Source organism: Nelumbo lutea, chromosome 2, assembly GCF_056320005.1.
Source record: "Nelumbo lutea isolate HS-2025 chromosome 2, American lotus-T2T, whole genome shotgun sequence".
In the NCBI taxonomy this organism is placed as follows: domain Eukaryota; kingdom Viridiplantae; phylum Streptophyta; class Magnoliopsida; order Proteales; family Nelumbonaceae; genus Nelumbo; species Nelumbo lutea.
Window position 1 is genome coordinate 62,468,671 of NC_142685.1, and position 144,179 is coordinate 62,612,849.

A 144,179-nucleotide genomic window follows, 5' to 3' on the forward strand; every position below is an offset into this window, starting at 1 on the left:
TTGTATGTATTTATACTGTACATATTTGCATTTGTACTCTTTCCAAATGGAGCCTAATACTTTTTAGCTTTGTAATGTGGATTTATGAAGCTCAGATTGTCAATGTCTCATGAATTGTGCTAACAATAAAGTTGCTAACTATAGCCCTAAAGTTTTCTTTTTATTTATTTTTTGTGTTGAAAGATAATTTCAATTTAGCTTCCGAAGTTGATATATCCTTTGTCTATATTAACATGTATTGGCCTTGCCCACTCTTTAGCGGATTGAGATTTGATTGATGAGGGCCTTTTTTTGTTTGAATGCCCTCTTGGCTTGTATCTCTGGCAAAGTTTCATCATCTAAACCTTGGATAGCCATGACTATTCCCTATGTTAGTTTTTCTTTAATGAATGAATCACTTCTTCTTTCAAATAAAGAAAAAGTTATTTGTCCTAAAGCTAAACTCAAATAATTAGAAAAATATATATGCTCCTTAAAAACAATGAGGAAAAAGATAAGTGCTTCTCGAAAATAACCAAAAAGCATTAAAGTATCAGCTTGGCACATTCCATTTTAATATATATATATAGAGAGAGAGAGAGATAGATAGATAGATAGATAGATATTAGTAAATACTATTGATGAATTATACCTAACATCAATCCCCACCCTCACTCATGAAAGCTTTTGCAAATTAGTGTATATGAGTAAATATTCCTATCAATATTTACTCTTTTTTCTAGGAGAAAAAACTTAATGGCTTTTGGAAGATGTGCTGATTAGGGCTATAACTATATCTATTTGCATAATTTCAAAATAAATCCATCCAAGGATGATCCAAATTTGATGTGTTGTGATTAAATCAAATGCGAGTCAATTCATATGTAATTTAACACGATCCATTTCAATATTTTTTACATTATAATTATGTATACTTAAATTTATGTTGCATTTATCAATAAAGCTAGTTTGAGCTTTTTGTTTTTACAAAGTCTTCATTTTGGTTGCAATGCAAAATTTCCACCAACTAAAGTTTGCATTTATTTATTCATAATTGTGATTTGCATCCCTTCCTAATACAAAACTTATACTCTTGTTTCATTTGCACTCACTAGTAGCGTAAATTTTGATTTTCAAATATTGACACGAGCATCATACCACCTTCCTCCAACCTCAAATTTCTCTCATATAAAGTAAAGGCCATGTCAAAATAAAAAATTACCTCACTCCCAAACGAATAGTCCCCTCCTATCTCCATTATTTGCATATGATGTTGGACAACACCATTTTACGTTGTATTTTACTTTTTAACAAACAAAAAAGACAATGTAAAACTCAAAGCAAAAGTAAGTTGGAATTAACACTTGGCCAAATTGCACCTGCATGCATTTACACTAGAAAATGTGATAAAAGTAAACAAGCAAGACAATGTTCAAATCTAGTAAAAGTTATTTCCAATTTGCTTTTCTCCTTGATATACGATGTTGAAGTAATTTTTAGTTCAATTTACAAAAGTGTTTGTCATAATTAGATTTGTTAATCCATTATAGTTTGTTTGCATTTTTGGTGTTGACTTCCAATTGAATATTATAGGCACAACTTGTGTTGCACCAACACATTATAAAACTATTCAAATTGGATAACACAATTGCATCCCTAACTTATGAATTGTAAACATTTTTTAGTTTTGTTTGTTTGCAATGTAAAGCTGAATTGGATGGAAAAATTGCACCAATTTTAGTCTTGCTTTCAATTCTTTATCACTTAAAGCAGGGATTACTTCACCACCTTGATTTTATCAGACTTCCAAACAATTAACCCTCCTATCTCCATATATTTCTACAAAACATAAACTAACAAATTAATAAGACAAACTCTAATCCAACAATACACTATAATTTAATTTAGCATATTTTGCTCCTCACAAATTTGTAACGTAAAGAAACTAAACATTTGGATCAAGATTTCTTTTTTCGAGGTAGCCTTTGCGTCTTCTTCAATGCTAATTACTTGAAATGCTATGGAACAAACAAGCGTCAGCATGCATAAGAAAAGCACAAGATGTCCATAGCTTGAGCCAATATGAAGTGACCCGAAGAATTCCAAATGACAGTACCCACATGGGATCCATGCATAAAGGATTCCACCATACATTGATCTTGATATAACTTGAAGGGGGAGGCGTCCACCTGTCAATAACAACAATAAGATGGCTGACTTGTTATTGATTCATGTTTGGTTAGAGACTTGTAGCAAAGTACTATAAAATTTCATATGTTGGATATTAACAATGCTAAAGGTTAAGTCACTTCTATCATAATTCCCATAGATTGGAGGCACCAACCTTCCTCAAGCCATCTCATGGAATTCTAATTAGCTTGTTCATCCATCGTTAAAGTCCCTAATATCCTGAATCATATAACACACATAGCTAGCATTACTGGGTATTAAAAGAATTAATGTTTCAACGTTTCTTCATTATCACCACAGATATTATATGTAACACCAATGTGAGAACAAAATATAGATAATTCAAGTTTTAAAGACAGAGAACACATTATACAGTATTGATGGAGTGTGATCTGGCCGGTCTTAGCTGTCAATGAATTCGTCTTTGAGTTGGAGGATCGGGGAGCCTGAAACGGGAAAGATGAGGGAACTCTGGGGGGAACCTGGTGTGATAACTCCGAAACTCAAGTCAGTAATCTCTCAAAGGCAAAGTGTAGACCAGATAGCGCAAAGTTCACATACCTTGTTTGTTGGGGGCAGGGGCTCTTATAATCACTTCGCGCACTCGCTCCGAGGCCCTTGTCAGGTCGGGTATGATTACCCTTACGTCTGTCAATTCGGTCGTCATCATTTTTGCTGGGACAGAACCGTCACTGCCTAACCGTCTCTCTAACTGGAGATGGCGGTGTCAGGTGGCGGTGGCAGGTGAACGTTTAGAGTGCAGTCGTCAAGCGTCAGATCCCAAGTCAGTCAGGTGCGGCGCCCTCGGGAACGGACTTCCTCAGTGTCAGGCATAGTACGATTTGTTTGGTTTTGGTGCCCTGAAGGTGATGTGGAGTGGTGAGCGAGGCGAAGTCTTGAGTTCAGAGGTATGTATAGGGCAAGTCAGTTCGACGAGGGGTATCCCGAGTTGTTACAAGGCTGGCCAGTTCGGCGAGGTGTATCCCGAACTATTACAAGGCTGGCCAGTTCGGCGAGGTGTATCACGAACTGTTACAAGGCAGGCCAGTTCGGCGAGGTATGTCCCGAATTGTTGCAAGGTAGGCCAGTTCGGTGAGGTATGTCCCGAACTGTTGCAAGGCAGGCCAGTTTGGATTACTTTCTGGTTTGGGGCCAAGGGTGAGTTTGGGCCCCTAGTAGGGAGTTCGGTCCGCTGGTTTCTCCCCTTGGTGTTCACGCCTTAGGCTTGCTTTTGTGCCGAGCTGTTGCTTTTGCCACGTGTCGCATAACTGTGAGGTCGGGCCAAATCTTCTTTCATCAATTGCCCCCCACTCCTCGCGCCAAGGGTCTTGCCCTGATGCGAGGAGTTTTGTGAGGTGGTAAGTGGATTTGTCCCGTCCTTCGAATCTTGACTGCGCGAGTTGCTTTTGCCAGGGTTCTTCGTTCCGAGAAGGCGGGAAACGTGCCTACTGCTCATAAATGTTGATGGTTGTGACAGCGCGCATTTTAAAATTCAAAAATTTGCACCGCTGGGACGTGATAGCGGGTCATTTAAATTTGAAAAAAGCACACCACTGCCGGACGTGCGCTGGCGGTTGTCAAGGAGACATGCGGTGCGGTCAGTTTCAGAAAGACGTGCATCGGTGCGACGTCGATTTCAAAAAGACGTGCGCTGACATTTCGCTCTTTTCGGAAAGACGTGCACCAATCATGTCTCGACCTCAGGGGACGTGCGGTCAACGCGAATGTGGGCCATCGAATCGTCTTTGATCTGCACGGTCAGTTCTTGGTTACTGTAACTATAAATAGTGGGGGACCCCAGTCGATTTGTCACTTTCTGCGGTTTGCCTATTGAGCTCGCGCCCAACCTTTCAGCTCGTGTCTAGGCTGGTTACATAGCCTCCAAGGTTTTTGGCTTGCTCCCGTCTCCAGAGCCTTCAAAACTTTCTTCTGGTGAGTACCTTCCTGAATCCACCTCTTTTCCTCAATGTCTAGCTTTGATAGCTCAGACGACTCTTCAAGTAGGACTAACGTAGGTTCTACAAACCGAGCCGTATCCCCCGACTGCCTTAGTGATCCTGAGGTGGAACTCAAGGACGACTATGAACCCGTAGGCCGAGCCGCTTCGGGCAGTTTGGCGTCTACCTCTCGCCGTGGTCGGATGCTAGATAGGTTTGGTCCCTCGACCATGACGCCCGAGGGGCTTCAATCTATACTTATGTCTTACAATCTGCCTGTGGGGTATACATATTTCATTCCTTTGGGTAGCTTTCCTTGGGAACACGGCCCTGATGAGATCGTGATTTTTCGAGAGCAGCTCGCTGCGGGGTTGCGACTTCCTTTCCACCCCTTCTCGTTGAAGTCATAAACCACTTCGGTGTCACCATTGGCCAGCTTCATCCAAACTCTATTCGGAACCTGGTGGGGACAGTCTCCCTTTTTTGCGAGCAGAATTTCCCTTTAGACTTGGAGATATTCTCCTCTATCTTGATGCTCAAGAGGCAGGCGGGTTCTCTTCCTGGGGGAAGACGGGCGTATTATCTTTCTCCTCGCCCGGGCTTTAAGCTTCTGCACGATCTTCCTAATAAGGTCTCGGCGTGGAAGCGGGACTACTTCGGTGTGCGAAGTGCACAAGGATGACCCTTTCAGACCGGGTGGGGTGAGGCCGCTCCTGATTCAGGTGTTACTCTTGACATAGAGACGGTGAAGGGCCTCCGGCAATGAGCACGGCAAGGTTTAAAGTGCCATCAGTACTTAACGGAGGCCAAGCTTATTGCGGTCGGCCTGAGTTCGGGTAGGTTTCTAGTTCTGCGGTTTCTTGCTTGCTTTGTTCCCTCATTTTTTCTGATGTCGAACTCGTTTCTGCAGTTGTGATGGACGCGGAGAGAACTGGTGGGGGGCGTCTGTTCCAAGGCATGAAAAGGAGGAAGCAGGTCGCCAAGCGAACTTGTACCGAGCTGCCCCCAGATGAGGAGCCTCAAGTTCCAGGACACACACCGGAGGATCTGCCAAGGGAGCCCGAGGTGACTCCACCGATGCATGAAGCTGTCGGGGCGCCTTACGCTGAGACCACTTATACGGGCGCTCCTGCATACTCCAGTGCTGCTGCTCACTCTGGGTCCGCTCATCGCGGGCTGGGCCCTCGGGTTCGGGAGCTCAAGGGGAGTTCAGGAGCGTGTTGACGCCGAACTATGCTCTTCAGAAGAGTAGGGAGGCTACTTTCCCCTAGGAGGTCGCGACGTGGACCGATCTTCCTTTGAACCAGGTCGCTTGCCGAGCCATAACACATGCTATGGTGGTAAGTCAGATTTCGTCTGCCTTTTTCATTTTCTATCGCTTTTGCTATTATTGCTCACTTGTTTCTTTTGGTAGGTGAATTCTTCAATTCACGCCTTAGCAGCCCAAGTGGAGAGGAGCTCGCGACAGGTGCGAGCTGCTGAGGCTGCCGCCCATGCTACTGAAGAGGCTTTCCGTGCCGCAGAGGCGAGTACCCGAGCTGCTGAGGCGACCGCTTATGCTGCCGAAGAGGCTGCTCGCGTCGCAATTGCCAGGCAGGCGAAGTCTTAGCGTGATGTCGAGGCCATGGGGGTAGTTGTCAAGCACATGGCTGACTTGAAGTTGGACTTGCAGCATCAAGTCGAATATCTGCTGGAGGACATCAGGGAGAAAATGCAGATTTTTTCCCAAGGCATTGAAGACGCCAAGAAAAAGGCCGTTGAAGACTATATTGTCTCTCCGCGTTTTGACGATCTGATGGTGGATTCTTACAGAAGGGGGTTCAAGCTGAGACGGTGGATGATCCGGAACACGTACCTCGACCTCGATGTTAGTGTCATATCCACTTCGTGTATAACTCAGGAGATGGCCAATGCTGCCGATGGCAAGCCGGACTCTAAAGGAGAGGCAGGGCCTTCGGGTGTTGTTGAAGTGCCTTCTGATGGCGAAGAAGTAGCTCTACGCATGTAAAGATAATCTTTTTTTTTTTTTTGAAGTGCCTTCTAATGGCCAATGTACTCCTGTTTCTTGCAACGGAATAGAAAATCCTTTTGCCCGTGTTCCTTTTTCCCGAACTGATTCTTTGTCGAACTGATAATATGCCACTTTCTTGTTTGGGTTATTGTACTTCCGCGACCTGTAGGCTTTTGCAGCGAACTGATTTTTTGCTGAGTTGATAATATGCCCGACTTTTCTTTGATTGTTTACGCCGAGGTTCCTCTTGGCTCTGCATCGTGGCCCATAGGACCTTATAGCGATTTCGTCCACTTCGCTTGGCGGTTTATAGGTAGTATTGCCTTAAGTTCACGATGTTCCACACTCGAGGTACTTGTTTGCCTTCCAAGGTTTCGAGCTCGTATGCCCCCCTGAGCGCTCTCTTTACTTTATAGGGCCTTTCCCAGTTTTGTCACGCCGGGTTCGAGCACCATAATCTTACGAAGGACTAGGTCGCCGACTCGAAAGCTTCGTTGCTTTACTCTGGCGTTGTAGTAGCGAGCTACCTGCTGCCGGTAGGCCGCTGTCCGGATGTGTGCGAGGTCCCTTACCTCATCCAGTAGGTCAAGGTTGGTACGTAACTCATCTTCATTCGTCTGATCTTCATATGTTTCTAGTCGCAATGTTGGTACTTTGATTTCCGTCGGGATTACTGCTTTAGTGCCGTAGGTGAGGTTGAAGGGGGTTTCTCCCGTGGCGGTTTTTTCTGTAGTTCGGTGAGCCCACAAGACACTTGGTAGCTCTTTGGCCCATAATCCCTTAGCTCGATCTAGACGTGCTTTCAGTCCGCGCAGGATGGCTCTGTTCATTACTTCCGTCTGACCATTTGCCTACGGGTGCGCGACTAATGTGAAGTTTTGCCGAATCCCCATGTTCTGGCACCACTCTTGGAACTTGATATCCTTGAACTGCTTGCCGTTGTCGGAAATTAGTACCCGAGGTAACCCGAAACAACATATTATGTTCTTCCAAAAGAAGTTCTGTATGTTTCGAGTCGTAACAGTTGCCAGAGGTTCGGCTTCTATCCACTTCGTGAAGTAATCTACTACAACAATTAGGAATTTTCTTCCACCTGTTGTTGGCGAGAATGGCCCCAGGAGGTCGATGCCCCATTGTGTAAAGGGCCATGGGCTGGCGAGGTATTTGAGGTCGGAAGCAGGCTGATGGTGGATATTGGCGTGTTTCTGACACTTGTCGCATTTTCTGACGAGCTCGACAGCCTCTGCCTTCATCGTTGGCCAGTAGTATCCTTGTCGAAGTGTTTTTTGGGCGAGTGCTCTGCCCCCCAAGTGTCTGTCGCACAGGCCTTCATGAGTGTCGCAGAGTACGAACTCGGCTTCGGCAGGTCGCAGGCAACGCAAGTAAGGGAGCGTGTAGGACCGTCGGTATAACCATTCATCTATTATGACGTATTTGGCTGCCTGGTGCTGCACCCTCTTGGCCGCATTGCGTTCTACAGGGAGGGTTCTGTCTATCAAGAAGCTCGCGAGTGGGTCGATCCAGCTCGGCTTTGCTTCGATGACGGGAGTGGCCTCCTCTGTCCCCCCGAGAATACTAGGCCGAGGTAAATCCTCTATGTACACGGTTCTCATGTTGTTGTGACTTGTGCTGGCTAACCGGGACAGAGCGTCGGCCTCAGTGTTCTCTGACCTTGGGATTTGCCTAATGAAGTGTGACTGGAAGTTGAGCAGGGCCTCTTTTACTTTCGCCAAATATGCGATCATGGAGAGCTCGTATGCTTCATACTCGCCCGTAACTTGGTTCACCACAAGTCGGGAATCGCTGCAGATGACCAAGTGCTTTGCATTTACCTTACGCGCTAGGTTCAGCCCGGCTATCAATGCTTTGTACTCCGCCTCGTTGTTGGATGCCGCGAACTCAAAGCATAGTGCGTATTCTAATTTTGTGCCTCCCGGGCCGCATAAGACTATTCCAGCCCCGCTGCCTTGCTGGTTCGAGGAACCATCCACGTGAAGGATCCAGGGCTCCTCATCCCAGTTCGTGTTTCGCCTGTCCAGGAGAGATGCCACACTGGCTGCTATTTCACGGGGTTCAGACTCTATTGGCCCGGGAGCTCCAGGTTCGCTCGAACTAGGGACCTCGGGCTCAACCTTTAGGGCTTCGTGACTGAAAGTGCACTCGGCGATAAAATTTGCCAAAGCTTGGGCCTTAATTGCGGTCTGTGGTTTGTACTGGAGATCGTACTCGCTGAGTTCGATGACCCACTTTGTCAGCCTACCGGAGACCTCGGGCTTCAATAAGACTTGTCTTAGGGGTTTGTCGGTTAAGACGACGACGGTGTGAGCTTGGAAGTACGAGCGGTGTTTCTGAGCTGATATCACCAGTGCGTAGGCAATTTTTTCTATCTGCGGGTACCTTGTTTCTTCTCCCTGCAGAATTTACTAACATAATAGACGTGTCGCTGGACCCGATCTAGTTGTTTTACTAATACCGAACTGACCACTTCGTCGCTCACTGAGAGGTACGGTTCTAAGACCTCGCCCTCCTCGGGTCTGGCTAAAGTTGGTAAGGTGGCGAGGTAAGTCTTTAGCTCGTCGAACGCGAGCTGGCAATCTCGGGTCCATTCGAACCATTTGCCTTTGATTGCCTTGAAGAAAGGTAGGCAGCAGTCTGCCGACTTCGACATGAAGCGACTCAGAGCGGCTATGCGGCCGTTTGGCCTTTGAACTTGTTTTACTTTCCGAGGTGGTCTCATGTCAAGGATGCCCTTTATTTTGTCTGGATTGGCCTCAATACCGCGCCAGTTGACAATGTACTCTAGAAACTTACCCGAGGTGACACCGAAGACACAATTGTTTGGGTTTAGTCTCATGTTATATTGACGCAGAATTTGGAAGACAGAATCCAAGTCTTTTATTAATTCTCGCGAAAACTGGGTTTAGTCGCAGTGTTTAGGTTTAAAGGCCGTAAAAGTTTATTTACAAGTCTTTAAAAGGTTGCACCAGCATTCTTTAGCCCGAAGGGCATGACCTTGTAATAGTACAGGTCGAACTCGGTAATGAAGCTGGTTTTCTCTTGGTCGTACTGGTCCATCTTAATCTGGTTGTAGCCTGAGTAGGCGTCCAGGAAGCTTAGTAGCTCGTGTTCCGAGGTCGCGTCCACCAGGCGGTCAATTCGGGGCAGGGGGAAGCAATCTTTTGGGCAAGCTCGGTTCAAGTCGGTGTAGTCGACGCACATGTGCCACTTGCCATTGGTTTTTTTCACCAGCACTGGGTTGGCTACCCAGCTCGGGTAATGAACTTCCCTTATAAAGTCCGTTGCAATGAGCTTTTCGACTTCTTCGTCGACCGCCCTCCAGCACTCCGGGGCTAAGTTGCGTTTCTTTTGTCTAATGGGTCTGACTACAGGGTCAGTGTTAAGCTTGTGAGTTATAAGGTCGGGGTCAATACCGGGCATATCTGCCGCGGACCATGCAAAAATGTCTAAATTTTAGAGTAAGAAACTCACCAGTTCAGTTCGCAAAAGCCCGTTGACGGAGGCACCGATCTGTAGTGTTCGCGCCGGATCTGTAGCCGAGGCCGGGACTGCGACTATTTCCTTAGTAGGCGAAGCTCGCTCCTCGCCCTACTCCGCAGGTCGCTCTAGTTCGAGATCGTCGACTGCCTTGGTTTTTCCCTTTCAGGGCGGCAACATAGCATTTGCGAGACTCAAGTTGGTTGCCCCGCGCTACCCCCACACCGAAGTCCATGGGTAACATCATTGCCAGACAATAGGTGGAGACCACTGGATGCAGAATATGCATAATTGGTCGCCCTATTATGGCGTTGTATGGGGAGGTGGTCGCGACCACCAGGAAATCGTGGTTGAGTCTCACCGCGCACGGCCATGTGCCGACTTCCACAGGTACTGTTATTTTTCCCAAGGGCCTGACTTCCTCTTTGCCGAAGCCTACCAGAGGAGTGTGAGCGGGTTTCAAATTGCTTTTCTGCAACTGCAATTGGTCGAACGCCGATTTGAATAGTATGTCCGCTGAACTGCCTGAGTCTACCAGTACGCGTTGGACTTCGAAGTCGCTGATCCTTAGCTTTATGACGAGCGCGTCGTCGTGGGGGTAGTGAACACCTCGCGCGTCGTCTTCTGTAAAAAAGATCGATTCTTTCTTCTTCGGCCTCTTGGGAGGGTTCTGCTCCTCTCGGGCTGCTTCGCGAACTGACGTCCTTACTGCCGCCGAAGTGCATCCTGCCACCACCGAACCGCCCACTATCATGTGGATGGTTCCCCGGACTAGCCTTTCTTCTGGGGAGGTCGTTGCAAGGCTTCGGTCAGTCTGTTGCTCGGCTCGGGAACATCCTTCCCGTGTTCCCCTTGCCGACCTACTTTATTACTATTGTCATAATGTACAAAATTTCTTAAGTACCCGCGACGGATGAGTCCTTCTATCTTGTCGCGGAGGTTATTACATTGCTCAGTGGTATGACCGTGATCTTTATGAAAATTACAATATAAATTTTTGTTCCTCTCGTTGGGGTTGCTCTTCGGGTGAGGTGGCCACTTTACGTAAGGGGCGTCCTTGATCGTCATCAGGATCTCGGTCCGCCTTGTGTTCAATTGTGTGTAATCCGTCCGAACTGCTAAGGGAGCTCGGGACGGCTGGCTTGGCTTCGCTTATCGATTATGGTCTCTTCTGTCACTGGGGTTGGAGGGCTGCTCGCCTTCTCTTTTTCTTTTTCCAACCCCGCCTTCGTTTCTCTGGTTGATCTCTTCCTCTATTCTCATAAACTTGTCCGCGAGCTTGAGGAAGTCGGCCATGGTTGCTGGCTGGCTGGCCACCATGTGCCATTTGAACTCTTTGTGCGTCACCCCTCTTTTGGTCGCAGCGAAGTGTACCGCGGGGTCTAACCGAGGGATCTGCAAACATGCTTCATTGAACCGTTTGATGTAGCTCCGGATGGGTTCTCCCTCTCTTTGGATTACCCCGAAGATACTTTCCTCGGTTCTGGGACATCTTTTGCTAGTAACAAAGTGCGTAGTGAAGATCTGCACAAAATGGGGCCAGCTTCTTATTGACCCGGAAGCTAGGTTCCGGTACCAGGTGCGGACCACCCCTCTGAAGGTGGTGGTGAAGGCCACGCACATGCATGACTCGCTTGCCCTAGCGAGGTGCATTTGCGACTGAAACGCGTCGACGTGGTCGTTGGGGTCAAAGGACCCATCATACTTGTCCAGAGAAGGGAGTTTGAAATCTCTATGCAAGGGGACTGCCAAAAGTTCTACTGAAAGGGGGGAAGGAACTGAGAGAATGGGGACGGTTTTTACCTCCCCCGAGCTCGTTTCTTCCTTGCCTTTGAGCTCAGGTAGCACGTGGGTAGCAGTTCGGCGACTTCGCCTACGACTTCTTTGAGTGGGCCTGGTGCTGGCGCTGCTTGCCTCCGTGTTGCCGAGCTCGATGGGCTCGGATTGCTGGCCTGCTACTAAGGCACTGAAGCAGTTATCCGTGAGTGGGAACTCGGGCTTGGAGTGCCGAGGTGACTTTGTTGGCAATGTTCTTGACCCACCGGCGGGCTGCAAAGAGGGGTGATCTTTCTTTGCTTTCGGCCCGGGGATGTGGCCTGACTGTTAGGGGGTTCTGCTGTCGGGAAGCCTCTCCTTGGTGAGGTCGTCCACCTTGAGGGGAGGCCTTGACCGGCTTTGAAACAGGGTGCCGGGGGGGGAGTGGCTGGTTCAAGGGTAGCTGAGGGAATTGTTGTTGATATTGGTGTTGGGAGAGGTGGTGCAACACCTGGTGTTGTTGGAGTTGGTGCTACTGAAATTGCTGCATTTGGGCCTGCATTGCCCGCATGCATTGCATCAAATCATCTATCTGGTTTTGGCGGGCTGCCAGTGGGACAACAGTTGGTTCTGCGAAGTTCATTTTGATGGGGAGTGGAAGAGGGATGTTCAGCGAGGGAGTGTTCAGAGGTGCCACCGCATGTGGCACATTCAAACTTGGGGTCCCATCCACTAAAAGGGGGATGGTGAATTGCCCAATGCACACCGCCGGAAAATGAAGTTGTTCCCCAGTAGTGGCTATTTCGGTTCCACGTCCAGCACTGTTGGAGGAGGCCATTTCGGTGTTAGAGTGGGTGTTGGAGTTTTTGAAATAAGGGTAGGTAAAAGAGATTTAGAGGGAGGCTTTTAGAAGCTTTCCCACAGACGTCGCCAATTGATGGAGCGCGATCCGTCCGGTCTTAGCTGTCAACGAACTCGCCTCTGAGCTTGAGTGTCAGGGAGCCTGAAACGGGAAAGATGAGAGAACTCCGAGGGGAACCCGGTGTGATAACTCCGAAGCTCAAGTCAGTAATCTCTCAAAGGCAAAGTGTAGACCAGATAGCGCAAAGTTCACATACCTTGTGTGTTAGGGGCAGGGGGCTCTTATAATCACTTCGCGCACTCGCTCCGAGGCCCTTGTCAGGTCGGGTATGATTACTCTTACGTCTGTCAATTCGGCCGTCATCCTTTCTGCTGGGACAGAATCGTCACTGCCTAACCGTCTCTCTAACTGGAGATGGTGGTGTCAGGTGGCGGTGGCAGGTGGCCGTTTAGAGTGCAACCGTCAAGCGTCAGATCCCAAGTCAGTGTCAGGCATAGTACGATTTGTTTGGTTTTGGTGCCCTGAAGGTGATGTGGAGTGGTGAGCGAGGCGAAGTCTTGAGTTCCGAGGTATGTATAGGGCAAGTCAGTTCGACGAGGGGTATCCCAAGCTATTACAAGGCTGGCCAGTTCGACGAGGTGTATCCTGAACTGTTACAAGGCTGGCCAGTTCGGCGAGGTGTATCCCGAACTGTTACAAGGCAGGCCAGTTTGGCGTGGTATGTCCCGAATTATTGCAAGGTAGGCCAGTTCGGCGAGGTATGTCCCGAACTGTTGCAAGGCAGGCCAATTTGGATTACTTTCTGGTTTGGGGCCAATGGTGAGTTCGGGCCCCTAGTAGGGAGTTCGGTCCGCTGGTTTCTCCCCTTGGTGTTCGCACCTTAGGCTTACTTTTGTGCCAAACTGTTGCTTTTGCCACGTGTCGCATAACTGTAAGATCGGGCCAAATCTTCCTTCATCAAATACCAATGAAAAGTGAAAACACAAGGTGGTAGTCATATATTCCAAAAAAATGGCCTTTGACATACCATTAAAAGGTAGGTGTTGTGAATATGAAGAAACTTTCGAAGCTAAAGGACAAATAAGCTGATGATGATGTAAAGACTCCTTTGGGCATGAGGCGACAAGCATGATATACGATATTGAGCATTTTGCATGTCAATTAGCAAGGGGATATTGCAAATAAGATGAGTAGTTTGTTCAAGTAAAGAATAAATAATGTCGCGTTTCCAATTTTTAGTATCGGAGTTCATCAACTCTAACATTATTCAATCAACATTATAAATACATGAAGTGCTTCTAACAAGTCTAGAAGGAAGCCATGGATCTTCATATATATAACTTGTCTGTCACTGCCAATAATGAAACACGACCCCTTTAAAGGGCCATTCTTACTAGTTAACATACTTCTCCAAATAGGGCATCCCCCATTTTCATGTCTTGCATTTCAAAAGTTAGACTTGGATTCAAAAGAATGATACTCTCACCCCCTCTATTACTGAACCCCACAGTTAATATTTAAAGTTGAGAATTTGTTTTTAATAACATATTTGATCCAGTCCAACCTGAATACATAATAAATGGACCAGGTTTGATCTTATCCAATGAATATTTTGGACTGGTACAATTTGATGTATGGACAATCTAATATGTTGAAATTCATTTTGATTTAGATTGGTTTCAACCCAAACACGATCCATTGACACCTATATTTTTATCTTATATCATTGGACCAGATATTGGCTTAATCCAACCTACTCCAATATAAATTTATTACGGTCAGACCATGTCCAATCCAATCTAATAAATATTTTGAACTAAATTGATCTAATCCAATATGTCTTGTTGGTCCATCCAAATTGATTTTGGATTGAACAAAGTCCAATCAAAGACTGGTCCATTAACACCCTTAGTTCAAATTAATTCCCACCCAAAATTGTGAGCTAGAGCATTATTTTTCTTACAAACACCTTTATAAATGTTTTGAATTGCCATGTAATACGAGGGCACCATTGAGATGGTTGGCTTTATTAGAACTTCACACACATGAGAGATGATAAGACCTCTAACCCTGTAACTTCAATTAAAATATATCAATGAGGAATTTCTAACATTCAACTTTACAAACATCAAACATTTATAACATTTCATTGAGGAATTTCTAACATTCACCATATGCATCATGTGAACCCCATCTTATCAAATTATGTCGAAATTTTGGATCAACAGTTTAGATACACACATCAAAAACTATAATGAAGATGTACGGGGAGAGAGGGTATCCATGTCCCAACATTTTTTGTTGTGACCCTCTCCCCCAAATGATCACTTAGCAGCTTACTAAAAAGATGTAGATGAAATACACAAGTTAAGTTATGAAATTACTCAAAGAAATCCCATTATTTGAAGAGACCAATCAATAAGCTTCTACTCAACTCGATCGTAGGCTTTGGCAATACCTAACTTCGATTAAAAGTTTTCATGTTAACCAAATAATTTTGAGTAATAGTGCACAATCTCTCTTAGTAGCAATATTTCTACTATATTGAATCTTGCACCTATGGATGAAGGTGTTTTGGAAGGGCGAAAATGAGCCTATCAGGAAGAGGCTTTAATATGTTTACAATTTTTTTCATTACAACTTTATAAGACACATTAACAAGGTTAATGGGCTAGAGATCATGTGTGGAGTCCACATTATCTTTTTTTTTTGTTTGAAGTAACACAATGGTTGTGCGATCAATTTCAACAAGTGTTTGGGTTTTTGAAAAAAATAAAAACTTACAAAGCCTGCCAAATTTGTTCCCACTTATTGCCAACATGTTTGGCCACAAGTAGCTTGTTTAGGCTTAGTGCCTTAGCACAGTAGAGAATAATGTCTCTTCCACACTTCCTTTGCATCATGAACCCTACTAAGAAGAGCATTATCTCTGTAGTAATTTGCATTGGCAAGAGAGATTTTGAAAGGTTGAAGCTATTGGGAATAGACAAGAAGAAAATAACATAATGAAAATTTCTTGCACCAAGGCACTCATTTCAACCAAATCCCAGGTCCACTATCAACTTTTTTCCTGAGCCTAAATAATGTATTGTCTTCTTCTATTGGTGGAGGAGATATGAAAGAAGGTGATGTTGCAGTCTCCCTCATGTAGCTAAGAGACATGCAAACATTGTTTCCAAAAAAGTTCAATGACTTCCAAAATTCTATTAGGTTATTGTTTAATTTGTTGCTCCTCATATGGAGAATGACTAAAATGGTTGTTTGTTTCCTCTTATCTCTTATCTCTTAAAGTGCAATGATACAACTTTTTTTTTTTTTTCAATGGTATCCCCAAAAGACAAATAAAAACTCTCATATATGGAGTCAAAATAAATATTTGATAAATCTTAAAATTCATAATTCAAAACAATATTATCTACATTTAAAGTTTAGATGAAAGAAAAATTCACTAATACCAATATACTTCTTAAGATAGTTATTGCATGTTCAGATGTCAGATTTCAAAGCAAATGAACATGGCTAACATCAATGTTATTTTGAATGGCTAAAATTATCTAATTTGTTGCTCCTCATACGTGGGCTTTGAACCTTCCACTAATTTATGTTAAATATACTTTTCTTACAGCACATGTCTTCAAATCTAAGAGGACCAAATATATTCCTTATAGCTATATAGTGTGTAAGACAATTGGAGAGTGCTCAAATGGGCCATTGGTTTCACTAAAATTGGATATACCCAAATCCTATGTTGTCTTGCTAATTTCCACATTCAAAATAAATATATTAGTCAGATTTATATTGGATTCTTGTTATTGCAACCAGATATTAGTGACAAACATATCATATACCCTCCATAAAATGAACGAAGAGTTACTTTGATACTTTACTAACAAAATGAACGCATTAAACTTAAACCCATTATTATTTAGTAAAATTACAACGTTGAAACCAGCTTTATTAATAGGATACCAAATCGAGCCGGATCATAGCACATGGGATAAGGGATAAGGTTTTGTCCATAGTTAGTCCAGTTACAAACCGATCGAATTCGGATCGTCATTAAGTGGACCGATTTCGATTTCGAGTTCGGATAGCGTTTCCCGCGATACGGGTCGTAGGCTCGTAGCTTCTAGCTGCGTAAGCCTAAGACCTTCGACCCAACAACTTATCCAATTTTCACGATTTTCCCAAGATATAAGGGGTATTTCTGTCAAACAAAATAGGATATAAATACATGAAGAAAGCGCGGGAAAACGGTCAGTAGGGGTTGCGCGGCAACTATGTCAAGACCGAGGGGTTCGCGAACTTCTCCGGCAACTATTACTCGAGAATCCTATCCAACGTTAGCTAGCATCTAGGGTTTTAAGTCTGTTGATTGAATCAGAGGTACAGACTTATTTTTTTTCTACGTCCATTTCCGAGTGATTAGAAGCTGCACTAGGAAGCAACCATGAACAATGAAGGTAGGCGGAGAGATCGCAGGGATTCGAGAAGTACCAAGAAGCAAAAGCTCATTCGCAGTGCCGAAGAAGAACTTGAATCAAAACTAGGCTTTGATCTGTTCACCGAAGGCGAAAAGAGGCTTGGATGGTTGCTGACTTTTGCATCTGTAAGTCACTTGCTCCCAATTCGTGGTCTTCATTCCCGTCTTCCTTTCTCCCAATTGCCCATTTATATGCTCCTAGAATTCATTTGGAAATATTTTCAATGTTCTCATTTTTTGCAGTCATCGTGGGAGGATGAAGATACTAACAAGACATATGGTTGTGCGGATCTTTACTTTGTTTCTCAGGTATCTCCCCCCTCCTTCCTTTAATCGAACAGCACATGCTTCCATAAGCAGGATAGGTTGTTTTACTGGTCATTTTGGAAATATTTTTTCTTTCCCGTTCGCTAATCTGGCTTAGACTTCGGTTTATATTCAATTGTTTTACTTTTTTTTGGCTGCAGGATGGATCTACTTTTAAATCGAAATATAAATTTCCTCCTTACTTCTACGCAGCCACAAAGGTACAGTTAAAACAATACCTGACAGGAGGAGCAGGATTGGAACTTCTGATAAAAAATTGGGTTAACAGAATCTTTTTTTCAGTAGTTAGTGCGTTAATATTTTGATTTCATTGTTTTTGAATTTTCATTTTTGATAATTTGTGCTTTCGATGATGTTCCAGGATAAAATGGAATTGGATGTTGAGGCATATCTTAAACGACGATATGAAGGGCAAATTTCTGATATAGAAATAGTAGAAAAAGAGGACCTTGATCTGGTAATTACTGTTCTTCCTGCCTCTGAAATATGTCTTTCTCATTCGAAATTGCATTCTTTCCCTGCTTCCAAATGATCATGTTTCCAGAAATTTTGGAAGAATTCAAGTTAGCTTAGAAACCTGAACTTTCTGGATAAGTTGAACCAAGATAAAAGGAAAGGATAATAGGCCACTTATTTTTGTGAATGAAGGATTAAGGCAGTGAAATTAAAGCAATTCAGATTTCAGAGTTGATTACAATACTTAATAACCTCCAAACTGCTATGATGTAATATGGCAAGCTGGGTTAAAGATATACAGCAGAAAGCCACAAGGAATGCAACCAAAACCAGGGCTAAAATTTATGTCCCAAAGAGACTAAAAGAGGTGGAACATCGTGACTATCTTTTTAGGAGTGTTAAAGGTGAATTCATTTTCATTAGCAGTCATTGACTGACATACATTTGGAGGTCCTGCTGATTGTTGGGAAATTACACTTATGCCTATAATGGCATGAAGTATAAGTGGCATGAAGTATGGGCCTCTCATTTTGGTGAATGGTCCAATTTTGGGTCCAGGGCCATTTGTTGCGGATCGGGATTTGGTTGGATCTGTGGCAGGTTTAAATAGGGCAGGCTCGACAGGTGGGTCTGAAATCTAAGTTCTTAGTGATGATCAGTGTTGTGTGGGACAGGCTTAAGGCCAATATTGGCCCAAGAGTGTCAAGAGCCCAAATGCCCAATACATGCTGGATTAAAATCTAATGATGATGAAGGTCTTCAGAAGTGTATTGAAGAAGTGATAATGGAGGTATATAAGTGATGCACAAATAGGAAACAAGTCTCATTCTCTCTCTTAGTGGTAGGTCTGTGTGAAACTTAGGCTTTGTTTGGATCCGGTGTAAAACGTCATCAGTGTAAAAGTACATTGATGACGTTTTACACTGAACCGTATATATAGGTGACCATTACATTTTGAAAACCGTGATAAAAATAGTGTAAAGTTTTACATCGATAAAATCAATGTAGTATTTACATTGATTATTGATGTAAAACTTTATGCTTGATGAGGTTTTACATCGATTCACGATGTAAAACTCCACTCCATCCAAACGCCAACAAATCTAAACCGGAGTGGAGTTTTACGTCGATCATAATTACACGCTTCTTCCAAATGCCTACAAAATGAACCGGTGTAAAATTTAAATTGGTTCTTGATTTATATCGCTTCCAAATGCAGCCTTAAAGATTATTAGTTTCATGTTTCTCGGATTATGCTTGATTGTGGTTTGCTCAACTGGCCCGTATTGTAGGTGTAGAAGGTGAGGAGTTGATGCACATGGAAGCTTATTCTTGTTCTCTTATTTTGTTTAGGGTCTCACACCAATCAATATGAAGGAAGGGAGGTAATGGATTCAGTGGGGGTGTCTATCAGTTTGCCATTTGATCAAAATCTCCTCCTCATAAGGTATATGGGACCTGGCTTGGCTAGAGATGGAGGAGGCATTGGAGGTCGTAGGAGGTGACAAAGAAGTTGAGGTTGAAGAAGGGTTGGATTAGTTAGAAAAGGAGGGAGGTGAGGTTGAGAATAAGAAGGTTTGGTTTGACAAATTCACCAAGTTAACATAATGATTTATTGCCTTCTCGATGCTCTCCTTGCAAAGCTATTCATGGTATATTGCCTTCCACCCTTCCTTGCTTTAAATTTGATGCCTGTGTAGGAAACGAAGTGTTGTTTCGAAAGGATGTTTGGGTTAGAGAGATTCCCCTCAGTGATAGGTTCCCTACTATTTATTCATTGTTAGAAAATAAAATGAGAGTGATCTCTTCAGTTTTTATTGATAATTCATGGGACTTGGGTTTAAGGAGGTCTAATGGATCGGAAATGGTAATGGTGGATGAATAAGTTACTCTTTTAGGGTCAACCTATCTGAATCAATCTTATTTGGACAATAGAATTTGGAAACCTTCCCCTTCTGGTGTGTTCATTTGTTCCTCTATCTTTGATGTCCTTATTCAATAAACAAACCCCGCAAGGAACTTTCCTTCAAAGGAGGTTTGGTGTCGGCATGTACCTCCAAAAATTTAGGCTTTTTGTTGGGAGATGGTTCTCCAAAAAAACCAATACTCTAGATATGTTGCAAAGAAAAAGGCCAAATTTTTGCCTGTCACCCCGTGTTTGTAGCCTTTGTTTGGGTTCCGGTGACTGGTAAGACGATCACACGTATTAATTTCTTGTCAGTTTGTGTGCTTTATTTGGACCTGGTTCTCTTCTATCTTTGGTTGTAGGTGGACACCTCCCTAGGACGTTGTAAGTCTTTTAGACCCAAGCTTTTTCAGGCAACCGAAGAGGTGTGGGAGATTAATGTCGAGAGCCTTTTTTTTTTGATAAAATTAATGTGGAGATCCTTGAGAGAAATTATACTAAGGTTAGTTTGGGAAGAAAGAAACAATAGGATCTTTAAAGGAGTGGAGATATCCAAGGAGGAAACTATAGAAAGAATAACCAATATGATTATTCAATGGTTGAAAACTTTGAATTTGTTTAAAGATTTCTCAGCTGAGGACATTTATAGGAATTGGGGAGTGGTGGCATCTACAACTTCCATAAAACCTACTGTGTAGGAGTTGTGGTCCCTACTAGCATAACAAAGAATGAAGCTGAACTTTGATGGGAGCTCTAGAGGTAACCTGGGCCCTATAGGGGGAATATTTAGAGATGAAAATGGCAAAACTGTGGCTATGTTTTTGGGGTCGATAGGAGTGGGGGACTCACTGAGAGTGGAGGTGATGGCCTTGTTTTAAGGTGTAAGATATGCCAAACAATTGGGGTTAACACCAAGTTGAGATAGAGGGGGACTAGCTGCAATCAGATAAGTTGGGAGCCTGGATTTATAGACAATAAGGGAAATCCTCAATACAACAAGGGAGATTAGTGGGCAGTTTTGTAATAAAGATTGCTGGGCTATTTTGTAATAAAGATGCTGGGGACTCAACACTTGTTTAGGGGTTGAGAGTTGTACTTAATTTTGTATTAATGAACTTACCATTTCCAATAAAAAATGATTTATTTTTTAATTGATAGAACAATTCCTATAAATCAGGTGGTGGTTGTAGAGATCAAAATGGATAAAACACTTGAGTTATTTTTCTTGGTAGGAGAGAAACATGTTGAAGCCACATTTAGGTGCCTAGAAGAAAATGAGTGAAGAAATAGGATGCTGTTGGTGGTGAGCATGTTTTACAATATTGGTAGGTTTTGGTGAAATCTCCTAGAAATCTCCCCATTTTGTGAGTGGGCAATATGAAATATTCCAAGGATCCTCTTCTCCTACATAAACATGATATATTAGGGATATTTTGAATGTCGTTGATAAATCAAACATCTAAAATTTGCATTTTAGAATTTTCCAAACTTTATAATATTTTGTTAAAAATTTATGGAAATTTTTTCCTATAAGAGAAAATGGGGTTTTTGTGATTGGATGATTGGTTTACTATTTTCAATGCGGTTCGCTTACTAAGTCATAATAATTTAAAAAAGGGGATAAAAAGAAAAACAACTAAGAGGGTTCTCAATTTGATTAAAATGTATATTAACAAGAAAGATAGAAATCAAACAACAAGTGAATGACTTTTGTATAGAAGAGAAGATGGCTAAAAGACTAAGAAAGAGACAGAGAGAGAAAGCTATTTTAGTCTCTTAATATTTTCTTATTTGATTTTAGAGGTTGCATGCTATTGTTTTTCTGACTCTTAACGTGCAATTACATGATGTTTTATTAACAAATTCTATGTTTTTTAGTCATTTCCCTTATTTTTTAGGTTTTTTAAATATCTTGGTGAAATAACCTTGACAATTTTCCTATTATGGTATGGAAAAATGTCCATCAATATTGAAATTGTGAATCATGGTGGTGATTGGAGGTGGCTAATGATGGCAATTCTAGGATCATTAGAAGAAGATTGCTTTGAAGGTGAGAGGGAGAGGTAGAAGAAAAAAACATTAGAGTTCTTCAATGATATTGTAGCATTGTCCTTGCTAACTAGAGGAATGCCCAAAAGTGTCAAGGGACAATAGAGAATGGCAGAGGTAAGAAATGAGAGGTATAGGGGCTCATTGTAGATTTTGGGCATTATTTTGATTTGGGGTGCCTTTGTAGATTTTGTACATGATCATGGGGTTCATTGTTGTTTGTTGATGACATTGAATTTATTAATGAAAATAATGAAGGATTAAATGCAAAATTAAGGTCATGGACAAATTCCTTGGAAACAAGAGGTTTTACCCACAAAATTATATGCTATGTAAATACAAGGGAGAGACTATCTATAGAAAAATGTAAGCTAGATATTAAGGGTGTTACCCACAAAATTAGAGTTGGATAGGAAAAATGGAGAGATTGAGGAGGATGCTTCTCATCAAATTAATGCAGAATGGGCAAAATGGAGGTGCGTCTGGAGTCTTATGTGATTGGCAATACTACTCAGGTTAGAAGGAAAATTCTAAAACAGTTGTAAGACCAGCAATACTGCATGGAGCATAGTGTTAGAAGTTAAGAAACATGTCCAAAAAATGAGTGCAACAGAAATGTGTATGCTGGGATGGATGAGTGGGAAGACTAGAAAGGATAGGAAATGAACTCATTCGAAGGAACCTAGGAGTAGCTCCAATAGGTGATAAAATGAGTGAAAGTAGACTAGGATGGTTTGGTCACATGCATGGAAGACTATCTACAATACCTGTAAGAAGAATTGTTCTATTGCAAGTTGAAGGGGCTAGAGGGGATAGGGATAGACCAGAAAGGACATGGGCTTAAGTAGTAAGAAATGATTTAAACTCTCTTAACTTAACAATGTATGACACTAAACAGAACAGAATAGTGAAACAGGATTCACGTTGCCACCCCATATAGCTGGGATACGACTTAGATGATGATGATCATGGGGTTCATTGTTCTTTGCTTGGGCCACATAACCTCTCATACCCTTTTTCTTTGTTAGCGATATTTTCCTCTACTGTTTCATACGGCTTAGGTGATGATGATCATGGGGTTCATTGTTTTTTGCTTGGGCCACATAACCTCTCATTACCCTTTTTCAATTGTGCATAAGAGATCAAGACTCATACTGACAATGCAAATGGTGCATAGTATGAATATTCAATTTTGTTTAGGCAGTATTTCTCAAAAAAAAGTTTAGGCAATAGGTAGTTAACATCTTTTTAAGTGGTAAATGAACTAAGGAATGTGTCTGCATTTTGGAACAAGGGGAGGTCCTTGGATGGGGTGTTAAGGGTCAATTTCTTTTTTCTTTTCTTTTTTTTGGGGGATGCAGAGGGTTAGAGCTGTTGTCTATCTTGTTGGTACTTGGTAGGGTTCTTACTCTAGCTCTTGCGTACTGGTGTTTGTATGGAACATTGGTTTGGGTCTTTGGTCTGGTGTGGTTGGGTTATGAGCACTATGAAACTTCTCTCTATCCCCTTTTCTTTTTTTTTTTTTATATCCATATTAGACAATATGGTTCTTGCATTCTCCTTATTATGATTCGGCCTGACATTGAGTTCTGTTAGTCTGATAACAGCCAAGAAGAGAGAAGAAGAAAGAAGAAGAAAGAAGAAAGAAGAAAGAAGAAAGAAGAAGAAAGAAGAAAGAAGAAAGAAGAAAGAAGAAAGAAGAAGAAAGAAGAAAGAAAGAGAGAGAGAAAAGAGGAGAAAAGGAGAGAAGAAAAGTTTGGTTTGAATGAGAGAAAAATTACCTCTCCCATTCAGCCAGACATGTTTTATATCACTAACATAATGGAAAAAACACATGTGCCCTTACTTAAGTGAGGAACACTAGTTCTAATATAATATTACATATCAACAACCTCAACATAAGTATAAAGATAGAAATACCCTTACACTAACACTCCCTCTCAAGCTGGTGAATATATCATATAATGCCAACTTGTTACATATGTAGTCCACTCTTCCCCGACTTAACCCTTTAGTAAATAAGTCCGCCCACTGGTTCCCTGTGTTAACATATGCAGTGTCTATCACTCCATTCAATACCTTTTCTCTCACAAAGTGACAGTCAACCTCCATGTGCTTGGTTCTTTCATGAAACACCGGATTAGAATTAATATGAACTGCAGCCTGATTGTCACAATAGAGCTTCATTGGAGTGTTAACATTGTATCCTATCACCTGTAGAAGGTTCCTTAGCCACACTATATCACAAGTAGTATGTGCCATAGCTCTATATTCTGCCTCTGCATTGTTTCTCGCCACGACTGTCTGCTTCTTACTTTTCCATGTCACCAGATTACCCCCAAGAAAAGTGCAATAGCCTATGGTAGACCTCCTACCAGACATAGAACTGGCCTAGTCAGCATTGGTATATCCTTCTATTTCAAGTTTTCACCACGTTTGTATATCAAACCACGACCAGGAGCCCTTTTTAAATACCTCACAATTCTTAGAACTGCATCCCAATGAGGACCAAAGGTTTCTGCATGAACTGACTTACCACACTAACCGCAGATGAAATATCTGGCCAAGAAATGGTTAGGTAGTTCAGTTTACCTACAACTCGTCGGTATTTGCCAGGGTCTTCAAACACTTCACCCATATCACTGCTCAGCTTAGTATTTGTTTCCATGGTGTTTCAGTTGGATGTAGGAGGCATCTAATCAGCTGAATGACTCTCCTGTCTGAAACTGGTGTCACTAGTCATGGCATGATTGGCCCAAGTTGAGGGTGGACCATGCAAGTCATAGCAATAATTAATGGTATGTCCATCCTTACCATAATGAGTACACCTCCTCGGAGTCGAGCCATGTCTTCTGCCGCGGGCTCCCCCTGAATCTCTACCTCAAGTACGACCACCACCACGGTTATATGTAGGTCCACCACCACCACTCTGGCCATATACCAGACCACTACTACCACTACGGCCAGACTGAGCTCCCTGAGCTCCACCTCTAACACCACAACCCCTTGATACTGCAAAGGCTGATCTGTCAGAAACATTAGAGTTCTTAGTAGATCCAATAGAAATCCTATGAAGTCGAGCAAACACTTCTTCTAAGGAAGGGAGAGCTAACCCTCCTAGTATTTGAGCCCGCACTGGTTCATACTCAGATTTCAGCCCCACAAAAAATCGAGTCACATCAAATTGTTCTCTCTATTGTTGCTGAATTTTGACATCAGAAGTGAGGGGGTGATAAACATTAAACTCATTACGAATGTTTCTCATACTAGCATAGTACTCCTCAAGACTCTGATTGCCCTGTTGTGGATCAAAGTATTCCTGATACAGCTGATATACTCTGGTTGTATTGTCTTGACCAGAATACAACTTCTTAGCATGGCCTCACACATCCTTGGCAGTGTCAGGAAAAATGAAATTTACACTAATCTTGGGTTTCATACTGTTCCATAACCACGTGATAATCTGTGCATCCTCTTGTTCCCAGTCATCATACTCATGAGAATCAGTGGAGGGTTTCTCCTCCCTTATGTGTTTCACATTTTTTTTGCCTTTAGAAAAACCTCTACAGATTTAGCCCAAGGTACATAATGTAATCTTAGGAGCTATACTCGAAGTAGCAAAGAAAAGAAGAGAACCTCTGAAATGCAGTGAATGTCGAACTGTACCAGAAATTACTGGGATGCCCCTGATTAGTGATGGGACACCCAGATGACTTAAATCATTAAACAGGATTAGGCCCATTAGCACAGGCCCAATTACAAGATAAGTTAAACATAAGAATGGGCTAATAAGAACTCTTATTAGCCGAACATCACTCTAACATTTTAACACCCCCCCTCAAGCTAAGCATGGATATCAATCATGCTTAGCTTGCCAAGTATGTCCCTGAACTTTGTTGTTGCCAACCCTTTAGTTAATACATCTGCAATCTGCATCTCTGATGGAGTATAAGGCACACTGAGTTCTCCTGAAATAATTATCTCTCTGACAAAGTGTCGATCAATTTCAATACGTTTTGTCCTATCATGCTGCACGGGGTTGTTGGCAATGTTGATAGCAGCTTTATTATCACAATACAGCCTGAGAGGACCCTCATTCTTAATACCAAGCTCATTAAGAAGAGTTCTGAGCCATAAGAGTTCAACAACCCTGTGTGCCATAGCTTGGTATTCTATTCTGCACTTGATCTAGCCACAACATTCTGCTTCTTACTGCGCCATGTGACTAGGTTTCCTCCCAAGAATGTACAGTAACCTGAGGTTGATTTCTGTCTCCAGCAGACCCAGCCCAATCAGCATCAGTGTAGGCTTCAATTTCAAGTCTGTTGTTTTTCTTGAATAGAATTCCTTTCCCTGGGCAAGTCTTCAAGTATCTGAGAATTCTTTCCACTGCTCTCATATGAGGGGTCTTTGGTGAGTGCATGAATTGACTGGCAACATGCACTGGATAGGCAATGTCTGGCCGAGTAAGGGATAAGTATATCAGTTTTCCTACCAATTTTTGGTACTTTTCTTTATCACAGTATTCCTCACCCATTGATTCTTGTAATCCATGGTTCGGTTCTATTGGAGTGTCTACTGGCCTGCACCCCATCATGCCTGTTTTCTCTAGGAGATCTAGCACATATTTTCGTTGACATATGTAGATTCCTTCTCTTGATCTAGCAACTTCAATCCCAAGAAAATCTCAGATTTCCCAGGTCTTTTATCTCAAATTCTGAAGCTAAGAACTCCTTCAGTCTCTTCATCTCTTTCACATCATTTCCAGTAATCACCATATCATCCATATAAACAGTGAGTGCTGTAAGTTTGTCATCTTGTCTCCTTGTAAACAATGTATGATCTGCACTGCTTTGAGTGCACCCCACTTTCTTCATGGCCATACAAAGTCTCTCAAACCATGCCTGGGAGACTGTTTCAAACCATATAATGCTTTCCTTAGTTTATACACCTTCTTTCGAACATCATATCCAGGTGGGGGTTCCATGAATACCTCTTCATGAAGATCACCATTTAGGAAGGCATTCTTCACATCCAGTTGATGAAGTTCCCAAGAGAATTTTGCTGCTAGTGACAATAGAACCCTGATTGTGTTGAGCTTTGCTACTAGGGCAAAGGTTTCCTTGTAGTCAATTCCTTCCTTTTGTGTAAATCCCTTTGCCACAAGTCTGGCCTTGTACCTCTCAATTGACCCATCTTCCCTGTGCTTTATTGTGAATACCCACTTGCACCCAACAATGCCTTTCCCCTCTAGCAGGTCCACCAATTCCTAGGCTCTTGCTTTCATTAGGGCTTTCATCTCTTCATTGATGACTTCTTTCCACCTTGGATCAGATGCCGCCTCTGAGTACCTGGAAGGGACACATACAGAGGAAAGAGCAGACACAAAGGAATGATACACTGGGGTTAAGTGTGAGTAAGCAACATAATCAGCTATGGGATGCCGAGTGGTACAAGAACGAACAGGCTTATGGAGAGCAATAGGAAGATCCAAATCTGAATTGAGTGAGTCAAAATTACCTTGGATTGCAGAGACAGATTGATCTGAGTTCAACTGGTTGCAATCATGAGGTTGAGGGCCCTTCTTCTACTGTATGTAAGTATCTCTTTCTCTTGCCTACTTAAACCTTCAGAAGCATCAGCTGAATCTGGAGAAGTAACTGGCACAGTGGGAGTCTCACTAGATTGACCCGAAATGTTACAGCTAGGAGTAGTGGAAGGTGATGAAAGGGGAACAAATAAGAAAGGAGAATGAGAATCCTCTTCCAACCCACTAGTCTCCCCTTGAAGAGGATTTTGAGAAGACTGGAAATAGGATTGAGACTAAAAAAAAACTACATCTCTGGTGACATATTTTTTCTTGGAGACAGGATCATAACACTTATACCCCTTTTGCGTAGGAGAGTACCCCAAAAAAATTCCCTTTGTAGCCTTGGGATCCAGCTTGGTTTTCTTTGGATCCTTCACATGTATGAAGCATGTACAACCAAAAACCTATGGGGAAGAGAGGAAATTCTGGAAGAGTGGGACACAAAACAGAGAAAGGAGTCTTCATACCCAATACTTTAGATGGCATCCGATTTATCAGGTATGATGCAGTGAGTACAACTTGAGATCAATATTGCTTGGGCACATTGTGCTGGAAAAGTAGGGCTCGAGCTGTCTCTAATAGGTGCCTGTTCTTGCGCTTAGCAACCCCATTTTGTTGAGGGGTGTAAGCGCATGATGATTGGTGTAACATGCCTGCATCTTCCATGAAAGAGTTCAGGGATCTTTCAAAGTATTCAGGTGCATTGTCTGAACGGAATTGCTTAATCTTCTTATCAAATTGTGTTTCAACCATCTTGCAAAGCATCATAGTTATCCGAGGAACTTCATCACGCCCTTTTTAACAGATAAATCCAAGTGCATCGAGAATAATGGTCAATAAAACTGATAAAGTAACGGAAGCCATCAATGGAAACAATGGGTGAAGGACCCCAAACATCAGAATGAACCAAATCAAAATGGGCTTGAATTTCATTACTAGAAATTGGATACATTGATCTACATTGTTTTGACATTTGACACACATCACAAATTAAACTTTGACTTGGAATTCCCTTACATAATTCGGGAAACAACATTGTTAAAGAAGAAAAAGACAAATGACCTAGGCTAGCATGTCACAAGTGCAACCTAGCTATTGACTCCACACTTTTCGGACTAGTAGTAGCAGAAGCTTGTAGGGCTGAGCTGATATTTGCATCAAAATAGTAGAGGCCCCCATATTCATGACCACTCCCAATCGTTCTCCTCGTCAATCTGTCCTAGAAAACACAATGAGAAGGAAAAAAAGTTATATTGCAGTTCAAATTTTTTGTAAGTTTTGAAACATACAACAAATTTGAGGTAAGACTAGGAACATGTAAGACTGATTTAAGAGAGAGATCCTTGCTTAGGTCAACCACCCCATTTCCAGAGATGGTGGAGAGAGACCCATAAGCTACTCTCATCTTATCCTGGCCAGACAACAAATGATATGAAGAGAATAAGGAGGACATATGTGTCATATGGTCAGTGGCTCTGGAATCAATCACCCAAGAGGTAGAAATAATGGAACTAGTTGCACTAAATGCAGAGGCTGTATCTGATTTGGCAAGAGAGGTGGAAGCTAAAGAATTGTTCTTCGGACGGGCCAATGCCCGGTTGAGAACCTCTACCTCACTAGCTGTGAAGCCTAAAGTACTTGGTCCAGAGGAGTCGGCAGCCTGCCTTGTGGTGGAAGAGGACATTGTCTGAGTACTCTGTGAGTTGTCACTACTGTTGTTGGTGGCAAGATTCCCACTTGCTGTGTGCCCCTTATGTTGCCTTTTGTCCTTTCTCAGAGCAGCTAGCTTCAGATGAGGGTACAAGACCCAACATTTCTCCTTTGTGTGTTTCTCACCACCACAATGGGTACACTTGAGGGACTTCTTGTCTGAAAATCTATTTCCCTTAGTGGAGACTAGGGCTGAATGTTCTCCAGATAGTTTTGTTGACTGTGTCTGAGAGTCAACTTGCATCTCCTTTCTCCTTACTTCTTCATTCCTCACTAGGTAGTAGACATGGTGAAGCTCAGGTAATTCATCTCTCCCTAGAATCTGTGACCTTATGCCTTCATATACAGGGTCTAGGCCTGCCAGAAACTTGAAGGCTTTGCCCTCCTCAATCACCTTGTCATGCCTCTCCTTATCCTTGGCATTTTTCCAATCCAAAATCAAGTGATGGTCAAGCTCTTCCCAGAGGCCTTCCAGTGTTGAAAAGTATGTTGCCACGGACATGTCTCCTTGCCTTAGGGCTGCAATGTCTTGGTTCAGACTGTAGATTCTAGCATCGTTCTTTTTCTGGCCGTATGTCTTGGATACTTTCTCCCAAATTTTAGCGGCTGTAGGGAAATGATGAACAGTTCTGGCCACCCGAGGAGTCATGGAGGCCAGCAACCAAGACATGACTGTGGCATTTTCCTTGTGCCACACGGTGTATTCAGGACTGCCAATTTCTGGTTCTTTCTTGTCTCCATCCAAATAGCTTGTGAGATCACGAGAGGTAATGAACAGCCTTGTCGAGACGGACCACTATCTGAAGTTATACTCATCCAGCAGCACACTTGTAATCTGCAAGCTGTGCAGATTAGGGTTTTCTAGGTTTGAGGACCTTGCGACAAGTCTGTTATCTCTAGAGGAAACTTCACTGGATAGTGAGGACATCCTGACTTCAGTCCTAGAGTTGTTCACAGTGCTGTAGGTGGTTCTGTTTAGGGCTGGCCGAAGTGGTCACAATGTTCACAGTGCTGATAGAAATGTTCACAGTGCTGGTAGCACACTAGATAGACTTCACTTGGACTGAACCAGTTCGGGTACAGTAGCAAGTAAAAGTTCGAGGCTGCAACTGTGCAGTGTAAGTTTTTACCACTATGTTGTGCAGGGCTGGAGTAGGGCTGGTAACCGACCTGAAAATAGGGCTCTTTACCACTGTTCTGTAAGAGTCTTCCTGGTGCACCGAAACTGCAACTGTAGAAGAGGCTCTCCCCCTTTCGGCTAGTGCTAGGACTGTTGAAATCAGTCCTCAACTAGGTCTGTCCTATACAGACCTCTCTTAGTAGCCAGATAGCTACTATTTGCTGGAAATAACCTAGTAGGACATCTACTTCTGGGTCTTACTTCCCCTGAGTCCTACAACCAAGAGAAACCCTACGTTTGAACTTGCTTTACTCTCTTACAGCCCTAGGTCTTTACTGCAGCAACCCAGAAAAGGAAGAGAGAAGATGAAAAGACAGCAAGAGAAGAGAGTGCGCCGGCTGAAACCAGGAAGAAGCTAATGCTTTGATACCATGTAATCTTAGGAGCTGTACTCGAAGTAGCAAAGAAGAGAAGAGAACCTCTGAAATGCAGTGAATGTCGAACTGTACTTGCCAGTCGACCATGCTATTATTTATATATGAATATAGTACAAGGTACAAGAAATTATTCCCCTGATTAGTGATGGGACACCCAGATGACTTAAATCATTAAACAGGATTAGGCCCATTAACACAGGCCCGATTACAAGATAAGTTAAACATAAGAATGGGCTAATAAGAACTCTTATCAGCCGAACATCACTCTAACATTCTAACACATAATTCTCTCCATTCAGTTTAATGGAGGTCATTTGAACATTTAGGTAGTCAGTAGGTATCATCACATTAGATTTGCTATCACTGCTATCTCCCATTGCTGAATTCTGTTATTACTGAATTCGGCACACTGCACACTACTTGATCACACCGATCACACTGGTTTCAGCTCTTGTTATTGCTGAAGATTGCACTCTTTACACAACAAACCCTACCCCACAACTACCTGAAATCTCACCACACTATATGAGTACCAGTCCCCCTTTGAATCACACCAAAAAAACAACATAAACCCTAGCATACTACAGTCTGAAATCCTACCATACGATTTGAAACATACTTCCTTTTTGATTCATAGCAAAAATATGCATAGAATTCTCTTACCTCATCACCCGAAAAACAAACCACAGAAAAAGAAAATCAGACCACACAAGACGCCCACTGCACCACACGAATCAGCCCTCTTCTTTTCATCAATTAGGGGAGGGCTTCTTAGAAACCACAGCAACCGACCATGAACAGCACAATTGGAGGCATAGAGATTTCCAAGGGAAGAGGATGACCACTCCTTTTCAGCCATTTCCCTTATCTCCAATCGATGGCAGAGAAATCAAAAGAAAACCCTAGATTGAGTGCGCAAAAAACCGAAATCTGGGCAGATCCGAGTTGTTTAGTTGAGCTCTGATACCATATTATGATTCGGCCTGCCCTTGAGTTCTGTTAGTCTGATAACAACCAAGAAGAGAGAAGAAGAAAGAAGAAAGAAAGAGAGAGAGAAAAGAGGAGAAAAGGAGAGAAGAAAAGTCTTGTTCGAATGAGAGAACAATTACCTCTCCCATTCGGCCAGACATGTTTTATATTATTAACATAATGGAAAAGACACATGTACCCTTACTTAAGTGAGGGACACTAGTTCTAATATAATATTACAGATCAGCAACCTCAACATAAGTTTAAAGACAGAAATACCCCTACACTCACACTCCTAAAAAAGATGTGGTTTTGTATGTATTGATCAGAAGACCAATTTGCAAGTCTTAAATTAATGAAAAATATCATTCTGTCCTTAGCCATACAAATACGAGCTTTCTGGGTTATGCAAACTTACCTTCAATTGAACAATTTAGAAGATTAGTAAAAAAAAAAACCAAATTAGAAGATCAGTAAAAAACGGAAAAAACAAATTAGAATATCAGTTTTAGTATAGTATGGAGTTATACATCCATTGTTGTACAGTAAGAAGTATTTTTAGTATGTGCTTGAGGATAGATGCTTTATTGAATGAAATAAAACAACATGATCTTGTTAATGGAGCCCAAACCGTCAAGACAAGATTTAGGTGAAGAATATGGTGGTTGTGGTGATGAATTAATTAGTGCATGTTGGTGTATAGTGTTTCCTAGTATTTGATCCAATAACCTGGTGACATTGTACAGTGGCGATTTCTCTCTTTCTTATGTTTACATTTCTTATTAGGGGATCTCCCGTTACACCTTTTACTTTATTGTTCTAAGACCAAGAGGCTTTGGCATGTTTCTTCATAATGCATGATGTAATTTTTTGCTTTTGCAGAAAAATCATTTGTCAGGCTTAAGAAAGTCTTATTTGAAGATATCCTTTGATACAGTTCAACAATTGATGCGTGTGAAAAACGATCTACTGCATGTTGTCGAAAGAAACCAGGCAAAGCTTGAAGCTGCAGAAGCATATGAATCTATATTAAGCGGGAAGGGGTAAGATCAGCCATCTAGAGTCATTTTATTGCGTAGAGAATAATTTGTCTATTGTTATCTTTCCTGGAGGAGGTTTCTATATTTACCTTGTTTTTCTGTTTAGACTGGCTTGTTCATGATATTGTTTTTTCCTGGAAGGTGTTTGCATCTCTTTCCTTTGTTCTAAAATGATTTCTTGCTTTTATCATGACTTGCAGCAAGCAAAGACCTCAAGATTTTATTGATTGTATTATTGATCTTCGCGAGTATGACGTTCCATATCATGTTCGTTTTGCCATTGACAATGGTGATTTCTTATTCCATGCTGTTGATTTTGCCTTTTTGGAGCTTAGATTTCATTTTACAGTTTTTAGATTTATATCCAATATGCTTATTTCCCCTCTTTATGAGTTCTTGTTTGTTGGGAGGTTCTTTTCAGATGTAAGATGTGGGCAGTGGTATGATGTTAGCATATCAAGTACTGGAGTTACCCTAGAGAAGAGGGCTGATCTTCTACAACGTGCTGAAGTTCATGTATGTGCATTTGATATTGAGACAACAAAACTTCCACTGAAATTTCCTGATGCGGAATATGATCTGATAATGATGATTTCGTACATGGTTGATGGACAAGGCTATCTCATAATTAACAGAGAGGTATATTTCATCACTCATGATGCTTTTGCTCTATTTTCTCTACATTTTCAATGAACCTTTTCTGATTACTTTTTCCCCTTTGATCACCCTCAGCTTATGCATAAATTTTGATATGTTGCTGTTGACATATTGCTTTCTGTTTTTGTTCCTTTCCTGAAAACCTTGGGTTCCAATGCAGATCCTCTAGATTCATGCGGAAAATAATCTCTGGTTTTCTTGAGTTCTCTTTTTTTGGGTGAAAAAACTAAAAACTTCAGAACTCTTCTTGATCATCAACTAACCTTCAGTTGCTCTCCAAAAACGTTTCCTAAAACCAGGTGATGGGCAGTCCATGTTCAACTTCCTAAATACTCCATGCAGCTTGCTGATCCTAAGACTGCATGGTCACCCATGTAAAGGTTGAGTGAACCAAGTTTCTAGCTCTTCTAGATTTCTACTGGGTTGATTGATCTTCTAGTATGCTTAATTTGAAACTACAGCAGTATGTTCAACTTCGTAAATACACCATATAGCTTGATGGTCCTTAGAGTCTTAGACTGCATGGTCACCTAGGAGAAGGTTGAGTAAACCAAGTCTTGTATCTCTTCTAAATTTTAAGCAAGTTGATTGATCTTCTAGTATTTGATTATTTAAGAAATTGATCTTCTAGTATGTTTAATTTGAAATTACAGCAGTATAGGATATAGAAGAGGGGAAACAAAAAGAGAAGAATACTTTATACTATACAATCAAAATGTATGAGCCTCTATATTACTTATATATGAAATGTCAAGGCAGTTAAAATGACTAGAATGGCACTACTTGTAAAGCAACTATAAACAACCGTAAATGATGAAAAATAATTAAACAACTCCAGTAATAAAGGCCCACTAAGCCCACTGGAAAGAAATAAACTCATCTTTCAATAGATATCTATGATAAAATTGATAAAAAATAGATATCTATGATAAATAAGCCATATATTTAACAAGAAATGCCTACATTCAATGTCCTTACATCAAAATTAGAGGTTATGCGAAATTGGGAGTTTCTATGAAAAGGTCTAGGAAGAGAGGTTTCATTTGTAAATTGGATCTTGAAAAGGCCTATGATTTGGTGGATTGGGAATTTCTATTAGAGGTTAAAATTGATAAAAAATAGATATCTATGATAAATAAGCCATATATTTAACAAGAAATGCCTACATTCAATGTCCTTACATCAAAATTAGAGGTTATGCGAAATTGGGAGTTTCTATGAAAAGGTCTAGGAAGAGAGGTTTCATTTGTAAATTGGATCTTGAAAAGGCCTATGATTTGGTGGATTGGGAGTTTCTATTAGAGGTTATGCGAAACTGTGGATTTGAGGGCAAGTGGTGTAGCTGGATTTTTGGGTGTATTAGTACTTGTCACTACTCTATTTTGGTAAATGGTATGGTGAGGGATTTTTTTCCAGCTTGCAGGGGTGTTAGGCAAGGGGGTCCACTCTCACCCTTCCTTTTTACTTTAGTAGCTGATGTGATTAGTAGGATCATTACTAAGGTTGACAGTGAAGATGCCATTAGGGGTTGGAGAATAGGGAAACACCAAGTCCCCGTCACCCACCTTCAGTTTGCAAATGACCTAATGATCTTTTGTGGGGAGGTTTTAGCAAAAAGGTAGCAAACCTAAAGGAGCTAATCAAAGGATTTGAAAGCATTTCTAATTTGAGAATAAATTTGGAAAAGAGCTGCATAGCGGGTATAAATTTGGAGGTAGGGGAGGTTGAGGCTATTACGGAGTGTGTTGAGTGTTCCACCTTTGCTTGGCCTATGTCATACTTAGGGCTTCCTTTAGGGGCAAATCCTAGGGAGAGTAGATTTTGGACTCTAGTGATAGAAAAGTTTGAGAAGAGATTAGCCTCATGGGAGAGGAATTATGTCTCTTTAGGAGGGAGAATTACCCTAATAAGAGCTACCTTGGCTAACTTACCTACCTATTTTTTGTCTGTTTTTAGGATACCAGTTAGGGAAGCTAGGAAACTAGAGAAGTTGATGAGAGATTTCTTATGGGAGCCGGAACAAGAAGAAAAGGATCACTTGGTTAATTGGGAAATTGTGTGCAGAAGTAATGTTTTCCCATCTTGGTCTTTTATTTATCAAAAAAAAAAATTGTGTGCAGAAGTAAAGAAGAGGGGGGTTTGGGACTTGGGAGGGTAACTAGAAAAAATCAAGCTCTGTTAGGGAAATGGATGTGGCGATGGCCATTGGAAAGAGAGAGATTGTGGCATGAGGTGGTGGGAAGCATTCATGGGAGGTCAGAGAATGGATGGGGTGCTGGTGTATCAAGGCAAGCTAACCTAGCAGCACCTTGGAAGGCTATTCACAACACACTTCCTCAATTCCTCAATTTTATCAGGTATGAAGTTTGTTCTGGCAACACTATTCATTTTTGGGAAGATATTTGGGTGGGAGACACACCTTTAAAGGATCTGTTCCCTTCGCTATTTTCTGTTTCTTTGTACAAAAAAGAGGTGGTCTCAAAATTTGTCTTACCTTTGGGAACACCCTTAGATGCTACTTGGGATTTTGGGTTTCGTAGGGGACTTAGGGATGATGAAATTGAATCTCTTTCTGTCTTGCTTGGTTGTCTGAATCAGGTTTGTTTGGATCCCTCCAAGCCAGATAAGAGGGTATGGACTCCTAGACCCAATGGAACCTTTACTTGTGCTTCTTTCTTCAAGTCCATCTCTCAACTTTCTACTCACCAACCCTTTCCGTCAAAAGAAATTTGGTCCAGGCCAGTTCCCAAAAAAATTATGGCGTTTTGTTGGGAAGTATTCCATGGGAAAGTAAACACTCTAGATAACCTACAAAAGCGAAGACCTTTCCTTTGTATTTCTCCTAATTGGTGTTTCCTCCGTAGAGCTCACGGTGAGGATTGTTACCACCTATTAATATCTTGTCCCTTTTCTACGGACCTTTGGGCTTGGCTACTTTCGTTGTTTGGGAGTAGTTGGAGTCTACCAGCAGAAGTTCACATGCTCTTCAACCATTCTACCTTTTATTGGCCTACAAAAATAGGGAGAATACCTTGGCTGCCTTGATTTGGACTCTTTGGGAAGAAAGGAATGCTAGAATTTTTCAAGAAAAGGAAAGGAGCAGTCAGGAATTGAAAGACTGTGTGTTAAATAGGGCAATACCTTGGCTGAAGTCCTTGGAAATGTTTCATCAATTCTCCTTTAATGACCTTTGGAGAAATTGGTTAGCAATAGCGAGGTGTTCATCCCTATAGGACAAATCAATTACAAGCTGGTCTCCTCCATCCAAAGGCTCTCTGAAGTTGAATTTTGATGGAAGTAGCATGGTTAATTCAGGATTATCCGGAATGGGAGGTGCTTTGGGAAATGAGAAGGGAGAGATTTTGTTGCTCTACTCAGGTCTCTTGGGAATTGGGGACTCCATCAGGGCAAAACTTTTAGCTGTTGTACAAGGGGTGCAATTTGCAAACCAGCCGGGGGTATAACACCTAACAATGGAGGGGGATTCCAAAGTGGTGGTGGGTTGGTTGAAAAATCCTGAAGAGGCTATGCGGCGTTACAAGAATGAAATGAAGAAATTTAGTTGGTTGACAAGGAATATGTTGGTCACTGTACAGTGGGTGGGGAGATCAGCAAATACTTTGTCAGATGTGTTAGCTAAGCAAGGTGTAAATAGGGAAGAATTGTTTTGGGCTCAGTTGTGGTTCTTGCATTTCTTTCCTAGTTTACTTGTAAGATTCAAGGAGGGGCTGCAGCTCGCGCCTCTCCTTGGGATGTTGTATGAATTCACTCTAAATCTGCTTCTGAATTGATAAATTTATTATCATTCATAAAAAAAAACTCATAGCTGTGGTATTACACAAAAAAAGCAAGAAAATCGCATCCTGAAAGCTTGAAGTGGTAACCTAGCTGCCCAACCTCCTACAATTGATATGATCCAATGGTTTTGATGTTTCTTTTTGGAATATCCTATGCTGTTTTTCCCTCACAGAAATTCTCAACAAGTTTCACTTTCAAGTCAAGTGAAACAGGTTTGTAAGATTTTCAATTTGTCTAGAGATGTACAGATACTACTTGAACATTACCACAAAGTTTTGATGCTTATTGCATCATAGTGCTTTATAATTTATAGAAATGAATACAAGATAGTACCAGTTGATAAAATACAGAAGTTTGAATATAGATGTGATCTCAAGACGATTAACATGATTCATGCCATTAGCATAAATTGATAAGTTCTGGCCTTCGTCAACCATAATGTGTGGGGGGGTCTTCAGGTCTAGTAGCTTGATTTTTCTAGTCATAGTTTGTGTTTAAAATTTCACACTAATTTGTTAAGTTGTTTTGTTTTATTGTGATAGTGGTAATTTTGTAATTTCAGTTTTTTCTAGGTCTAGTATGCAAATGGATTTAAGAAGGTGATGACAAAGAATCAAAAGAAGAAATTGAAGAGAGTTTTTTTTTTTGATAAGTAAATTGAAGAGCAATTTACAAGAGGAAGTTTATTTTCACTCCTTTCATGAAGAATGCCTTTTGAGCACCCTATTTATTAGGGGTGAGCATGGGCCAGACCAAGCTGGGCTTAGCACCCATGATAAGTGCTTGGGCCTGGGGCCCTGGCTCTATAACTTTTTGATGAATTGTGGCTCTATAACTTTACATACAATATATTAAATGTGCACAATATTTTATATTTTAAGACAAAATATATGTATACCAACTGATGGTGGCTCAGTTGGTAGGATCTCTGACTCTTTGGAGTAGAGACCTGATATCAAATCCCACTGCCACCAGGGTTTTGGGGGGGATGGCATACCATATATGATATCAAATATTTATATAGTATGTATTATATGTGTCATATTATAATATTTTATATATAATATATAATACAATATAAACTAACACACATGCAAACACACATTGGGCCCAGGCCCAGCCTGCAAATCTCTGGGCTTGATGCGGCTGGTGCTGGGCTATAAATGGTCGTCCCCACTACTGATGAACACCGGAAATATCACAGAGATTCTTCAATGGTTTCCTTGTTTTATGGATATTAATGCGTGGAGTCAGATGAAGACTCTTTGTGGTTAACTCTTTTTTGTTTTTTCGGAATGGAGAAAGCATTAGGTTTTTGAAAATGGGGGCTGGTTGAGTTTTTGATGCTTTACAATTCTTGAGGACAAAGATATGGTCACTTTTACAAGCTCGTTGAAACTTGAAAGCTTTAATGGTGATTGCAGAAAATTGAAAAGACAAAGTAGTAAGAAGAAAGAGGAGAGATTAGTTACGTTATCCTTTTGAACCCTGGGATTGGTGTCAAACCAACTACAGAAGTTACATATGCCCAACTGTAGATAAACATGTTAACTCTCAAGACACATGAAAAGTTGTGTAGTTAATAATATTCTTTCATGAACATGGCAGGAGAATAAAATGGTTTATATATGGTTCTGCCTGAGTTCCTTTTGGGTATAACCTTAACTTGTATAATGTTATCTCTTAGAAATTTACAAGTAGGGCAACTGGAATAGGCTATTTGATTAGGCTTTAGTAGCCAATGGGAACTGCATGCTAGGTCATGGGCCTGATTTGCTTTACTTGGTTATATATATTGAATCTATAAATATATATTTGGTGACAAATGCCCAAAAATGTATCAATTCTGATCGCTTGGCAATGCTACAATAAATTATGAATTTAAAGTTTATAATGAGGTGATTATTTGGTGCCAAAATTTTAGATGGCCTCTGTTTGATGGATATTGGATGCATTTTTTTCTCGGAAATCTTGTAGTCTCTCCTAAAGATGTTGAAGGGCATACTTATACTTGGAAGGAGGATGTTAAGTGTATGTTCTCTAGGGTGATCATTTCTAGCCTGTTTGGGCCTGGGTTTGTGTTAAGGCCTGGCCTGCAATTTATTTATATATTAGTATATTATATACATATACTTCATACACACATGTTTTCTTTTATATTATATGATTATGATATATTATACATATATATATATATTATATAATGACACAATAAATTATATATAACATTTTATATGTTATATAAATTATAACATATATTTATACATATATTATATGTAACGTAATATAAAGTATTAAATATTAAATATATAATGTATTAATGACATAGGGGGACCATGTCTGTATAGATCTGGTGTCCTGGGCCCGGGCTATAACCCTTATCATAGGTGCTAAGCTCAGCCCATGATCACTCCTTGTTACTCTCTATTAGATCCTTGTACAATTCTTTGATCTGGGACTTGGCTAGTTCTTTTGCAGTTGGATGGGTAATAGATTTTGAGGATCCTAGGGTGGGGGCCTTCATTTAGTTGGTGGCATGCTGCTGCTAGCCACTTGGTAAGTTTGTGGAGCTTAAGATGGGCACTGAATGGGTTGTGCCTTGTGCATGGTTATTTGTCCATTTTTTTGATTGATAACAGAAATATATTCAATCATTGAACAATATAGAATGGTACATAGTAGGAAAAGGAGAGATAAACTCTCTTATCTCTCCTGAAGATATATAGATTACAAACAAGCCCAAAATAAGTGATTTCTTCCAACCCCTTGAGGTATTGTCATGACCTTGATTCAATTAACTGAAAGAACCCTGTGAGGTATTGTCGTGACCTTGATTCAATTTGAGCTTTCGAATTGCATTATATTGGGGAATTTAGAAGTAGAGACTCGGGGTAATCTTTGACGAAAGTTGGCTCTGTTCTTTTGTTCGATGAAATGATTTAATGATTCTTACAGATATCAAACAAGAGGTATAAAGTATTGGCTTCCTAATTTGGGAGAGGCTGGTATTGTATATTGAGAATGCCTTCCTCTCATATTCTACTATTTGAATATAATTTACAGATCTTTCGCTCTTTATTTGAATATTGCCCTACTTCGGTTTTCTATTTTCCGACATCCATGCCTAAAACACTTACTGATCATGTCTCTGACAGGGCAGTAGTAGATTTTGGGATCACTGAGTTGCTAGTGGAAAGGAAAGAAGATGCATAAAAACCTTACTGTTAGCTGTTAAGAAAATAGTTAGGCACCACTCATGCATTTCTTTTTGGAATATCTAAATTCTCATAAGAAGCTGAGTTCTTTTTGTGGCATTATTTATTCAAGTGTGTCATTTTTCTTTCAGTGTGTGGGGGAGGATATAGAAGATTTGGAGTATACCCCAAAACCAGAATTTGAAGGATGTTTCAAGGTGAAAAATGTTAAGAATGAGGTAATTATTTGTAACTATTAGTTTTCTCTTTCAATTTTGAGATATATCCGGGTTGTCCATCTCTGAAACTCTATGTCTGTTTTTCACTTTTCCATTCTTCCTTGTAGGAAGAACTCCTTAGACAATGGTTTGCCCATATGCAAGAAGTGAAGCCTGGTATTTATGTGACCTACAATGGTGATTTTTTTGATTGGCCATTCTTGGAAAGTAGAGCAGTTCATCATGGAATCATAATGAGTAATGTATGTTCCTTCATTATCATCAGTCTCTCGTCATTTTATTTGCTCAGTACCAGTCACTGAAGATACCTATTACGTTAGCATTCATAAAAAAAAAAAAGATACCTATTATGTCAGATGTTTCCGCACTCCTACTGCAGAAGCTGGTTAACATCAATAAAGGGCTAAAGGCTCTCATTTCCATATTACTGCCACTTTGATTGTTATGCTTCTTATGGGTGGTGATGAATCAAGCATTAGTTGGCTGCATGGAATCTGTGGTGGTTCTAATTCTCTTGTGTGTGATGTTCATTACTGCCCATTCATTATCTAGGTCAAATCAAGTGACAATATGTTTAAAGTATGACCAGATCTGGGTTGTCTAGGCAAGAAAATTTTCTTGTTTACTAGATCATATCCTTCCTTTTAATGACACTGTTTACTATGCATTATAAGTTACTTGCTTTGGCTCAAAAGCTGTGCATAACTTCACATTGAGCTTTTATTTCCTGATTTCCCAACATTATGGTTGGCACAGTTGGTTTTTTTTCCCTTCCCTTTCTTTTCAATTTGGTCTATATTGTTTGTCTTATTTGTTTGATGATTGTCACACACTTATACATTTTGAACTTTTTGTTATACTTTCCTTTTTTCTAAAAGTAGAAAGGACATGGTCGGAAGTGAAGCCATTTGAAGGAACCTAGGAGTAGCTCCAATAAGTGATAAAATGAGAGAAGACTGACTAAGATAGTTTGGTCTTGTGAGAGAAGATCATCCAAAATGCCCATAAGAAATGATCTGTTGCAAGTGGAAGGGGCTAGAAGAATTAGGGGTAGACCAAAATGGGCATGCTTTGAAGAAGTAAGAGAGAATTATTTATCCAAAAAAGTAGTACGAAATATTTAGGCACTCATAATCTAACAATAGATATGGCACTGAACAGAACATAATGGCGAAACAGGATTCATGTACTCCATATAGTTGGGGCAAGGCTTAGATGATGATGATGATGATAATGTTATACTTTTAAAACTTGTAATGCCTTCTTTTCTTATTTGATAATTGCTATTTACTTTTAAATTTACATTTTTTATTATACTATTTCTTTAATGTTTTTTAACATTTTAACATGGATGAAGGTATCAGTACAGTCAACTTATCCACTTAATATGATAGGATATTGATGAATCATGCATAAGGACATACTTATAAAAAAATCATGCCTAAGGACAAGATACTTGAGTAGGATCCATATTTTCTCATCAGTCGAACACTCTGGCTTAAAAATCTGATAGTGATCCATATCTTCCCACATCGCTCTAAGAGATGATTATTAATCTAATGAAGATGGGCTATCTCCTAGCACAATGGGTAGATACAGGTAATGTTCTGCTGACTGAGAGTGACTTTATTATTGCGTTTCATCTCTTTTGCAATTTCGAGGAACAAAAAACCTCTGCTTATGTTTGGGAGTATTGAGTAAAGAAGCCAAGATATCATAATTACAGTTTCAGAGGCATACTTCTTGTATGTGAGGTCGTCCCGCTGGGTTCCTCAAATTTTCTGGTGATATACTCCTGGTTACCTCTGCTACTAATATGCCTGAACACTTGCACTCACTTGGAACTCTAAAATTGCTGGAAACCCTTGGTATCAATATATCTGCCATCTCCAGACATGATGGACTGCTTTCAGGTCATATTTCAGGATAAAAAAAACACTACTTGTGAGAGCAGTTAGCCACTTCATGTTAAACCAGATCCACTGAACATTTTACCAATGCTTCAACACAACCAACATAGCAGAAAATGGTTGAAGCAACGTCAAACACCTCCACAAAGGTCCACATGCTTTCAACAGTGTTCTTCATACTATCTGCAGTTCACAACATGTATAACTGCTCAAGTAATACCATCCCCAATCAACAAATCATCCTTGAACTTAATCCACGATCCAGAGAGCTGGCAGCAATTATTTCTCATAACTTTAGATCCTCTATTTCATCCTTTACCAGGCAGGTGAGTCTCCTTCACTAAACCTTGGTATTGTCCATACACCAGATGACATTATCCATAAAGCATGGCGATACCAAGTTGTAGAGTGAAGATTGAGAAGAGCTCCTTAGAATTGAGAAAAGGCTCTGTACCAGTTGTAATTCTCAATATGTAGCAGGTATTGCTCAAGTGAAATGTGCAAGAACTGAAAGAAACGGAGAATACAGAGGAAATGAGAAGAGAATCTGATGGCATCAAATCCCTAATCTTTTTACTTGAGTATCTGTAATGGTGAAATTGCAATATTACCCCTATGAAAGCATACACCACTACATCATCTCCTATGGTCTCAATGTTTCGTGACACTTTCCCATTCTAAAACTTCTTTCACTTGTTCTTTCTTTGAAAAATAAAGAGAAACATACCAGCATCTGACCTTCTCACCTCCATTGGATGGCTCATATTTCCATTCTTATGTTGCCTATTTCATCACTTCATCTAACTTGGGATCAGCATTCACAAATCCCTACGAGACAATTTCCAATAATTCAAACCATTCTCTTAATTTACCCACACATGGCATAATAATTCTGCCTTGCCCTACCCCATAAGAATCTTCCTTGCAATGATGGAACATCTGACCAGAAGCTTACAGAAACCATTGTACCTCAAGTATTTCTATGTGAAGAACATAAATTATTGTGTTTCTTCCTCCAAAAATTTACTCTCTTCTTGCATCAAATGATTTATTCTTATTTTGTTGAAATATTTAATGTACACAAGTATATAATGAAAAGTGCTTGCCCCAGAGTCTTCCACTAGTTTTGCTGTAGCTGTGTTGATGATTATGTCAACGCTTTAAAGTTTGTCTATATACATATTGAAATTTCTCCATGTTTCGCTTTTTATCCTTGTTTTCTTGATCCTTCTCTGCTTTTTAGTTTTAAATATCTTGGGAGAAGATTGGGCCTGAGTGCACAACACAAATAATTGCTGCCAGCCAAGAGCTGGCATCTAGGTTTTGGCCTTTTGGCATTTTCTTGATTATCATGCTGATGCCCCATAATCTATTTACATGCATAATAATTCCAAAATTGGCCCCTCAGTTATTTCTCCTTGTTTCATTTATTATTGTTCACTTTTTGGTTCTAAAATCGTGTTTGGACATTAATTCCACGGAAATATTTTCAACCAATAATAGCTAATGTTTTCAGAAACTGGATGATTTCTTATATGCAACAATTAAGGATGTGGTTGGATCATAGTTTCTGTCTACCATCAGTTCCTCTTTCAGAAGTCTGGCTGCTGCAACCAGTAGCAGTGTTTACGTTTTCACTTTGAATCTGAAGCCAAACCATCAAACAATTTTTTTCAAGTTATATGGTTTTCATGGAATATACAAAAAATAGAAACCTTGATGCTAAGCATCATGTTTTGACAATATTTCTAGCACTCTCTTATTGTGATTCTCTGTGTCTGGATGCAATTTTCTATATAGGATGCTTTATTTCTATGTTTCATTGGATGGTTTGTATATCAAATTATCAATGTAAGTTGTTTACTTGCATGCATCTTGAATCTGCGATGAATCATTAATTTTGTGGTGATCTAGAACTCCATTTTTAAATGCATTTTATATACTTAGTTTTCTCATTGAGTTTGCAGGAGTTGGGATTTCAATGTGATAAGAATCAAGGGGAATGCCGTGCTAAATTTTCTTGTCATTTGGATTGCTTTGCTTGGGTCAAACGAGATAGTTATCTACCTCAAGGGAGCCATGGTCTAAAGGTATGAGAAAAGGTTTCATATCCAGATTAAGTCCTTTCTAACTTGTTTTTATTGAGATTGAGTAATTTTACCTAAAGAAAAGGCAACTTTATGAAAAAAGAGGACAGGCAGTCCTCTTAGAAGTTAACATTGATGATGTTGACTTCCTTCCAACATTCAAAGGCTGGTTATTAGTAATGACAATGATCTTCTTTTCTTTGTCTTAAAGGGTTCTTTTGATTTGGGGTGCATCAGACTTATTTTTTATATTTATGAGCTGATGGCCCTTTGTATAGCTTTTCAAAGGGGTAAGGTTTTTATGTCCCTCGTAGTTATTCATTAGTTTTCTTATTAATGCACTTGAAAGAAGAAGAAGAAGAATTGTTTACTGTATTATAGGTTTGGAGAGAGAGAGAGAGAGAGAGAGAGAGAGAGAGAGAGAGAGAGAGAGAGAGAGAAAAGAAAGAAGGGGTTTGGTGGTGAATGGTTTGCTGCCCCATACACTCCTTTATTTATAGCTTTTAGGATCCTTACAAGAATAGGAAATAAACAAAAAATAGAAACAATAAGGCCAGCTGGCCCAACTTAATAGAAATTAGAAACTTCTACTAACAAAAATTAGAAACTACTAATAAAACAAATTAGAAACAACTAGGTGTGGGTATGAAACCACACACACTAGAGCCTGAGTGTGGGTATGAAACCCTACACTCGTGGCTAACCAACTATTTCTTCACTCCCCCTCAATGTTGGGAGTAGATATTTGTCATGCCCAACTTGCATAGATCTGTCTTCAATTTGCCTTTTGTGACTGCTTTGGTGAAGAGATCAGCTAACTGCACATTTGAGGAAATTTAAGGAAGGCTTACTTCTTGAGATGCGACTCGTTCTTGGATAAAATGTCTTTCAACCTCGATATGCTTAGTCCTATCATGCTGTATTGGGTTATGGGCAATATTAATTGCAGCTTGATTATCACAACTCAACATTAGAGGTTTTTCATAATCAACCTCCAACTCATTAAGCAAGGATCTCAGCCATAACACTTCTGCAACACCATTGGCCATGGATCTGTATTCCGCTTCTGCACTGGAGCAAGCAATAACATTTTGTGTCTTGCTTTTTCAGGAAACAAGATTTCCCCCCACAAATGCATAGTATCCAGAGGTAGACCTCCTATCATCAACACATCCAGCCCAATCCGCATTTGTATACACTTCTATTTTCATATGACCATTATTCTTGAAGAGTATACCTCTCTCTGGACATCTCTTTAAGTAGGCAATGATCCTTTCTACTTCAAGGAGATGTGTAGTCTTAGGAGAATACATGTATTGATTGACAACATTGACAACATAACAAATATCTGGTCGAGTTAGATAGAGATAAAGAAGTTTCCCAACCAACCTTTGGTACATAACCCTATCCTCAAGGAGTTCTCCACTTTCTGCACTTATCTTATGGTTAGGCTCAATGGGAGTATCAGCAGGTTTCACTCCTAACTTGCCGGTTTCTTCCAATAAGTCCAGAACGTACTTCCTTTGGGAGATGAAAATGCTACGCTTAGATCGAGCTACCTCAATTCCTAGGAAATAGTATAACTTTCCTAGGTCTTTCACTTCAAATTCCTTGTGAAGGTGCTGTTTAAGGGTTTCAATTTAACTAGTGTCACTACCTGTTATCATGATGTCATCTACATAGAATGCAAGTAGAGTCAAGGAATGACATGTCTTCTTAAAGAAGAGAGTGTGATTTGACTGTGCCTGTATGTATCCAAATTTGTCCAAAGCTAGTCTAAACCTATCAAACCAAGCTCTCGATGATTGGAATTGATATCAGTCTTGAGATTTTCTATCCGTACCTCTCTGAATGAATAATAAAGTCCTTTTGAGTATCAATCTCAAGAAAATGTACTTACTTTATGAAGAAAAAAAACCAGAAAACCGATTGCTACCTTCAGCCTTCAAACTTGATCAATCGATTACTGCCAGCACCTTGAATCTTGATCAAAGAACCAAGAAAAAAAACTGATCGGCATCTCCAATCTTGACCAAGAAGCTCTCTTAGGACGTAGCTAAAGCTTTCTTGCAACCTCCAAGAATCAGCCGAAATAAGGATCTTTCTGAACTTTCAGCCCTAAACAATTCTCATGTAGTTGGCTTAATTAAATCCACGTGAGAAACCCTAGATCTAAGGCTCTGACACCAACTTGAAAGAAGAAGAAGAATTGTTTATTGTATTACAGGTTTGAAGAGAAGAGAGAGAGAGAGAGAGAGAGAGAGAGAGAGAGAGAGAGAGAGAAGAGGGTTCGGTGGTGAAACTACTAAAAAGAAATTAGAAACAACTAGGTGTGGTTATGAATAACCAACTATTTCTTCAAATACAATTTAAATGGTGGCCGCCTCTCCACTGGGAGTAAAGTTTGGAGATAAAGAAACATTGATGATATAATGTCACGAAGCATCTAAAGCGTCTTCCTAGTTGCTAACAATATCATCCTTCTATGCTAACAATGCGCGGGGAGGGAAGCTAATTGTTTGGCTGATTCTTTAGCCAAGCAAGGGGTAATGAAGGATTAGTCGTTTTGGGCACAGTTATAAATCTCTTGCTGCTTTTCTTTAAGTGTGAGGCTGCACCTCGAGCATCTCCTTGGGATGCTTGTAACTGTTACTTATTATTTTTTATATCAATAAAATTTTAACTTTATTCATAAAAAAAACCAATATCATCTTTCCATTGAACTTTTTAAAAACCAATGCTATTAATAATTGAAATGATGTCAAAACAAAGTCCGGGAAGAGATCACAAGCCATTGTTAGAGATTCATATTCACTCTATGGAAAATGTCTAGGCAAATTATTATTGACAAAGAAAAGTTAGAAAAGTTTAGTTAAACTATTTATGTTGGTTATGTGATTAGCCAGATCTGCTATTCTCAGCTTTTTCTTACTGCTATGAACTATCATGTAATTATATTTTTCTTTTTGTTTTTGAGAAATGGTGATGATTTTATTTATAGATGGATAAAAGGCTGTTGAGGGAGAAATTTCCTCCAAAGCCATGTAATTATATTTTTTCTTGTTTTCTCATGTTGTGATAATCATATTACGGATACCATATGTAATACAGAACAGTAATTACATCCTGTTGTGAGTGTACCATTGTTGTAGTTGTGTATGGGTAACAATTTCTGATCCAACCCCACATGACCCACCCAACCCATCCACTTCTAATCCACCCGTTTAAGATATGGGTCTAATATGTGTTGAATCACCGTTATGGGTGTTGAGTAAACTGCATGAAACAATTCTGGTACATCTCTTTCTCTATCCCCCTGTTTATTTTTTTTGCAGAATGAATTAAGTCAAACACACTGTGACTAGTTCACATGGGAACATGGATAGTGCAACCCAGTTGTTAAACCTTGGACTTCAAGTTTTGTAAAGTTTATTCTAAATCCTAATAACGCTATGAAGTATTGAAGATCAGGCCCTCCATGTACCCAAGCATTATTAGCATTTATATTATGACTTTTGGCACATGGATCAAGTCAATATTGTTTCTGCTTTGATATATAAAATCATATTGTAGATTCGTACTACTCAGTTGACAGATTCCCAGCTACTAGAATTGCATCACGAATATTAAATTGATACTAGTTGTGGTGCTTGTTGATTCATTTTTGTGCTTGTCTTTTAGGCTGTTACAAAGGTTAAGCTGGGTTATGATCCCCTGGAGGTGAATCCTGAAGATATGGTTCGGCTTGCCATGGAACATCCCCAGGTATGTGCAACTGCAAATGCTACATCTTCTGTTAATAAAAAATGAGGTGTGATCTTGAGTAATGGAAGATGGAAATGATGGGTGTGAACTGTGAATTGGAAATTTCTTGAACACAAGGCTGGATTAGATGTAAATGCAATACTTATAGACTGTGCATGACAAAAACAGAACACCATAGTCTGGTAATTTACAAGCACAATAATGAGAGAAAGATATCCACAGTTTATAGATTTAATATGCCCTTTTAACTTGAAGAATAAAAAGGTGTAAACCTCAAGGATCAATGATTATTTTGTGGTTTAATGAAAAATAAATATTTTATACATTTTTATAGTTCAAAATATATGGGAGAAGCACTTTAGTAATTATGGGCTAAATAAAAAGAGTAAAAATGAGAAGCCACTAGGGAAAATCAAGTTCTATTAGTTTCTCTTAGTGTTGGAGGAGAGTTCAATGGCAAAAAGGGCTAATCAAGTTTTTAGTTCTATTGGATAAATCAAGTGGGATTTTGGTTTTTGTTATTCGAAATCAAACCTCCCAAGTGTTAACAAATTAACAATAATCAAACAAACTTATCCATGGGGTAAAATTGTAAAATAAATGTTTCCTAGTGGTTATAACATTCAGATTACAGAACAACTTAACTGTATTTTGAGATCCATAAAAGAGGAAAAGCAAGTCTTAACCGCTTAGAGCTCAAAACTGTTCCCAGGAATTTTTTGCTTTTCAGAAATCAGGAACCAGATTTAGTTAGAACCACCTTAGTGTCATTACATGTCTTGTAAAGCAAAGGAAAAACTAAAAATAATTGAACATGAAATAAGAGTAAAAGAAGAGAGAAATCTGGAGAGAGGCAAAAGGTTCTGCTGCCACCCCTCTTTCTCATATATATACTAAGAGATAAAAGAAGATACAGTGACCATAATACCCCAGACCACCCATTCCAAAGAATAAATAATAACAAATAAATCAATATCTACAAGACCATGACAGGAGCTTTAAACTAAGAAATAACAATAAAAAAATAAAATAGTCGGAACTGATTTCTCAACATCGTTTCTTAGAAACTTACAAATTACAAATATGCACAATTGCACATTATTTTTGACAACCTTGATTTGTTAAATCATTAGACTAAGTACATGCTCCTCATTAAAACTTTAATATTCAAAGCCCTTTTATTGATTTAACGATTACAAGCTAAACTTATCACATACAATCATATATTCTCGAATCCATTTTCCCCAGTTTCATCAATACAATTGGTTGTTCACCGTCTGCTGAGTTCTCATTAGGTTTCATTCATAATTGTCAAGGCGGCATCTAGGCAATAAGATAATTTCTGGGATCACTTACTCCTTGCCTTGTTTTTTTTAGACAAGAGGTGTAACAATGTTAGGTTTAATGCATCAAATCACATTGCATAAATAAGTTAAAAGGGTGTGAAAACATCATAAAAGATCAATTTCCAATTTGGAGATCCATAAAAAAGGTTTAGGGGATACTGTGATAATGATAGAAAAGTAATGCATTCACTGTAATAGAGGTTCAATTGGTTGCTTTCATCGTGTGTTAGTGTCGAGTATGTAGGGGTATTTCTGTCTTTATACTTATGTTGAGGTTGCTGATTTGTAATATTATATTAGAACTAGTGTCCCTTACTTAAGTAAGGGCACATGTGTCTTTTCCATTATGTTAGTAATATAAAAATGCCTGGCCGAATGGGAGAGGTAATTTTTCTCTCATTTGAACCAGACTTTTCTTCTCTTCTTTTCTCCTCCTTTCTCTCTCTCTTTCTTTCTTCTTTCTTCTCTCTCCTTCGCTGTTATCAGACTAACAGAACTCAAGGGCCGGCTGAATCATAATATGGTATCAGAGCACAACTAAGCAACTCGGATCTGCCCAGATTTCTGTTTTCTGCGCACTCAGTCTAGGGTTTTCTTTTGATTTCTCTGCTATCGATTGGAGATGAGGGAAAGGGCTGAAAAGGAGTGGACAGCCTCTTCCGTTGAAGGTCTCTATGCCTCCAGTTGCGCTGTTCATGGTCGGTTGCCGTGGTTTCTAAGAAGCCCTCCCCTAATCGATGGGCTGATTCGTGTGGTCTGATTTTTTTTTTTTTGTGTGGTTTGTTTTTCGGGTGATGAGGTAAGAAATTTCTATGCATATTTTTGTTATGAATCAAATAAGAAGTATGTTTCAGATTGTATGGTGGGATTTCATATTGTAGTGTGCTAGGGTTTATGCTGTTTTTAGTGTGATTCGAAGGGGGAGTGGGCCTCATATGGTGTGGTGAGATTTCAGGTAGTCGTGGTTTGTGGTGTAAAGAGTGCAACCTTCAGCAATAACAAGTGCTGAAACCAGTGTGATCAGTGTGATCAAGTAGTGTGCAGTGTGCCGAATTTAGTAATAACAGAATTCAGCAATGGGAGATAGTAGTGATACCAAATCTAATGTGGTGATACCTACTGACTACCTAAATGTTCAAATGACTTCCATTAAACTGAATGGAGAGAATTATGTACCTTGGGCTAAATCTGTAGAGGTTTTTCTGAAGGCAACAAAGAAGGTGAAACACATAAGGGAGGAGAAACCCTCCACTGATTCTCATGAGTATGATGATTGGGAACAAGAGGATGCACAAATTATCATGTGGGTATGGAACAATATGAAACCCAAGATTAGTGTAGATTTCATTTTTCCTGACACTGCCAAGGATGTGTGAGGCCATGCTAAGAAGTTGTATTCTGGTCAAGACAATACAACCAGAGTATATCAGCTGTATCAGGAATACTTTAATCCACAACAAGGCAATCAGAGTCTTGAGGAGTACTATGCTAGTATGAGAAACATTCGTAATGAGTTTAATGTTTATCACCCCCTCACTTCTGATGTCAAAATTCAGCAACAATAGAGAGAACAATTTGATGTGACTCGATTTTTTGTGGGGCTGAAATCTGAGTATGAACCAGTGCAGGCTCAGATACTAGGAGGGTCAGCTCTCCCTTCCTTAGAAGAAGTGTTTGCTCGATTTCATAGGATTTCTATTGGATCTACTAAGAACTCTAATGTTTCTGACAGATCAGCCTTTGCAGTATCAAGGGGTTGTGGTGTTAGAAGTGGAGCTCGGGGAGCTCAGTCTGGCCGTAGTGGTAGTAGTGGTCTGGTATATGGCCGGAGTGGTGGTGGTGGACCTATATATAACTATGGTGGTGGTCGTACTGGAGGTAGAGATACAGGGGGAGCCCGCGACAGAGGACGTGGCTCGGGTCCGAGGAGGTGTACTCATTATGGTAAGAATGGACATACCATTAATTATTGCTATGACTTGCATGGTCCACCCTCAACTTGGGCCAATCATGCCATGACTAGTGACACCAGTTTCAGACAAGAGAGTCATTCAGCTGATTAGATGCCTCCTACATCCACAGATGTTCCCGAGAAGGAGATGGTAAGTGTTTCCCGTGATGAGTATGAGAGGTTTGTCCAATCCACATCTTAGCAGAACACGACTACTCTCACACACTCAGGTATGGTTTGTTTAGCATCCACACCCAATCCCTGGATTATTGACTCTGGAGCCTCCGATTACATGACTGGAACTCCAGGTGTGTTTTCTTCCCTCTCTCATTGTTCAACATCACAATCTATTACCCTTGGTAATGGTTCCACATCCTCTATTTGTAGTGTTGGCAATGTTAACATGACCCCTTTATCTTTATCCCTAGTTTTGTATGTCCCTAAATTTCCGTTTAACCTTATGTCCGTTAGTAAGTTGACAAAGTCACTCAATTGCTCTATTACTTTTTACCCTTCTTCGTGTGTTTTTCAAGATCTCAAAGCGGGGATGAAGATTGGTGGATTGAAATATTTATTGGGGATTGTGAGTCGTGTTAGTTGGGGAAACATCATCGTGTTCCCTTTAGTCTTAGGGTTGATAACCGTGTGTCGAGTCCTTTTTCTTTGGTTTATTCAGATGTTTTGGGTCTTTATAAAGTGTTGTCATACAATGGATATAGATATTTTGTCATTTTGTCATTTCAATCTTTAGTCATGACTCTTAGCAAGAAAATTGCTATTGGTGGTGTATGTAGATGATATTGTTATTACTGGGAATGATAAAATGGGCATTGATAGGTTGAAGACTTTTCTATAGGAACATTTTTAAATTGAAATATTTATTGGGGATAGAAGTAGCAAGGTCTAAGCATGGTATTAATTTGTGTTAGAGGAAATGTGCTTGATTTGCTGGAGGAAATAGGTTTGTTAGGTGCTAAACCAGCTGAAACACCTATGGAAACAAATACTAAGCTGAGCAGTGATATGGGTGAAGTGTTTGAAGAACCTGGCAGATACCGACATGTTGTAGGTAAATTGAACCACCTAACCATTTCTTGGCCAGATATTTCATTTGCGGTTAGTGTGGTAAGTCAGCTCATGCAGAAACCTCTGGTTCCTCATTGGGATGCGGTTCTAAGAATTGCGAGGTATTTAAAAGGGGCTCCTGTACGTGGTTTGATATACAAAAGTGGTGGAAAATTTGAAATAGAAGGATATACCGATGCTGACTGGGCCGGTTCTATGTTTGATAGGAGGTCTACCACATGCTATTGCACTTTTTTTGGGGGTAATTTGGTGACATGGAAAAGTAATAAGCAAATAGTCATGGCGAGAAGCAGTGCAGAGGCAGAATATGGAGCTATGACATATTATTTGTGAATTAGAGTGGCTAAGGAACCTTCTATAGGAGATATGATACAATGTTAAACTCCAATGAAGCTCTATTGTGACAATCAAGATGCAGTTCATATTTCTTCTAATCTGGTGTATCATGAAAGAACCAAGCACATAGGGGTTGACTGTCACTTTGTTATAGAGAAGGTGCTGAATGGAGTGATAGACACTGCATATGTTAACACAAGGAACCAATGGGTAGACTTATTTACTAAAGGGTTGAGTTGGGGAAGTGGACTACATATGTAACAAGCTGGGATTATATGATATATTCACCAGCTTGAGGGGGAGTGTTAGTGTAGGGGTATTTCTTTCTTTAGACTTATGTTGAGGTTGCTGATCTGTAATATTAAATTAGAATTAGTGTCCCTCACTTAAGTAAGGGCACATGTGTCTTTTCCATTTTGTTAGTAATATAAAACATGTCTGGCCGAATGGGAGAGGTAATTTTTGTCTCATTCGAACCAAACTTTTCTTCTCTCCTTTTCTCCTCTTTTCTCTCTCTCTTTCTTTCTTCTTTTTTCTTTTCTCTTCTTGGCTGTTATTAGACTAACAAAACTCGAGGGTTGGTCGAATCATAATAGTGTATTCTTCAGAAGAGACCTCTTCTACTTCTTCCTCAAATTTTGAGTAAAACGAAGCATTATCTCTCTGTAACATCATAGACTTTGCCCTTCATTTGGTCTTTTTTTAAAATTTTTTAAATAATCCTTTGTACTCCATTTTTTTATAACTGTGACCAAAATAGGTGCTCCACATTTTCATATCTCTGCAATTAACTTATAAATTCTCTCCTATGTATCCTTGTTCTTTCAACATAAAAGGGTAACCATCCCTTCATTTATCTATTTTGTCTTAATCTTTGGTAAAATCCTTTGCTGACAGGCTAAGAACATTGGTTCGAATTTGAGAGGAACCTTTTTGGTGTAAAATCCCTGAGAACTGGTTCTTATCTGGCCCACCCTTCCCAAAACCCTAAATAGCTGGGACCAGCATTAGATAATGGGCTTTTTTCCCTTGATTCAACAAACACCTGCAACTGCATGCACTCTCTGTATCTCTCTCTTGCATTAACATTATAGGATTCCATGCCATAGTTTCGTAGGCTATGTTATGTTGTCTGAGTTCTACTTTTAATATCTTATTATTTCAAGTTTGATCACTTTTAATGTTTCCTAGTTGCTATATGAACCGGGAAACAAGAAAATGTATAAAAGAATAGGGAACGAGTTAAATTTATCCAGATCTTTTATATATAAAATCCTTACCTAGGCAATACCTAGGCAGACACCTAATTGCCTAGGTAATAAGGCACTGTCCTGGTGCTTAATCTTGATTTAGCAGCTTGACAACTATGATTTCATAAGTGCTTGGCCATTTTTTTTTGATAAAATAACAAATGCCATTGTATTAGAGCTTTATTAAGAGACCCCCAATCTGTCCAGGCTAGAAAGTAGGGCCATTACATAAACAGCATGAAGCTGACAAAACACTAGAATATCAAAACTACAAAGATTATGGAATTACAAAAGAGACCTAGGTCCTGGCATTCCCCATTAAGAAGACAGTAGTGCTTTGTCATAATTGAATAAATATATGCAGACAAACAAGCACAACACACACACATTGATCAGTTATGAACTTGTTTTAGTTCTAAAGCAATTTTCTAATGTTAGCCTTTAAACCACAATGATTAAGATTTCATAAGGGGGAGCAAAACTAAGCAAGTCCTTTCAAATCTGTATAAAGATTACTGCATAATAGCATACACGAATGATCTATGGCATTGAAGGCCTACGATACATTCCTGGACTATTAATCCCTAACCTAGCTAATTCATTGGCAATTTCATTTCTGTCACTTGAGATCCATGAGACCATATGGGGGCATGCTCTTAAGAACAAATGTGCTTCATGATGGAGTGCAATCCGGCCGGTATTAGCTGTCAACGAATTCGCCTCTGAGCTGGAGCGTCGGGGTGCCTGAAACGGGAAAGATGAGAGAACTCCGGGGGGAACCCGGTGTGATAACTCCGAAGCTCAAGTCAGTAATCTCTCAAAGGCAAAGTGTAGACCAGATAGCGCAAAGTTCACATACCTTGTTTGTTGGGGGCAAGGGGCCTTTTATAACCACTTCGCACACTCGCTCCGAGGCCCTTGTCAGGTCGGGTATGATTACCCTTGCGTCTGTCAATTCGGCCGTCGTCCTTTCTGCTGGGACAAAACCGCCACTGCCTAACCGTCTCTCTAACGGGAGATGGCGGTGTCAGGAGGCGGTGGCAGGTGGCCGTTTAGAGTGCGGCCGTCAAGCGTCAGATCCCAAGTCAGTCAGGTGCGGCGCCCTCGGGTACGAACTTCCTCAATGTCAGGCATAGTACGGTTTGTTTGGTTTTGGTGCCCTGAAGGTGATGTGGTGGAGTGGTGAGCGAGGCAAAGTCATGAGTTCTGAGGTATGTATAGGGCAAGTCAGTTCGGCGAGGGGTATCCCGAGCTGTTACAAGGTAGGCCAGTTCGGCGAGGTGTATCCCGAACTGTTACAAGGCAGGCCAGTTCGGCGAGGTGTATCCCGAACTGTTGCAAGGCAGGCCAGTTCGGCGAAGTATGTCCCGAATTGTTGCAAGGCAGGCCAGTTCGGATTACTTTCTGGTTTGGGGCCAAGGGTGAGTTCGAGCCCCTAGTAGGGAGTTCGGACCTCTGGTTTCTCCCCTTGTTGTTCGTGCCTTAGGCTTGCTTTTGTGCCGAGCTGTTGCTTTTGCCACGTGTCGCATAACTGTGAGGTCGGACCAAATCTTCCTTCATCACTTCATTTAGCATAAATGACAATTCCTACAGTTCTCTCCCTATTCCTTTTGCCCATCTAATAGTGTTTACTGATTCATCGTCTATCAAAAGGGATGGTGGGTTAGTAATTTTATTCTTACTGGCAAAAAATATCAGAAAAGTATTTAATTGTCCTAGAACCTAAAGGTGACTTAATATATAATATTAGGAAAAGTAACTCTTAGCTTTCTAGAGAGGTGTTTTATGTGCAAAATAAAATGATTTAAAATGAAAAGAAGTGTCAAAAGGCAGATAATGAACCCAAAAGTAGTGAAAGAGAAAAGAAACTCATCTGGTAGTGGCAAAAGTGTCACTTTAACCACTTATCAGTAATCCTTCATTCATATATTTACTGTTAACTACATCTCGCTAGGTTTCAGTAATTTGAATTTCTGTTGACATTGATTAGTTTCATCAGCAATATTTCTAAGGATTGTTGGTCTCTTGTTTTTCAGATGATGGCTTCATATTCTGTATCAGATGCCGTTGCAACTTACTACTTGTACATGACCTATGTTCATCCATTCATTTTTTCTCTTGCAACTATAATACCTATGCCACCTGATGAGGTCTTGCGTAAAGGGAGTGGTACCCTTTGTGAAGTGCTTCTTATGGTTCAGGTGAATTCCTGGGAAGAACTTATTTCTAGATTGTTTAGCTTCCCCTTGTTTTAATGATCTTGCAAATGTTTTAGTTTCTGATCTTCTCTAGTTTAATGTTAGTTTTCAAAAAAAAAAAAAACTTCTCTAGTTTAATGTTTTTGTATAATGTCAAAAACTGAGGGGCAAGTTCTAATCCATTATGGTTGCTGTTTTGCCTGATATTTGAACCTGCTTTCATGATATTGACAGGCATACAAGGCACATGTTATCTGCCCAAACAAGCACCAAACTGACCCAGAGAAGTTCTACAATAATCACCTTCTAGAGAGTGAGACATATATAGGTGGCCATGTGGAATGCCTTGAAAGTGGGGTTTTCAGATCTGATCTTCCCACTAGGTTTCAGATGGATCCATCTTCCTATGAGGTGTGTTGTGTTGATCTCTTAAATCTGTTCTTATTTGTTGACATACGCTTCTTTATGTGATTGCTAGATGATATTCCTTTGAGAAGCCCAACAAATTGTACCATTTCCATACTTGTTAATAAGGTCCCCTTTGATTTTGTTATCCAATCAAAATGAAAAAAAACTTGGTGCACCGATTTTGTTTCCATTTTTTCAGATGTTATACTTTTGCAGGAATGTCATATGTTGTTTATTATTGGTGAATCAAATGTTTGTATATTTTCTGATATTATATCATACTTAGAAGATCTAGAATTTAAAAAGTAGTAGGAAAGAGGAAGGAGAAGATGGAGAGGGAGCCAAAGAGGAAGGAGAAGATGGAGAGGGAGTCACGAGCCTATATATCATATTATATCATGTAATCATGAGCCTATATATCATGTAATAGATCATTTTTATTATATGTATAGTAATATTTTATATATATATTTTTATTTTTTATATGTATGATAGTAAATAGTTTTTTGTATGTAAAATAAAAAAATAAATTTTATATGTATAATTTTTATTTTTTATAGGAAGTTTGGCTCATAGTCAAGCTCGAGTTGAGCTGAGCTCAAACTTGTGAGCTTTTGAACCGAGTCGAATTTGAGCCTAACATTGTTTTGGCGAGCCGAGCTCGAATAGTTAGTTATTTGGCTTGGCTTGGCTTGACTCGAATCTACCCCTATATCTGAGAAAGATATCACTTATAGGGAGATCAGGGGACTGATGTGCTGAGTTGGCAGGAAGGGGGGCATGGGCATAGGATCTGGAACACAACCATTTACGAATGAAGACAAGAAGATCTTTCCCAACAGATGAGGGAGGAACATCCTCTGAATCAAAATTCTGTGAAACAGAGATAGGAGCAAACAATCGAGCAATTCCAGCAAAGAAAGAAATGTGCTCAAGAAATAGAACATTTCATGAAATTTGAATACGATGAATAGTAGGATCATAACATAAGAAACCCTTATGATCGGGACTGTACCCAATAGAAGGAAGATGTACAAAGGACACAGAACAAAAATATGCAGATTCGACAAGTCAGGAAGGCAACCAAAGAGCTTCTGAAATGGAGATGCACTAGCAAGGACAAAGGAAGGAAGATGGTTGATTAAATTCAACTCCCGCAACAGTCAAAAGTTAAGTCTCATCACTCAGGAGTTCCCCCATCATTGAGCCCAAGTTTGGAAGGGTATCTCGGCTTAGAATGTTAGACCTAGTTATCTCATACTTAAGTCTAAGCCTCCTGAGAAATTGATTCACCTTTCGTTTCTTAAAGTGTTTCTGAAGATACTTAACACATTCAGGAGGATCAGAAAGGTCAATATGTACTAATTCATATTCAGTCCACAAGTCCAGAAGTTTGGCATAATATTCATGTATTTTCCTATCTCCTTGACAATATGCAAAGATTTCAGATTCAATTTGGTACTTCCTAGACTTGTTTGACTGGTATTAGACAAATAAGCATACATGACAAAAGCAATTCTCATTCTTCTCATGGGTTTAGCAATATGAGTTTCAATGGAACTTAGAATCCTGGGCACCAATGGAAGTTTCCATTGCTGAAAAGCCTTTGCTTCAGCTTTCTAAAGCTGGATTTCTTTCACAACTTCTTGTTGTAAACATTTTTTCTTCTAATCAATGAAATTTTTTGTGTTGCTGATAAAAAAAGCCTTTGCTTTAGCTTCATCTGGCCTGGTAGCTGTACCGTTCAGATAATCTTCCAGATCCTTTCCTTCAGCAAAGAAATCAAAATGGAACTTCCACATACCCTAGTTAGTTCCATCGAACTCCATAGGTATGATATCAACCTTATCATCCAGGTAACAGTTTCCAGTCCAGAACGATAACAAGAATGAGTCCAAGTCCAAGGAAGAGCAACACGAAGCAGTTCTTCAGGTAAAACTAATTAGAAAGTATTCTAAACAGCAGAACCAGAATCCAATAGCCAAATAACATGTGATTCTTGAAAAAATTATCCAAATAACTAGGTTTCAGGACTGGCAGTCCAATAAAATGGAAGGTTGCAGGCCTGCTGAACTAAAGAAGGGATCAAAACCCTTTTAGAGTACAAGGCTCAATACAACGGCCAAATAGAAGAAACCACAAAAAAACTCACCTGGTATGCTTTTTTTTTTTCAGAAAAAGTGACCTTTCTTTTTCAGACCAGAACTTCCTCATGAAAAATCCAATCTTCACAAGATTTTACAGGTGTAACATAGGGGTTAGGGCGACCCAAGATGCAAAATCTCAGTCCCAAAGATAAGCCAACCAGAGAACACTGATTCACATGGCGTTTTTCCCAAAAAAGTGCAGTTCACCTTGTACTGATTGAAACAGTCACAAAGAGAAACCTTTAGCAGTTCCAACAGATCTATTTGAACACCCTAATCACAGTGTTAACAACCCAGAATGAACCCATGTGTACTAGAGAGTTTGAACAAGAGGAAGACAAACAGTTGCAGGGTGTCAATCCAACAGTCTACCCCCATCCCAAAGAGCCTCTATTAGATTAAGAAAATATGTACAATTACAAAAATGCCCATAAAGGGCTAAAAGAGTAAGAGAACAAATACAAAGGCAATAAATTACAAAAATAGTGTACAAAAGGGACTGTGATAAAATTATACATCATTCTTAGATTCTCCACATTTATATGCTTTCATTTCCATTGTCAAGGAATTGGGGCTGCTATTGTAGAAAAAGCCAAAAAGGAAGGAGTTGGAAAGTTGGATGGTGAGCTTGTTTATCAACGTGTTGTTCAGTGAATGGAGCTCACTGTTGATTAAGGCTTGAGGTTTTTCAATGGACTTGTTCTCCAATGATTTGATTCTCCAAGGATGAGCCTGTTCACTGTCAATGAAGAAAGGGAGAAGTTAGAGTGTAGGTTTTTGGTGGTGGTGTTAAGATATGTGGGTCTATATGAAAGAATATGAGCATTTATTGAGGGGCAATTTTATCCAGAAAATGCAGATGAAAACTAGAAACTGTTTCTGGACACAATCTTACAATAGAAATATCCAGAGGCAATCTTAGTGATTGAAGGGTGCATTTGGAGGTTCACTGAATGGCCTCTCAACCACTTGAAAGCAAGTTTTTTAGCAGTGGGAGGTTCACTTTGGTGCTACCAAATGCCATCTAAATCTGACAAATATTGGATTTTTTTTTTTTCTGTTGGCTATTGAGTTGTGGTTGTCTGTAGGATTCATTCATTGGTTGAGGAAAAAATAAATGCTTATTAGCTTCTTTCTTCTCTGACATGTGGTTTTGATTACATCTACTAGAGGTTACTTACCTCTTTGTAATTCAGTACAAATTTTATTTAATGTATACAAGCAGGTTGCTTTGTGAAGTTAGTTAGTTGAAATTGATATGTTCCTTTTCTTTTCCAGCAATTAATCAGAAACCTTGATCGTGATCTGCAATATGCAATAAGAGTAGAGGGTAAGATGGAGATGGAATCGGTTTCCAATTATGATGAAGTGAAGGATGCTATCATGGAAAAGGTGTTCTGTTTCTGTCATCTATCTTGTTATGCATTAGACACTCTATTTAAGTGTTTTTTGCTCTATGTATCCATACCTACAGAATAGGTTGTCTCTTTGGCATCTCAATTTTATCTATTTTCTGAAGCTTGTTGTCTCTGTTTAAGCTACACTCATGATATTATATCAAATTTATCTACCATATATCAAATTTGCCATTTTCTTCTTGATAGTAATCATTTCTTAATAATTTCCTTCTTGCAAAACTGCAGCTTGTTAAGTTGCGAGATGAACCTATACGTGAGGAATGCCCTCTTATATATCATCTTGATGTTGCTGCAATGTATCCAAATATAATTTTAACAAACAGGCTTCAGGTACTTTGGGTGCATCTATACACACTTTTTTCTACATTATGAAAGTTTTCTATTGTTGATCTCACTTCGTTAATACAGTGAATTTTTGAATCTCTCTTCTGCATTTTATTCTTTTCTAGGTTGTATTTGTGTTCTTTGAGAAGTATCGCTTAAACTAGCATATATTAAGATTTGAAGTTTCTTCATATGCAATTACAGCCACCATCAATAGTTACAGATGAGGTATGCACAGCATGTGATTTCAATCGTCCAGGGAAAACTTGTCTCCGAAAGCTTGAATGGGTTTGGCGTGGAGAAACATTCATGGCAAAGAAAAGGCAAGTCCTTGTCTCATGTATTATTGATAAGTTTGTTCCAAGAGACAACTCCTGATGATTATTTCTGGTCATAATGTTTCATATACTGCAGTGACTATTTTCATTTGAAGAGGCAACTGGAGTCTGAACTAGTTGATGGCATAGATGGTCAGTTGTCAAAATCTTTTCTTGACCTGCCCAAGGCTGAGCAACAGTCAAAACTGAAAGAGCGCCTAAAGAAGTATTGCCAAAAGGTAAACCATAAACACATGAATATTTATTATGAATGTTTTATCTCAAGGACCCCTGAGATGCTACCATCTGGTGATCTGTAACAGGCCTATAAAAGGGTCCTTGACAAGCCAGTTACTGAACTTCGGGAGGCAGGAATATGCATGAGAGAAAATCCCTTCTATGTTGACACTGTTCGCAGGTCAGTAGCTATTTTTCTTATATCCTCAGGTTTTCACCTTTTCTTTTTTGGCTTATTTTTACAAGCAATCAATGTTCTATGTTAAGATATGGCTAACCAATGTTTTCTACTGCTGCAATTTCAGTTTCAGAGACAGAAGGTATGAGTATAAAGGACTAAATAAGGTTTGGAAGAGAAAGCTAGCAGAGGCAAAAGCCAGTGGAAATTCTATTAGCATCCAGGAAGCACAAGTATGAATGCTTTTTGACTGTTTGGCTACTAGGTTTTGTTCTATTCGTAAACATGGCATATCCAGGTTCCTACTTATCATTGATTTCTTATGGATATTTCATATTTGTAGGATATGGTAGTTCTATATGATTCTCTACAGCTAGCTCATAAATGTATTCTTAATTCGTTCTATGGCTACGTCATGCGCAAGTGAGTTTTCTTCTGCCTTTGATCACTTTATTTCTTCCCATGGTTTTTCTTTTCTATGAAGCTTTTTGTTCTGATCATCTGCCAGTGTATGCATTTCTTTGATTTTTCTAGGGGTGCAAGATGGTACTCAATGGAAATGGCTGGAGTAGTCACTTATACTGGGGCAAAAATAATTCAGAATGCTCGTCTACTGGTTGAAAAAATTGGGAGACCTCTAGAATTGGACACAGATGGCATCTGGTGTGCACTTCCTGGATCTTTTCCAGAGAATTTCACCTTCAAAACAAAGTAATTCATGTTTAATCCTCCTCATTTCATGTATTAGTGCTTACTTCTGTGGTATGGATTGAACATATTCTTTTTGTTTATACAGACTATTTGTTTCTACTGTTCGAAAGTCTAGGATACTTTGGTCTAGTAAATGAGGATTTGTTCTTTCGCATGGTATTTCTCCATGTACTGACCATTGAAATAATTTTCAGAGACTCGAAGAAGAAGCTGACAATATCATACCCTTGTGTTATGCTTAATGTTGATGTGGCTAGAAACAATACAAATGATCAATATCAGGTGAGAAAGAATTTCCTTCACTGCGAGTAGTATCAACTCTGCTTCCAGGAATATTTTGTGTTCCTCTTTTCCTTTACTTTTTGTTCTTTTCATTTGTCTTCTGCTCTTTGGGAGAAAGGGTTGCATATGATCTAAGTACTAATGGAAACTTCCAACCAGACACTCAAAGATCCTGTGAATAAGACATATACAACTCACAGCGAATGCTCCATTGAATTTGAGGTGGATGGACCATATAAGGTGAATATGGACAATTGAAACATAATCAGTTCTTGAGGTAAATGCTTTTCATCAGTTTCTTGGTGATTATTTGCTCTCATTTTGTTGTGTAGGCAATGATTCTCCCAGCTTCAAAGGAAGAAGGGATTTTAATTAAGAAGCGATATGCTGTCTTTAATGATGATGGAACCCTGGCTGAACTTAAAGGATTTGAAATCAAGAGAAGGGGTGAGCTTAAACTTATCAAGGTTTTCCAGGTATGTTATCTTGTTCTCAGGAGTTCGCAATTGCATGTGTTATTAGATTTTTCCTATCATAGAATTGATTCTTTGCCTTCATATATTGATTAAATTGTAAAAGTTATTATTTGAAACTTTATACCGGTAGCTTTTATTGCACCATAATGTTTCCTGTTTGATTTCTTAACGTCACACTAATGGGTTCATACGGATGAATTCACTTGTTAACACCTTATGCCTCTGATTTTGACCTAGATTATTGTCAACACTCTTGGCCGAATAGAGAAAGGAACAATAATAGTCTTAGAGGTGTCAAGAATGATTTGACCCCCACCTCAAAGAGTCTTTTATATATTAAAAGATATATACAATTACAAGAATGCCCATATAGGGCTGAAAGAGAAAAGAAGAATAAGATGTATGTGTAATATACAACAGGGACTATACTAATAAGATACATCAAGTTATAGAGTCTCCACACTCCCCCTCAAACTGATGCCTAGACATAAGTATTACCTTGTCTATAAGAAAGAGATGTCAAACTCTAGTCATAGCTTTGGTGAAGATATCAGCAATATGCATGTCCGAGGCTACATGAGGAAGCGATATAGACCAGTAGTGAAAAGATTTCGAATAAAGTGGCAGTCCACCTCGATGTGCTTGGTCCTCTCATGGAAGACAGGGTTAGATGCAATACTGATAGCACTCGTATTGTCTGCATAGAGAGGAATAGGAGTAGGAAGCTGAATGCCAAGATCCATAAAGAGAGATCGTAACCAAACAATCTCACTGCAAACCGAAGACATGGCCCTATACTTTGCTTCAGTGGAAGACTTGGAGACTGTTTGTTGTTTCTTACACTTCCAAGAGATGAGTGAATCACCCATAAAAACACCACCTAGAAGTGGACCTACGAGTGTCAGGACAACCAGCCTAATCCGCAATAGCATATGCTCTCAACTGAATAGGAGAGGAGGAGAAGAATAGTCTCTAAGAAGTTGTGTTTCTAACATATTGAATGATGCGATGAACAACAGTCATATGAGGCTGACGAGGAGCAGAAACAAATTGACTAACAACCTGAACAACATGAGAAATATTAGGCTGAGTCATGGTGAGATAAATGAGGGACCCCACAACTTGGCGATATAAGGCAACATTAGAAAGTAATGGACCTTTAGATTTAGATAGCTTAAGATTTAGCTCCATAGGTTTATCAACATGCTTTTCATCATTAAGACCAACAAGTTTAACAAGGTCAGAGGCATACTTCTACTGACAAACAAAATACCCTCGACCACTACGATGTACTTCCAGTCCCAAAAAATAGGTGAGAGGGCCCAAGTCCTTCACGTGAAAGGAATTTTGAAGTAATAGTTTCAATTCACGAATGCCCTCAACATCATTCCCACTTAACAACATGTCATCAACATATAGTAGGAGAATGTAATACCTCAAGGCCGTCTCCTAACAAAGAGAGAGTGATAAGAACTCTGGCTATATCCAATAGCAATTACAACATTGCGAAAGCATTCAAACCATGCCCGAGGAGCTTGTTTTAGACTATATAGAGATTTTTTGAGGCGACATACTAAAGAACGATCACTGCAGTATCCAGGAGGAGGCTTCATGTAGACTGTCTCCTTCAACTGATCATGAAGAAAGGCATTTTTCACATCAAGCTGACATATGGTCCAAGACTGAGCGACAGGCACTGTTAAAAGAACACGAACTATGGTGATCTTTGCAACAAGAGCAAAGGTTTCTTCATAGTCAATACCATACTCCTGACTATATCCCTGGGCGACTAAACATGCCTTGTATCGATCAAGAGATCCATCAGATTTCAACTTGATGTTGTAAATCCAACGACTCCCAACAATGGATGCAATTGGAGAGCAGGCACAAGGTCCTGAGTGTCATTCTCATGTAAAGCATGAATCTCTGCATCCACAGGTTCCTTCTACTGAGGGCTACTATTAGCTTCCTGGTAGGAGCGAGGAACATCTGTGGAGGATAGGACAATATACAAAGAGTTTAAAGGAAAACCATAGCGGTCAGGAGGTCTAGATATACGAGTAGAGGTATCACTTACAGGAGCAGTGGTAAGATGATGATCCGAACCGGGAGGAAGGAGAGTCGTAGGCATAGGGGCTGGATCACGTAACCGCTTGCGAGAGAAGACGAGAAGGTCCTTCTCAACAAAAGGAGGTGGAGCATCTTGTGAATCAAAGTTTGGAAAAATAGAAATAGACGGTATAAACAATCTAGCAATTCTAATAGAAAAGGAAATGTGCTAAAGGAAAACAACATTATGTGATATACGAACGCGACGGATAGAGGGATCATAATAAAGAAATCCTTTGTGGTCATGATTGTAACCCACAAAGGCATACATGATAGATTGTGTAGACAATTTAGAGTGTTCACGAGAGGGAAGATGAACAAAGCACACACATCCAAAAACAGGAAGCATGGATAAATTTGGAGTACGACCAAACAACTTCTGAAAGGGAGACATATTACCAAGAACGAAGGAAGGAATATAGTTGATAAAAAACATAGCTGTATTGGCCGCCTCTACCAAAAAAGGTGGAGTATGAGATTCCTGTAATAATGTCCTCACAACACTAAGGAAATGTCCATTCTTGCGCTCGACCACACATTTTGCTGAGACGTATGTGGACAACTTTGTTGCACTTGTATTCCATGATTATTCAAATAGGATAAAAAAATCTCTGTCAGTGTATTCTCCCCTTGAATCCGAATGGAGAATACACACTTGTGATTGAAACCAAACCTGTACCATCGCATGAAACAACTTAAATGTTGGGAACACCTTAGACTTGTTGCAAAGAAAGTATATCCATGTGTACCTGGTACAATCATCAATGAATGGCACAAAATATTTGTGTCCAAGCCAAGAAGTGATAGATGCAGTCCAGACATCACTATGTATAAGCTTGAAGGGAGAGGTAGCATGCTCAGATATGTGAGGAAATGGTAAGGTACGACTTTTACTTAAGCAACAAGAAACACAAGATGTATCAAATGTGTGCAAGGGAGGGACTCTATTCTTAATAAGGCCTGAATCAAACAAAAATTTTAATTTTTTAGCATGTAAATGACTAAAACGTTTATGCCATAAGTCCCAAACATTATTTCTATGACTCAGAAAGGAACTAGAACTGGAGGAACTGAAATAAGCTGCTGCTGCTGCTGTTTGAGACTTCTCGAACTCCAATGCAAATAGACGACCCAACCTATGCCCCTTCCCTTTCACCTTCTCAGTGTTCCGATCCTGAATTAAACATCCATCCTGAGAGAAGATGTGAATGTTATCTTCATCAACTAATTGGCCAACAGAAATCAAATTTGCAGTGAGATTAGGAACAAGAAGGGTCTTGGTAAGAGGGAAAGATGCAGTGGGTGAAAGCTTAAGAGACATATCACTACTACCAATGATGTTTAACTTTTCACCATTGGCAGTAATAATATGTTTGTGATGGGTTTCATTGAGGTTACTTGGTTGGTAGCTCCAACGTCAATGATCCAAACATGAGAAGGAGAAGCACAATAACTAGAAAACTCACCAGGTAAGCCAATAACAGAAAGAGCAGAAGAAGTAGCAGATGTTACCAGTTGTCAAATGTTTTCCTCAACCATAGATGCTAGAGAATCACTTTTAACAAAAGAATCACCACCAGTAGTAGATTTGTTACTCCCATGTGCTACAACAATAGTGTCAATTCCATAGGTAGATCCTTCCAGTTTTATTGGAATAATATCGTCTCTATTGAAAGGCCATTTCAGCAAGAAAACAACAGTCCAGGCACAAGGATATCAAAGAAAACCAAATTCAGCAACCAAGAACTCAAGAATACAGTCCAAAAAGGGCAAGTTTTTAAGACTGTTGAGTCTAAAAGCTTTCAAATATGAATTTGAAGTCTGAATCAAATAAATGGGAAGCAAGAAAACCCTAGGACAACACCAGATCTAGGATTATAGGTTGATCAAATCAGTCGATTGAGAGAAAACTGTGATTTACCAACACATCAGGCGTCTTCTTCAAGAACAAGGAGGTAGCTTGTGCTGATCAAAACAGTCCTTGAAAATATCCAAACTAGAAACTGAGTGTAAGGTTAAGAAGAGCTTGAGAGAACCCTTCAATCTGGAGAGAAAAACTCAAATCGTAAGCTGATGTAGAAGGACTAAAGTCCAGAAAAGTTGCAGTCTAAAAAAGTAAAGTATACAGTGTTGCCGCCCCAAGAAGAAGATCAGAACTCCTTTGAAAACTTCACCAAATTAGATGCTGTTCGTAGGTAAAATAGATCAGGTCTAGGCGACACCAGGTATGAAGTCCAAAGCTGTTGCAGTCCAACAAAGGAAACTGTACAGTGTTGCCACCCCAAGAAGAAGATCAGAACTCCTTCGAAAACTTCACCAAATCAGATGCTATTTGTAGGGAGAATAGATCAGGTTTAGGCGACACCGGATCTGAAGTTTGGCCTCGAACCAATGTCTCCCAAGAGAGACCTAATGAAATCTCTCCTGCTGGTTGCGCAAGAGAAGACTGAACAGAAAAGGGTTGATCAAAACAACCCTAATACGATTGGATTATTGCTTCTAGTGAGGTTCAAGAGAGAGAAAAAATAGATCAGAGAGCAACCTGCTCTGATACCATGTCAACACTCTTGGCCGAATAGAGAAAAGAACAAGAATAGTCTTAGAGGTGTCAAGAATGGATTGACCCCCACCTCAAAGAGTCTTTTATATATTAAAAGATATATACAATTACAAGAATGCCCATATAGGGATGAAAGAGAAAATAAGAATAAGATGTATATGTAATATACAACAGGGACTATACTAATAAGATACATCAAGTTATAGAGTCTCCACAATTATAAGTTCAGGGGATGCACGATGGATGCCATTATTAATTTCTATTTATTTTTAAAGTTTGAAGCACATTTGATGAATGCTTTTTTAATTTTCTTGAAGTGGCCTGCCATCATAGATGAAATTTTGAACAAATTTGTACAGTTTCCTTAATTCAATTTTGTACTCTAAATCCTCTTGATTTTGTCTAAATGGAACACATTGAAATGGTTAGAGAATTTCTTGCAAAGCCGGTTTAAAGAGTTCAAATTTTGCATGATCTAGTTTTATGAAAAACAACCTCATTTGAATGTGGAAAATCTACCAAAAAATTTCGTCTTGTTTTAATCATATCTTGACCTTGTAAATAAAAATCATCATCCAAGCCTTATCCCAAATGTATGGGGTGGGCTATATGAATCCTGTTTTTCCATTCTGTTCTGTAATGCCATATCCATTGTTAAATTATGAGTACTTAAATGATTTGTTATTACTTTGACCCATGTCCTTTTTGGTCTGCCCATAGCCCTTCTAGCCCCTTCAACTTGCAACAGATCACTTCTTATGGATGCTGTCAATGGATTTCTGTTCACATGACCAAAAAATCCTAGTCTGCTTTCTCTCATTTTATCACCTATTGGAGGCACTCTGAGGTTCCTTCCAATGACTTCATTTCTGACCCTGTCCTATCTAGTTTTTCCACTCATCCATCTCAGCATATGCATTTCTGCCCCACTTGTTTTGTTGATATGTTGCTTCTTGATGACTCAACACTCTGCTCCAAACAACCTGCAGCATACAGTTTTATCTTATTGGTCAATCATGCTGCTTTATGTTATAAGTTGTTGGAAATAACTGGATGATGCCTTGACGTGAATTTGTTTAAAATCAGTAGGTTGGCTACACAAACACACACATAATATACATTCAAGCCTACAAACTATCCCTCAACTTATCAAAGACTTATCTTAACTCTTCAAGTTCAACTAGCGGAACCTTATTCTGCCAATGCACTCTACCTAGGGTTTGACTTTTATCCAATCATTAGTCATTAGTTCCTTTTCTCACTTCTTCAGCACATGATCCTTTTGGCTTTTTCTTTCTCTTTTTTTTTTTTTTTTTTTTGTAACCCTCTGTTTGCATTACGCTACTCGTTCTTATTGGTGTAGTGACAATAAGAGCAAGGATTTGATGGAGTTTTCAATTTGTCTTCCCTCTTGTAACATCTATTTACACATAGTGAAATTATGTATGATTGCAGATATATCCCTAGAATTAGAAGGGGCTAAAATAGACAAAAAAATAAAAAAAATACCTATTCACAAATCACAATAAGGTACATGCTACCATGTAATAGAATCCATTCTAATATGTTATATTCATCAACTGCATTTTCTTAACACTTCTACTTAAACTGATGTGACGGCAAGATTAATTTACCAACAAGATAATCATGATGTGAATGAGTCATAGTATTGGTAAAGATATCTGTCATTTTAACAGTGGTAACTGTGCGAGGAAGAGCAATTATCCTAGTCATGTATAAATCACATATCAATCTAGCAAAAAAAAAAACATGTATAAATCACATATGAAGCGGCAGTCCACTTCAATATGCTTTGTATGCTCATAGAAAATTGGGTTTGAAGTAATTTGAATGATGCTCTTGTTATCAATATATAATGGTTCAGGGGATAGATGGGTAACATTTAATCCTGCAATTTTTTCCTACATGACCATTTCAGTCTTATCCTGTAAGTATTGCCACTCCATTTAGAATTTGTTGTATTAACAATCCTCAAAATTATGGTTTTACCCGTTCTACTTGAAATGAATAAGAATTAATTATGATAGTGCTCTTTTCATAAGACCGGTCTAATCTCTAAATATACCTTTTATTATAAACTTCTATTTAAAAGGTTTATTTTTTAACTTCAATTTTTTCTTTTTCTTGTGTGCAGGCTGAAGTTTTTGACAAGTTCCTCCATGGGACAACCTTAGAGGAGTGCTATTCAGCTGTTGCATCTGTTGCCAACAGCTGGCTTGATCTTCTCGATGTATGTAACCTAATTATGTATGCCTGCAAATTTCTTTTGGGTCCCCCATTTCTTGCATTAGAGATGCGGTAGCTTAGGTTGAGCCAACAGGGTCAGTAAAATGAGATAACACTGACAGTTTAAATTTATATGTTAGAGTCAAGGTACTGATATCGCTGATAGTGAGTTGCTTGATTACATATCGGAATCAAGTACCATGAGCAAGTCCTTGGCAGACTATGGAGAACAAAAGTCATGTGCTGTAACGACTGCAAAACGACTTGCTGATTTTCTTGGTGATACAATGGTTAAAGATAAAGGGCTACGCTGCCAGTATATTGTAGCTCGTGAGCCACAGGTATATGTTTTCAACCTTTCATTTTTCTGGATGAGAAGAAAGTCATTATTAGCTCTTCAGGGCATTAATGGACAGTACACATCCTTTTTCTTGTTCTAAGTTTGATACACACATCCTTGGTCATTATATGAAATCTTCATGCATATGTTACCCATTTAATATTTGTTTTACATCATTGTCTTGTCCTATGTTTTCTCTTGTCAATATAAAAGATTTGATATTACAAGTAGAATTAGGAAAATGACTTTCCTAGTGAATTTCTCTTGTTAACTGCCTACTTCTATTAATCCTTTGCATTTTTTTTTCTCATTGTCAGTGTCATTTCCTCATTACCTCCTTGAGGGATATGATTGGTTATTTTGTTTGAATATGTCTCCATATATGGTGGTTTTGTAGGTCAAAACTATTCAGTCAGTTGTGATTTTTGAATAGTAAAAGGATAAGTTTGTTTTAATTTGTACTCTTGGTTTTGACATTCCAGGAGTTGTGTGTTTTTTTTTTTTGGAATGGTAAAAGGACATTTGTGCCACCAAAACTATTTCAAAATTTTGCAAACATGGCCCAAGAATCTTTGAAACATCATAAGCCGTACTCAGACTCAACACTAGAGTGGGCAACAAGTGGTTGCTTCTTGATTCTCCATGACACTAAATTTCCACATTGACATGCTTAATTAATCATATGACAACTACCATTTTGTGGATATTGGGAATACAACAATTTTTACTAGTACGAGTCTCTTGAAATTAGCTACTACTAGTGTTACTTAGCAATGGTGCTGTTTTTCTTCAGAGTGCCTTCAACTTGTTAACTTTAAGCATTGTTTGCCTCATGTTTCATAAATTTCTCTATCAAGTGTTGGCAGACAAATTGGTAATTGTGCTACTGTTAAACTGTAAAAGGACATCAACAGCTTCATTTTTATTACTATAAATTCTATTGTTGTTGCCATTATTAATATTTTGTGTGAAGATTCTCTTACCAGTCATTCCTCCTGTTTGTATACAGGGCACACCAGTAAGTGAGCGTGCCATTCCTGTTGCTATATTTGAGACTAATGCTGGTATAAGCCTTCATTATTTCCATATCTTGGGCTCATACTCTGTTTTCACATGGAAAAGAAGATTGAGGTGATATGTTTTTCTTTCTTTTGTAGAAATTATGAAGTTCTATGTGCGCAAATGGTGCAAGGTTTCATCAGATGTGGGAATTCGATCAATTATTGATTGGTCCTATTACAAGCAACGACTCAGTTCAGCAATTCAAAAAATTATAACCATACCTGCAGCAATGCAGAAGGTGCCAAATGCTAGAGCATTATTTATAGGTTTAGATGATCCAAGCTTGCATTATTTACTTTTTCCCTGTATGAATTGAACTTGTCAGGTTGCTAATCCTGTCCCTAGAGTAGTTCATCCTGATTGGCTGCATAAGAAGGTCCGTGAGAAGGAGGACAAGTTTCGACAAAGAAAAATAGTTGATGTCTTCAGCTCGTTGAACAAGGATAATACCAAGCAAACAAATTTCTCTGGCATCAACTCCAATCATGTATTGGGTGAGATGAACATGGAGGATTTGGAAGACTTCCAAAACAAGGGCAGTGCTTCTGTAGTCGGACCTCGACCTGTAGTTCGTAGCTATGAAACCAACAGGAAACAACATTTAGTGAAATCATCTAGTTCAATGATTTCTTTGGCACAACAAACTGATGCTACTTGTAGACTGAACCAACCTCTCATGCCATTGCATCCAAATACTATATCGGATACAAATGTTGACAGAAATGCTGATTACCAGGGATGGCTTGAAATAAAGAAGAGAAAATGGAAATATGCTCGAGAAGAAAGGAAGAGGCGCAGGTATATTCATTTTTCTTATCCACATTATTTATTAGTATACATAAAAGTGCCACTTAAGTGGCAGAGAATTTTTTATGCTATTTATGATAATGATCAGATTTTTTCGGTCACTACCACTGGTATTTCGAGGTCATTACTTATTATAGGGCATTGTTCAATGCCATCCAACTGAGCACACCTGAACACAGTGGTGCAAATTGATAAATAACATGTGATACTTTTATTTTTGTAGTGTGCCAAAATATGGTTGGTGATAACAAAAGTATCACCCTTCATTAAGACTTTAAAACAGAATCTATAAGAATTTATATAGCTTGGTTATGGTTCATATATTTCTACTTTGCCTGCATCATCATTCAAATAAATTACAAGAGTAGAAGTACAGATAAGAACTTATTTTCTATTTTTGTGTGCCAGATGTGCTTTATGATTTTATTGGTACTCTGAAGGAATGAAAATTTACTATTTCATTTCATCATATTTAAAGTGCAAATATCAAATATATGGGATACTATTATAGTGTTTCTAGATTGTTATGTATACATATATTTCCACTTTACCTGCATTCTTATTCAAATAGATCTGAAAAGTTGTGAGGAAACAAATATTTGGCTCTAATCTACTTCACATGTGTGAAGTTTGGCTCCAGTTAGCTTGCTATCAACCTCATTTTTTTGGCATAAAGTCCTGTTTGACTTAGCATGTCGGATCTCTGCAGGTTGGGCAATCTGAGGGGACTAGATAAATCTGATGAAGTTTCTAAGTTGTCTAGTGCTGTGGCAAGGCAGAAACAAGGCTCTGGTAGAAATGGTGTCAGTTCATTTTTCCGACAACATGAAGTGTCCCTTGTGCGTTCATACTGGCAGGTAATTTTTTTTTAGCTTTTTATGAACTATTATCTGGTTAGTTACTCGATGCATGTTAACCTCAATCTCGTATGGTTCAGATAATACAGCTCATCCCAAGTTCACACCCAGGGCAATTTTATGCTTGGATTGTTGTGGAAGGAATCATGATTAAAGTTTCCATAATTGTACCCAGAGTATTTTACCTCAATTCCAAAGCACCAGTTACAGAAGAATTTCCTGGGAGGCGTGTTAATAAGACTCTTCCTCATGGACGTCCTAGTTTCAATCTTATTGAGGTATCATTAGTGTTTTCAGCTATAAACTATGACAGATTGCTTGCTATAACTTGTTGGAACTTCAAGATCTTAACTTAATCTTCATTTTCATTTTGTTTTCTGTGCTAGGTGATTACTGATGAAGATGAATTCAGGGAAGGAAGCAAAAGACTTGCAGCTCACCTTGCTGATCCAGAAGTTGAGGTATAGTATATTGTAATTAACATGCATACTCAGTTGAAAAATGAAAACATAAATGGTTGTATGACTCTTCTCTGTGTCCCTGCCCTTTTAAATTTGCTACCTTCAATTTCTCTGCTATGATGTCCTGATTTTCATGTGTTTTTATCTTTTTCCTATTTCACAGATGTTTTTGCTTTCAGTCCTGTACATGACTACATTGTTGAAAATTCCTGTTCCTATTGATTATTCTATGATTCATGGAAAAGTATGGATACTTGCGTGATCCTTCTACCAAAAAATATGTAGTTTGATTTTTCATTCAACATGAAACATGATTCTGATATGTTTATGGTTGGATAACTTGGATTGACTAAGGTTGAATCGACTAATCTTCTTTGATGGCTACTGATTTCTTCCATGTTATTTGCAAGGTTCAAAATATCGCAATGTATTGGGCTGTATCAGCCGATATGTATTATTCCGACAAGAACCTGATACACGGAACATGTATAATTCCTTTGTTCCATTTCTTTTCGTACATATTAGCCGATACGGGCCCATGTCGGGCTGTTTCAGATCTATTTCGGTCGATATGGGCCCAAAACAGTCTGATACAGTTCGATACATTTGATTGTTTCAGTTCATTATTAATTTCGTTAATCAATATTTAATACCGAATCTCTCATTAATATCGTTATTCCTATATTTAAGTCTAATTTCTCTTTCATTAATTAGTCAATTACTCCAAAGCAAATTTAAATTTAAATTTGACTTTTAGTGCCTAATTCAAATTCTCTCATTCATTCCTTTAATTAATGATCCCCTCTCATTAATTTCGTTTTGTTAGTGTAAAAGCTTCAAATTTTAGCTATAAGAAGATTTGAACTTTGGTCACTTGATTTTAACAACCACAAGCTCACCAATGAGCCACACATTTGTTTTCTATGATCATATGTATTTCTAATTTTAAGTAAATTTTCACTTTTAATGAGTGACAAGTGTTTATTAGTAAATGCTAGAATTAATTATTAAAATTTATATACTAACAAATATTAAGATTAATTATATTGGTTTTTTAAAAATTGTCATTCACATTGTAGTTATTCCATGATTTTTCAACGGTTACTAATTGCATCCCGATATGTCACACTTTATATAAACCATTAAATTATGTTTTTTTTTTTTTTTACATTTAAATCACTTATTTACAATCATATAAATTTTATAAGTATTGTTAGTAATATATTTTTTAGGATTTATTTGAATTTTCTCCTATATTTATGCATATCTTGATTTTTTGTCCGTATCCATACGTATCTAAACCATATCCTGATATGTCTCTTAAAATTGTCTTTCCGGTATACCTTGTGTTTCCGATACTTTGAACCTTGGTTATTTGATTAATTTTCTCTAGAGAAGAAAAAGGTAAAAGCAAATGAACAATATGAAACAATCTTCATGCATAGTATCTCACATTGGTTCTAAATTTTTATTAGAGTACATGCTATGTTAACTACTAAATTATGCTATTTATTTCTGTCATTGTTGTAAGTAGTGCCTTTTTGGATAAAACAATGAATATTCAATAATTTCAGCTTTTAATGGGAAGTCCACTCTTTTATCAGGGGATATATGAGACGAAGGTGCCACTTGAATTTAGCGCCATCCTTCATATTGGTTGTGTCTGTAAAGTGGACAGAAAATCTATGAGTCGAGATGCACAGAGTAGCTGGGGTCTAAGTGAACTCCAAATGAAGACCACAACAGAATGCCCGTATCTTGAGCAATCTCTGTCCTTCTTTTACTTATACCATAGGTACAATGTGAAGCATTCTGGCTTTAACTCCAGTGGAGTGTTAAAAGGTTTTGTTTTTATGATGATTCTAGGCCTTTATCTGAACATGTTGTAATACCATAGGAAAAAATTTTAAGTGAAAAAAAGTTTATAAGAATAATATTATGTCCCAAGATATGAATTACAATGCAGTTGCTGTTAAATACACAATATTATTTAAGTCAGCTGTCATTAACCTGGAAGACTGATTTACTTTATCCCCTGACTGTTATAACTACATTTTGGATGTAACTTGTAAATGTGCATGTGACAATTCCTAACAACAAGAACAAAAACAATAGTTTAATTAATTAGTTAATAAATCCATTGCCCTTATCAGAATCTATGTAACAAAGACAAGTTACCTAAACATGATGTAGTTTATATCAATCTTTTCAACCCACGGTTGTACTGGATGGCTGGATTGATTGATTTATCTGAGTCTGGTTCACCCCAAATCACTTTTTTTACAAAAAACTGTTGACTTGGTATTTATCAAAAAAAAAAAGAAAAAAGAACTGTTGACTTGGTCAACAACCTGAATACCTGACTGGTTAAATTGTTCACCCATTCGACTCAGCCAATGGGCAATGACTAATGGGTTAGAAATTAATTAATTTTCTGTATTTTTAGCCATTTCCGTCCCTAATAAAATTATTCTCATTTATGGTATTTTTATTTAGTATAGAGACATGTCCAAATTTTTACAAATTTTATAAATTTATATTGTTCTATTTCTATTGTTTAATTTAATTTGACTTGTTTGACCTAGATGGTTGAACTGTTGATTCATATAATCTGGAGGGAAATGCAGTTCCAATTGATTTTTAAAACACTAGTTTTTTTTAGTGCTTTCAACCTTCAGTCAAATTGTCTGGTTAGATTGGTTTAGCCATCACCTGATAGGGATTCTGAGTACATTTCACCACTAAACTTGCTTGCAAAAAAGAGAGTTGACTTAGTCAATGATGTGATGACTTGGCCTTGAACCATTGAACCATTTGACCTGTTTGGCTTAATGGGTTGTATATTAATTCTCTTATTTTGATTTTTTTTGGTATTCCATTTCCATTATTAATAAAAATAATTACTATTTTTCACACATTCACACCTACTCTTGTTTAATATGATGAATAAATAATATTAGATGTGCCCCTTTATTCTACATTTCTGTATTTTTTTACATTTTATCTATTTTTAATTTTTTTTCTTATTGAATTATGACATAACATGTTGATCCATTTAACCTTGATGGCTGAGACACTAATCCAACACCTGTACAGAACAAATGGTTTTGTTTCCTGGTTAGAATTGGAATCACATTTTAGGATTAGTACCAAGAAATATTTTAGAACAAAGATTTGTCTTGCAAAAGTTGCATGCAAATGTCTGATGTATATGCAATCTTTGAAGCTTGGTTGCAAAGTATCTGTAAATGCAGATGCAATTATCAAAACTATCTTTTTTGATCTGTATATGTCTGTTAAATGTTGATGCCCTTCAGTTTTATGCAAATTTCGTTAGTAGTTACAGAAAGCTTCAGGAAATTTTCAATATAATATACCTGTGTTGATTCCAGTATCTCCGAGGGACGAGCTATATATGTTGCATATTTTCCTGCATCTGGCACAACACTTGTTGTGGTGGTTAATCCTTTCCAGAACAAAGAGTTGACCCCATCTATTCTTGAAAAGCAATTCTGTGAAGCTTGCCAATCTTTGTCTATTGAGCTCCCTTTGCGTGGAAATGGCATTGTTTTCAAGGTGAAACTGTAGTTTAATGTTGCTATAAGCCTGTAATGTTAATTGTCTTTCTAATGCTACTTTTTTTTTAATGGTACATAAAATTGTGCAGGTGGAATATGTTGGATACGTCAAAGATGCAGAAAAGCTTTTGCAAAGAGCAATAAATGAGTACAGGTTACAGTTCAAATCCATATATTTAACTTGACATTTATTTAATTTCATGTAAGCATTTTTAATTTAGTTCTGAAGGTTGCAAACGTAGCAGGTCCTTTTGATTTGTCCAATTTTACTTGTTCAATCTAGTTGTCGAAATATAATTGTATTTGTTACAGACAACAACACCATGGACCTGCAATTGCTGTCATTGAATGTCCAAACATTATTGCAATGAAGTCAGGCATACGCATTCTGGATGATTTTCCTTGTGTAAATATCCCCTGCAATGTTCGTGATAGCCACTATCAGGTAAGTATTTATATGTAGATAGTTTACAAAAATATGCTATTTTATTGTTGTCATTTTCTGACATGCATGTATTAACAAAAAAAAAAAAATTGACATTCATCTGGTCATAATAATATTCACATGTTGGTGTTCTGTGCTCGGTAGGCTCTTGGTTGGCAGATTGTGGCTGCGAAAATCGGAATGCAACGATGTGCTGCTTCTTCACAATGGTTGAATGAGCGAATATCTCTTTCGAGATATGCACATGTAATGTTTTATTGTCCCATATAATATTTGCCTGCTTTTTTTTGTGAATTTGGGTGGATGAAAAGTAAATTGTATTAACCATATTAATATAATAAGAACAGGTTCCGATGGGGAATTTTGAACTTGATTGGCTGCTTTATACAGCAGATATCTTCTTTTCAAGAGCTTTGCATGATCAGCAACAGGTAAGCAATAAGTCATTGTTTATGTTTTTGATCCTAAATGAGCAAGTATCTGTTTATCATAAAAGTTGGATGAAAATATTAGCTCAACAAGTTTTTGAGTGGCAGATTAATCAAGGTTTTTCATTTGTACATGATAATCTTATAGTCCTTGATAGTTTAAGTCCTTTTATTAAATGTACTTGTGTCATTGATGTCTAACCAAATTGATCATATATGGTCATGCTAATGAATCTTATTGGTTGAAAACTATCCTGATTCATGATTTCTTGGTTGTTTTGCAACTCATTTTACCTAGCTCCATTTGAGTCTTTAGGTGCTATGGATATCCAATGATGGTATTCCAGACCTAGGTGGCATCGTTGAAGAAGAGATTTGCTTTGCTGATGAAGTAAGTTGCAGGACCTTTTTTTTATTGTGTAAAACTGTTAATAGCTAAGGCATAACTTGTGGCAGTTTCAACTTTTCTTAGTCTATAACTTGTTAAGGTGCTAGACAGTTAAGATTTAAAACAGGGGTATATCATCTAAAACTTTCACCTTTTCTTAGCCCATTAACTTTGGAAGGTTACTCTTTTTAACTACTTCTCTTTGTATGCTTGTGTTTGAATGTGTAATCTGGTAATGCTGAGACTTGTCTCTGCAGGCTGTTAGTTTTGGTTCTTTTTTTGCATTTCTAGTAACTCAGTGGTTATTTTGCTAAAGCAGGTTCATCAACTTGTTCTTATTTATCCTGGGGCATATAGAAAAGTGACTGTGGAGCTTAAGGTTGTCAATCTATATTGCAGAAAATGTTTATCATGTATTTTATTTCCAATTTGAAATTATTCATGCATGCATAATGATACATATCAATGATTGTGCAGATTCACCACCTGGCTGTAGATGCTCTTCTGAAGAGCAACCAGGTGAATGAAATGGAAGGTGGTGCCTTGTTTGGATTTGACCAGGAAATAAATTCTGGAGAACAGATTGGTTTTGATGAAACTAGCTTGTGTGCACCTGCATTCCGTGTCCTGAAACAGTTGATTCAGAGGTGTCTTGCAGATGCAGTTACCTCTGGAAATGTATTTGCTGATGCAATCTTGCAACACCTCTATCGGTGGCTTTGCAGGTTAGAATCTTTAAGCTTCTTTTGTATACATCTTGTTCTTGGATTGTTTAATTATTATTGTTATTATTTTATATTTTCATTGCAGCCCACAGTCAAAACTTCATGACCCAGCTCTTCATCGTGTACTGCACAAGGTACATTTTCCATGTTAAATATTAGCCATAAAATATCCAAATAATGAAATTATAAATTTTGTCATTGGATTTAATTTTCTGTTCTTTTTTATTTTTAATCTGGTTTTCTAGTACAAAATAAAATTGCCATTGAGTTCTATGATCAGATATGTTTAAAAATATGACAGTAGAATTTATGATGTTGTACCAAGAATATTTCAGTTGACAGTTGTTTGTTCTGTAGCTACAGTAGTTCGAACCAGGAGAAGAGAAGAAGAAGAAGAAAAAGAAGAAGAAGATGAAGAGAACAGTCGAACTTGATATACTAAACCCTATCAGTCGACCCTTAATATGGATTAGCCTCTAATTAGTAGTACAAAGACTAAACTGCCCCCACTTAAGTATGGGACATGAAGTCTCTATTAAAACTGCCACATAAGCACATAACTTAACAGAAATAAAATGACTAATCTATCCTTATTTGGTTAGCTCTAACACTCCCCCTCAAGCTGGAGAATATGTCATATAATGGTTTGTACAATAACCCACGACAGTCGAACTTCATAGACTAAACCCTATCAGTCGACCCTTAATATGGATTAGCCTCTAATTAGTAGTACAAAGACTAAACTGCCCCCACTTAAGTATGGGACAAGAAGTCTATATTAAAACTGCCACATAAGCACATAACTTAACAGAAATAAAATGACTAATCTATCCTTATTCAGCTAGCTCTAACACTCCCCAGCAAGCTAGAGAATATATGTCATATAATGGTTTGTACAATAACCCACGACCTGGAGCTCCGTTCAGGTACCTTACAATTCTAAGAATTGCATCCCAATGAGGTATCCAAGGGTTCTGCATAAATTGGCTCACTACACTGACTGCAAAGGAGATGTCTGATCTCGTGATAGTCAAATAGTTCAGTTTCCCCACTAGCCGTCTATACCTTTTAGGATCATCAAATATTTCCCCTGTATCATTGCTGAACTTAGAATTTGGCTCCATGGGAGTTTCAGCTAGTTTTGCACCTAACAGTCTTGTTTCATCCAGCAGACCATGAAGGAAGGCATTTTTAATGTCAAGTTGGAACAAGGGATAATCATACATAACTGACAGGGAAATTAAGACACGGACAAAGGTAGGAGCTGGAGGAGGAGCCGGTGTCTGTCGATGAGTATACACGTGCCAGATCGGTGGTCGTTCAGTAGGGATCTGCACTAGAGGAGGTGAAGGGTCAACCCCAACTAGACCACCCGGAACGGGATCACTGATTGGAAGAGGAAGAGGAAGCAAAGGTGGAGATGGATACTTTAGGTCCCGAGAGGAAGGGGACAAACTCAAAAAAGGTGACATCAGGACAGACATAGCACTTCCAAGTAATGAGATTGTAACACTTGTACCCTTTTTGAGTCTGAGAGTAGCCAAGAAAGACACACTTAATAGAGCGTGCATCTAGCTTGTCTATTCTAGGACTCAAATTGTGAACAAAGCACACAGCCAAAGATACGAGGTGTTAATGAAAAGGGAGACAAGGTGGGGAACAAAATAGAGAAGGGAGATCGACCATGAAGAATGAAGGAGGGCATCCGATTAATAAGGAAACACATAGTAAGTACAACATCACTCCAAAATTGTTTAGGAACACTCATATGATGAAGAATAGACTGAGTAGTTTCAAGGAGATGACGGTTCTTTCGTTCAACCACCCCATTTTGTTGAGGAGTGGATGCACATGAAGTTTGATGAATGATGTCATGCTGTTCTAAATACTATTGAAAGGAAGTAAGAAAGTATTAACGACCGCTATCTGAACGAAGAATTTTGATTGGAACACCAAATTGTGTATGTATTTCAGCATGGAATTTTTGAAAATTGGAAAATAATTGACTCCTTTCTTTCATTAAATAAATCCATGTCATCCTTGAACAATCATCAATAAAAGTGACAAAATACTTGTAACCATTATAAGACTATTTTAATCGGGCCCCAAACATCTAAATGAACCTGTTTTAGAGCAGCTATAGTAATCTGACCCAGTGAAGAAGGAAGAAGAAGATGAGGAAGAAGACAAGAGAAAGAGAGAACATGAGGGTTTAGTCGAAAACTAATTAGTCACCCATTCAATCGACCCCCTTATGTTTATTAGGTTCTAATTACACTTACAAAAACTAAATTACCCTCACTTAAATGTGGGGCAGAGTACTCTAATAAAACGACCACATAAGCAAAGTACTTAACTGACATGAGATTACTAAACTACCCCTATTCGGCTCACTCTAACAGAACCAAAGCAAAAGGACTTAACATACGACATTCAACTCTAGTACTGAAGGGAATACGACGATGTTTCCCATACTGACACAACTCACACTATAAAGACAACAAATGACTCAAAAATGGAACCAATATCTTGAGTGCCTTGAGAGATGGATGTCTTAGTTGACAATGCCACTGTAGAGGAGTGAGTGAAGTTTGAAGTGCAACTGACGATCCACCACCGTCAAGGTAATACAACCCACCAGCCTCATGCCCCCCACCAATCTTCTTCCCCGTCTTGAGATCCTGGAAAACACAAAAGGAAGGGAAAGATGTAATAGAGCAATTAAGAGTCTTGGTTAATTTACTAACAGACATAAGGTTGAATGGAAACTTAGGGACATATAGAACAGATGATAAAAAAGAGAAACCGTATCAACATTACCAACACCACAGATGGGAGAAGAGGAACCGTTGACAAGGGTAACAGTTTGAGATGTGGAAGTTTTAGAGAGGGAAGAGAACACACCTGGAGTCCCGCTCATGTGATCAGAGGCTTCAGAGTCAATAATCCTGGGAGAGGGTTTGGATGACAGACAAGCTATACCTGAGTGGGCAAGGGTGGCAGTAGTATGCTGTGAAGTAGTATGGAGGAACCTCTCATACTCATCACGCGGTACACTCACCATCTCCTTCTCGGAAACAGATGTAGATGTGGAAGGAGTTAGATCTTCCTGTTGATTATCACTGACATCAACCCCACCAGCTATTGCATGATTGGCCCATGTAGAAGGAGGGCCATGGAGATCATAACAGAAATTCACCAAATGTCCGCCCCTGCCACAATGGGTACACTTCCTTGTAAATTTACTTTTTCCTTTACCACAGCCTCCCCCCTGAGTCACGACCACCACCACGGCCAAATATGGAACCACCACGACCTCCTCGGGAGGCATGTCCTTCCCCTTTAGTACCACGCCCACCTCCTCTAGCTATCACAAATGCTGATCTGTCAGACTGTGTGGGATTCTTTGTAGGTCCCAAAGAAATTCTACGAAGTCGTGCAAACACTTCCTCAAGTGTAGGAAGAGTAGAGCCCCCTAATATTTGGGCCCTAACTCGTTCATATTCTGATTTCAACCCCACTAAGAACCTAGTGACATTTAGTTGTTCCCTCTGTTGTTGCTAAACCTTAACATCTGGAGGGGATGATAGACATTGAGTTCATTTCTGAGGTTCTTCATACTGGCATAGTACTCTTCTAGGATTTTATTCCCTTGCTACAGATCGAAATACTCCTGATAGAGCTGATATACCCTTGTAGTATTATCCTGTCCAGAATAAAGCTTATTGGCATGTTCCCATATGTCCTTAGCTGTATCTAAGAACATAAAGTTGGCACTTATTTTGGGTTCCATACTATTCCATAACCATGTCATGATTTGGGCATCTTCTTGTTCCCAGTCATCAAACCCTGAAGAGTCAGCAGGTGGTTTATCTTCCTTCACATGCTTCACTTTCCTCTTTGCCTTGAGAAAAACTTCCACCGACTTGGCCCATGGTACATAATTCTCACCATTAAGTTTAATCGAAGTCATTTGCACACCCAGATAGTCAGAGGGAATTACCACACTAGGTTTCTGATCACTACGACCATCTCCAGTTGTTGCCATGATGCTCTTCCAATGCTACTTTTAATCTGAATTCCCGGTCGCCAACTAAGTACTGCTGTCAGGAGTTTGATATTCCAGACACTACAACAGTCCCCAAACACAGTTGATAGGTACACAAACTTTTGTTCTTGTTCACCCCACTACTGATTTCACAAAATCGTGAATCACACTGACATTAATTCAGCAACTCACTGACCGCATACAAGCCCTCTTGAAGCTGCTCAATAGAGATTGAGCATCACAAGCACCACCACACAACCATAGCTATCACACATGGTACAAATCTGTCTAACCTTTTTAGAGGGCACTTCGAGTCCAAAGAAAACATCAACTACTGCCATTGTAGTAACCTGTCATTCAATTCAGGTCACTTGTGACCAACAAAGGCTTCAAAACAGCTACAAACCAACATAAAAGGGTTAAACATACCCTTACACCATTCAGCCACTTTAAACACAGCTTGTTCTTGGACCTTTTTCCAAGAACCAAGGCTACAAACAACCTAGTTCTCTGGGTTTTGATCAGTCCCTGCAGATTTTGAAGGCTTTCAACCCAGAAATACCAACAACAAAAAAAAAAAGAGGTAGCCAACCTTCGATGGAGAGCTTCAGTCGAAAATTCACTTCTGAAGTTGTTTTTTTTCTTCAAAAACAATCAAGTTCTGTGTAGAGGAAGAACTGAGGTGTTCTCAGACCTAGGTCGAATTTGTGTTTTCCATTTTTTTTCAGCCCAGAAAGAAAAAAAAATGAGGTCACGAACAGAAAGGAGCAGGTCACGAATTTGTGAGGAGATTTAGAGAGCAACGTCCTGCTCTGATACCATGTTTGTTTTGTAGCTACAGTAGTTCAAACCAAAGAAGAAGAAGAAGAAGAAGAAGAAGAAGAAGAAGAAGATGATGAAGAGAACAGTTGAACTTGATAGACTAAACCCTATCAGTCGACCCTTAATATGGATTAGCCTCGAATTAGTAGTACAAAGACTAAATTGCCCCCACTTAAGTATGGACAGGAAGTCTATTAAAATTGCCACATAAGCACATAACTTAACAAAAATAAAATGACTAATCCACCCTTATTCGGCTAGCTCTAACAACAGTCAATGCTTTAAAAGAGTGATTAATCAAGAGAAAAATAGTAGAAAATAAATCTGAAACCGAAAGGAAGAAGAGAGAAGAAGAAAGAGAGTTTTGGATGAATAGAACATAGCTGTCTCCCAGCTGCTTTCTCTGTTTTATTAGATCAAACATTGTTAAAAGTGTTAGATAGTGTATGCCCTTAGCTCCAATTAGAATGATGTACATTATGACATTTAATGTAAATGAATAAAGTACATATTTGATTCATGTTATTATGGTGTGTTTCTGTGTAATACCCTTAAATTGGACATTTATGAGACTCGTGTTAGTTTAGAATCTTCACAACTGTTGGATAGATCTGGGGAGATTTATCCTGCTAGGGCTGACGCGGATGTGTTGCCAAGTTGGTTGGGGTGGCTTGTCTCAGTTGCCAGGGTGAGACCTGAGGTACATGCAGTATGGGTTTTCTTGAAACCCTGAACCAGACCAGAATTTCAGTATTGCCTTGGACCTTGGAGATTGATGGGCAAAACTGGAATGTTACACCTGACCCCTTGACTCGATTATGATACTGCACTAGGTGTCGGATTGGGTTATTTTTGATATGCCAATTAGTGAGATCCTTAGAGGGGGTCAAAACCTAAGTATGTTAGGACATTCTGAGAATTCATCTAAGTGGGTGATCATAGTGACAAGATCATCCCCTTTGTCAGACAAAGTGAATTGATCGGGGATGCACTCTCTCTGATGGAAACCAAAGCTGTCGGCAGCCGATTTCAATCGTTGAAATTTGTTTTTGCAAAATATATTTATATAGAGATATACATACAATATATATATATATATATATATATAAATATATATTACAGTTTCAAAATGTTTACAAAATGTTTTAATTCCCTGGATCCATGTGAGTAGAGAGTGCAACACTGTTTCTTGCAGCCGAGGGAGAGGTCCTCTCTTGTTGGGCAGTGTTTGATCATTATGGGCTGAGAGGTTAAGTGTAAGACCATTGAGGGTAATACCTGATGGGCTAATCTTGCATCTGCCCACAGTCCTTGGGTTTTTATAAGGTTGCTTGACCCAGGGACCATTTAGTGTAAATGTTGGGCCCATTAAGAGCCCATGGTGATGGGCTCAGGGGTTCACTGTTTCCTACAGTGAATTCGGCCAGGCCTTGTAACAGAGGCTTGGCTGAACCCATGTGGCTGATGTGTAGATCAGGGTTTCACTGAAGAGCCATCCTATTGATTCTGCTTCATCCTGCACCGTGTCATCTTCGGTGGAAGCAGTCTTTGGATTCATCCTTAGGCATGAACACCATCATTGGAGGTTACTATTAATTCCTGCAGGGTTCGGCCATCCATATGATGGATCTAGGACATTTATGTCTTTTTGTGTTATTTTGTATTTGGGTGCCTATTCAAGGGCACCTTTGTAATTTTGCTTATGATTAAGAAATGAAAAGCCTCTTGCTGTGAACGGTGCCACACCAAGTACTTCTCTACACTTCCTTCTCTTTCTCATTTTTCTTTTCTTCTCTCTTCAACATCTCTAAACTTTGCAACTTGGTATTAGAGCAAGTCACGATCAAGAAAACTCTCTGCTACTGGTCGTGACTCACAGACAAATCTGCTGACGTTAGCATGCCGTCGGTTGACGTTAGCAGTTTGTACAGTCGGTGGCATCTTCACAGGTCTTTGATGGTTGCTGATTCGCCTTGATTTTAGGGGAATTTTGGTATAAGTTTCATGGTGGTTTGAAGTTGTTTTGGATATTTCCTGGATTTTTCGGATGAAAATTGGCAAAAAATCCAGATCTAGAATTTAGGGCTTGCATGCTCGTATGGTAGATTAGTTGTTGCTGAAACCTCTTGTGTTTGAGCCGTGGTAAACCTCTGGGACTGTAGGAAGCAATCCTGAATTTTTTTAGTCCTAAAACTTATTTTGGGAATTTTTTTCGTCCCATATTTTGCTGTCAATACATATTTTTCCTAGTTCTTTTTGTTGTAACTCATGTCTAACCTTGTGGAAAAGGTGTTTGGGAGTTCAGTTGTTGTTGGAAGACTGTGGTGCTGGTGAGAAATTTTTTTTGGAGGGGCTATGATCCATGGACTCACACAAAGACGTTTGCATACCTACCTATGTTCTCCTGGGAAGCAATGACAATGTCGGAGGACAGATTACTACTATAAAACTTGATGGGACAAATTTTCTAGAATGGTCTCAATCAGCCAAGTTTACAATTGGTGGAAGAGGTATGCTCAGATTTATTAATAGTAAGGAAGCTAAGCCGAAGCCTGAAGATCTACACTATTCCAAGTGGGAGCAGGATGATCTGTTGGTGATGTCATGGCTTGTATGCTCTATGTAGCCACACATCGCCCGTAACTATATGTTCCTTCCAACAGCTAAAGATATTTGGGACAGACTGACTACAACTTATTCTCAAGCGACAGGGGGAGAAATTAGTTTCCATGTATTTCTCCTCCTTACAATCAAATTGGGAAGAAATTGATCATCTTGAGGCTTTGGAGTGGAAAGATCCCCTTGATGCCGAACAATATAGGAAGTACATTGAAAAAAATCGAGTTTTCGATTTTCTTGTCGGGTTGAATGCTGATTATGACTTCACTAGGCAACACATCCTTAGTGCTGATATTGTGTCATTCTCCAAAGCATATATTCTCTTGTATAGACTGAAGAGAGTAGGAGGAATGCTATGATGCAAGTGTCTGCAAGTGAGCACACAGCTCTTGTGGCCACAAAACCTAAGCAAAGTTTTGGTAAACATGAAGAGGTATTTTGTGAATACTGTAAGAAGCCAAAGCATACCAATGATAGATGTTGGAAACTAAATCCCCACCTGAAACTTGAGAAGTTTAAAATTGGAAAGAAAGTAAATGCTCATGTTGCTACTGCAAGTCACGATTCTCAGACTCACATGCTTGAACAAAATCCTCCTGCTCTGGCATCTACTATGACACCTCTGATGTGATGGAAAAATTAAGAGGCATCTTACTCCATCTTGAAAAGAGTGGGTTGCCTATATCTACTGGTTCAAATGCTTCTTCTAATGCCTTTGCAAAATCAGGTACTGCATTTGGATGTCATGTCCCACCCTCTAGCTCTTGGATATTTGACATAGGAGCCGGTGATCATATGACTGGTATGCCTTCCTACTTTACCACTTATAGACTTTTTTTAGGGAAAGGTATGATTACCGTTGCCGATGGATCCCATACCCCAATATCGGGTTTGGGTGAAGTTAAACTTACCAATAGCCTTTCTTTGAACTTTGTACTCCATGTTCCAAATTGCATAGAAATCTCTTATCTGTTAGTTCTCTTACAAAGTCTCATAATTGCTTTGTAACCTTTTTTCCATCTCATTGTGTCTTTTGGGACTTGAGTACGGGGAAGACGATTGGCAGTGGACATGAAGTTGATGGAGTTTATCTTCTTGATCAGTCTCCAATGTTAGGGTTGATGTGTCAGTCTGTGTCTTGTCATGATGAGAAACTAAGTCAATTGAAATTGTGGCATCATCGTCTTGGACATGTGTCTTTTGGTTCCTTGAAGTTTTTGTTTCCTAGTTTGTTTGAGTCCTTGTCTAGTTCTAGTCTACAATGTGAAGTTTGTTAACTATCAAAGCAATGTAGAACAACCTTTTTTGCAAGTAACAAAAGAAGTAATGTTTCTTTTCATTTAATGCATACTGATGTTTGGGGACCTTATTCCGTTCCATGTATGGGTGGCTACAAATATTTCATTCTCTTTGTTGATGACTACTCGAGGTATAATACTTGGTTGTACTTGATGAAGAGTCGAGATAAAGTTCCTTCAATTGTGAAAGGCTTCTTTAGTATGGTGGAGACACAGTTTGAGAAGAAGATTAAGATTATTAGATCGGACAATTCCAAGGAGTACTTTGAGAAGCACTTACAAACCTTCCTTGAAGAAAAATGTGTGATTCACTAGAGTTCTTGCCCTCATACTCCCCAACAAAATGGGGTATTAGAGAGGAAAAACAGACATGTGATTGAAGTTGCCAGAGGCTTGTTATTCCAGATGCATGTTCCAACTCAGTTTTGGGGGGATGCTGTTCAAACAATTGTATATCTTATTAACAAACTTCCCTCGCGGACTCTACACCTCCAGTCTCCTCATTAACTTTTTTTTCCTGATGAGGATACATTCCATCTTCCTCCCAAGGTTTTTGGGTGTGTTTTCTTGGGATATTCTTCAGTCCAAAAGGGGTATCATTGTTATGACCCTTGTTCTGGAAAAAGGTATGTGTCCAGAGATGTCACATTCTTTGAGTCTACTCCCTTCTTCTCTGTCTCTTGTCCTTCTCTTCAGGGGGAGGATGTTAGTGAAGATCATACTCCTTTTTGTATGCCAATTCTTGCAACTGGTGCTGTCAATCCTTCTTCTCCTCCTTCCTGTGGTTGTAGTAGTCCTCCTCCCGTGCCTCCTCCTATTCCTCGGTCTTGGCATCAGTGGTTCATCAGACGAAGAAAGAGGATGGCTCCAGAGATTGAATGTCCATTACAATTTGACCTCTCTCGGACTCGGGTAATTTGGATTCTGAACCTCTTCCTATTTCTGATGCCTGTGTTGAATCTATTGTTGAGCCTTCTCTTGTAGATTCTGACCTCAACCTTCCTATTGCAATTCGTAAAGCAAGACAGACATGTGCTAAGTATCCTATCTTAAATTGCCTCTTATGATACTTTGTCACCCTCTTATTGTGCCTATATCTCTTCTACTGTTTATGTTTTTATCCCTCACAATGTTACTGAGGCAGTGCAGTTCCCTCACTGGAAAGATGCTATGAACCAAGAAATGGAGGCACTAAAAAAACGACTTGGGAAATTGTTTCTCTTCCAGAAGGCAAAATTCTTGTTGGATGCAATTGGGTTTACACAGTGAAATATAAAGCTGATGGTTCAATTGAAAGGTACAAAGCTCGATTTGTGGCAATAGGGTACACCCAGTCTTATGGCATTGATTACCAGGAAACATTTGTGCCAGTAGCCAAGATGAATTCAGTTCGAGTTTTCATATCTCTTGCTGCCCACTACTCTTGGCCCTTGTATCAAATGGATGTTAAGAACGCCTTCCTTAATGGAGACCTTCAGGAAGAAGTTTACATGGAACTTTCTCCAGGAGTGAACACCCCTGGGAGTGAAGGAAAGGTGTGTCATTTGAAAAACTTTGTTTATGGCCTTAAACAGTCCCCTCGAGCTTGGTTTGATAGATTTAGGAAAGTTGTCTTGAAAATTGGTTTCTCACAATCACAAGTTGACCATACCCTGTTTATTAGGAGAGCAAATGGAAAAATAACTATATTGATAGTATATGTCGATGTTATTGTTATCACAGGGGACAGTATCTTTGGGATTGCTGAACTGAAGTCTTTCCTTGCTACTGAGTTTGAAATTAAGGATCTCGGGAATCTTCGATATTTCCTAGGGATTGAGGTAGCAAGGTCAGAGAGGGGCATTTATATTTCTCAGAGGAAATATGTCATTGATTTGCTTCAGGAGGTAGGAAAATTGGATTGTAAACCAGCTAAAACTCCAATTGATCCCAATAATAAGCTAGGAGTTGATGATAGAGATGTTCTTCCTGACAAAGGTGTGTATTAGAGACTTGTTGGTCGCCTTCTCTACTTGTGTCTGACTAGACCCCAGGTATATCATATGCTGTGTGTGTGGTCAGCCAATACATGCACAAGCCTAAATCATCTCATATGCAAGCAGTGAATAGAATACTTGCCTATTTGAAGGTATGTCTAGGAAAGGGGATATTGTATTCTAATCATGGGCATATGAAGGTAGAGGCCTATTCTAATGCTGACTGGGCAGGTTCTATTGATGATAGGTGGTCTACTTCTGACTATTGTACTTTGGTGGGCGGTAATGTTGTATCTTGGAGAAGTAAGAAGCAGTTAGTTGTGGCACATGGAGTCTCAGAATTGTTGTGGTTGAAGAACTTGTTGACAGAAATGGGAGTACAATTTGATACTCCAATGACATTATATTGTGACAATCAAGCTGCCATAAACATAGCCCACAACCCTGTTCAACATGATCGTACAAAGCATATTGAGGTTGATTGACATTTCATTAGAGAAAGAGATGCCAGTTGAGAGATTTGTTTACCTTATGTGAGGTTCGAAGACCAGTTGGCTGATTGCCTTACTAAAGGTGTTCCCAAATCAAAGCTCAATAACAATTTGAGCAAACTGAGCATGATAAATATCTATGCTCAGCTTGAGGGGGAGTGTTAAAAGTGTGTGGGCATTTCTGTCTTTTTGTGTTATTTTGTATTTGAGTGCCTATTCAAGGGCACCTTTGTAATTTTGCTTATGAATAAGAAATGAAAAGCCTCTTGGTGTGAACAATGCCACACCAAGCACTTCTCTACACTTCCTTCTCTTTCTCCTTTTTCTTTTCTTCTCTCTTCAATATCTCCAAACTTTGCAACTAACATAAACTAAGATGAAGAATACAAGAATGCCCCCTAGTAGGGCAGCTGCTAGAATAAACCAATAAAAGAAATAAAAGGGGCTTTAGGCCCATAACAACTAAAGCCCAACAATAATAAAGTAAAGAAAGGGACAACTAGAGAGATGTCCGGCTCAATATCTCAACAGTTTCTAATAAATTTGATGTTGCTTGGGCCCTGCATTCTCTCTCTCTGATTTCATTTATTTTCTAAGCCTAACCTATTAGAATAAGCATTCTAGTTCTTTTTGTTTTTCTTTTGCTAATCCTCAGCTTTGACAGGTCATGCAAAAAGTATTTGCATTGTTGCTGGCTGAGTTTCGGAAATTGGGGGCTACAATTGTCTTTGCGGACTTCTCAAAGATTATTATAGACACAGGAAAGACAGACTTGTCTGCAGCCAGAGCTTACTGTGACTGTATATTGAAAACTTTACAAACCAGGTCAGCGAGATCTAAGGATGTCCTCACATAGCTCACTTCTTTGTATTTTCCTTTGGTGAAAAATTCTCGTATTCTGTTTTACAGAGATCTTTTTGAGTGGATTGAATTTGAACCACTGCATTTCTGGCACTCACTGCTATTTATGGATCAGGTTTGTTCTGAAATTCTTTCTGCTTCTTTCCAATTATACTGATAGGATCTATGCTTTATTTATCTAACTTGCTTTTATATGACAGTATAACTACGGTGGCATTCAGGCCAGATCCCCTGCTGGAGGTTCTGTTAATATTTCACATCCTTCTTATGATGCCATAGAATCAGAATCTCAAGTAGAAATTGTATCAAGCTGGAATATAGCTGAATATTTACCAAAGGAGACTCAGGTAGGTAACCATTGTACATGTTTGCTATCATTCCTACTAATTAATTAATTACTTTTTTTTGCAAATAGAAACAAGATACAAATTGCTAAAATGAGAATTGCAGTTACATGGTTATGGTATTTGGCAGTTTTGTGGTTTCATTGATTACACTTTGATTCATGTGAACTACATATATCAACAGTTGATGTCCATATCTAGTTCTCCTAGTTCTGATTGTTTCAACCATCTTCTGAACTGCTGGGCAGGATCATTTTGTTTTGATTGTTTCTGAATTTATGTACAAGCCATGGAAATATGCACAAAAACAAGCTGAAATTAGAGCTGCTTCGATGGGTGGTGACTTGTGCACTCCATCAATCACCATTGCAGCAGCTGAGAACTTAGAATCACAAGTGACAGGATTTCTTAAAGAGCGGGTATTAAGAAGTTAACTAAGACTTGTACATCTTTGCCATTGTTCCTCAATGCTGCAAGCTCTCCAATATATTTATTTCCCCATGTTTTACAGATCAGCTCTTACTTTACGGACAAGCTTCTTAGGATTGTTCGTGATACTGTTTTCCACTTCAGGGGGGTGAACAAATCTGAGAATGATGATGCATCTCATGGAGTACCCCAGGTGGTTGGTTCTGATATACATAAGGGGGATGCTGCATTGGAGTTCATTAAGCATGTCTGTGCTGTTCTTGCTCTTGATCATAATGTTCAGCATGATATTCTGGTAATACATCTAACTCTATATTTCATGATAATATCAAGGAATCAATTCTCTTTTTTTTTCTTTAAGAAATTCAGTTAAAGCACTGCCATTATACTTGTTTCTAGTTTATATGATATGTTTGAGGCATTGTTCTTTTTTATTTTTGATTGGAATGGAATTACATAAAAGAGAGAAGTATAAAATATGTAAGGAGAAGGAAAGGAAACAAAAGGAACCATCAACATCAAATCCTAAACAAGGCCTAAACACCTTAGTTATAACTGAACCATGGGCTCTTTTCTGAAACCGAACTAGTACCACTGGTTTTTTGAATTTCCCCGAATCAAAATTGAACCAATACCACTGGTTCATTGGTTCTGGTTTTTGATCATTTTGGTTCTTTGGTTTTTAGTTTTTTAATATTTATACTATATATTATAAATAAATATACAAATATATTTATAATATTTTTATATTATAAATAATTAATAATATATTAATACATTATAAATACTTTAAATATAATATATTTATAATAAATTATATATTATAAATAAATAGTTATAAATATATACAAATATTTATATATAATATATATATATATATATATTAAAAATACATTTAATATAAATAAAAATATATACTGGTCGATTCAATTAACTGCCACTTTTTTCTAGGTTAATTGAAAGTTGAACCGGTCCTTCAGTTTTCCAAAAAATATCAAACCAAAACCGAACCAAACGGTTTGGTTAATTGCATTTTTCGGTTTGGTTCGGTTTTTTGGTTTCTCAGTTTTTTATGAGCATACCCACTTAGTCATACATAAGAAACCTAGATACTTGTATCAATACCCTAAAAGCAGATTATCATCATGATCTACACCTTGTCCCAACTACATGGGGTTGGCTAGATGAATCCTGTTTTGCGATTCCATTTTGTTCAGTGCAGCACCATAAAAAAAGGACATTCCAAAAGTAGATGCAAAACAAAAAGCCCTAAGAAACCATCCCACCACTTGGACAAATTTTGTCAAACACCTCAGAACCAACAATAAGAAAAAAACCTGCCCTTATACCTCAATCTACATGTCCGGTACCATCCTGAAATGAAACTACTTGTACATAGGATGTAACAAAATAATCATTGAAATAGTAGGGATATTCTAAAAGGCAATTTATTGGAAGTTTTTATTGAATTTTTTGATAGAGGGATCACTCTAGAGAGTTTAGACCTAATAGCTTGGTTACCTTCATGGCCTTCAACACCCTTTGTTGAAGTGTTGGACCGTATCTCAGTGGGCAAAGGTGGTAGAAGTTGAATTGCTTGTAGAGTTGGATGCAACTTCCTTTTCCAATTGACTAAGGAGTAGAGCTATCCTCATTGGACCCTTTCTTGTTATTTCAACATAACCAACATCAGCAAGGATTAGAATATAAATATTCTTGATACCCAAAACTGGGTATTGGTGCATATTGATATGATCGATACTCTCTTTTTAATTTTTTTTGTACTTTTTCTTATTTTATAATCATTAGGGGGTTGGAGTAGAGTCTTGGAATGTTTTAAATGTTTTAATAAACCTATGTATCAGTGTATCCAAGTTTGTCTGGGTGCACCAATATGAATATGATTCGAGGCATATTGTATCAATAGTTTTTTACTCCTTGGGCATCAGATGGGGATGTAATTTCTAGCAAGAATCCCTAGTATGCTTGGGTTTCTTGCAAAAATCGTAGATGAGCAAATTGATCCATAGAAACACTTTCGAGATGCACTTGCCTCCTATCTTCACTACTCACCAAGGGATATGCTTGGGACAATGTAATGCTATTGTTGGAGGGTATGTTTTGCTTGTAATGTTGTATTCAGGGTTGAGTCCTGTTTAAAATTCAAACACCCTGTTTGTTTCCACCAACTTCCTATATGTTTCTACATACTTGGTGCTTTCCTACACAACAGTTTCAAGTAAATCAATCTCCTGCCATAAAGACTTTAGTGTGGAGTAGTATAATGCTTGATGTGGACAGAAAACAAATTACATGCAGCACCTCAAGTATACAACAATAAGCACAAGAAACACCAAGTTGAAAACAATAAAACAAGTTGGATTTTTAGGGATTTCAGACCTGAACCTGAAGTAAAACTCCTCCTGGAACAGTTTCGCTACAGTAACAATGGTAGCAAGCTAGAACGTGCCAAAATGGGTTGGCTCCTCAAAACCGAATATCCCAATACTTGAAAACCTTAGCTGGGGCTGAGTTACAGCTTAAACAAGAGAGAAAGAACCAAAAAGACCACCGTAGAAACAATCCCCATCTCCTTTATAAGACTCATTGGCTTACTGGACAAGCTAGCTAAAATCTTTATGGATAAACCCCTAGAATGTTTTTCTTTCACAAACAATTCCTTAAGAACAAAATTGACTTCAATCAAACCAACTCCCCCAAAAGGTAACTTTTGTTACAAGAAGACCCAAGAGACCAAAACCCAACAGATGTACACCCAAATACCCCTGGCTAGAATCTGAATTATAAAATGACGAAAATACCCCTGAACCCAAATTTTCAACAAATCTACCCAAAAACAACAATTTGGGATCCTTATAAAACATGCAAAATAGAATAGATTCACATGTTTTCTCTTTTTTCTTCTTTTTTTTCCTTCTTTTTTTTGGCCTCATCATTCCCGCCGGATTAAAAAGAGCTCGACCTTGTACGAGTTGCAATTTTAGCAGCCTTGCACATGTCTCCATCTATCTTCATAAACTCCTCTTCACTAATCCAAGAGTCTCAATTGTTGGTTTCCCTTTCCACTTGACCAAGAACCTAAAATAGGCCCCATGTCGAGTGTTGGTGACTTGGACATCTTCTACACCCTCTACTTGTTCAAACTCATTAGAACCCTGGCCCTTTGTGCTTGTCCTTGCTCATCCTTTGTTGTTGGTTCTAGATCTCCATGGTAACCAAAGAGGTTTGCTACATTAAAAATGGGTGAAATGGACAAATCAATTGGTAGCTCAATTTCATATGCATTGTCACCAAACCATCTCAGCACTTGACATGGACCGATCTTTTTCTACTTCAACTTATGGTAAGTCCTAGCAGGAAACCTCTCAGGCCGCAAATAAACCATGACTAGATCGCCCTCATGAAACTCTTTCATCCGATGATTCTTATCCTTAGTTTCTCTATACCTTTGGTTGCTTTCTTTCATCTTTTGTCGTACATTCTCTTGAATGGATTCCGCTAAAGCTTCGGCATTATCACTCACTCGTTGCAACCCTGTTATAGGAGCTAGATCAACAACACCTTTAGGTGACCGACCACACTCAACCTCAAAAAGGAGTCTTCCTTGTAGATCTACTAATTCAATCATTGAAGGCAAACTCAGCTTGTGGTAGGATAAGATCCCATTGCTTTAAGTAATCTCCATGTAAACTCCTCAACAAGTTTCCCAAGCTTCAGTTAACCACTTCAGTTTGTCCATTTGTTTGTGGGTGAAATGTACTACTATATTGTAGGGTAGTACCCATATGCTTCCATAAAGTTCTCCAAAAGTGGCTAATGAATCTTGTGTTATGATCTGATGTGATAGATCTTGGCAATCCATGCAACTGAACAACCTCTTTGAAAAACAAGTTAGCTACATGAGAAGCATCAGAAGCCTTTTGGCAACCAATAAAGTGGGCCATTTTAGAGAAACAACCAACCACAACAATAATAGTCATTACCCCTAGCTGTTTTTGGCAACCCCCACACAAAATCCATAGTAATATCAGTCCATGGTTCTTCTGGTATGGGTAAAAGAGGATACAAACCTGTATTTTGATGCTTCCCCTTAGATGTTTGGCACGTGTGACACCTATCAACATAGTAGAACACAACCTTTTATAGTCTCGGCCAAAAGTATCTTTTGGAGACCATTTCAAGTGTCTTCTTGCGGCCAAAATGTCCCTTGCAATGCAAATCAGCAATGAGTAACACCCTCAAATATCTTGATGGAATACACAACCCATTGCCCATGAATAAGTAACCGTCATTCCACACAAACTTGGCTCAAATATCCTTGTCACCTGTTACATAGCTTATGCAAATAGGGCCAAAATAAGGGTCATCTTGGCATTGGTCTATGACATAGTTGTCAAGGTGACGCCTAGGCAGGGAGGCAACAAGGCGCCCTTGGAGGCTCGCCTTGCCTAGTTGCCAAGCAGTTTTATGCACTAGGTTATAAAATACTTATATATATATATATTTTGACATTATAATTATAAAATAGACATTATTAAACTAGAATATTCATTTTATGTCTTTATATACTAATTTCTTTTTATTATTTTCTTATTTTGTTAGGGTTTAATCAACACAAACATTGTTAACACCCATGGTTCAAAGTATCGATCCACCTATGTTGGTGGAGTTGTATCGGTACTTATAACGATTCTCCCCCTATTTTTTTATTTCTTTGGTTTTGTATATATATATAGATATAATTTAAAAAAATGGTACTTCTCTTATGAAAATTATGAATGATTGTCAAGGAAAGATGGTTATGGAACCTAGGGAACTACCCTAGGATATATGGTTTTACTTAAAAAAAATCTATCTCCTAGGTGTCGCCTAGGCGACAAGGTGCCCCCTGTCGCCTAGCCTCGCCTAGGTGCCTTGAAAACTATGGTCTTTGATGGAGCTGAATCCCACAACATTAGTGGACATTGTGGTCACCAAGTGAACTCTCCTACAGTTCTACTAAGTGCATCGGCTACCCTGTACAAATGGCATGAAATTAAACATCATAAGTGGCATACCTCCTTCTAGTGTCATTGAGTTTTTCACTAAAGTAAGCAATTGGATGGCCTTCTTGGGTAAGGACAGCTCCAATCCCAACATGTGAGGCACCACATTCAACTTCAAAGAGCTTGTTAAAATCAGGTAAAGCTAGTACTGGAGCCTTGGTCATCCTCATCTTAGTTCTTGGAAGCTTTTTTCAGCTGCGGAAGTCCAAGTAAACTCACCAACTTTCAAGCATTCAGTAAGGGGTGCCACAATAGTGCTGAAATTCTTTATAAATCAGTGATAAAATGTTGCTAGCCCATGGAAACTATGAATTTCAGTTAAACAGTCCACTCCTGAATAGCTTGAACCTTTTTCTTGATCCCCTTCAATCTCCTTGGCTGAAACAACATACCACCAAAACACCAACCGGTCTGTCATAAATTTACACTTCTTCAAATTTATATATAGCTGATTTTGTCTCAAGACTTGTAGGGCTGCTCTCAAGTGTTCTAAGTGTCTATCATGATCTTTGTTGTGGATGAGTACGTCATCAAAATAAACTACCACAAACTTCCCCATAAACGGTGTTAGAACTTGGCTCATGAACCTCATAAAGGTAGTAAGAGTATTAACTGTAATCTTGTTAATAGCACGACTGTCAACACACATTTGCGAACTACCATCTTTCTTTGGTATGAGCAAAGCTGGTACAACACATGGACTAAGCTCTCATGGATCAGCCCCTTCTTCAACAACTTTGTTACTTGTCTTTGGAGCTCCTCATGTTTCTTAGGGCTCATTATATAGTGGGGTAAGTTAGGTAATGCTGCTCCTGGCACTAAATCTATATGATGTTGTACATCTCTTAGATGAGGAAGGCCATTGGGTAATTCCTCAGGTATTACATCAGCATACTCATGAAGTAGCTTCTTCACCATCTCTGGAATAGGTGTTTCTTTGTTAGCTTCTTTTGCAAGTAGCACATAAACATCATCCAAATTGCCACATTCTTGAGTCAATTTATTTAAGGTGAAGAGAGTAGTGGTTGGCTTAGTTTCCTTCTCTGGAAATGAATCAAATTGCATTGGTTTAAGAGTCATCTTCTTATTGTCTTTCACAAGCTGTATGTATTGTCCCCATAATGAATGGTTTTACGATCATATTGCCATAAGTGTCCCAAAAGAATATGGCATGCATCCATTGGTACAACATCACACCATACCGGTTCTTCAAATGTATTATTAATAGAAAAATTAACTAAGCATTTAGAAGAAACTCTTACCTCATTTCCTTTGTTGAACCACAAAATGCGATATGGTCGGGTGTTGAACAGTCTTGAGCTGCAACTTATCCACCATTTCTTGAGAAACAAGATTCTCACTACTCTCACTATCAATAATCAGGTTACACAACTTCTCACCAGTTGTAGAATGTGTTCTAAAGATATTTTTTCTCAACCAGTCCCCTGGTAGTGGTTCTTGAGGTGCAACCATGGAGTGCCATAACACTAGTGGTTCTTGAGGTGCATCCATCCTCAACATGACCTATATCATCTTGTTGTTCATCAATGACTAAATCAACGAGATGTGTTTGCCCTTCAATCCTTCTCTTAGGACATTCATTTGAACGATGTCCCAATTCTATATACCTGAAACATCTAATAATAGGCTGCCCTTGACTACTCTTTGTTGCGTTTGAGGTCCCTTGGATTGTAAATCGTGTTTGGTTAATCACACGACCCTTACCAACCCCAACGCTTAAACCTATTGATGAAGATGTACCTTGGACAGCACTTAGTTTTCACCCCGAACTCCGACTCAGTTGACCTTCAACCTTTGGAGCTAGTTGATATGCATCCTTTACCTTATATGGGCAATGTAGGTTGACTTGATCTTGTATTGGCAACCTCAAACCATTGATATGTCTACTAACTTTTTACTGTTCAGTTTCTGTCATATTACTCCGAAGAGTTAATCTATTAAACTCTTTTGTGTACTCTTTTACACTCTTTTCCTATTGCCTCAAATTCGGTACCCTTTGGTTAAGAGTTAGCTCATAATCTGGTGGTAAGAATTGTGATTTCAGCTTTCTTTCATTCTTTCCCAAGAGCGAACTTTTCTTCTCCCCTTTCTTTCTCTGTCCCTTTGGTAATTTTTCCACCAATCCAAGCCCGTCCCACGCATCTTTGCTGTTACAAGTTTCACTTTTCTTTCTCCATTCATTTCTTTCCAATCAAAATAGTTTTCAATGCTGTCCAACCAATCTAGAAACTCTTCAGGTTCCAACTCACCATCAAACTCATTAATATGAAGTTGAACACTATGCCCTTGATTGGACTGTAAAGCTTGCACTATTCGGTCTTCTCACCACTGGTTATTATTCCTTACATGCTGATCACCCTCAGGTTGCTCAATATCTTCACTAATAACGTCAACAGGCTGTTCATCAACTCTAGGAGCTTGTCTTCTTCTTCCTAGCCCCAAATCACTTTCTATGTCACCATCCCTAGTAGCATTTTGAGGTACAAGTTGAGCAAGGTGTTCAATCTGCTCTTGCAGCCCTCTTATAGCCTTTTAGAAAACCTCTACAGTGACATGTTGTGTTCTTTTACCACCCCTACCAAGTCCACCCCTTGCAGCCATAATAATACAGCAAAACACAACAAGGAGATGAACTTTGAAGCAAACCCAAAGAAAGAACTTGCTTTGGTACCACTTGATGTGGACAAAAAACAAATTACATGCAGCACCTCAAGTATACAACAATAAGCACAAGAAACACCAACTTGAAAACAACAAAACTCCTCTTGGAACAGTTCCGCTATAGTAACGATGGCAGCAAGATGGCCTCCCGCTTGGACACACAGCGATAGAGGGATTGGAAGGTGCCAAAATGGGTCAACTCCTTAAAACCCTAGTTGGGGCTGAACTACAGCTCAAACAAGAGAGAAAGAACCAAAAAGACCCCCATAGAAACGGCCCCCTTCTCCTTTATAAGACTCACTAGCTTACTTGACAAGTTAGCTAAAATCTTTACACATAAACCCCTAGAATGTTTTTCTTCCACAAATAACTTAAGAACAAAACTAACTTCAAACCAACCCCCCAAAAGATAACTTTTGTTACAAAAATACCCAAGAGACCAAAACCCAACAGATATACACCCAACGGCCCTTGACCAAAAACAACAATTTGGGATCCTACTACAAAAACATGCAAAACAGCATACATTCACATTTTTTTCTTTCTTTTTTTTTTGGCCCCGTCAATGCCAGAGGCTTCTCCCCATGTTTCAATTTATTGACTTCATTTTTCAATTTGTATGCCCTATCAACATTCTTCTTCTAAGAACATGTCTCAACCACACAATCCCATACTTCCTTGGCTGAGTCCATTCCACAAATAATGCTTACTAGTGTGAGTTTGCATTGAATTTACAAGCCATCCCAATCACCATGTAATTTTCCTACATCCACTTCTCGTAGGAAGTATTAGTCTCTGGTTTCTTAGTACTACCTTTAAGATACCTATTTTCTTTCTACTACACAGATGCATATGGACTGAGCCCATTTCAAGCAGTTTGTCCTATCTAAGTTTATTGCAGTCACATGATTGTAGAAACTATCTACCATAGTTTTCAAGGTGTCTAGGTGATTCTGGGCGACACTGGGGCAACTAGTCGCCTAGGCGCCCACCTAGGCGATAAAAATTTTGTAATATAAAAATCTGACTTTTGGCTGGTTTCCTAGTTTTATACACCATTCAGCATGTATGTTAATTGAAAAAATAACAATTCTCTTTATTAAGAACATTAAATTTCCTCTAAAAATGTGGCAAATCATCACATCTAAAAGATAAAAATCTTTTACATATATTAATTTCATTATTTTCAAAAATAATACTACTATAATAAGTATTTAATAGAGAAAATTCATATTAATTAGCAGCTAAAGATGGTTATCAACTTTATATGATAAATATTCAAGGTGGAAAGTAAAATAGAAAAAAAACAAGGATGGAGTTTCTGTTTTATTTAATTAGAGAGAGAGAACAGAAAAAAAATATATTATTCTATTATTTCTTTCCTCTTTCTTTTCTTTCTTTCTTTCTTTTTCTCTTCTGAAAACCCTTTGATCTTTTAAATTTCAATAGTAAAACATTAAAACAAAGTATAATTGATATATATAGCATATAATAAAATGTATTAACACATACATTAATAAGATACAGCAATATAAATGATATTATAGAAGGCATCCGCCTTGTCATTTTTGCTGCCTAGGTGGGCACTTAGTTGCCTAGGCGGGCGCCTAGTCGCCTAGAAGGACGCCTAGTTGCTAAAAGTCAAGGCGTTTGGGAGAGGCGCCCAGCCAAGGGCGCCTAGTCGTCTAGGTGACGCCTAGGCAGGTGCCTAGGCGACACCTTGACAACTATGTACAGACCCCATTGGACCAACCTCGGGATCCATACTGTGCCTAGAATCAAGTCCAGATTTCTCCATTGACTCAATAAATCACTAAAAGCCTCATTAGCACACCTATAAAACAACTGGTCTACAATCAGTCCCCCTTCATTGGAGATAAATACCTCAAACTTGGAACCCAGGCGAATTGGAGAAAGTGCAGCTGCTCCTACGAGTAGTTCCAAATCAATCTCCAATGCAGATCGATCCCGAGAGTCCACAAGGTTCCTTTAGACTAAGTGACAGTCTGAAACTTCCCAATTGTAGCGACAATTGGCTGTCTGTTTGGACAGCTTTAATAGGCTGACAATATTCTGGATGCATGCTTTAATAGGCTGAAAATCAATTGGATTTAACCTGATTTGAATTCGAACCTGGTTAGTTTAAGTCAGATTTGGCTGTCTGTTTGGACAAAAAAGGACAACCCTGTGCACAAGGCTCTTTCCGATATGGGGTCTGGGGAGGGACAAATGTATACAACCTTACCAGATAACAGAGAGGGTGTTTCCAAGATTTGAACCCTGGTTACCTAGGTCGCAATGGGCAACCTAACTATTGTGCCAAAGCCCACCCTTGTGTCTGTTAGCCATAATTAGTACAGATTGAAATTTAAAATATGATCCATTTACTAATTGACTTAAATTGAATATTGCTTGATCCAATCTGATTCAATTATTATATATGCATATAAAGAAATACTGTTTTTTTGTGCCCATAATTTAACAATGGATATGGCATTAGAGGAATGCTGAAACAGGATTCATGTTGCTGACCCCATATGGTTGGGATAAGGCTTGGATGATGATGACATGAAAAAATTATTGTTTTTTTGTATTAAAATTCTTTAGAATTAAGACGGACTTCGGATTTAGGTATATCTATTTTTCTATTTATAGTACATATTTTATTTTATATTTAATTTTGTAAATATATACTAATATTTTTTTTATATGCAACCATAAATTTCATTAAATAGAATGGCCATACCGCTCAAAGAGAAAACAGCAAGCCAATATATTGATACTTTAATTGAATTGGATATCTGGAAATGTTAAATTGAATTTGAATTTGTATTTTATATGTACTTCAAATATCAAATTGAATTCAGATCTATAGATTCTTTTTAGATCAGATTAGCATATACCCCTATCTGAATTTGATCTGGTCCCTTTGCAACCCTAGATTTTTATCCCTTTCCAACAAATATTGTATTTCCTTCAAAAGAATTATATTTCATGTTTAAATATTCGGTAATTATTAAATTTCACGGGATAGTACATGGGCCTACAAGTAGGAGTGTCAATTGGATTGGATTTGGTCCAATCTGATCAAGTCCAATGTGAGTCCATTAAAAATGGGCGCAATCCAATCTAATGAATATTTTGGACTGGTCCAATTCAATGTTTGGACCGCCCAATCTGTTCAAATTTGTTTTTGTTTAGATTAATTCTAACCCAAACTTGGTCCATTGACACCTATATTCTTATCTTCTTCTATCAACGGACCAGATTTTGGCTCAATCCAACCCAATTCAATATAAATTCATTATGGATGGATCAGGTCCAATCCAATAAATACTTTGGACCATTAAGTCTGGGCTGATCCAATTCCCTATGAATTGTTGGTCTGTCCAATCCATCCAAATTGATTTTGGTTTGGACAGGGTCCAGTCCAAAACCGGTCCATTGATCTACCTGCAAGTCACATTCAGGCTTAACCTTACATTTTCCCATCCCCATATTTGGCTTTCAATATATATTTAATTGTAGTTATGATCTTGGGAGCCACAGCCTTCCCTTGACAAGCTAAATATGTAATGATACTTGAACATGTTCACTCTGTTTCTGTGATGATTCCTTAAAATTGTCTTTAGAAGGGTTGATAAAGTCTGCTTCCATGTTCTTTATTCTACAGGTCATGAGGAAGAATTTGTTAAAATATGTACGTGTTAGGGAGTTTGCTCCAGAAGCTGAGTTTCATGATCCCTGTGTATCGTTCACCTTGCCAAATGTTATTTGCAGGTAAGAAAATAAAGGAAAATTCCCAGATGATATTTTTGTATTGTCCAGCCATGATGAGAAAAGGTTATCTTCCTATAGTAATAGGCATTAGGCTTATTCTTTGGGGTGCATGACATTTATATCTTTAAACAATGTGAAGGAAAATGTTACCTTAACTAAGAATGCATTTAAAGTTGAACTGACGTGAATATAGACCAAATTAAGAGTTGAGATTGGAGAAGTTGAGAACCTGAAACGAGTATCACCTCTTACACAAAAACGGTCCGGTGGCCTCTTCCTTTTGACCTATTACACTGTATGCTGCGGAAAAGGTAAAGAATGGTCATTACCCAATGTTGATCCACCTATGTGGGGTCTTGGAAGTATACTGGTTACAGTCCTAACTTTTGGCATTTTTTCACACAAAGTGGCTGCCCTCTGACTTGGACCTACATTTTCATGCTTGCCAGCCCGAATTTTTTATCATTACACCAAGTAATGCCCCCCCCCCCCCTAGAATTGTTCGGTACATCAGAGAGATCAACAAAGTTTGGAGGAAAGTTCCTCCATAGTTCATACTAAAATATCCCTAAATGACTTGGCTTTCTGAGCAATACAGTGAGCTATTCTATTAGAATTTCTACTTACATGATAAAATGAAATAAAATCAAAACAAGAAGCAACAGATTTGATCTCATCCAATGCATCCCACAAGGTCCAAGGAATTGAAGCTTTGGATCCTTTGAGGGTGAGAATCAAAAGAAGAAAAATCTAAGAACGCATTCAACAGTCAGCACTTTCCAATTCTGCGACCTTGCAAACTGAATAGAAAACAAAATAGCTTGACATTCAACTTCCAAGCACCAAATTTTAAATGAAGAGGTTCACCTGCAGCACCCTAAAAGGACCCTGAACTTGACCAAACTAGTACACCTAGGGGTGCAACTTGGGTGGGTTGGGTTGGGTTGGGTTGAAGGTCAGCCCAAGCCCAACCTAAAGGTGCAAACCTCAGGTTCGGGCCCCTGGCCCAACATGAGGTTAAGCCCAAGTTTATCAACCCAGCTTGAGCTTTATCCAACGCAACTCGGGTTGGGCTTGGGCTTGGACTGGGTTAGTCAATCTTGGGTGGGCTGGTTGGGTTTGAAAGAATTTATGTATATATCTTTATGTAGTAATCTTTTATTGGGCTTTGTGGTCCATTTTAAGAGTATAATTGATAAAAAATATGTACAAATTCCATTTACAAATGTACAAATACATAATTAGTAAAACAAGATATTTTTCCATAAATACAACACACATATGTATGCATTTTTTCGAGCATGCCCGGGTTGGGTCGGGTCGGGCTTGGGTTGGACCTGCCCATGTTGCACCCCTAAACACACCAAATAAACTCTGACCTTCATTGGAGATCCCCTCCATCACACCAAATCCAAATGGAATCCTGCCTTCTCTCAACCCGTTTGCTTCCCATTTTAATAATCCTTGGTCCAGCTTCACAGGCAAACCCAAAATGATTAGTGCTAGCCCCATAAAGAGGTATTAAACATTGATTTAAAAGGCGTGCTTAGGTGCTCAGGTGAGGGACATTTGCAAGGCACATTTTAAGGTATGTGCCTTGCCTAGTCCTTAGGCACAACACTTTGAAAAGGGGATATGGACATAGCAAGTACACTCTATGTCCATAATAAGTAGGAATATGGACATAGCAAGTACACTCTAATACTTTGAGAGGAGTAGAACACTAGGAGAAAGAAGTTTGGAGGGGGATTCAAGTAGCAGTAAGAACTGCATCCCCACCAAAACTTCACAAGAACATGAGATGCAAACATATTGCTTCTAGTTATCTATGTGATTTTCCAATTCAGAAGTTCAAATATAGTTGCATGTTCTTAGTTGATATTTTTGTCATGAAATCAATTTCTTTGGGCACTTCATGGGTATTTCTTTGTACTTCATTGAAATTTGTCATGTTTTTGGGAGAATATGTTTCTCTCCTATACTGCTTTTATAGGAGCAATGACTTTACTGGTTAAATAGTTTGTATCATAACTTCTCTATTAATAAAATATTTGAGTTGATAAAAAAATGTCTCACTCCTATGTATCCTTATCATCGGTTGAATCAATATGATGAGCTCTGAGAAAATTTCGTTGTTTTGAAACTAGTTATTAATTTAGATTCTGTTGCAGCTACTGCAATGATTGCAGAGATCTAGATTTGTGTCGGGATTCAGCTTTGCTAGCCCAGGAGTGGCGATGTTCCATGCCACAGTGTGGGCAGCCCTATGATCGTGAACAAATGGAGAATGCTCTTCTCCAAATTGTCCGGCAAAGAGAACGTCTCTATCATCTTCAGGACCTTGTTTGCCTCAAGTGCAACCAAATTAAGGCTGCACATCTAGCTGAGCAGTGTGCCTGTGCTGGTTCATTCAGGTGCAAGGAAGATGTGTCCGAATTCTTCAGCAAAATGCAAGTTTTCCTGAAAATAGCTGTCAATCAAACATTCAAACTTCTTGAAGAATGTAGTCTGTGGACCCTAGAAGTTCGACAAAAGTAGCATCTGCTTCTCTGATCCCAAACTCAATCTGCATTGATTCAAGAGCTGCCTTCCCTTGGTTGACCTCAGGGATTCCCTTTCCTGAATCCACTTGTAGTCTGCTGTAAATTAATGTATTATATAACCAGGTTAGGCATGGATAGGAGGGCAGCTTATGCCTAAAGCTGAGGCAATGTGACAGGCTTCTTTTTCAGAGGAGATTGAGCTACAGAACTATATTCACTGCTCGCATACAAAAGCAACTTCTCTGGAATTGTTCATAATCAGTTTTGTGGGTCTATTGTGCAGTCACTGTTGGTATTTTCAATTATCAAAGCTCAAGAGCTGCCCGGGTGATTCTAAAACAGAAGTGATGTACCCCCTAATTGGTGCCTCATCTTCATTTGCAGAGTTCAATATATTCTCAAAAGCTTTAGTAATTTTGAGTGTAAATTTGATTTTGTATAATAGCTTATTATATTTTTGGTTGAAAGTTGGTTTATTATTGAGGCATGTATTTCGTAGCCCTTGTATTATTACCAGGTACTACGGTCAATGTTGTAAATCTATCTATGCTTATCATTAATCCAACCGTTAAGTTTATAAGCTGTCATGATGTTAGCACCACAAATAATTCCGATTGAGAACCAACTCCTAGATCGACTCTTTAGAAGTTGAAACCAAATCTTATGCTCGGAAAATTATCTAACTTGGTAGTTGGAAACATGTCCAATATCAAAGTTGTTTCCCCATCTTCCCCAGATCTACATAAGGTTTACCATATCTGAAGAAAACTAGAAAAGTTCGAAAGGTATCCCGTCAGTTGTCTCGGACAAAATTAGGAACTTCCTTGTCCGACTGCAGGACGCAATTTTATCTGGGGAAAAACACAAGTGAAAGCCTACTTTGCTGGTGCTCTAGGTCTTCGAGTATTGAGGTTAGTCTGACGACCGTTGCCATCCTTTGACCATTGCTGGTGTTAAATTTTGGAGGAAATTCTGAATCTGAAGCTCTATTTATAATCCCCACAGGCTGTATAGGTAAGTTGTAGGCTTGTAGCACGAGATTTTGCATGGAACGGCTTGCTGTGATGCACTTGTGGATATTGAAGATTGGCTTAATGTATCGTCTTGAATGATGTGTATGTCCCCAATGACATCAATTTTCTATTCAGCCCTTAAAACGAAAAGTTGTTTATGAATCACATCCACATTTTAGAAAATTGACATGAATAACGAACTACATGTTTTGTATCAACCAACATGTGGCACTAGTGAAGTAATTTGATTTAACACCATTCCTCGAAAACCCATATGTATCTTCCGATCAGTGGCATGCATTGATTATGTTGCTCTATATCAACGTATACAAACCAAATTTTTGAAATTTAATTTAATTGTTTATTAAGTATGCCATTGAACTCCTCGAATCCCACTTAATCATTAATTGTGCACTTAATGACATTTTATTTCCCATCATTATTTGTTCTCGTTTTTCAAATTTGAATTTGCATATCATATATGTATCTAAGAATTTTTAATAGATATGATGTATTTTTAAATTAAGATTGTCATCATCATCCATGCCTAATCCCAACTATATGGGGTCCATTACATGAATCCTATTTCGCCACTTTGTTATATTTAAAACCATATCCACTGTTAAATTAATAAATTATTAGTGTTTATTTCAATTCTTACTACTATCCATGTCTTTTTTGGTCTACCCCAAGCTTTTTTAGCCCCTTTCATTAGTAACAAATCATCTCTAATTGGTGTTGGTGCTGGTCATTTATGCACATGATCAAACTATATAAGTTTTCTCTCATTTTATCACTTATTGGAACTATTCCTAAATTCCTTTGGATGATTTTATTTTTGATCCTATACTTTTTAGTTTTTCCATTCATCCATCTCATCATTTACATTTCTGCCATAACCACTTTCTAAACATTATTTCTTGATTGCCTAGCACTCTATTCCATACAACATAGCTGGACTTATAGTTGTTTTATAGAAATTTTCTTTTAATTTAAATGGTATTTTCCTATTAGGCAAAAGTCTAAATGCACTCCCTCCATTTTATCTAACCTATTTTAATACTCTTAAGTGGCATCCTCTTCAATTTCTCCCTTGTTATGAATTATTGAACAAGGTACTGAAAATCGTCACATTGAGTTATCTCTTGGTTTTCAATTCAACTGTATTTTGAATGACACTTCTATTATTACTAAATTTATATGTCATACACTTTGTTTTAGTTTTACTTATTTTAAAACCCCTTCTTTCTAGGAAATTTTTTGTAATCTTAATTTTATATTTAATCTTTCATTAGTTTCATCAATTAAAACAATGTCACCAACAAATATGCACCATGAAATTTCTTCTTGAAAGTGTTTAGTCAATTCATCTATGATTACTTAAAATAGATAAGGGCATAGTGTTAAACCTTGGTGAAGACATCATAATTGTAAAATTCAATGTTTAGAAAATTGGACCCAACTGACCAATTAAATCGTGACCTGGGCCCCTGGCTAGTTTGGTCATACTCCCAAAACCATAATGTCTAAAAAATTGACCAAAATCCAGTGACCCAAACAAGAAATTGAAAAACTGACAAACCAGTCCCAATTTTTGAACATCGATTGTTTTTTTTTTTTAATGCATAAGTGCAATTTTTTTTTTAAATTGTTTAATGCATAAGTGCAAACTTCTAAAGGCAATAACTTTGCACTCAAATGTTCGGTTGGGTTGATCTTTAAGCAACTTTTTGAGATCAAAATGTTCCCAATGTGCAAAAGGAGATTTACCCCTATACGCTATAGAAGAATATAATTATATAATTAAGTATATATCATATAATTGTGCATATATATATTACATCATCACGGTTTAACCTCCAGTTTTACCTTGGTTGAACCTCTAAACCATGAACCTCTCCCCTTTCTGGGTCCATGCTTGATCCGGTTTTCTAAACATTGGTAAAATCTAAAATCTCACACTAGTTTTCTAGTATTGGTTGTTACCCCCTCATACATCTTTTCAATTCTACTAAGATCTCTTTCGTTACTTTCTTTCTGTTATTTGCCATTTTAAGCTAGATATCGTTAATCTTTTTATCTAAATTTAAATTCTCTTTTATTATAAACTTGTTTTTAAATTGAGCTATTTTTTCTCCTATTAGGTTTTTACACTTAAATTCTTGGACACTTGTTTTCTATATTTGTCTTCTATTTCCTAATGCACACACCTACTACCGCTAATCTGTGTTGTCGTTAAACTTTTTTTTTTTGAATAACTTTGCAATCTTTACACATTATTCGTTCTGTTCTCTTAGTAAGGAAAAGCATTTATTTGACTTATGTTTAATTTACTTTTAAATGTTATTAAGCGCTCATCATTCTTTTGGTAAAAGGTATTTAAAATTGCTATATCATAATCTATTGCAAAATCTAATATTATGCCTCTTAGTTCATTCATTTCCCCAAATCTAAATTTTTCATGTACCATATCATATCCTATGCTTCTTTTCCTTGTATACCCATTTAAATTTTCTCCATTTGAAATTTCTTGGATTAATCCTTCTAAGTTTTTCCAAAACTAAGATTGTATTCTTATAAATTATTAAAATATATTAATTTAAAATAAAAATATATTATTACTTACAAAAGTAAGAATATTACCTACAAAATGCTTAAGAATAAAAAATTAATTTGGCATTTTTTGTTAATATACAAAAGTACAACTAAGAATTAGAGTAGGTTGGAAATTATTACAAAAAAAAAGAGTAGGTTGGAAAAAAAAATAGAGGAATGCATCTAAGCCTTTGTGGGATAGGTCTGGATAATACCACTTAAAGAGGAAAATTCTTTAAAACAGTTATAATGCCAATTATATTGTATGGAATAAAATATTGGGCATTCAAGAAAACATGTTCAAAAAATGAATGTAACAGAAATATGCATGGCAAGATGGATGAGTGGAAAAGCTAGAAAGGATAGGATTAGGAATGAAGCCATATTAAAAACTTAAGAGTAACTCCAAAGTGATAAAATGAGAGAACAAGCTAAGATGGTATGATCAGTGCATAGAAAACCATCAACAACTCCAAGTAGAAGTGATTTATTATAAGTGGAAGTAGCTAAAAGATCTGAAGGCAGACCTAAAAGGACATGGGTAGTAGTAAGAAATGATTTATGAATCAATAATTTAACAATTGATATGGTTTTAAATAGAAAGAAGTGGAGAAGCAAGATTCACGTAGCTGACCCCATACAATTGGGATAAGGCAAGGATGATACTGATGATACAAAAATAAAAATAATAAATTAGAAAATAACTGCTTTTGAAATTAAAAATATAATAGATACATAAAATAAGTGTCTTCAACACAGTAATAATAATATATTAATGGTTTTATGTAGCAATTTGTAAAAATTTGTATACCATGTTTCCTGAACTCCTTATTGATGCATTATTAGTAAAGTTGATTAATGCATTATCTCATGTCCCAGTATAGACTGTAATGCATTTCTTCATATAAATGCATTTCTTATGAATTTATACTATGTTCATGGTTATTTCAACATTAGATTTAGTATCTATATGTATTCAAAGTGTATTGTGGTACGTATCAATTTCCAAGCTTACCATTCCATATGCAATACCGATATTTTGAACCTTGATTGCATCCCTTTAATGTAGTGGATTGTCCCAACCTGTAAGAGCTAAGGAATAGAGCTAGCACAGGAAATTTTTCAAGGTTACTAATAGAGCTAGCACAGGAAAATTTAAACCTGTAAGAGCTAAGGAATCTCAGGTTTTGCGACAGGTTTGAATTGTCCCAACTCCCAAATAACTTAAGTTACATAAGTCATTGCAATAACATGTTTATTGCACTTCTGTAGATAGGTGTATATCAGACACTGGATGAGAGTGACAAATTTATGGGGTATTCCAAACTAGCATGTGTTTTAATTACCAAAAGAACCATTTTTTGGTTGTTGAAGCACCACCAGACTCTTCCTTTTGCCTCTTGTTGATTCCTTGGTTCAAAGACTCTAATCTTTTTCTGCATTTGAAATTGAATCAAATTAGCTGATAATGATCAATCAAAGCAGAGAACTCGAGCCAGATTTCAGACATATATTCTAGTGTATCATGGATCTTTTAACACACACACACACACAAAAAAAAAGTTGTGACTTTAGCATGAAACTTCATGCTAAAGTTCATGTTTTCTAAGTCATGCTAAAGTTCATGTTTTCTAAGTCATGCTGAAGTTCATGTTTTTTGGCCCTGCAGCTTTAGCATGAAACTTCATGTTTTCTAAGTCATACACTGTTAGACATGTAAAGGGATAAAGTTGTGACTATTCAATCCGAAGGATCCACAGCAACAGATCTCCTAGTCTAAAACATCACACCATTAGATGATGATTCACACTTTACAACAAGAGGACTTTATCATGGAATTCACCTAAGCTGAAGATTTTGTTCTGATGAAAACAACAAAGTGTTCCACCAATTGAATATTCTGGAAGCCACAGTATGTGTGCCTCATGGTGAAATTGCTAAAATAGAAAAATGCTTTTTAGTCCTTGACAATCTAAAGAGGAGTGTAACATGGAATACCTGGCATCCTCAAGGCGACCGTGCAAACTCCATCTCTGACGGAAGCCTTCCATGCCTTCAATTCCACTAGCAAGAATTAAGCGCCTATAATATTAAAATGTATAGCATGTGAAAAACTTAACATTGAGGAGTAAAATAATTCCACATCATATAAATGAGAATGACAATCTGGCTAGTTCTCAAAGGAAAATGTTAAATGGATAATCATTGACTTATAGATTGGTTGCCCAACAAGTAATTATTCTTTTGGTCTATTTTAGCATGCACATTTGTTCCATAAGATAATGACTTTGGACAAAGTAAAAGCACCACTACCTTAAAAATGAGCCCTGAAACTAGAAAAGAAATTTCCCTTGAGGTAACTGTATCATTAGTGTATTTGATGATTGCTTCTGAATGTGCATGCTCATGTGATTGATGCATTTTACAAACTGGGGAAATACCTTAGGGGGAATGTGCACAAACATAATCGCATATCACATGCTACTTTTTATTGAGGTAGTAAGGAAAGCCCATTAGTCCATGAGGGATATCCATGTCCGGGCAAAGAACATTTGGATATGCTGCTATCTGAACTAAACATTGGGCAGGGGTGTTAGAAGCAACACTCAGTATCTGTCAAGAGAATCCTCTGGGTCAAAAGTTGACCTAGTAGGAAGAACCTAATTATTAAGAGCCACAATTTTCTGCCAGTACAGTTAATAGACAATTGCATGGTTAAAATCATAAAGCATAGATATGATATGCCATTAGCAAACTGAAAACCTTTCTTGTCTATCCAGGGACAAATCCACTGAATTTATAGTCACCTTTCCAGTGATGTGACTTCAGTCTGAAGTTGAGCAGTCCTATCTTTTGCTTGATCTAAAGGCATTGATAATCCTAATTTATGCTCACTGTCTTGAAGGCGCTGTCTTAGCTCCTTATCCTGCAACTCAGTTTTGTGAACTTAGGCACAAGGTAATGTGTTGTAATGCTAACAGAAGCAAGTAAAAATAATCATCTTACACGTTTCTCGGCACATTGTCTGTACAGAGCAATCTCATCTTGACAGAAAGGTTCTATGTCATTTATTTGCAAACCTGGAATGAAATAATATAGTCAATCTTTATAATTTTGTGTGGAATAATATCTTGTAATAAATGAAAAAAAAAAACTGATATCTTATTAGGGAAATCTGAGGTCCTGCAGAGTAGACAATGATACAAATTTTAACAAATGGTTGGGGCATAGCCTAGTATGTGGCACACAAGTAAATGGGGAGGACCACCATGTGGACATCCAATATTTCTACAACTAATTACCATAACTATCCAACCTACTGCAATCTTTGAACTATCACAATTGATAGAAGTAAAACTCTGGGGAAGCATGTCTTCAGGTTTTTTTCATGGGAATCCAGGCAATTTCCTTATCCCCTATGTGCCCTTGTCGTACATAATATACTATTGACTTTATGGTCTATCTTGACTGTCACCGCAGTTTTCCATGATCTAATTAATATCACAATTCCAAATTATGGTAAGTTGCGATACCACTCTTTGTTGAACAACAATAGAGAATGTAGAAAATCAATCAACCACTTACATAAGAATAAATTCCTCAAGATTCCATCACATAAATCAACACCTTCAAGAACATGAGAAGCAATTTCTGGGGGGATGAGGGGTGATGGTGGTCCCATCATAAGGTCATCACCAACCAAAATAGTTTCCTCCATGGTTGGCTCTGAATCAACTGAAGCCAAAAGAAAGAAAAGGTAAAAGGAACTCATTAATATAGTTGAGTTTTATCTATTAAAAGGTTATTTTCTTATTGTTTTGGGTCTTTATTTTTTTCTTTCTTCTTGTCCTGCATTTTTTTTCTTTGGAGGGGATGGTAAGTGAACCAGGACAAAATCATACTATAAAAATGTGCTCCAAAATGGAAAAAAAAACAATGGAAGAAAGAAAAGGGAAAAAAAACTGAACCATGCTTCAGTTTATTCACCTAAACAATAGCCTTTCTTGAGTCCGATGTTTTTTCTTGTAATGAACAACCCCATAAAACTCAATTATACTTGTACTAATACTTACTGAAAAGAATAAACAGAATAGATACAGTCAATGAAGGAAAACTGCAATTTATATTGCCTTTTGCTTGAGATTGAAATAAGATACTAATATTTCAAAAAAATAAAGTGTTGATTGTTTGAATAAAATTCCAGTGCTTAACATGAGTTCCTTTCTTTGAGATTGAAAAAGGAAGAGAGGAAAAAAAGTTTCTCAAGAAAATATAGTACTCTAGTTCAAAATACCCAAACAAATACATATTGTTAGTTTGGTGGAGATATCATTATTTTATTTGCTTATTTATTTATTAATAAGTAGTGGAGCTATCATTATTTCAGGGAAAGAATCAACAATACCATCCATGATTGTCCTCTAAACCTCCAATTATCTGTTGAAGAACCAAACAGATTCAATAAGGGGAAAACCTGAAAGCCATTCAATACTTGAGTTAGACTCCTCATACTTGATTCAACAGAAGCAAAATTGTTCAATAAATATATAACTCCCTTGGCTCATTTATAGTCAAACCTTAGGGAAAAATAGCAAATTTCCCATTTCCGTTATGAGGAAAAATGACCTAAAGGATGTGCACTTTTTACATCACTCTTTTTCTCTCCTCGTAAATGAAGCGGGAAACATGGAAAGTTCCCAGAGATAAAGAGTGATGTAAAGAGTATGCATATAAGTTTTGGGGAGGCTCAATGATAGCCTCTTGGGGTGCCTGGCACCTTTCCTTGTACATATTATTAATTTTCTTGTATAATAAAATTGCCTGTTACTAATTATAAAAAAAAAAAAAAAAGATAAAGAGTGATAAGATCAGGAGTGATGAGATAAGCATCAATCTTTGAACTAACACAACTAGAGCAACATATTCAACAAAGTATTAAAGAACTTTCAATAATGTACTTCCTTACTACCACAATCTACTTTTACTATGGACCAAATGGCCTTGCCATGGCAATAGATCTGACAGATGATTCCATCTTTCCTTTCTGGGAATTTAAATGAATCTCTATTCAGTGAAATTTATTTTGAATCTCATAACTATAAACTCGTTTGAGTTGATCTTCTCCCAAGCTTGTGGATGTGTGGTTTTGCAATGCACAAATGAGCTATGACCAATTTCATTCAAGAAATGGATAAGAATGTAGAGCATCACCATGGCAATTCTGTCCTAAGTGCTCCAAAATATCTTCTAAATTACTGTCCTATCGAGTCCCCATACATAAGATATAGATCATTTGCTGTTGTCCTGAAACTAGATTAAAAAATAAAAGACAGAACAAGAAAGGACATAAAGAGAAATACACACTGATTCTAATGATTTTATTTTCCAAGAAACAATGGACTGTAGATTCTCAAATTCTACAAATGATTTGCAATCTAAAATCATAAATCTCACAGGGGAAGTACATAAAATACTTTTTTTTATTAGCAACAGGCATAAATTTCATTAAAAGGGAGAAGCAGCCATCCAGATCATAATAATAGCGATGGACAAAATACAACAAACCCTCTACAATAGACCAAATAAAGATTACAAATTTACAACAGAGAAAAATTCAAAGAAAAAAGGTAGGAAAGATCGTACAAGTTACAGCCCAGACCTGGGCAACCCCAATCCAAACAATCCTTTCATACACCCAACCTTGCCAAAGAATTAGCTAACGTATTTGCACTCCTGGATACCCAGATGAATGAGATGTTCAAGCTGGCACCCAAGGAATGAGCCAATCTCGCCAGCATTCCGAATTGCCAACGTACTTGATCCTAAGAATTCATCCAACTAATGACAGTTTGGAAGTCCCCTTTAACTATTATATTTGAAAACTCCTGATGAGCTACTGGTTTAATGCCTTAAACTAAAGCTAACAATCCTCGAGGAGATTCGGGAGCCAGCTGGTCTTGAGTAATGAAGAATTACATTACCACCCAGAGTCCCTGACCACTCCCACTCCAGAAACTCCAGGATTTCCAAGACAGCACCCATCAAAGTTTAATTTGTAGCTTCCTTCTCCAGGTAGGCTCCATTCACCCACTGACCACCCTTTGTTTGTACCCTGTTATTATTATTTCTTTTGGTGCAATGGTGTACCCTGTTATTAAAAATCCACAATAATGTTTGTGAGCGTCAGGAAAACGGCTCACTTGTGCTGGAAATGCATTTGCCACCCATCAATTATGGAGATGGAGGTGGTGGGACCTCCGGAAATGGCATTAAAATCTGTTTTGGTTCAATAGTGACTCCAGAGCCTGTGGCACTGGCTAACCAGTATGAGTAAGACTTAGATAGGAGAGGGAAGGGATTAGGCACACCTCTCCTGGGTCCAATAGGTGGGGCCCGCATGGGGTTACAAACAAGCAAAACACAAAACACTTAATCGAAAGACATTAATCATGAAGAAATTAAACTGCAAAAAAGGTGAACAGAAGAGAGAATCTTCTCTACTCTTATTTATTTATTTATTATATTATATTTTTATTATATTTTTTACTTTTCCATTCTTTTTTTATTAGTTCTTTTGGTGCAATAGTGTACCCTGTTATTAAAATCCACAATAATGTTTGTGAGCGTCAGGAAAACGGCTCACTTGTGCTGGAAATGCAGTTGCTACCCATCAATTATGGGGATGGAGGTGATGGGACCTCCGGAAATGGCATTAAAATCTGATTTGGTTCAATAGTGACTCGAGAGTTCGTGGCACCAGCTAACCAGTATGGGTAAAACTTAGATAAGAAGAGAGAATCTTCTCTACTCCTATTTATTTATTTATTTATTACATTTTTTACTTTTCTATTCTTTTTTATTATTACTCCTTTTTATCTTTTTACTATTTTTTGTTATTTGTTATTTTTATTTCCTTTCCTCCTTTTTTATTTTTTTATCAATCTTATTTCTGGTTATTTTCTCATGACACACTATTCATAAATTTATTCATTAATTACTCACTAACCTACTCTTTCCCCTCTAATCTTCCCGACCTGTTAAACCATTCCCATTTTTCATATTTTGTAATTACTATCTCCTTATTTATTTATTTTGTTATATAAATTTAAAACCGCACTGCTCACAATTCTAGTAAATTGAACCGAAGCATTCTTCCTAACTCTGACCATCCTACTCGGCTAAGCAAAAACAACTAGAAAGCATCACAATGAAACAAGCCGATAGCTAACAGGAAAACACAGCAAACTTCACGTATAGAAACATGACTTAATAAGCTTCAGAAGATCCAACGATTTAAAAATAAAATAAAATAGCAAATTACATAAATAAATAATAAAAAGAAGAGCAAATTCTTGTCTAATTTTAAAGCAGCAAATGCAATAGAAGTGGAAGAACAAGCTATTGAATAGTAAGCGGGAACCTCTAAACATGGAACAGTGATTTAAACGAGAATAAACGAGAATAATGCAAATGAACACTCGCGACAACTCTTCTCACTACCACATTCATCATCAACCCGAGATTTTACAGAGGGTGGCTCTACCAGGCTTCATTGCCGCCTCTGATGGTTACGATGGAATGCCGAGTCTGAGAAAAGAAGACGGGTGATAAAATCAAAATAGAGAAAAAAATGCAAGATAAATAGGAACTCACCAGATTCAAGATTTTGGCCTGATATCGATGCTGTAGGTAGATTCAATGGAGCTTGAACAACTCATCTGGGTCCATCGATGACGATCAAAGGTCGCAATCAGGCGGTGAAGCAGACACGGAGATCGGACAGGAAATGAGGAATATCGCCGCCGCCCTCTGATTCGCTGCTTGCCGCCGCCGCCTCCTGATGGAGGGAGAAATAGTAGATCGGAGTTATGTTGCCGGTCTGCCGCCGCTGTGCTTCGGGTAGAAGAAGACGATGATGAACAGTCAGAACAGTAGCCCCCTTTCCTTAACAGTGACCTCTCGAGGTTGGAAAGAAGAAGAAGAGAGAAGGAAAGAGGAAGAGAGAGAGGAGAGACCTGAGGGAAGAGAAATCGGACTGGTTTGATCCAAGCTGCCGCTGCAACGAAGAAGAAGAAGAAGAAGAAGAAGAAGAAGAAGAGAGTGGGAGAGGGAGATTTGGGCCGGAGGTAAGGGTGCGCCATCGCGGGTTCTATTTTGTAATTTTGAGCAACTCCAGGGGCAGTTCTGTAATTTCAGAATATTTGGGTTAAACCGGGTGGCTAAACTGGGGTTCTTTGATGGATGAATAGGGCTGTTAACAGGTCGGGTTGGGTCGGTTTACTGGCGTTTTTCCAACCGACCCGACTTGGTCGGTTTACCTAGAAATGAGATCAAAACCGCCTGAAAATTAAAAATGATTTGATGGATTAAAACTGATATTTTATATATCAGAAATTTTATATATAATATGTATATTTATGAAATAATCTGAAATAAAGCTGAAATAAATTTTATACTTGTTCGGGTCACATGAAAACCGAAACTGAACTGAATCATCGGTTTATAATTTTTTGTAATCTGAAACCGACCGGTGAAAAAGAAAAACTGACCAACTCGGATTGGGTCGGACTGGATTGGTCGGTTTGGGTCTTGTTATGAATATCCCTATGGATGATTGAGATTTTTGAGCCAAAAAATTGAGGTTTGAGATTGGTCCGACCACAAAGAAAGGTTTTGTGTGTGTGAGCTAGTGAGATTGGTTGAAATAGAATCTTTCTAGATGGATGGGTAAATGGGGGTAGTTTTGATTGAAATTTGATAGAGTGAGGTTTTTGTATATTTTAAGTTGTTTGGTGTGGTTAGATTGGGCTAAATGGGCTCGGATTGGGTAGATTTGGAAATGACTCGATTCAATTAATTTGAAGCCTCAGAATGGATCTATTGTGACCGAGGGGTAAACAGAGATAGTTTTGGGTGAAATTTTACAAGGTAGGGTTTTTGGATAGTCTGAGGTGATTGGTAAGGTTAGATTAGGCTAGTTGGTCCTGGATCGGGTAGATTTGGAATCCAGTCAATCTAGAGCATTGAAATTAAATCTTGGTACAATTGAGGGTAAATGCAAGTATTTTGGGCTGAAGTTTCATATGTAGGGGTTTTCTGGCATTCTAGGGTGATTGGCAAGGTTTGATTAGTTTAAATGTGTTCGGATCAAGCGGATATGGATTGTGGATGCGATAGGGGTCCAAATAAAATCTTTGTATGATAAGGGTAAATAGGGGAATTTTGAGTTAAACTTTTATATATAGGGATTTTTTATCATTTTGGAGTGATTTGTGAGGTTAGATTGGCCCAGTTAAGTCATGGTTGTTAAAATTTGGGTCAACGAAATATTATGGAATCTTGGCTTGATGGAAGGACAAATAAGGGAATCTATGATTAAAACTTGATGGGCAAGTGTTTTGATGTATTCGAAGTTTAATATTGTGGTTTGATCGGTTCGGATGTGTCAAGATCAAGGGAATCGAGGTTCCAAGTGTTTAGGCTAGTGAGAGAGGTTGAAATGGAATCTTAGTTTGATGGACGGGTGAACGGAGGAATCTTGAGTTCAAATTTCATGGGTAGGTGTTTTGGGAGGTCTTGTGTTTAGTGGTTGTGTTTGATCTAATAGTTAAGGTGTAAGTAGGGGTCGATCGGGGTTATCAGATAGGTATTGAGCAGGTTTAACGGTAGATTTTAGGGCTTTTGGGGTGACATTTGGGTTTTTGAGTGTTTCAGAGAGATCAAAAGGGTTTGATTGGAAATTTGGGGTGATTTTGGATTCAAACAATGGACCGAGCAAAAATCACATGCTAACAGTTTCCCCTCTTTGTTGTGAAGTAGGAGACTACAAAACAATAAAGACAAAAAGAAGCATATGGGGATTTTTGCAAAGGGTAAGCTTAGAAGTATGGGTGCAACTTGGGCGGGCTTAACCCAAGCCTGGCCCAACCCAACCCAATTTTAGTCACAAGTTGGGTTAGATTTTCTCGGCCTTGAGTTGGGCTTGGGCTTGAAAAGGTAAGTTTTTATTTTTTTCAGGTTAGGCTCGGGTTGAGGTCTTAGGTAACCCGAGCCTGGCCCGATGCATTGTATATGTTATATTGGCTTAATGGTAGTTATTTAATTAGTAAATTACTAATTTAATATTAGGTGTCATGTGTCAATCGTCAATGCCATTACTCAAAGTCATTAATTAGTTTATTAAGGTTTTTTTTTTTTTTTCTAAACACGATTTCCCTCTTTGTGTGTTTTGAGACTTTAACGTTTCAAATTCTTTTAATTTGAATGCCATTATGGCAAGTTGGCAACATTAATTAAGGAAACTCAAAACGAGTAAAAACTCATTAGGCTGATTAAATTTTAATCTGGGGCTTTGGCATTTGGCCTGATTAACCAATTCAAGTTTGTCCCGGGCCCAACCCGAGTGCCTAAAATTTTAGTGCAGGTTGGGCTTGGGTTGAAAAATTCGGGCTTGACCTCGAGCTCAGGCTTTAGGTCAAATTCTTAGGGTCGGGCCTGAGTTGAGCTAAAACCCAACCCAGCCCACCTGACTAGCACCCCTACATGGAAGAGGGGCAAGACGAAGAAAGAGGATTATGGTAAGGAAAAGGCAAAGGAGAAGAGTTCCTCTATAGTATCGTTTCATCATGTTCAAGCCATTTTATTAATAGCAAAGTAATCTCTCCTAGGTATCAAGAACTTTTGGAATTATGGTACATTTGCTGTAAAAGAAAGAAAATAAATAGAAATCACTAATAAAAAGTAACTCATCATGTGAAAATCAATTACTTTTGGCAAAGTGACCCTCTTAGGTATCAAAAATCTTACGGAATCATTGCACATTTGTCATAGAGAAAAGCAAACACGTAGAAAACTACGATGAAAGCAACTTATTATGTGAGAACCAATTACTTTTGGCAAAGTGACTCCTCCTATATATCAAAAACCTTATGGAATCAAGGTACCTTTGCCATAAAGAAAAGCATTTTAGAGATAAAAAGATCAATCATCAAGACTAGGCAAGACAAGATGTTCAAAAATTCTTGCAAAGCATAATTACAAAACACCAACAGATATTCTTTAGTTTTCTTTTTTTTTTATGAGAATTTTGAAAGATTTTAATAACATATTTCAAGTTTTAATAGATGTTCTGAAATTGATATATCATAACTACTTTTTGACATAACACAATGTAAAATAATTGTTATAGAGTTTCAGAAATTATTTATCCTTCATTTCATTCATTCATTTAATTTTTTTTCTATTGTTTATTAGTTTTTCTTTCCTTTCTCATTTCTCTGTTTTTTTATTATCATTTATATCACCTCTATTTACTCAGTTAAAATACTAGTGTTGGTCAAAGAAAGGAGACTTACAAATAGGATTTCCGATGCGGGTCAAGGCATAGAAGCTAACATGACCAACGGGATTTTCTAACATGGGTCAAAGCATAGAATCTAACATGACCAACGGATTTTCTGATGTGGGTTAAAGCATAGATGCTAACATGACCAATAGGATTTCTAACACGGATCAAAGCATAGAGGTTGACATAACCAACGGGTTTTCTAATGTGGGGCATAGAGGATGACAAGACCAACGGAATTTCTGACATGGGTCAAAGCATAGAGGCTGACATGACCAACGGAATTTCTGACATGGGTTAAAGCATAGAGGCTGACATGACCAATGGATTTTTTGACATGGGTCAAGGCATAGAACCTGACAAGACCAACAAAATTTCTAACGCGGGTCAAAGCATAGATGGTTGACATGACTAACAAATTTTCTAACGTGGGTCAAGACATAGAGGCTGACATGACCAACAGATTTTCTGACATATAACCAACATATAATTAAGCAAAAGGATACGGCGTGATGGTAGAGTTAGTATAGAAGTTGAATATGCATCAAAAAAGTCAAAATATCTCCTCAAACTATGGTACATGGAAGTATTTAATTATCAAGCATTGTATAGGGACATGAAATATTGGAATGGTAAGATAGAAAATCTTCAAAACTTAAGGGCAAAAGTGCCTTAACCTCATCTCATATGAGAGTAATTACGCCCAAATGGGCTATGTCTGATTTACATTAGGTGAGAGTGTGTATCTTCCCTTCAAGGTCATTACTCAAAACTCATTGAATTCAAAAGAATGCATGATGGAATTGTATGTTGTTGAACAATGGATTCACAGTAAGAAAAGCCTTTATCATAGGGGTCTACCTCAATTTTTTTTTCTCTTTTCTTATCTTGTTTTCTCTTTTTTTTTTTTTTTAGTTAACAGACATGGTGGGCTATGAAACAGATACTTTAATAGAGCGGGTGACAACTATGATCCTTTGTCGCCGGCCAAATTGGCCTGTCTAGTGCTGATTTGCCAATTTTTCGAAGATCGAGGAAGTTTTGCTTATTAGGAGGAAACACGGTATGGGATGGAGGTTGCAAATGATAGATTAAAAGGCCCAAACAACAATTAATATAGGCATTGGACGCTCGAATCGCTACCTTAGGGATTTAATCAAGGTCTACTCTCATCATTATATTTTTGTCTTTTTTTTTTTTTTTGTCAATGCTCTATTCATGGCCATATGGATGGAGATTGCTCTTCATATTCTTTATCAACACGAATCATGCCTTCTTATTGATTAGGGAGAACTTTATTTTGGGACGAAATGTAAATGGGTAGAAAAAACCAAAACTAGCATGTGGGTATCATTATAAAATCTCTCGTAATGATAAAATCATCTTAACTGCCCTTGTTTCTTCTAACTGTTTATTGATTCTTCATTTGCCAATTCACTTTTGCATTGGTCTTCCTTGATAACTGCCCACTTCTCTCTAAATTAATTCCCACCAAATTGCACTTGGCTTGATTGACTTTCAAATTTCAACGGAAATACCTTTTCCACTAACTCCAAAATACACCTCAAAGCTCTCACATCTTAAAGGCCCTTAAACTCCCATAAAATCAAAGTATCATCTACAAATTGCAAATGCGTTCTTGCCTACCCACTTTAAATCCAAGAAATAATCCTCTATCATAAGCTCCTTTTAATAGTTTACTCATAAGATCCACCACTAAAATGAACAACATAGGGGATAGTGGGTCACCTTGTAAAATTCCCCTAATTGCCTCAAAAAAGTCTTTTGAGGAACCATTAATTAGGATAGAGAAATGTGTGGTTTTTAAACATCCCATTATCTGCTTTATCCATCTATTCCTTAATCCCATTTGTCTCATCACCCACTACGAAAAAAAAAAAAAAATCCACATGGTCATAGGCTTTCTCCAAATTTAACACTAAGCCTTTTTTCCTTATCTTTCTAAAATCCTCCACAACCTTATTAACTATAACAAATTGATCCAATATTTGTTTCTTTTTAGCGTTCAACCCTATGAAAGAACCTTGGCCAAAATTTTGTACAAACTTGTGGTAAGACTTATTGGTCTGGAATCATTAGTGGAGACTGCCAACCACTACACATTTTGTGATTATGGAAACAAAAGTGGTATTTTCCTCTCCCCACCTTCCCCTTTTTATGAAAAACATTAAACACTTTCCACATCCTCTTTAATGGTTTGCCAACATTCATTGTAAATCGATCTGGACCTGGAGCCTTATCACCACTTAAACTCATTACAGCACTCTTTATTTCTTCTAGGGAAAAATGACTCTTTTAATTTCGTAGCCAAATCCCTTCAAATTCTATCTCAAAGTAGTCCCTCTAGCACAAGCCTTCAAGGGTTATTTGAGGCAAGCAGGACTGTTAAATATGAAGTTAACACCAATTCAATTTCCTCCTTATTTTGGATTTCTTCCCCATTCACTACAATTTTGGAAATCTTATTCTTCTTTCTTCTCTCATTTGCTAAAGAAGGGAAATATTTACTATTTCCATCCCTTCCTTCAACCACCTGCATCTCGATTTTTGCCACCAACAAATCTCCTCCCTTCTTAAAATCATCTTCAAGTCCGCTCTCAAATTCATTCTTTTCCTCCTCTCCTCTTGGCAGTCAGGAACAAAAGGGGAGAAGTAAACATCTTGATAGACTCAAAAAGGAAGGCAATCTCTTCTATTGTCGGTCCTCAAACAGGTATAATTGTCAAGGCAACAAGGCACCTATCGAGGGTTGCTTTGCTCACTCAAGTGCTGAAGGTTCTTATATTTTTTATATTTCTATTTTGCAACAAGTCCATGATATTATAATATAACCTACTACACCATCTTCTTTATATATATATATATATTTCTTAATTTTTTAGACTGAAACAAGGGGCGGTCTACTCCTTTATTTCTTAGTCTTTCTGTGTTTTATCTTTATTTTCATGGACAGAAACAGGGGCTCCACTCCCTTCTCATTCTTCTATTCTGATTTTTTTTTTCTCTTTTTTTTTTTTGTAAGACCAAAACAGGCTTGTTATTATTTACTTGGTTAGTTTGTAATTGTTTTCAGCTTTTAGTTGCTCTATACTATTTTAAATATTTACCTCATTACAATGTTGTGTTTTGGTTAATGATATCAATAGATTTAAAATGTTGTTTCTCTTATAGATATGAAGATTTTCTATGTTTTGGTATGAAATTTATTATTTAGTAAAGATCATTGCTTTTTTTTTTCAATATAGATGCCCAATATGCTATATAAAAACTAAGGAAATAGATTTAGAGTTTTCTAATCAAAATCCAGCACCAAGGTCAACTAGGCAACCGAACACTCCCCTCTCACTTAGGCTATGTTTGGTTTGAAGGAAAAAGTAGGGAAAGGCTATGTCTAAATTTTCCTATCTTTCCCTTGGTGCCTTGAAAGTTGAAACTACTCAAAGAGGTTTATAAACGCTGAAGTTCCATGCAAGGCCCTCCTGGACCCTAGACAGGACAGAAGAAAGCACCACTTTCTTGTTATGGGAGACGGAGAAGATTCTAAGGAAGGAATTGCCTAAAGGACTTTTTCTCATAGCAAGTCTGACTGGATTTTAATGTGGGTACTGGTATAAGCCTAACCATATGCAATGAAGGAATGAAAAGTCTATACTACACGATTTGATAAAATCTTTCTATGGATTATATTCTGCAACAATTTAAATTGAAGACAGAAGTTCCTCTAGACCTTCATCAAGGTCCTGAAATCTTTTTCTTTATACCCTCTTGATCTCTTTTTATGCTTTCTAACCAAGTCTTCCTTTTATGTGAAGGTTTAATTCATGTAAATGCCCAACCAAATCTCAAGCCAAGCCTCTAGATTTATAACAAGTTGGACAGTGTGCTTACATATTTATCCAATTAATTCTGACATTACATCTCAGCCAACCAACGTTAACAACTCAAACCCTCCACATTAAATTAGTTACCAGTCTCATGTCTCCCACTCCTAAATTCACAACCAACAATGCTGATGCATTCCAAAAGAGGGATGGATAGACCGGAAACTTAAAACAAGAATAATATATTCAACCATTTCTTCAAATAAATAGAGGGCACCACCCATTTAATAAACAAATCAAAAGTTGCAATTGCTTTAAGTGGGTTAGGCATTGCTTTAGTTGCATAAATTGAAAAGAAATAATTACAAGACAATGGTAGTTTTGTTTTGGAGATGAATCTCTGAGAGTACGTACGCACATGGATACAATTTCAAGATGGAGTAGGAATGGCAACGGGGCGTGACGGGGAAACCCGTGAAAATCCCCATCTCCGTCCCCGTCCCCGTCCCCGTCCCCATCCCCATCCCCACTAACGGGGATACTCGTGATTTTTTATAATGTTAATTATTTTGCTTTTGTTTTTTATTTTATTTAAAAAAAGAAAAATAAAATAATTAAAATTTATAATCCCATTAGAAAATATTCAAATATATTCAACCATATTTTTAAAAATATTAATATGTAGATGTATGTGTATATATGTACACATTAGGCGTAACCGCCATTGTCCTAACTGTTATTGCCAGGGCTGGGGTGGCAGGTACAGGTTGCTGCTGCAGGGTACAGACTCGTCAGGCGTGCCATGTTTTTCAGAGACGGTAGGCAGAACGCCGCCTGGCAAGGGAAGCGGGCACTGCCACCGAAATCCAGTAGGTACGGATGTCAAGCAAATCTCCCCTGCAGTCTGCCGAGCTACCGAACCTCCTGGGGCAGGTTTGCCTTGCACTGAGGTGTTGAGGTACGCCGAAGTGCTCGCACTGGAGGCTAGCCTTAAGCAAGCCGAACAGGAGTCTTGATGGTGTTGTCCCGAGGTGTTTCTCCCTCGGGACAGCCAAAAGTTGAGGTGCTCCCTTCTTAGGAAGGGAGAGCTCGGAGTCCCTTAGGAGGAGCTCGGGTCCCTTTGCACAGGGGGAGCTCGGGGTGCTCCACCCTCAGGCTCGAGGCGAGATGGGCCTTGCTTCTCAATGAGCTGTCACACCCGTCGAGTCGTTTGGTCATCGGTGAACTCGCTACGCCGAGTTGTGGCCAGGCTGTCGCGCTGAGTTGTCACTTATGCTAGGTCATGTCCACGTGCCCTCGTGCTACAAGGTCGAGCCAAATCACCCTACATCAATTGCCCTCCACTCCCCGTGCTAGGGGTGCTGACCTAGCGCGGGGAGTTCGTAGTCTACCGGGTGGATTTGGCTCGGAGTCTAAGCTTTCTTGTTTGCCAACTCATAGGTTGGATCGGTTCTTTGCTCGGTTCTTCCAGGCGTAGCTCGGGTCGCATACAGTCTATGCGCGGACATCACGCGAGTTATAGACTCCGCAGACATCAAAAAATGTGCTAAACTGATTTCGCCTCGAAGGTCGCACAGTCGGTTTTCATGAGGACCGTCAGATCGTTTCGATCTCAACCGTTGATGCCTGCATATAGTGGCTATAAATAGTGGGGGTCCTGGCCATTTTCCTTCCCCACAAATCCTCAGCTGTAGTTTTGAGCTCACGTCAAAAGCCTCTAGCTCGGGTCAGTTCTTTCCAGTCTGATACATCTCTTTTTGGTGAGTCACCCTAGCTCTTCTTCGGTTTCGTTGTTATGTCTTCCTTTGATAGCCAATTAGATGAGCCCGAGGTGCCCAAGGTGGGTACCTTAGCTCAGGGTAACCCTATCGGAGTCTAGTTCCCCGAGGTGCGGGAGGCCTTGGGTAACTTGGCGTCCACCTCTCATCGAGGTCGGATGCTGGACAGGTTCAGACATTCCACCATGACCCTGGAGAGGCTCCACCACCTTATTCAGCAGTACAACCTGCCCAGGGAGTACACCTACAGTATACCTGCGGGTAACTTCCCATGGGACCACGACCCTGATGAGGTCGTAATCTTCCGGGAGCAGCTCATAGCCGGGCTGCGCCTTCCCTTCCATCCACTCATAGTGGAGGTCCTGAACCACTTCAATGTTACGATAGACCAGCTTCACCCGAACTCGGTCCGTAACGTGGTCGGGACCATCTCCCTATGCTACGAGTATGTCCTCCCCCTTAACTTGGACATATTTTGTTCTATCCTTACCATCAAGAAGAGCGCTTCATGCATTCTCCCCGAGCACATGAGGGCTTACCACTTGTCCCCTCGCCTGGGGTTCAAGTTGATGCATAAGCTTCCTAGCAAGATCCCAACCTGGAAGCAGGACTACTTCATAGTCCGGAACCCTACAGGGTTGAAGGGATAGGATATCCATCACATGGACACCCAAAGATTGCGGAATAAGGGGACGAATTTCAAAAATTTTTCTCTCCCTTCAACTGGGAATCGAATTCCCTATTTAGAAAATCATATTTTCAAGGATCGTTCTTGAACCACAAACTGAACCAGATCTGAACCAAAAGAAGTAGGGAGGGATTATACCTAATACGAAGAAGCAGTATCTCCCAATGGAGGTGTTCACGCCCAAGGAAGGATCCAAAATTTTCTCCCACTGAAGATGGCACAGTGCAGGGTAGAGCAGAATCAGTAGTGTTCTTCCAAAAGAACTTGACCCTTCGCAAGAATCAACTGGATGGCTTGTGAATACAACTCCAAGAAAAGATTGGTATCAAGATCAAATCTTGATTTCTCCCAAGAACTGGAGATCGAATTGCTGGAGGCGGCGGCTGCAGGAAGGAGGCGACAAGAGAGTGTTTGCAGGGTGCAGATTCTCTCTTCTTGTAATCTCAGCTTTGAAGACAAGAGTGTGTTGGTTGCATGTCAAAAGGCTGACGCCCCCTTCCTCCTTTTATAATCTCAAAGGGATCAGCTCCTAATCCTATTAGGAGTTTTTAACCCAAATCATATTTGGATTAGAAGTCCCTTTAAGTGATAAGGGATAATCCTTATCTTATCCACATATTAGATCAGCCATCTCCTAATCTAATTAGGAGATTTCTAGATCTAAATCTTATTTAGATCTTGGACTCTCTAAGTGAATAGGGTCTGGGCCCAATCCTATCAGTTGATCCATCTCAGAATTTGCCCCTTTAAGTGACTAATCAAATCAGCCCAGTTCGAAATGGGCTTAAGGCCCATTTAAGGTTATGTATTCACTTAGCCTTCCAAACTGCTGCCCAGTTGGGCTTCTTTGTATGGCGTGGGACCCTAACATTGATCTACACATCAGAGACATGGGTTCGGCCTAGCCTTTGTTACAAGGCCTAACTGAATACACAATTATGGACAATGCACCCCCTGAAAACCATCTCATGGTCTCTATGGGCCCAACACTTACCCTAAGTGGTCCTTGGGCCAAGCTACCTTGTAACACCCAGGGACTGTGGGCAGATGCAAGATTAGCCCATCAGGTATTATCCTCAATGGTCTTTCACTTAACCTCTCAGCCCATAATGATCATACACTGCCTGACAAGATATGACCTCTCTCTCGGCTGCAAGGAACAATGTTGCACTCTCTGCTTATATGGATCCCGGGAATTAAAACCATTTGCAAATCAATTCGAAACCATTATATATATATATATATATTATATCACATATAAAATATATTTTGAAAAACAAATCTCAACGATTGAAATCGGCTGCCGGCAGTCTTGGTTTCCATTAATGAGAGTGCATCCCCGATCATTACCTTTGTCCGACAAAGGGGCTGATCCTGTCACTATGATCACACACTCAGATGAATTCTCAGACTGTCCCAACATACCCAGGTTTTGACCCCCGCTAGGGATCTCACTGATTGGTACATCAAAGATAGCCCAATCCGACACCTAGTGCAGTATCATAAACGAGTCTAGGGGTCGGGTGTAACTTTTCAGTTTTGCCCATCAATCTCCAAGGTCCATGGCAATACTGGAAATCTGGTCCAGTTCAAAGATTCAATAAATCCTACACTGTATGTGCCTAGGGTCTCACCCTGGCAGCTGAGACAGGACACCCCAACCGACTTGGTGGCACCACAGTGTCAGCCTTGTCAGGATAGGTCTCCCCAGACCGACCCACTGGCTGTGAACATTCTAAACTAACACGAGTCTCATTAAGTGTCCAGTTTAAGGGTATTACACAGAAACATACCAAGGAAACATGAACCAAATATGCACTTTTATTCATTTACAATAAACTCATAAAGTACATCATCTTGAATGAAGCTAAGGGCACACAAAACTGTCTAACAAGGGTGGCCCTTCCCTACTCACTAGAGGGCGGTTATCCAAGACCCCGGCATCATCCTCAACAAGAAGATCGGGGAGACATTCCAATCGTGGGCTAAGGTCGGTTGTAGTTTCAAGGATTACATCACCGAGAGTATGATCATCCAGGTTGGTTTGAGTCCAGGTAGGTAGTTAGTACCTAAGTTGTCTGGCCTGCTCCTTTCTTTTACTCGAGTACTAATGCCGAGCTTGGTTGCAGGTCCCATGGAGGCAGATAAACTTAAGGGAGATCGGCTCTTCAAGCACATGAAGGGGAGGAAGAAGCAGGCTGCTAAGAGAGCCCGCATCGAGTCACCTTTAGCCCCCACTCCCGAGCCCAGGCTTCTGTCGACTCCAACTTCCGAGCCCGAGCTCCCTGAGGCTCCTTAGATTATTGACTTGGAGGAGTCCATACCACCTAGGGAGCTCGAGACCTCGGTCGAGCCCACTATGAGGGTAGCAGCTGAGCCAGATGTTGCCACCGGGGCTACTGACATGGTAGCTGAGGTCTCCGCCGAGCCCATTCTTACAGCCGAGACAATAGTCTCCAACTCGAGGAGCCCGGATGGGGGCTGAAGTATCTTGGTCCCCCAGTGCAGCCTTCGAAAAAGCAAAGGGGCCGTTTATAGTGAGGTAATCTCGGTCTGGGCTGATATGCTCAACCTTGCTCAGCTCGGAGCTCGGGCTGCCACCCATACTATGGTGGTAAGTTCTCTTCTCTTTCCTTTCCTTTTCTTTTATATATACTTTTCTTCGGTACTAACTAACTTCCTTTGTCAGGTGAACTCCGCTGTGCACGCCCTTGCTCTTCAGTCCGAGAGAGACCTGAAGCGGGCTCTGACCGCCGAGGAGTCTTCCAACGCTGCCCATACCGATCTGCGGGCAGCTCGTGAGCAAATCCACTGGTTGGAGAGTGGCACCAAGGCCCAGAGGGACATTATTATGGCACTAACGGTGGAGAAGGATGAGCTAGCACGCAAGAAGGACGTGCTGAGGGGCGAGGTGGAGGCCCTCAAAGCAGAGCTGGCACATGAGAAGGGTGTGCTAAGGGGTAAGCTGGATGCCCTCAAGGCAGAGGCGGAAGGTCTCAAGGAGAACAAGAAGGCCCTCCTGCCCGAGGTGGAGTTCCTCAAGGAAGACAACAAAGAGAAGACTGAGATCTTCACTTAAGCGGTAGAGGAGACAAAGATCAAGGCTATCGCGGAGTACATCCAATCTGATAAATTTGATGCCATTCTGGGGGAGGCCTACCGCAAGCGGTTCAAGCTCAACAGGTGGCTGATAAGGCACACCTACCCCGAGCTCGACACGAGTGCCATCACCACCTCGCGAATCATGGATGAGATAGCTCATCAAGCCATAGAGGACCCAGATTCAGAGGAGGAGGATGAAGAAGCAGACACCCCTGATCAGCCCGAAGCTCCCGAGGAGGTCTCGCGCGGAGATGAAGAGACCCCAAAGTGATTTTCTTTATATTCTGAGCCTGCGAGCTCAGTCTTTGTAGTTTTTTTTTTCTTTTCTTTTTTGTCAAGTTCATTGTACAAAACTTGTTAATGAAATTGATCTTTCTTTTCCAAGTGTTGGTTGATTCGAGCTATCATGGTTGAGTGTGCAAAGTGATTTGATATAGTAGGGCATAGTAAGGCATTTGCCCGAACTGCCTTGTGGTGTACACCGAGGTGATGATTGTAAGGCACGGTAAGGCGTATGCCTGAATTGTCTTTTGGCGTACACCGAGGTGATTGGCATAGTAAGGCACAATAAGGCATAGTAAGGCATATGCTCGAACTGTCTTGTGGTTGTATGCCGAGGTGAGCTAAACATCGCAGAATCTGTTGGACTGCTTGCACCCTCGATAATTATGTACTGTGGTGCTGAGCTCCTTGGTCAGCTCGATGTTTTAGCCCCTTTGAATTCATTCGCGTCATAGAGGTGGCTAGGTTATTATGTCAGAGTCTATTAGTTCAGCATTATGGCCCTTAAGCCCTGAAAGTGACTCGTGGTCTGCTCATGGAGTTCGTCCATGTCATAGAAGCGACTGGGTTTTATCGCACCGAGGTCTATGTAAGCTCAACATTCTGGCCCTTAGGCTCTGAGAGTGATACATGGTCCACTCGTTTTTTTATAGGTAATACTGCCTTAGGTTGATAATATTTCATGCCTGAGGTACTTGTTTCCCTTCTAGGGTTTCGAGCTTGTATGTTCCTTCCCCGAGTACTCGCTTTACTCGGTAGGGTCCTTCCCAGTTCGGACCAAGCTCACCAACACTGGGCTCAGGCACCATAACCTTACGGAGAACTAGGTCGCCAATGTAGAGAGTCCGCTTCTTGGTAGGCCGTACTTCGTCAAGTAAGTCGAGGTTGGTACGTAGCTCATCTTCATTTGCCTTGTCATCATACGCTTCTAATCTCAGCAAGGGAACTTCGATTTCGGTTGGAATGACTGCTTCGGTACCGTAGGTGAGGTTAAAGGGGGTTTCTCCTGTTGCAGTATTTTCCATGGTATGATAGGCCCATAACACACTGGCAGCTCGTTTACCCATAGTCCCTTAGCTCAGTCTAGTTGTGCCTTTAGTTCGCGGAGAATAGCTCTGTTCGTGACTTTCGTCTGACCATTTGCCTGAGGGTGTGCCACTGAGGTGAAGTTCTGCTGAATTCCCATGTCTCGACACCAGTTTTGGAATTTGATGTCTTTGAAAACCTTACCATTGTCGGAGATCAGTACCCAGGGTAGTCCGAAATGACACACTATGTTCTTCCAAAAGAAGTTTTGCATGTTCCGGGTTGTGATTGTTGCGAGAGGTTCAACTTCGATCCACTTCGTGAAATAGTCCACTGCCACCACTAGGAACTTCCTTTGCCCCATCGCTGGTGGAAATGGCCCGAGTAAATCAAATCCCCATTGTGCGAATGGTTACAGGCTAGTGAAGTATTTTAGGTCGGCGGCAGGCCGGTGGTGGATGTTGGCGTGCTTCTGACACTTGTCGCATTTTTTGGCAAGCTCGGTCGCATCCGCCTTCATTGTTGGCCAGTAATACCCCTATTGTAGTGCTTTCTGAGCAAGGGCTCTACCCCCCAAGTGTCCACCGCACAGACCCTCATGAGTATCGAGGAGGACGAGCTCGGCTTCAGAGGGTCGCAGGTAGTGCAGGTAGGGGAGCGTGTAGGATTTTCGGTACAGCCGTCCGTCTATCATGACGTATTTGGCTGCCTGACGCTCTACACTCTTGGCGGCATTATGATCTGTAGGGAGGGTCCCATGTAGCAGGAAGCTCATGAGTGGATCAATCCAGCTCGGCTCTGCTTGAATGACGGGAGGGACCTCCTCTGCCCCTTGAGAATACTAGGTCGAGGCAAGTTTTCTATATACACAGTCCTCATGGTGTTATCACCAGTGCTGGCTAACTGGGATAAGGCATCGGCCACAACGTTCTCTGACCTTCGGATTTGCTGGAACTTTGGCTAAGTATGCTATCATGGTCGGCTCGCGAGCTTCGTACTCACCCATAACTTGATTGACCACGAGTTGGGTTGATACAGACAACAATGTGTTTGGCTTTCACTTCCTTCGCCAGATCCAGCTCGGCTAGTAGCGCCTCATACTCTGCTCCGTTGTTGGATGTCGCGAACTCAAAGCGTAGTGCGTACTTCAGTTTCACACCACTTGGCCTGTACAGAACGATCACAGCTCCGCTGCCTTGCCGGTTTGATGAGCCATTTACGTGAAGGATCTAGGGTTCCTCGTCCCAGTTCACACTTGGCCTAACTTGGAGAGAGGTCACGCTGGTTGCTACTTCACAGCGCTCGAGCTCAACCAGCCCAGGAACCCTGGGCTCACCCTCACTTGGGGCCTCGTGTTCCATCGGCCTGGGGACTTCGGAGCTAAAGGTGCATTCTGTGATGAAGTCTGCTAAGGCTTGGACCTTGATAGCAGTTCATGGCTTATACTAGAGTTCGTATTCACTGAGCTCAGTGGCCCACTTTGTCAGCCTTTCTGAGACCTCGGGCTTGAGCAATACTTGCCTCAGAGGTTTGTTGGTAAGGACAACGGTGGTGTGAATTTGGAAGTACAGGCGAAGCTTTCGGGCTGCTATGACCAGTGCATAGGCTAACTTTTCTATCTCTGGGTGCCTTGTCTCTGCTCCCTGCAACACTATACTAACATAATAGACGGGTCGTTGGACCCGATCTACTTCTCTTATTAGTACTGAGCTGATCACCTCATCACTTGCCGAGAGGTATAGCTTTAAAGCATCACCCTCTTCGGGTTGGGTTAAGACTGGGATGCTGGCGAGGTGCCTTTTGAGCTCGTCGAACGCGAGTTGACACTCTTTAGTCCATTCAAAGCCTTTGCTTTTTTATGGCCTTAAAGAAGGGCAGGCAGTGATCTGCCGACTTGGACATGAAGTGGCTCAGGGCTGCTAACCGGCCGTTCAACTTTTGAACCTCCTTTGATTTCCCGAGGTGACACCGAAGACACACTTGATCGGATTCAGTTTCATATTAAATCTACGCAAAATTTTGAAAACTGAAAGTAAATCTTGTATCAACTTATGTGAAAATTGGGTTTTGACGACCATGTCATCTACATAACACTCTACTTTTTTGCCAATTAGTGGCTCAAATAGCTTATTTACAAGTCTTTGAAAAGTGGCCCCAATGTTTTTTAACCCGAAGGGCATGACCTTGTAACAGTACAGACCGAACTCGGTTATGAAGCTTAGTCGGTGTAGTCGAATAGGCGTCCAGGAAGCTTAGCAACTCGTGCCCCGAGGTTGCGTCCACTAGACGGTTGATCCTGGGAAGTGGGAAGCAGTCCTTTGGGCAAGCTCGGTTCAGGTTGGTGTAGTCGACGCACATGCGTCATTTACCGTTAGCCTTTTCACCAGAACGGGGTTGGCCACACAGCTCGGGTAATGAACTTCCCTGATAAAATCGGTTGCAAGGAGCTTCCTGACCTCCTCGTCGACTGCCCTCCATCGCTCTGGGGCTAGGTTGCGTTTCTTCTGTCTAACAGGCCTAACTACAAAATCAGTGTTGAGCCTATGAGTTATAATGCAAGGGTCTATTCCGGGCGTTTTTGCCGCTGACCATGCAAAAATATCTAAATTTTTGAGTAAGAAACTTACCAATTGAGACCGCAAGGGTTCCTCAACAGAAGCACCGATCTGAAGTACCCGAGTTGGATCCTTTGTCGAAGCCATGATGGGGATGGTCTCTTTGATAGGCATGGCTCACTCCGCGAACTGCTCCGCAAGTCGTTCTAGCTCGAGGTTGTCTTCTACCTTGGCCTTTCCTTTGAGGGCGGCTACGTAGCACTTGCGGGACTCGAGCTGATCACCTCGCGTCACTTTGACTCCGAAGTCTATAGGGAACTTCATCGCCAGATGGTAGGTGGAGACTACTGCTCGTAAGGCATGGGTGATGGGCCGACCTACTATTGCGTTGTACGGGGAGGGGGTCGCGACCATCAGGAACTCGTGGTTGAGACTTACCACACTAGGCCAGGTGCCGACCTCCATAGGTACAATGACTCTCCCTAAAGGTCTGACCACCTCACCGTTGAATCCTACGAGTGGAGTGTTTGCAGGCTTCAGGTCTTTTTCTTGGAGCTGAAGCTGATCGAAGGCTGCCTTGAAGACAATATCTATTGAGCTGCCCGAGTCGATTAGGACGCGCCTGACCTCGAAGTCGTTGATCTTAATCTTTATGATGAGCGCGTCATCAAGGGGATAATGGACCCCTCGCACATCGTCTTAAGTGAAGAAGATCAGTTCCTCCATCCTTAGCCGCTTTGGGGGGTTAAGCTCTTCTCTGGTGGCCTCGCGGGCTGATGACCGAGCTGCTGCCGAAGTGCAGCCCGTGACAATTGATCCTCCAACAATTACATGGATGGTCCCCCGGACTGGTCTCTCGTCGGGAGGCTGCCTCTACAGTTGTTCTGCTTGTCTGCTGGACTCGGGAGCCTCTTTACTCTGCTCCCCATGCCGACTTGCTTTATTATTATTATTATGTTGTACGAAATTTCTCAGATATCCATGACAAATAAGTTCTTCTATCTCATCGCGGAGGTTCTTACAATTTTCAGTCGAGGTGGCCACTTCACATATGGGGCGTCCTTGATCGCCATGAGGATCTTGGCCCGCTTTGTGTTGAGGGGCGTATAATCCCTTTCTGCTGTCGGAGCTCTGAAAGGCTGAATTGGCTTTGCCCCCCGAACTTGGTCCTTCTTCTTCTTGCTGTCACAGCTGGGGGCTTTGGTTCCCTTTATCTTTTTTCAAGGGCCTGCTCGCCCTTCTGGTTGATCTCCTCCTCTGTCCCTATGAACTGGTCTAGCAGTTCGAGGAACTCAGTCATGGTCTTGGGTTGGTTGACAACCACGTGCCATTTGAACTCCTTGTGGGTGATTACTCGCTTGGCCGTAGTGATCCGAACTACAGGGTCTAAGTCGGGTATCTGCAGACAAGCGTCATTAAACCGCTTGATGTAGTTCCGGATGGACTCTCCTTCCCTCTGGACTATGCCTTGGAAGCTTTCTTGGGTCCTCAGGCACCTTTTACTGGTGACAAAGTGGGAGGCGAAGACCTACACGAATTGCGCCCAACTCCTTATTGAACCTAGCGCGAGGTTCCGGTACCAAGTGCAGGCTACCCCTTTGAAAGTGGTGGAGAAGGCCATGCACATGCAAGACTCGCTCACTCTGGCCAGATGCATCTGGGACTGAAAGGCGTCCACATGGTCATTGGGATCGAAGGATCCATCGTACTTGTCTAGGGAGTCTCTCCCTTGGTATGGGGACATCAAGGAGCTTTGATGACAGGGGGAGGGAATTGAAAGAAGTGGTGTAGCTTTTACCTCGCCCGAACATACCTCTACCTTGCCTCTGAGCTCGGGCAGGTCGTGGGTGGCAGTTCGGCGAGCTCGGTAACGCATTCGCTGCTTCTTAGTCGGCTCAGCGTTGGTGCTGCTGGCCTCAGTATTACTGAGCTCGATGGGCCCAGGGAAAAGCTCGGATGGTTGTCGGTAGTTGCGAACAGAAGGACCTTGTTCCAGGTCGTCGGCCAACACTTCGAACCGGTTTTCGGCAAGCGAAGGTTCGAATTGCGAGCACTGAGGTGATACCAGCCTAACCGGCTGGGAGGCCCCCGACCTAACTGTAGGCCACGAGGTGGGGGGTAGGGGGTCTTTCCTTCCTTTCGTGGGATGATATCAAGGTCTCTCCTTGGCGGGAAGGAAGTTCACTTCGGCGGTGAGGCTTGGTTGGCTACGCAGCTGGATGCCGAGGAGGGAGTGAAGGAAACTGTTGCTGATACTGATATTGGGAAACTTGGTTCAACACTTGCTGCTGGTGGAACTGGAGTTGCTGGAACTGTTGCATCTGAGCCTGCATGGCTTGCATACACTGCATCAGATCCTCAAGCTGACCTTGGATGGCCACCAGAGGGAGGATGGTGGATTCAGCGTAGGTTGTTTCGACTACAGAAGGCAGTGGAATAGTCACGGGTGCCACCGTCTGAGGCACATTCAGACTTGGAACCCCGTCCACAAAAAGGGGGGGTGGTGAACTACCCGATGCAGACGGTGGGTAATTGGGGTTGTTCCTCAGGGGTGTTCCGGCATCCGGCTTTGCTAGAGGAAGCCACAGATGTTGCTGATTAGTTCTTGGGAGAAGGTTTCATAGAAGTTGGAGGAAGGCATTTTGAAGCATTCCCACATATGGCGTCAAATGATGCTGCACGATCTGGGCACTCCTAGCTAGCTAAAACTTGGCTCCTAACTGTAACCGACGACACTTGAGATGAAGAGGAATGTGAAGGGTTCCCGGGGAGGTCTCCCAATGGGAACACTTCGATGGCTAAGTTAGAACTCTAGGAAAACTCAAAGAAGACACAGAGAGTTAAGAGTGCTGAAAGTGCTAGCTTCAATACCTTTGCTTCGTGAGGGTCGAGGTCCTTTTATTCCGGAGCTCGGTCACATCAGGCGTAACCGCCACTGCCCTAGCCGTTACTGCCAGGGCTGGGGTGGTAGGTAGACCTGTTCATGGGCCGGGTCGGGTTGGGCTCGGGCCGGGCTTTGACTCTTGATTAACAGAAAAATGTTAGGCCCGAGCCTAAGCCCTACCCGACCAACAGGCCTACAACTTGGGCCCAAACCCGGCCCTAATAAAAAGCCCGAAGCCCGACCTAATAAAAGAAATTTGAATTTTTCCCTATTCAAATAGATATTATCCTTTTTAATTCAGATGTTTTTTCCCCTATTTAAATGAACAATGGGCCTACAAGTGAAACAACAACCTTCTTAAATCAAAAAATTTATTCAAATGGACATCACATAGGGTTTTTACTTAGGTTTAGCAATAGGTCGGGCCGCGTTTACTTAGGTTTAACTATATGTCAGGCCGGGCCAGGCTTGGGCCGGGCTATTTTGGCAAAGCCCGAGCCCGGCTCGAATTTTATGCAGGCTGGGCTTTTTGGCCCGAGGTTAAGCCCGCGGGCCAAAAAGCCCGTTCAAGCCCGAGGTTAAGCCCGCGGGCCGGGCCGGGCAGGCCCGTCGGGCCACCCGACCCATGAATAGGTCTAGTGGCAGGTACAAGCTACTGCTGCAGGGTACGGACTCGTCAGGCGTGCCATACTTTTCAGAGACGACAGGCAGAACGCTGCCTGGCAAGGGATGCGGGCACTGCCACCGGATCCGGCAGGTATGGATGTCAGGCAGGTACGGATGTCAGGCAGATCTCCTTTGTAGTCTGTTGAGCTACCGAACCTCTTGGGGCAGGTTTGCTTTGCACCGAGGTGCCGAGGTATGCCGAAGTGCTCGCACTGGAGATGAACCTTAAGCAAGCATAAACAGGAGTCTCGACGGTGCTGTCCCGAGGTGTTTCTCCCTCGGGACACTTAGCCAAAAGCTGGGGTGTTCCCTTCTTAGGATGGGAGAGCTCAGAATCCCTTAGGAGGAGCTCGGGTCTCAATGGGAGCTCGGGTCCCTTTGCTCGGGGGGAGTTCGGGGTGCTCCACCCTCAGGCTCGGGGCGATCTGGGCCTTACTTCTCGACAAGTTGTCACACCCGCCGAATCATTTGGTCGGGCCTCGGCGAGCTTGTTGCACTGAATTGTGGCCAGGTTGTCGCACTGAATTGTCACTTATGCCAGGTCATGTCCACGTGCCCCCGTGCTATAAGGTTGGGCCAAATCACCCTACTTTAGATATGAAGGAAAGAGAGAGAATTGACAGCAAGTTAGTACGAAGGAAAGAAATTAGAGAGCCATAGATGATAAAACCAACAAAAGAAGAATAGTGACTTAACCAAAATCTAGTCGCATTGCATATTGTCAGGCTTGTGGGAGAAGTATATAAGAGCTCGCAAACTAATGGATTTAAAGGAGAGAGAATATGAGAGCATAGTCGGTGGGAGAATTATTTAAGATCTTTTGGGAGGACTGGATCACTTGAAGTGTAAACAAGAAGGAAGAGGAGGAAGGGAAGAAGAAAAAGAGTTTACCATTGGTCACCGGTTGATGCCTAACATCGAACGTTAGTTATTGTGGTGGCCGGTGGTTTAGTCACTGTATGCTGAGAGACGATGGGACTTGGGAAGGAGTTTGAATATGAGAGGGAAGATGAATGGCAACGGGGCAGGGATCATATTCCCATCCTCGACCCCAATTTTGAAATAAAACCCCGTCCAACTGTCCTCGAGGATTGGGGTTGGGGCGAGGCGGGGACTTTATTCCCATCCCCGTCTCCACCCCACCAAAGCCATTCCATCTTGACCCATTGGGTTGGGGGCAAGTTGGATATCTGTCTAGGAGGGGGAAATAGTCATCCATTGGATATTTTATTGTTTTTTTGCCTTTTAGTGATTGGTTCAATTAATTGGACCATTGTTAATCGAACAATCCCGTTAAGGCTGTGTTTGTCTATCATGTAAAACCAAATTTACAATGAGGGAGTATAATGTCTACGGTCTTTTGAGAGTGTAAAATGGAACCCGGATGTTAGGCTTATTTAACATCCTTTGTGTGTTTGGTTGATCGATGTAAATTAGATGTTGCAATTTTACTACCGTTTGGATAATACCCCATCTATGTAAAACTTAATATATGTTTGGTAGCGTGGGTGTTTTGGGGGCGAGAGAGCCTTATCAAATAAATGTTTATTTGATAAATGCCACTTTAAACATTTTTTTGGTTTTATTGTTTGGTTGGCCTGGCACCACATCAGCAAAATGTCAATAAATATCTACTCATTTCAGAAAGCTCCAAAATGAAGTTTTCTGAAATGGGAAAAGTGCATTGATTTGCAAACTTTGATACACACAAATGTAATTAATGAGGCATTTGTTGATGGAGCGCCTATGTGGCACCATCAATAAAGGTAAACGGAACCAAACATATACTGTATTCGCTGTTTGAAAGGGTGTTTCAAGAAATGGCCATTTGGATGATTCAGTGTGGTTCCGTTGAATCAATCCAATGGTCCAATGCCTGCATAGTTTATGATTCAACAGTTGATTTTGGTCACCAATGCATATAATCCTTTGGTTGAATGAAACATCAAATTTTTCATGAGCTCGGATCGTCTGTCCCTAGGGGACAGAAAATTTGATGTCTCCTCCAATGGAAATCAAACACGTTGTTCTTCTTAAAAAAATAGAGTTTTAGCAAATAAGAGCAACTTTTTGCCCTGAATATCAATAAAGATAATATTTTCACAAAATAACAAAAAAAAGATAGCTTTTTATGAAAAATATTGAATGGCAACAATATTGTTGGATGAATCAATTTTTGGCTAAGTACCTCGTCATTTGGTCTGTTTCCAAGTGGTCGATGACTTAGAGGCTGAAGTGGAGAATTTTTGCTGGATGAGGACATGGATGCCAAGCTAGGGGCAGATTAGGAGTCAAGCTGACTAAGTCGAGCTGGGCAGGTTAGGTGCCGAACTGACTGAGCCGAGCTTGGCAGGTTAGGTGCCGAACTGACTGAGCCGAGCTTGGCAGGTTAGGTGCCGAACTGACTAGGTCGAGCTGGGCAGGTTAGGTGTTGAACTGACTGGGTCGAGTTGGGCATGTTTGGTGTCGAACTGACTGGGCCGAGTTGGGCAGATTAGGTGTCGAACTGACTGGGGGCAAATCAAATGCTGAACTGACTGGGCCAAGCTGGGCAGGTTAGGTGTTGAACTGGCTGGGCCGAGCTGGGCAGGTTAGGTGTCAAACTGACTGGGGGACAGATCAAGTGCCAAGCTGACTAGGGGCAGATCAGGTGCCAAGCTGACCGGCCAAGCTGGAGGCAGATTATGTGGCGAGTTGACCAGGCTGAGCTGGGGGTAGGCTAGGTGCCGAGCTGACCAAACCCCCAAGTTGGATTGATTGTTGAGCTTTGTAATTCTTTAGAAACCTACAAGGAATCAATGTTAGAGGACCCGTGGTGGCTAACCCGGCGAGGTCGCTCCGATGCTTAAGTCAGTACTCTCATAGTAGACTGCGAGCTAAAAATCATAAAGTATGAGAGTTCGAATATGCTTACTTGCCTCCCTCTATGTCATTGGGGTTGGTGCCTTTATATAGGCATTGTTTAGCGTGGGCTTCATGCACCATATCCGAGATTTTTGAGAGGTCGCCTAAGTGGTCCGAGATTTCTAGAGGCAACCGCCATGCACGTTGACCACCCTCCGGATCTTTCGGTACGTGGGCCAACTTCCAAAGATCATGGGAGTGTTGGGATAAGCATGTCGAATTTGTCTGATATCATGTCTCGCAGGTCACCAGGTCAACGCATGTGCCAGGCCGCCAGTTCGGCGCCTGTGCCAGGTCGCTAGGTCGGCGCCTGTGCCAGGCTGCCAGTTCGGCACTTGTGCCAAGTCGCCAGTTTGGCGCCTATGCCAGGTTGTCAGCTGGGACACCATCATCTTGGCTAAGGCAAGTTGTTGCCTAAGTGGTTTTGGATGTCACCTAATTGTTCTGAGATGCCACGTGTCACAATGTTATTGAAGGGCCAAATCCACCATTATCAATTGCCCCCCATTCCCGAGTTGAAAGTAACTAGGCGAAAGGAGTAGATTGTTCCTTTTGACCTAGAATGACTAATTCGATGAGCTCGTAAGCATCGATCCAATTTGGTTCTCAAGTCGAAAGAGTTCAACTGTTTACAGGTTTGGGGTCTGGGAGCGACTCGCAGTCCACTCTCCTTACCCTTGATTTTGCCCATGCTGAAGACTGGGTCTTATTTGGCACCAAGGTCTTTTATCATCTCGGTATTTTAACCCTTAGGCTCTGGGAGCGACTCGCAGTCCACTCTCCCTACCCTTGATTTTGCCCATGCCGAAGAGGCGGCTGGGTCTTATGTGGCACCGAGGTCTTTTATTAGCTCAGTACTTTAGCCCTTGGGCTCTGGGAGTGACTCGCAGTCCACTTTCCTTACCCTTGATTTTGCCCATGCCGAAGAGGCAACTGGGTCTTATGTGGTGTCGAGGTCTTTTATCAACTTGGTACTTTAGCCCTTGGGCTCTAGGAGCGACTCATAGTCCACTCTCCTCAACTTTGCCCATGCCGAAGAGGCGACTGATTCTTATGTAGCACCGAGGTCTTTTATCAACTCGGTACTTTAGCCCTTGGGCTCTGGAAGCGACTTGCAATCCACTCTCCTTACCCTTGATTTTGCCCATGTCGAAGAGGTGACTGGGTCTTATGTGGCGCCAATGTCTTTTATCAACTCGGTACTTTAGCCCTTGGGCTCTGAAAGCGACTCGCAATCCGCTCTCCTTACCCTTGATTTTGCCCATGCCGAAGAGGCGACTGTGTCTTATGTGGTGTCGAGGTCTTTTATAAGTTCGACACTTTAGAGCTACGACTGCACTGCATCAGCCTCGTTAGTGACGCCGGTCACCCACTCCTTCAAGAAGCTATTGGGAGCTCGACCTACGGGGGCAACACTACTGACTTTAGGTCACCAGCACGCACGAGAGCCTTGAAAGGCTCGACCAACAGGGGCGTTTGTGCAGTCCATTGCCGCCAACTCCCGCAGAAGCCATGAAGAGCTCATCTTGTAGAGGGTACCTCACAAAGAGGACTGATGAGGCTTTATCCGAGTTGAAATAAAGTCGGCAGAGCTGCTTAGTCTGTTGGCCATCAACTTCCTGCATAGTCTTTGAGTTCATAAAAATTGGAAACTAGAAAGTGAGAGCTTTATTTTCTAAAAGGTGAGAACTTAGCTTTATGGAAGAAGATGACTTAGCCTTTCAGAGGATGAGAACTTAGCTTTTTGTAGCGTTTCCCATAGATGGTGCCAATCTATGAATCAATTTTTTGTACTAAGTACCTCGTCATTTGGTCTGCTTCCAAGTTGCTGATGACTCAGAGGCTGAAGTGGAGAACTTTTGTTGGATGAGGACCTGGATGCCGAGCTGACCATGCTGAGTTGGGGGTAGATTAGGTGCTGAGCTGGGCAGGTTAGGTGTCGAACTGACTAGAGGGCAGATCAGGTGCCGAGCTGACTAGGGGGCAGATCAGGTGCCGAGCTGACTAGGGGGCAGATTAGGTGTTGAGCTGACTAGGGGCAGATCAGGTGTCGAGCTGACTAGGCCGAGCTGGGGGCAGATCAGGTGTCGAGCTTACCAGGGGCAGATCAGGTGTCGAGCTGACTAGGGGGCTGAGTTGGGGGTAGATTAGGTGCTGAGCTGGGCAGGTTAGGTGTCGAACTGACTAGAGGGCAGATCAGGTGCCGAGCTGACTAGGGGGCAGATCAGGTGCCGAGCTGACTAGGGGGCAGATTAGGTGTCGAGCTGACTAGGGGCAGATCAGGTGTCGAGCTGACCAGGTCGAGCTGGGGGGCAGATCAGGTGTCGAGTTTACCAGGGGCAGATCAGGTGCCGAGCTTACCAGGGGGCAGATTAGGCATCGAGCTAGAGGCAGATTATGTGGTGAGCTGACCAGATTGAGCTGGGGGCAGGATAGGTGTCGAGCTGACTAGACTGCCAAGCTGGATTGGTTGTTGAGCTTCGTAATTCTTTAGAGACATGCAAGGAATCAACGTCAGAGAACCCGGGGTGGCTAACCCGACGAGATCGCTCCGATGCTTAAGGTAGTACTCTCATAGTAGATTGCGAGCTAAAAATCATAAAGTATGAGAGCTATAATATGCTTACTTGCCCCCCCCCATGTCATTGGGGTTGGTGCCTTTATATAAACATTGTTTAGTGTGGCTTCACGCACCATATCCGAGATTTCTGAGAGGTTGCCTAAGTGGCCCGAGATCCCTAGAGGCAACTGCCATGCATGTTGACCACCCTTTGGATCGTTTGATACGTGGCCCAACTTCCAAGGATCGTGGGAGTGTTGGGATATGCATGTTGAATTTGTCGGCGAACACGTCTTGCAAGTCACCAGTTCGGTTCCTGTGCCAAGTCACCAGGTCAACACCTGTGCCAGGCTGCCAGGTCTACACCTGTGCTAGGTTGCCAGATGGGACACATCATCTTGACTAAATCAAGTGGTTGCCTAAATGGTTTCAGATGTCACCTATTTATTTCAAAAATTCCACGTGTCACAATGTCATCGGTCCAACTTCATCATTGATCATTGTCTTTCTCTACGTCATCCTTAACCTCACAACTGAATCGGAGCCAACCGCAGAACCGTCCAAAACCCTGGAGCAGCGGAACCGCTGCGGAACCCTCGACCAGTTAAACGATCTGACCCGTTTGAGCTTCAAACCCTTACTAAACCCTGGAGCAGCAGAACCACTGTATTCATTAATGCACAGCACCCTCGTCAGCGGAACTGGAGCAGCGCCAAGGACCTCCTTGAAACCGTTGTATTCATCATCCTTGAAACCGCTGTATTCATCATGAACCGCTCCATTAAGAATTTAGTAAGGTTTCAAGGTGGAGACAACCGCTGTATTCGTCTTTCGATTTTCGTCTTTGCGTTCGTGTTCGTGGCAAAATGGAGATAATCGTGTTCGTGTTTCGGTTTTCCTTCACCGGTACAGAAAAGGAATTCCGGCCTCCATCAATGATATTTTAAAAAAAAAATTACCTTATTATGATTTTTTTATAAAAGTAGCATCTTTTATTGATATTCAGGGCAAAAAATTGCCCTTATCTGCAAGAAACCCTAAAAAATTCAAAATTAACGGAGTCCGGACATTAACTATAGGTGTCGTCGACTCCGTTCCACACAACGAAGCATTCTTTTCCCTCTCCCACACAACGAAAGTTCGCCCGCACTAACATCATCGCACACCGCTCGCCCGCACTAACATCATCGCACACCGCCATTGCAATCGAGCCACCATTGTTCGTCCGCTGCAATAGCCGGAGTCTTTTTCAACAATCACTCATTCCTCCACTGCAAGCTTCGCGAATATTTTCACCGCTCACTGCTGATGTTCAGAGCCATCAGTGATTCTTTCCAGAATCT

General features: G+C 39.7%; 2 protein-coding genes across 5 annotated transcripts; one reads left to right on the forward strand and one right to left on the reverse strand.

The window, feature by feature from the left end:
- The first annotated feature begins 16,214 nt into the window (after positions 1-16,214).
- Positions 16,215-106,181, forward strand: LOC148871126 (DNA polymerase epsilon catalytic subunit A-like). The gene is made up of 49 exons (XM_088967631.1): positions 16,215-16,838; positions 16,956-17,021; positions 17,180-17,239; positions 17,401-17,496; positions 32,159-32,319; positions 32,517-32,605; positions 32,738-32,955; positions 40,118-40,204; positions 40,312-40,446; positions 44,082-44,204; positions 47,883-47,966; positions 55,972-56,136; positions 56,368-56,544; positions 59,967-60,080; positions 60,332-60,436; positions 60,635-60,753; positions 60,845-60,986; positions 61,071-61,165; positions 61,290-61,395; positions 61,506-61,585; positions 61,697-61,873; positions 62,068-62,155; positions 62,315-62,395; positions 62,488-62,631; positions 69,456-69,551; positions 69,688-69,888; positions 70,897-70,951; positions 71,045-71,187; positions 71,275-71,747; positions 72,466-72,613; positions 72,694-72,891; positions 73,000-73,074; positions 74,679-74,869; positions 76,467-76,650; positions 76,742-76,806; positions 76,965-77,097; positions 77,242-77,343; positions 77,445-77,528; positions 77,842-77,916; positions 78,233-78,292; positions 78,391-78,638; positions 78,724-78,772; positions 90,557-90,717; positions 90,802-90,868; positions 90,954-91,100; positions 91,346-91,516; positions 91,609-91,821; positions 102,948-103,054; positions 105,226-106,181. Exons 1-49 carry the CDS (start codon positions 16,680-16,682, stop codon positions 105,590-105,592), a joined length of 6,684 nt encoding a protein of 2,227 aa, XP_088823757.1. The 5' UTR covers positions 16,215-16,679; the 3' UTR covers positions 105,593-106,181.
- Positions 106,182-110,323: 4,142 nt separating this feature from the next.
- Positions 110,324-117,333, reverse strand: LOC148871127 (uncharacterized). 4 transcript variants are annotated; one of them, XM_088971284.1, is made up of 8 exons: positions 117,221-117,333; positions 116,859-117,093; positions 113,611-113,679; positions 112,791-112,940; positions 112,212-112,285; positions 112,013-112,131; positions 111,204-111,287; positions 110,324-110,641 (listed from the first exon to the last, which is right to left on the reverse strand). In XM_088971284.1, exons 3-8 carry the CDS (start codon positions 113,615-113,617, stop codon positions 110,548-110,550), a joined length of 528 nt encoding a protein of 175 aa, XP_088827410.1. In that variant the 5' UTR covers positions 113,618-113,679; positions 116,859-117,093; positions 117,221-117,333; the 3' UTR covers positions 110,324-110,547. The 4 variants fall into 4 exon arrangements, with proteins under 4 accessions (XP_088827410.1, XP_088827409.1, XP_088827408.1 ...); XM_088971283.1 differs by having other exon boundaries at positions 116,859-117,098; positions 117,221-117,327; XM_088971282.1 differs by having other exon boundaries at positions 116,859-117,333.
- Between the last annotated feature and the right edge of the window lie 26,846 nt (positions 117,334-144,179).

Coding starts and splice junctions, on each gene's coding strand:
- LOC148871127 (XM_088971284.1), bottom strand. Junction 112,132..112,211: donor GACAATGTGCCGAGAAACGT/GTAAGATGATTA, acceptor ACTGAGTTGCAG/GATAAGGAGCTAAGACAGCG. Junction 110,642..111,203: donor GGTCGCCTTGAGGATGCCAG/GTATTCCATGTT, acceptor TTTCAAATGCAG/AAAAAGATTAGAGTCTTTGA.
- LOC148871126 (XM_088967631.1), top strand. CDS start 16,680: ATGAACAATGAAGGTAGGCGGAGAGATCGCAGGGATTCGAGAAGTACC. Junction 47,967..55,971: donor TTGCCATGGAACATCCCCAG/GTATGTGCAACT, acceptor CTTGTTTTTCAG/ATGATGGCTTCATATTCTGT. Junction 62,156..62,314: donor ATACAAATGATCAATATCAG/GTGAGAAAGAAT, acceptor ACTTCCAACCAG/ACACTCAAAGATCCTGTGAA.